The sequence below is a fragment of the Schistocerca cancellata genome, chromosome 5 (genome assembly GCF_023864275.1).
Source record: "Schistocerca cancellata isolate TAMUIC-IGC-003103 chromosome 5, iqSchCanc2.1, whole genome shotgun sequence".
Taxonomy (NCBI): Eukaryota; Metazoa; Arthropoda; class Insecta; order Orthoptera; family Acrididae; genus Schistocerca; species Schistocerca cancellata.
Window position 1 is genome coordinate 415975946 of NC_064630.1, and position 144179 is coordinate 416120124.

A 144179-nucleotide genomic window follows, 5' to 3' on the forward strand; every position below is an offset into this window, starting at 1 on the left:
CCTTACAGCACACAAGAGATTTGAGACAACCCACCTTTCTCAATAAACAAAAAATTGTTTTCCCCAATAAAAGTGAGGATTATAGCTATTTATGGAAGTCATGGTAATTACTGCTAGCTTCCTTACAAAGTACAAGTGCCATTTCGTGAATACATAAATATTTACTATTACTGTGCATTGTTGAGCTGACAGAGACCAGGTCTCGTGTTTATATTTTTCGCTGCCACATAAACATGCAGCTTCTGACAAAGGAGATAACGCCTGTGTTTTTTTCTGTCCTTGTATAGTCCATTTTTCTTCTCAGCCTGTGTGCAGGTATGCATCAACGGAAGAAAGCGATACGCTTGAAATCCAGTGTAGTCAGAGGTTTTCGTAAGGTCATAGCTTTGTAGTGTCTACATTTTAGCAGCTTGTGCTAAAACCAGAGACACTAGTCAGATACAGAGGTTAGTAGTCGCGTGCCTATTCGACAACGTGTCTTTTATCCCCTCCACGGACTCGGGGTCAATGCCTGGCCGGACAAGGAAGACACATCACTCCCCTGTGGGACTTGGTAACTGGTGGATGTGCTTATGCAAGCACTGTCCTAGCATCATGGATGAAGTATTCCTTTGGGACAGTTCGGTTTCACTTTGATATAGCTATTTGAGGTGATAATGCTGAGGTTTTCGAATCTTCTTTAGTCTATATTTGTCTTGGGGTAAATTCATGCGCCGCGCGGGATTAGCCGAGCGGTCTCACGCGCTGCAATCAAGGGCTGTGAGGCTGGTCCCGGCGGAGGTTAGAGTCCTCCCTCGGGCATGGGTGTGTGTGTTTGTCCTAAGGATAATTTAGATTAAGTAGTGTGTAAGCTTAGGGACTGATGACCTTAGCAGTTGAGTCCCATAGGATTTCACACACATTTGAATATTTTTTTTAAATTCATGCGTTTTATGCAGTTTCGTGGCAACTGATTTGTCTTGAGAGGACGACTATTAAACTTAATGGCGTTTGTGATACTGTGAAATGCGGCATGCTAATTGCAACATATTTCCATGTTCTTTCTACTCGCATATTTGAGTGTATCTGTTGGATTTCCCTATTTTTAATATGGGTCCCTTTGTTAATGTTAGACTGCATCCTAGTCATCAATCAACCGCATCGTCCGCAATCCGATACTATCAATCCGTGGCTGTATTAAAACGTTACATCTCACTTTCCTGAGTTTAATGAATACCCACATGCCTGTGTTAATTTTGAACTATTTTGCGGTTTCTGAATGTATCAAAGATAAACTGCTGTTTGGCCTTCAGTAAGTCATATGGTTTTTTTGTGTTAGTCCAATGTTATGTACCCATGACTGTGTTAAAATGTCAGCTCTCATACTGCTGGGTTTAATGAGTACCCACCTCTTCAGTTCGAAGACTGGTTTGATGTAGATCTCCACGCTGCTCTATCCTGTACTAGCCTCTTTATCTCCGAAAGACTATAGCGATCTACATCCTTCTGAATCTGCTTACTGTATTCATCTTTTGGTCTCCCTCTACGATTTTCACCCCCCACAATTCCCTCCAGTGCTCAATTCTTGATTTTTTGATGTCTCAGAATGTTTTCCATCAACCAACCTCTTCTTTTGGTCAAGTAGTGTCATAAATTTATTGTCTCCCCGATTCTATTCAGTACCTGCTCATTAGTTACGTGATCGACCCATCTAATCTTCAACACTCTCCTGTAGCACACATTTCTAAAGCTTCTATTCTATTTGTTTCTGAACTGTTTATTCTCAATGTTTCACTTCCATACATGGCAACACTCCACACAAATACCTTCAGAAAAAGATTCTTAACACAATCTAATTCTGTGTTGACAAAGTCTTCTTCAGAAATTCTTTTCTTGTCATTGCCAGTCTACATTTTATATCCTCTCTACTTTGGCCAAAAAATGGCTCTGAGCACAATGGGACTTATCATCGGAGGTCATCAGTCCCCCTAGAACTTAGAACTACTTAAACCTAACTAACCTAAGGACATCACACACATCCTTGTCCGAGGCAGGATTCGAACCTGCGACCGTAGTGGTCGCGCGGTTCCAGACTGTAGCGCTTGGAACCGCTCGGCCACCTTGGCCGGCACTTGGGCAAAAATCAGTTATTTTGCTGCCAAAATAGCAGAACTCACCTACTACTTTAAGTGTTCTCTAATTCTCTTGGCTTTCTTTGTTTTAATTTGACTACGTTCTATTATCCTTGTTTTGCTGTTGTTGATGTTCATTTCATATACTCTTTTCAAGACACTGTCCATTCCGTTCAACTGCTCTTCCAAATCCTTTGCTGTCTCTGACAGAATTACAATGTCATCAGCGAACCTTAAAGTTTTTGTTTCGTCTTCCTGAACTTCAATTTCTACTCCAAATTTTTCTTTGATTTCTTTACTGCTTGTTTAGTTTCAAGATTGAATAACACCGATGATAAGCTACAGTCCTGTTTCACTTCCTTCTTAACTACTGGTTCCCTTCAATACCCAGCACGTATGTGTGATTCTGAATTAGTCCGTGTTTTCTGAGTTTATAAAAAGAGACTGCATTTTGGCCATGAGCCGACGACATGGCCTGATCATGAATACTATCACAATACAGCATGAATAGTATCTTGTACTTATTCAGGATCATATAAGAAAGTCACATATGCTTGTAGAAAATTCCTTTTGGGTAATGATTTTTGTACTTTTGTATGGTGGTTGTCGACTTCACTAGTCCACCTAAATGTACCCATCTGGTGTTCCCAGTAAACTCTAGGTCTTGGCGAGTATTTAGGCAGATGGGTTATAATTTTATTGACGAGGTCCAGCCTGTGTTAGTGTATGAGTGAGTGGTGATGCTCCCCTTCTCGTTCCTACCTCATCCCCTGATCCTTACATAGTGGGCGGGGTATGATAATTTTACTTTCTTTATCTAAATATTTCATTCGTAAGGGGTTATTTATAACGGGATATGCTATACTGCTTACATAAGTCGTAGCACGGAATTGTATCTTGTAAAGGTTTACCATTTTGATGTTAGGAATAAACTCAATTCATGATCAGTAAATTTCGAGGTGACTGGTCATACGCCCATAGTTCGTAACCGCCTTCTCATCCAGTCACTCTGAAACCCGCCCAAGAATAATAAATTCAAAGAGTATTTTAACCGCACTCCTTATTAAAAGAAAGCCAGAGCTTGTGCAATTTACAGTAATGCAACGAGAGATAATATTACACTGCTTGTGACGCTATTTTACCGTGCTCCTGTGTAATCACAGTATAATAATTGAATTCTTGCTATCGTAGCCCTTTATACATGAGAAACAGACCTGTTATTAATTCTTGCATTGGGCTGAAGTTGAATAAAAACTCTTTTACTCGTGGTGTCAAAGTCCTTTCTTAGGTCATGATAGATTTTGCACTCTTAAAATGCATCATCAGATCGCTTGTATGTTGGAGGGGTAACACATTTAGTGTTCAGAATAACTAACTGTTAACAATAAGTGACCATGATCACACAGGCTGCTAAGAGCAGTGTACTTACTCGTACATTAAATTTTAAATCATTGTAGTACACAGGAGAAAAGGTCACAGCGAAGTCCCAACGTTCATCGTCAAAGCAGGAAAGGTAAGTAACTATTGTAAGCGGTGATCCTAGTTAAAATGATTGGACCGAAAAGCAACATATAATACACAGAGGAGAGCAAAAGAAACTGGTACACCTGCCTAATATCCTCTAGGGCCCACGCGAGCACGCATAAGTGCCGCAACACGATGTGCTATGGACGCGACTAATGTATGAAGTAGTGCTGAAGGGAATTAACATCATAAATCCTGCAGGGCTATCCATAAATCCGAAGAGTACGAGGGGGTGGAGATCTCTTCTGAACAGCTCGTTGCAAGACATCCCTGATATGCTAAATAATGTCCATGTCTGGGGAGTTCGGTGCCAGCGGAAATGTTTGACTCAGAAGAGTGTTCCTGCAGCCACTCTGTAGCAATTCTGGACGTGTGGGGTGTCGAATTGTCCCGTTGGAGTGGCCCAAGCCCATCGGAATGCACAATGGACGTGAATGGAGCAGGTGATCAGACAGAATGCTTACGTACATTTCACCTCTCAGTCGTGTCTAAATTTATCAGGGGTCCCATGTCACTCCAACTGCACGCGCCCCACACCATTACAGTGTCTCCACCAGCTCGAACAGTCCACTGCTGACATGCAGCGTACATTGATTCATGAGACTGTCTCCATATCCGTACACGACCATCCGCTCGATACAATTTGAAATGAGTCTCGTCCGACCAGGCAACATGTTTCCAGTCAACAGTCCAATGTCGGTGTTGATGGGCCCAGGTGAGGCATAAGGCTGTGTGTCGTGCAGTCATTAAGGGTACACTGATAGGCCTTCGGCTCCGAAAGCCCATATCGATGATGTTTCGTTGAACGGTTCACACGCTGACACTTGTTTATGGCTCAGCACTGAAATCTGCAGCAATTTGCGGAAGGGTTGCACTTCTGTCATGTTGAACGATTTTCTTTAGCCGTCGTCCTTGCAGGATATTTTTCCGGCCGCAGCGATGTCGGAGGTTTGATGTTTTACCGTATTCCTGATATTCATAGTACACTCGTGAAATGGTCGTACGGGAAAGTCCCTACTTCATCGCTACCTCGGAGATTCTGTGTCCCATCGCTCGTGCGCCGACTATAACACCACGTGCAAATTCACTTAAATCTTGATAAATTGCCGTTGGGCAGGTGAAACCGGTCTAACAACTGCGGCAAACACTTGTGCTATATAGGCGTTGCCGATCGCAGTACCGTATTCTGTCTGTTTACATATCTCTGTATTTGAATACGCATGCCTATACCGGTTTCTTTGGCGCTTCAGCGTATATAAATAAAAAAAACTGAATAAATCGGAAAAACCGTAGGTGCCATAAGAACATCCGAATAAACAAAGTTAAAACCCAACTTCAAATAGGAATCAGATAAGGAAGGAGCGAGGCTGAACACACATGTAATGAGCAGACTGCTCGGGGAGGTAACACGGCACCTAACTGAGCTAAGCTGGCGGAACGCTGCCGGGTCGTGTGTAACGACGACAGAGAAACGACATGGCTGTACTGTGTTGCCAAAGTAATCCTCCAACAACCAAGAGGATGAATATACAAGACGTCTAAAGGGATAAAGAAAATGCTTCTAGGATCCAATAGACTGCTTTACTGAAACATTCAAAATTAGTCAAGGGGTTTTTATGACGTAAATTGGTCTTGCATTAAGTGTTTCATCAGCAAATTTTTTCAATGAGCGATAAATTTCCATTTCCTGCAGAATATTAAGTGTATTGCCCTTGATTACTCGATGTAGTATCTGAGGATTAGAGGGAAGATCCGTCATTGAATGCCCAGTTTCCTGTAGGTGAATACTTAAGGGTGATTAGGAGCCTGGGTTGTTACAGAGTTTCTTAAGGCGCATGTCAAAATTTCTACTTTAACTAAATCCATCACATGTAATGCAATACATTTCAGGTCAGATATTGACTTTTCCCTGTGTCTGTAACTCTGGTCATTATTTCTAGGAATGAGGTATGCCAGAACTATGCTTTTAGAACTCAAAAGCTTATTCCTCCTGCAAACGTAACCATAGTAAGGTATTCTATGCTAATGTTTCCAGAATGTTTTTACGGCACACAATTCTGGTTTTTTCCGTTTTTGTAGTTACTGATACATGTCCATATTTTATAGGTTTCTTTTCAAGCCCAATCATTTTAACTTGGACCACTGCTTACACAGTCATTTATTTTTATTGCTTTGACAATCGACTTGGCTGTAGCTGTTTTTCCTGTACGCTAAAAGATTTAAGACATAATGTAAGTATACTACTCCTAGCGGTCTTGTGTGATCATAATAACTTATTTTTATTAATTGATTATTCCAAAGAGTTAGTATGTTATACCTCCAACGTACGGATCATATGATGATGCACTTTAAGAATGCGAAACTGGTCATGACATTTCAATAAAGGACTTTAACAGCCTGAGCGGAAGACTTTTCATTCAACATGCAGAATTTCGGTTATAGTTGTCTTCATTTTAAAGTTACTTGTTACCGGTGTAATTACATGTTATGTAATTCATCTGATTGGCATATAGGGTGGCAAACATGACACGCTTCTTTGTCTCTGGCTAAACATATAATGTGTTTGTGTGTATGTGTATGTTTGTGTGTGTGTAGCTAATAATGATTCACACAGAATTAAGTGATTTAGAATCTTGTTATTTGGTAAACATAGTAGAAATGCAGGTTGTTGTTTTGCGGTATCACTGAGATTTATTTGTTTTCTGTGGAGAAAATTTATAGAAACGAGCGTAACCACTCAGTCAAAGTTAAGAAGACGATTAAGAATGAGTGAAAGATGGGTTAAATCAGCTGATTTTTGAGGTACGAGACAGTCAGGCCATAGTGTTAGACACATATGAGAATAGTTTGCTCCAAGAGACAATGAACGATCGAGTTTACACCCTAATGAGTGGGGCAATCATTCAGGAGATGCATGAATTGGTCTCATCCACAGGTCCTGGACATGAGGATGTGGCAGCAGAACTGACGTAGCTCATTGTCCAAGAGACAGTCCGGGCCATTGCACCGGATGTTCCAGAGAAACCAGTGTCACTGTCGCTTGACGTGAACGTTCATAAGGAACTATTCAGAAGACACGGTAAGGAATTCCAGAAACAGAACAGCAAGCAGAGTATGGAACTTCTGAAACTATTCCAGGAGCGGGACAGCCAGACTGAACTGCGTTTTGCGGAAAAGGGGAGGTGAAGGGATTGATATTTTCGGTGTACAGCAGAGTTCGTCTGACAAGTTGTTGTGCAAGTTGGAGCCGAAGCAAAAGGAATTAATTAGTGGAAGACCAAAGTTGTGAACACAGTGAAGGAAGTTTAAATATCCAAAGGGAAATACTAGAACAATTAAAGGCGAGAGTCACAGCCGGAGAATATGAAGTTCGTCAGTACTAGGATGAAGCACCTGCTGACAGATCTGTAATCCATGAATTTGTTGGGGAGCTATGAGCCAAATAAAAGAAGACATTGGAAACTATGTGCAAATAGGTATCAAACCAGGAGGGTGAAGTTCATAAAGTGTCCGATAGGTTGGGGGCCTCCATCATTGCTGCTGAACAGCTGTCATCGCATAATGATGGTGACTGAGATACTATCCATCCTAAAGCTGTAGGTGACAACGAACAAGTGTAGTCTCTCCTAAGCTTCAGAAAGAAGGAGGTCGAAATAAACTGGCGCAGTCAGGAGGCTTTGTTGCATCTGCAGTGACAACGAAGGGACTCTACTGCACAGAAAAACACGTTCGCATATCCCCCAACCCTTGGTTACCTTGACGGTTGTAGTAAAAAGCAAAGGACAGAGGATGATGAACTGCGTGACCTGGAGAATAAACAGTGTTATATTGGAGATGATTCTCCTCACGTGCTGCATCGTGTTAGGCGAGTTATGTCCGAATTGGGCAATGGTGAGAATAGTGAGACTTAATATCTCTACAAAAGTACACCATTTACCCTGATTCAACAAATGAACAATTTCATGTGTGTGGATGAACTATCCGAACACATACTATAAGTAGTGTGGGGACCGCATCTTAACCCTCCTACTGTCATAACTTTTTTTCGTTTCCAGAGTACCATTGCAGTCACAAAGAACGCAAGTAATTTACAAGTGATACATTGGCAATATTTTAATGAACTAACATAAAAACGTACGTACAGATATTCAATGTATCATTCATCATTCTATTTTCATAAATACTATATTCAAGAAACAAAATGAAATTTAGGTTGAGGACATACTGACCTCACTGGTATCAGTGCTAAAAATCATGAACAAATATTAATGTTATGTAAATATAATACTGAACAAAATATTATTGTATACAATTGTCTCACAGGGAGAAGGTCATATATATTGAAAAAAAGGGATATACGTATTTCCATTGGTACTGATGACCCAGCAGCGTAGCTGAGACTAATCATGCATGATTGTGAGAGTTATGAGAATTTCTATGGTGCATTCCTGATTGGGAAGCGTACAAGGTCAGCTGAAACTAAGCATATTGATAATGTCTAACTATGCTGACTCTGACTTCCATGATCCTATTCTACATTTAAAACAATAATGAGAAAGGACCAGTACCTCGATTCTGGAAATAAACCACCAGAACTGGTACGAATGTAGCTGACAAAACTTCCTAATCGTCTACATAAGAAGATTATTGTTACTGGGTGGCACATGTAAGATATTAGATTATTCCAGGCTTTCCTTCAAGAGCTTAGGTGAGACAGAAAGTAGAGGACTGTGCAATGGAGGATATGAGTGGACAGATGCTCCACAATGTGGATATCGTAATGTAAAGAGTAACTGGCTGCAGTTCATTAACTCTGAGAGATGCAGATGAGAGCAGAACTCACCACATTATCAGTGGTGTAAAGGATGGTACTCAATACAGGATTACAATGGCCAAGGTCGTATTGTAAAGAACTCACAACCTCCGAATCAGAATGAACCTCCATTTCTAACGGAAGTTCGTAGTCCTAACTCATGTAACAATGAACATAACTTGGCAGAGAACGAGAACATTAGGCAAAGACTGAAAAGTAAGGCAACTAGCTGTGAGGACAATATAGAAATAATAAAGAGGAAATGAAGCTGATATACATAGACTTTGGGAAGTTTAGGGAAATTCTATTGGAAGAGGACGAGGAAACGACTACTACCAGATATCCTATTATAAATATTAACGTTCATAGTATAAATGTACAATAAGTAAAGGCACAGGATGTCAGGCTTCAGCGACAAGGGAAAATGTCTTTTTAAAAGTATAGAGAAGAAAGTTTGGTCTGTATTATCACTGTAAAAGACAAAGATAGCTGGGGCGATACCAGGGAAAACTATTAATGTTGAGTCAGATGCAAATTGAGTCTTCATGCCAATCCAATTTTACTGAGTGCACATTTCCTCTTGCTAACAGTGGGTACTGTGGAAGCGATTCTTGAGTTAGACTTTCAAGAACAAATGCCTGAGCGTCACTGATCTGAAGGACAAAGCAGTGACATTTTGTGTGGATGGACACATGATTAAACTTATCTTTGATGACTGTGTAGATAGAGATGGTCCAGGTCGTGAGTGTGTAGGGTTAGTGATCAGATCTGAATAGTAATTGGGAATGGAAGTCTGCAGCAGTCCTAATACGACTGAATTAACCTCGTGTCTCAAGAAGTCAGAGAAGAGAGACCTGCATGATGTGATTAATGAAAAGCTGTGTCATGTATAGACAACAGAAGAGAGGGTAGAAATTAAGAGTCAATGTTAGAAGCATACAGTCATGTTTTCTTCGAAGGCGACGTACTACCAAAGAATTTTTTATGAGCTCCATGTTAAGGAGCACAAGGTACTTTTTGTTAAACTTCTCGCAGTACAGTGGCTATACTGAGCGAAGGGAGAGGCTGACATTCATAACATGTTGGAACAAGATGTCATGAAAGTGGCAGTCAGACATATAACAACCCAGTCCTATGCATTCTGAAAAAGGATGGGTCAGTTGTCTTGTGTTAAACTTCAGACAGATGAACACCATAAACGAACTGAAGAGTGACTGTGCTGATTCACTGGATGAGTTATTATAGAAACATCATAGGTAAGAGTATCAACAGCTTTAGACTTAAGGACCAGTTATTGTCAAATCGAACTCAAACCCTCCTGAAGCAAACACATGGTAATCCACAGTTTTGGTAAATGCAACCAGTTTTGGAAACTTCCTTTCGGATTTAATGTTCGCCATCAATTTTTGTAATGAAATTTGACACCATAATACGGAAAGAATTGAAATGTAGACTCACACTTTATGTCAGTGACATCGTAATGGCAGAAATGTCATCGGTGAAGCACAATAAGACTTTCTAAACTCTAGTTAGTGATTTCTGAAGTAAGGGCATCACTAAACCTAGCCAAATCAGAACATAACATTAAGGCATTGTACTTCCTGGGATACCTGGTTTCTGTGGAGGAGATACAGCGTGATCCAGAAAAATTATGAGTGATTTAAGACATCCTGGTGTATGGATTCATGGGGCTAATTAACTTGTTTACGATTCATTAGTATGAGTAAATTTTGTGACAATAAACATCTGGCTGAAAAGACACTTAAGTACCGCCTAGTTTGATATTTTTTTTGGAATAAAAATAAACTAATAAACTTGTCTCTGATGTTTTAAAGAGATAAACAGTTATGTTTGTTTGCATAACCAATTAATTGCTAGGTTAAATGTAGGTGCATTCAGTGTTAAATAACATATCCCAAATACAAGAATTGTTAAAGATTAGTTAATAAAGTTTGTTGCCTATAAATATACCCAACAATTGATAGGCTGGTGATACAGTTCTACTTCATTAAGTGAACTGAAATTAGCTCGTGCACCCAATATAGTGGTTCGAGAACTCAGTGCATAAAATGAATAAAAATAAATAAACAACTCAGCTAAATAGGAATCTGGTCGACACACAATGCATTAAACCTAAGTATCTCTTACCAGCAGAAAATATGTGAAGTTAACACTGGAAAACTAAATTAAAGTTCAGACTCAGTAGAACTAATTCACAGTCCAAAACAACTTTGCACAGTAAAATATCAATTCTACTTACATACTGGCGGCAACAAAACAGAGTCTTGATCACTGTGGGAAAACCCTGTGTGTCGGGTGAACTAGTGAAAAATATTTCAGTGTTATGACAATGACGCAAAAAATTTCTTTCACCAAAATCGTGCATGGCTGCATCACCACTCAGCATACATCTTGCAGCCACAAGCTCGTTACAAACTGTGAGTGTGAACAAGTTGACTGGAGGCCTTTTAATGCTTCTGTCCCCCCCTCCACGGAATCATCCTGATTCTGCATTAGTATTAACAGCAGCCTATTTCACAACTGTTTACACATGAACGCTACCAAAAATCTAAATGCGCCCTTAGCTGTGCACTAAAATTCTAAACAAACTAATACTTCACACTTAATTTTATGTGCAGTACCTCACCCAAAATTTAATCTTAAACAAATGCAAAGTCTTGTTGCAGTGCTAAACATCAGTTCATGATCTCTGTCCCATCAATTATTACAAATGATATGAATATGACATCCCTTACTTACAGGATTTTTCCTGCTCTTTCCATTGCCGTATCCTGTTAAAACAGATTTAAAAATGTTTAAGTTACAGACGAAACTATGCAAATTAATAACCAATTAATTACAAATATAACAAAAAATATAAATGTTAAGAACTAAATGTTGCATATGGTGTGTAATTATGTCCACTAATACATACTGCGCTGCTAATTGTGTCTTGCATCAAATGATGTAGTGATTATTAATTAAACTTCAAATAAAAAGTGCCTTATGAGTTAATTCAATGCGTAACAAAACATATGAGTAGTTCAATTGAAGTGCATTAACGGGGGCACATTTTGATGGTTTGATCAGTTTTGTACCATATTATAAAAATCGTTAATCATTTATTGATTTAGATAAGTCTTCGTAGTACTGTATCTTTCGACATACATTATTTACAAAGCATTTCCATATAACTGCAGAATCTTATTCATTTCCTCCTTAACCTGACGCCTTGTACTCCTCTGTACCTATGATAGTTCGCGCTGCGGATAAGCAAACTCGAAAAATATAAAAGATGTCTTTGGGCGGGCTAACAGCAGAACTGACGTCATGTCCTCTAGTGTTAATCTGACGGGAGCACTTCCGAACGGCCGCTATCATGCAGTTGCTCAGCAAAGAGAGAAACTTTTGTCGGATTTACTGCCCAAAGAAGCACAGAATTTGGTAGTTTTGAGGGATTTCCAGAGTACCATGAACAAGCTACCTCACGGGTCCACAGTTTTAGCTCCTGTTTTAATCTTGAAGAACAAATCCTCCCGTCAGAAGTTGAGAGTTAATCAAAAGTATGCCCTCTGAAAAGTTAAGGCATAAAGCGATCGTCCAATTCGTACTTGAGAGTAATCGCACGAAGGCAGAGAAGAGAAAGCACTGGCAGAACGCGGCAGTTTCAAAGAAGGTACTGCAAGTTGGACAGAAAGTTCTGGTAAAAGGACATCGATTGTCTAATAGGCAGAAATTCCTTTGCAACAAGTTTTTTAACGTTTATTGTAGGCTCGTTCGCATAAGGAGGATTACAGTGCCGTTCATTAATTTAAAACTAATCTTGACTGTTATGTGTTATTTCGAATACAAACGCAAACAAAACTTTATTTCTCCAAAAATAAAATTATAGAAACCACAAAATTTATATTTTACTCTCATCAAAGTATTCTTCCTTAGATTTAATGACTGCCTCACAAACTCAAGGCAAGCGGTCAATAACATTTTGTAGGTATTGCGGGTCTACATGACTCCACACATTCTAGATATGTTCCTTGCTTGTTATGTGAATTTCGGGATACACCTGCCCTCTTCATCCCAGAAAATTTCAGTATGATTACAGCCAGGAATTTGAAACGTCCACTGTCTTCTAAGGATTCAGAGTGCCGAGACCCTACAGTTTGTATCGTAATACAGCCTAAAGTACCCTGCCGATATCACAGCAGAACAGGACGATCGGGCATTGTGGAATGGGCATTCACTCGCCACACAGATGAACAAACATACCACTTCTGGTAACTAATTTCTGCGTATGCAGCACTCTTATGGATAATACTGCATGTAGATGAAAACAAACACACACCTGACGTGTCTGTAAATTTTGTACTATTCTTTTGCTTACTCAACCGAGCCATGGTATTGTATGGTATCTACAGGGAATTAGATGTCAGATGTTAGGTTTATTGAAATTAATGATTGGTAGTGTGTACATCCGAACACTGTGGAGCCCTCCAGTCCAAACACTCCAGGAGAGTGAATTCCGTTCCAAATTTGACGATATTTATAAGGTATTTGAGTGATAGACATGGAGAGGCGAGTTCTGTTTTGTTTTTTAGATAGTATATGTGTATGCTCATATGTTTGGTTCACTAGTTTTATTATGAACGTCGGCGTTGAATTAAGCATTTCTGATTACATAATAGATGGTCCTGGTTCTTAGATAAGGTCGAATTTTGTATGGAAATGATCCGCTCCGGAGGGAGTGCGGACAGCTGAATCTGACTGTTGGTCCCTGGAAAGCTACTGGGTGAGATACAGGGCTCTTTACGCAACACCGTGTCTTACAAAATGTTTCACATTCTTTAATTATTGTTAGTGGAAACGTTGTTAATTAAGTGCGTGTGCAGAGGACGTGAGGCTGTTTTATGATGAAACACCAGTTGCCATGAAAGTGCCATGCTTACATGCGGGGAGCTAGAGTTGTTGTTGCGGATTTATTTTTGCCAGCTGCTGGGAAGGCGACGAGCTCTGAGGAAGACGTAATGTGAATCTGAGTATGCGGTGCAAGTACGGCGAATGAATCACAGGCGCCACCAGCACTACATTATTGGGGATGGGGACTCAATAGATAGTATATACATTACAAAGAGCTCCAAAAGGAAGATCCCCTCAGAGATGGACCTAAAACCCCTTTTTGGAGCAGTCTGGATGCCTCAAGCCATATGTTTCAATGTCACTTAAAATTCTTAATGCCTGCCAATTTAAGCCTGGATTAAAACGTATTTTGCGGTTACCGAATATCAAAAGGTTACATAATATTAAAATTTAAATTTATCGACAGTGTGTATATGATTATTGTGTAATACGTCCTAAACAACTGTGGAAACTATTTGCAATTGAATAGTTTTTCCAACTAAATAAAAGCTTCGTTTATGTAAAATTTCGGCTCAGCCGGTTAAGTGAAAAAGCTACAGACGAAGACCTCTAAATTTTTAAATGATTATTAAAACCAGTTTAAGGAAGTGAAAATAATCCACCAGAAAACATAACGTATTTCGTGGTTTAAAGCACAGACCTATGCTTTTAAAACACGGAGAACACTGGAAGCCTATTACTTTACAAGAATACCTTCGCATAAATTAGCATTGCATACTTTTGTTTTACTGAGTAACTTGGTCAAAACCACAACAGGTCAATTGCTAGTTTATTATAAACCTTATTGTAGGAAAGAATCAAAGAATAATAATATATATAGAACTTAATAGGCTATATACTGTCTTCAGATCAGTTTAAAAAACAGTTGACAGATTCCTAAAAATTAGGTATTCTACTACATTGTAGAAACTGGAATACACTTTGTAATAAATATTTATTTACCACCATTCCTTTGCCTTAAGACAGACGATATTGATGAATTGCTTTGAACTCTCTTCATAACAATTCTTCTTGATACACGCACTGATTGTAACTTTGTTACTATGCCAACACCAGACAGTAAGTCATTGTCACGGCTTTCAGTTTTTAGCTGACTGCCCCGTGACCATCCCTCCCGTAAATTTACAGCTATACACATCCTAATTTGTGTTTGTCGACCCCACTCCATCATCATCTGTTGTTGACCAACACATTTAATTAAAACCTTAAAAACTCTCTTTTTAGTAAGTAATATAAGTGGATTTGATTTACTGGAACCCTAGTAAATCGTGCAAGCCACTCACTCTTATTGAACAAGAGCTTTTAGTAAGTGTAATTAGTTAAGCTTGGATATATTTGTTCAATGGTGTTCTTTTTTGTCAACTAAAACTCAAAAATTTGAAATTACTTTTAAGAAAATATTGGGGTTGACACTTGCTCTCTTACCCACCTCTCCCCCTTCCACAGCGGTGACGGCCATGGAATGAATGAAACTTAACAGGTGGATAGAGAGAACACTCAGAATTTGACGTTTGTCTTGTGTTGTGAAATAACAACATATCAGGATTTATTCTAGTTTCCCCTTACCTTGGTACTCTAAAGATAGGAAAGCCGCTGAAGGATGTTATGGAAGTGAACAAGTTAAAGAAGGGTGGTAATGAAAATCTTTAATGAGAACGGTTTTTGAATGTTGGATCTAAGGAAGGAGATCGTTTTAGGTTGTAAGAAGTGCACTGCTGAAAAAGATAGTAAAAGTCCATGACCAACGCAAGAAAAAGTATGTGCTAAATTATGTCAGTAAAAAGTCATGTATGAGAATCTCAGTGTGTTCGTGTTAATCTTATGGTATATCCCCTATGTTAGCAATGACATTGCAGGTGTCTGCCCGATTTATGTTTATGTTCAGAAGAGGTGTGGAATGATGCTCCCAGGCTGATGAAAGTAAATGATGTGTTGGAAGGATATGAAGGGTATAAACAATCTTCAAAAGGAAGTATCCATAGGGTTTCACATGGCTCTGAGCACTATGGGACTTAACATCTATGGTCATCAGTCCCCTAGAACTTAGAACTACTTAACCCTAACTAACTTAAGGACAGCACACAACACCCAGCCATCACGAGGCAGAGAAAATCCCTGACCCCGCCAGGAATCGAACCCGGGAACCCGGGCGTGGGAAGCGAGAACGCTACCGCACGACCACGAGATGCGGGCATAGGGTTTGAAAAACAAAATTAAAAGTATGGAAAAGGATGCCATAGAAAACGATATATGTAAAGGAGTTGATGAATGTAGTCATACTAATTGCTGCTACTTTCTGGAACTGTATCCTTAGGATAGATCAACAGTGAAGTAAGGTTTGGAGTGTAGAAAGAAGATATATATTCAGTTGACATTATTCTGTGGTTGAGAAGAAACGATAGTATTTGGATTCGGTGCCTACAATCATTTTTTCCAGTCTTCACTCTCATCGCAAAGAAATTGTAAGATATACTATTTCTTAATTGAGAAATACGCGTTAACTTCCTTGTCAGTTGAGCCAAAGAGCACTGAGCTGTAAAGATTTATAATGTTAATGTAAATTAGCTTTACTCTTTTTGACTATTGTTACTGCAAACCAATATTTTTAAGGTGCTAGTATATTTGAATATGACTGTTTCATACTCCTGTTGGGAGTGCTACCATTCAGTGTACACGTAAAAAGTTACAAAATTACGAATTATACTCAAGGAAGGTTAATTCTGCCAACAGCTAACCAGGCTTATCATGAGTAGACATTATTTTTCATTTCATAATTTTTTTTGGGAGAATCATTCTGATTTTGATACCTTGTGTGTATTAATGTATATAAATCCTTATTGAAAACTAGCGCAAGTGTTTGGTGGGTGAAAAATGGTTCACACACGTGAGACAAGTTACCAGCCATGGTCGACTGGGGGAGGTAGTACAGCCACCCTTCTTAATCACATGGGATGGTGCTAAAGGGACATGGCCGCTGGCCACCCTGTGTGAAAGGCAGTCAGCCTTTTGTCACCTGAGGTCAGCGTCTGGTGTGAGTGCAGTGCTTCCTGGACCACACGCAGAGGAATATGCACTGATTACTCGCTAGCCTTGGGGTTTTGTTGGGAAAGTGGACCCAAGGTAAAAAAAAAAAAAAAAGTGAAGAACTGTCGTGACCGTGGCGACATCAGAAGCCAGTCTGTCATCACTTTGAGCAGTGTGGCTTGCAGTGTGACCCTAGCCGGTGTTGGACCACTGTTAGGACACACCTAGTATAGTGCGGAACAACATACACTGCACTTGAGCACCCTGCACACACAGTTGTGGTGCCCACAACGCCACGCAGCATGTGTACAGAAATGCAGCAACCTTAGTCTACAAGAAGAGGGTTTGACCATCTTGGGGCACTCAGTACCACAACTCCTCTGAGATGTCATGAGGGGTGCACACTACACATGCAATACTGGTGCCTGCACAGAAATGCAGCAATCCTAAGCTATAAGAAGAGGGGTTGCTTGTCTGGGGTGCTCAGCAGCACGCCCACTCTGAGATGTCACAAGATGTGCACCCTGCACATACAATCCTGGTGCCCACTACGCCACACAGCGTATGCACAGTAATGCAGCAACCTTAGCTATAAGAAGAGGCGTTGGCTGTTTGAAGTACTCAGTGCCATGGGCAATACAAGCTTGTTGATGCTGTACTGCAGCACATTACTATTGAGCTACAAGTCACCACATGGTCCACCAGGCTGCTGATGTGGCAGTGCACACTAAACCTGAGGTGTGAAGCAATGGATGCTGCACATTGGAGAAAATTGGATCAGCATCAAATAATATCATATGTAGTACTCCTTCCCTTCTGTCAAATATGCATAAATGTGTTAGCAATCCTCCAATCTTGAAATATTGTGAAGATAGCTTTTAATACTATGCAAAGAATAGTCTTTTTCTGTGCATTGGTAGGACTATGAAATATATACAGGGTGAGTCACCTAACATTACCGCTGGATATATTTCGTAAACCACATCAAATACTGACGAATCGATTCCACAGACCGAACGTGAGGAGAGGGGCTAGTGTAATTGTTTAATACAAACCATAAAAAAATGCACGGAAGTACGTTTTTTAACACAAACCTACGATTTTTAACCCCGTTAGTTTTGTTAGCACATCTGAACATATTAACAAATACGTAATCAGTGCCGTTTGTTGCATTGTAAAATGTTAATTACATCCGGAGATATTGTAACCTAAAGTTGACGCTTGAGTACCACTCCTCCGCTGTTCGACCGTGTGTATCGGAGAGCACCGAATTACGTAGGGATCCAAAGAGAACGGTGATGGACCTTAGATACAGAAGAGACTGGAACAGCACATTACGTCCACATGCTAACACCTTTTTATTGGTCTTTTTCACTGAAGCACATGTACATTACCATGAGGGGTGAGGTACACGTACACACGTGGTTTCCGATTTCAATTACGGAGTGGAATAGTGTGTGTCCCGACATGTCAGGCCAATAGATGTTCAATGTGGTGGCCATAATTTGCTGCACACAATTGCAGTCTCTGGCGTAATGAATATCGTACACGCCGCAGTACATCTGCTGTAATGTCGCCGCAGGCTGCCACATTACGTTGTTTCATATCCTCTGGGGTTGTAGGCACATCACGGTACACATTATTTTTTAACGTACCCCACAGAAAGAAGTCCAGAGGTGTAAGATCAGGAGAACGGGCTGGCCAATTTATGCGTCCTCCACGTCCTATGAAACGCCCGTCGAACATCCTGTCAAGGGTCAGCCTAGTGTTAATTGCGGAATGTGCAGGTGCACCATCACGCTGATACCACATACGTCGACGCGTTTCCGGTGGGACATTTTCGAGCAACGTTGGCAGATCATTCTGTAGAAACGCGATGTATGTTGCAGCTGTTTGGGCCCCTGCAATGAAGTGAGGACCAATGAGGTGGTCGCCAATGATTCCGCACCACACATTTACAGTCCACGGTCGCTGTCGCTCTACCTGTCTGAGCCAGCGAGGATTGTCCACGGACCAGTAATGCATGTTCCGTAGATTCACTGCCCCGTGGTTTGTGAAACCCGCTTCATCGGTAAACAGGTAGAACTGCAACGCATTCTCTGTTAATGCCCATTGACAGAATTGCACTCGATGATTAAAGTCATCACCATGTAATTGCTGATGTAGCGACACATGAAACGGGTGAAAGCGGTGACGATGCAGTATGCGCATGACACTACTTTGACTCAGTCCACCGGCTCTCGCAATGTCCCGTGTACTCATGTGTGGGTTTATGGCAACAGCAGCTAACACACCAACTGCACCCGCTTCTCCTGTGACGGACCTGTTACGGACCCGTTTGCGTGCTACGACCATACCTGTCGCATACAGTTGGCGGTAGATGTTTTGAAATGTGCGGCACGTTGGATGCTCTCTGTCCGGGTACCGTTCTGCATACACCCTGCAGGCTTCAGCTGCATTTCGTCGACACTCGCCATAGATGAGTATCATTTCCGCCTTTTCAGAGTTCGAATACATCATGGTCACAGTTCCTACAACACTACACTATCACAGACGTCTGGTAACACGGTGTACTACAGTTGGTCTGCGTGCGGAGACGAATGCAGAATAACAATAGCAGCAAGCGCTACATGCGGACACTGCGACAGCTAGACCAAACCACAACAGTGCACTACAGCCACACTCGTAAACACGGTCGTCATCGTAAACATGTCCCTGCAGATGCTGCTCGCCGACCGTGGCCCGTGTTTGTTACAACACGCAACTGAACGCCGGAGGTTCCAAGCGTCAAATTTAGGTTACAATATCTCCGGATGTAATTAACATTTTACAATGCAACAAACGACACTGATTACGTATTTGTTTATATGTTCAGATGTGCTAACAAAACTAACGTGGTTCCATTTAAAAAAACGTAGGTTTGTGTTAAAAAACATACTTCCGTGCATTTTTGTATGGTTTGTATTAAACAATTACACTAGCCCGTCTCCTCACGTTCGGTCCGTGGAATCGGTTCGTCAGTATTTGATGTGGTTTACGAATTATATCCAGCGGTAACGTTAGGTGACTCACCCTGTATATAATATATAGTGTGTGTGTGTGTGTGTGTGTGTGTGTGTGTTTCTATACATTTGTACAGTCATCCTTTCAATAAATCTTTAGCTAATGACCTTGCCACAGCGATAACTCTGGTTCCTGTCAGATCACTGAAGTTAAGTTCTGTCGGACTTGGTTAGCACTTGGATGGGTCACTGTCCAGGTCTTCCGACTGGTGTTGGCAGGTTTGGTGCACTCAGTTCTTGTGATGCCAGTTGAGGAGCTGCTTGATTGAGGAGTAGCAGCACTGGTCACGAAAACTAATAATGGCTGGAGAGTAGTGTGCTGACCATATGCCCCTCCATATCTGCATAAGATGACACCTAAGCCCTGTGAATGACACGGTGGGCGGTCGGTACCATTGGGCCTTCAAGGCCTGTTCCGACGATTTTTTTTTCAATATCATTATTTGTATATGTGTTTTACCACACAAATTGAAGTGCTGAATTATTGATATTTCATATGAGGTAGTTTTTCTCTCTATGTATGAGTATGTATTTTACACTTGACGCTGTTACTGTATATTTATCCTTATTATTATTATTATTATTATTATTATTATTATTATTATTTCTGTACGTGTTTTACCGAACAAACTGACATGCTCATTTACTGAAATTCTATGTAAGACAGTCGATACAGTTGGAGGTACGAGACGTCCACCATAATTACATTCTCCCAGATTTATTGATACCTTTTTGCAGCTTGCACTGAAGTCAAACACACTGGTCAGTCACAGAGACTGGAAGTCCTATATCACGAGATACAGGTGCCTAATTGGAAACGAGTCTTTTCACTCACCACCAGCTCGGAGTGAACATGTGGATGGACAAGGAAGAGAAAATATTCTCCTGGGATACTTGGTAACTGATTAACACACGTCTGCAAGTAGCTGCTCTAACGTCATGGCAAACTATTCAGTTAGAATTGTGTTGTTTGAGTTTGCATGTAATATGGTATACTCTTTAGAGAAACAACGCGAAGTTTTTACGATCTTGTTTATTCCGTATTTTTCTTGAGGTAAATTCACGCATTTTATGCAGTTTCAAGGCTATTGTTTTGTCTTGAGAGAATGACCACTAAACTTGTAACTTCATGTTGTTTGTGGTGGTGTAAAATGTGGGTCGTTATTTGCAATGCTTTTCCATATCCTTATTATCCGTATCTTACAGTGGTGCTGTTGAATTTTTCCCATTTTTAATGTTAGACTATATCCTTGTCATCAGTCAACCATATGGTCATCAGTGCAAGATTATCAAACTGTTACTATGTTGAAATGTTACATCTCATTTTTCTGAATTTAATGAATACCCACTACCAAATGTAATTTTGAATTGTTCCACAGTTTCTCAATTGATCGCAGATAGACTGGATTTTGGCCACTAGTCAACCATATGGTATGATTTACCTATACTACAATGACGCAACACAAATAGTCCCTTGTACATATCCAGAGCATATAAGGCAGCACGTACATTTGTAGAAACTTCCTTCTGGTTAAGGAATTATATATTTTTGTATCCTTTTATGTGATGGTTGCCGACCCCACTAGTCCTCCTAAACATATCACTCTGGTACACTCCAGCACACTATATTTTGGTGAGTATTTAGTCACTTGGATTAGAGTTTTATTCATGACATCCTGCATACTTAAGTGGATGAGTCATTTGAATATACTCCACTTCTGGTTCCTAGTGGGCTGTTTGACTATTTCACCTTCTTTACCTAAGTTTCCTACACGAATCTTGTCTGTAAGGCATCATTTATAATGGGATATGTTATGTTACTTTCATAAGTCTCAACATGGAACTGTATCCTGTAAAGATTACCGTTTCGATATTAACGAATAAACTAATGCCATGATCAGCAAATTTAAAGTTCGCAAATCATAGCCCGGTAATTCTTAACCACCTTCCCGTTCAGTCATTCTGAAACTCCCCCCAAGAATTATGAACTGAATAAGAGTTTTAAGTATAAACCCCACTAAAAGAAATCCGAGCCTTGTGTGAGTTGAATTAACGAAATCACAGAGAATTTACAGTGTTTGCGGCTTTATTTTCCCAGCGCCCTAATGCCCATCTAGTTGTAAGTGAATTGTTACTACCGTTGTCCTTTGGAAATGAGAAATAGATCTATTGTCAAGTATTTTTTGGATAATTGCGTGGTCGAAATAAATTCAAAGAGCAGAAGGTCAGATTTGAGCAGTAAAGGGCTGCATTGAGCTCGGTCTACCACTTGCTTCTGCCTTGCAAACGTGCTGCGATTGTCCCATGGGACAGAGTTCGAAGTGCGTAGTCTGGAGGATTGCAGGTGAGTCATTACTCACCACGCTGTGTGCAGTGCTGGTTGGTGAGCGGCCTATTCAACTGCAAACGCGAAAAAAATGTACTCATCTATCCACGCCAATAGTCAGCAGTAACACAGGAACTTGAAGAAATCCTAATATCTGGATGGTAGTAGAAATGACGTTGAAACTTTACTTTATCAGCAGGCATTGGCAGGTGGAGGGATCATAACATCTGGTGCTCATATGCACGAAATTTTAAAGAAATCATCGCATTACTTAGTGGAGTGAATGGTATTTACACTAACAAACTAAAACTGTCACCTGAAACTGAGACTCACTGTCAAGCAAACAGTTATCGTGAAAGGCATCCTTCACAGGAGTCATCTAATAGATTCTTGCTGTGTAAACTATATTCAAAATGCCAGACATCATGTACAGATAGATTTGCCAGTCAATTGCAAATTCATTTTTCACTGTGGTTTATATTTCCTTTGTTTACTGCAAATGCCCACTAAATTATTCTGTCCTCGTTCTGTGGAAAAATCGGCATACAAAATCCACTGGTATTATAGACGTATACATTTGTTCTTTTAACAATATGTCATTTCGTATAGCTGTATCGAATTACACTCCTGGAAATGGAAAAAAGAACACATTGACACCGGTGTGTCAGACCCACCATACTTGCTCCGGACACTGCGAGAGGGCTGTACAAGCAATGATCACACGCACGGCGCAGCGGACACACCAGGAACCGCGGTGTTGGCCGTCGAATGGCGCTAGCTGCGCAGCATTTGTGCACCGCCGCCGTCAGTGTCAGCCAGTTTGCCGTGGCATACGGAGCTCCATCGCAGTCTTTAACACTGGTAGCATGGCGCGACAGCGTGGACGTGAACCGTATGTGCAGTTGACGGACTTTGAGCGAGGGTGTATAGTGGGCATGCGGGAGGCCGGGTGGACGTACCGCCGAATTGCTCAACACGTGGGGCGTGAGGTCTCCACAGTACATCGATGTTGTCGCCAGTGGTCGGCGGAAGGTGCACGTGCCCGTCGACCTGGGACCGGACCGCAGCGACGCACGGATGCACGCCAAGACCGTAGGATCCTACGCAGTGCCGTAGGGGACCGCACCGCCACTTCCCAGCAAATTAGGGACACTGTTGCTCCTGGGGTATCGGCAAGGACCATTCGCAACCGTCTCCATGAAGCTGGGCTACGGTCCCGCACACCGTTAGGCCGTCTTCCGCTCACGCCCCAACATCGTGCAGCCCGCCTCCAGTGGTGTCGCGACAGGCGTGAATGGAGGGACGAATGGAGACGTGTCGTCTTCAGCGATGAGAGTCGCTTCTGCCTTGGTGCCAATGATGGTCGTATGCGTGTTTGGCGCCGTGCAGGTGAGCGCCACAATCAGGACTGCATACGACCGAGGCACACAGGGCCAACACCCGGCATCATGGTGTGGGGAGCGATCTCCTACACTGGCCGTACACCACTGGTGATCGTCGAGGGGACACTGAATAGTGCACGGTACATCCAAACCGTCATCGAACCCATCGTTCTACCATTCCTAGACCGGCAAGGTAACTTGCTGTTCCAACAGGACAATGCACGTCCGCATGTATCCCGTGCCACCCAACGTGCTCTAGAAGGTGTAAGTCAACTACCCTGGCCAGCAAGATCTCCGGATCTGTCCTCCATTGAGCATGTTTGGGACTGGATGAAGCGTCGTCTCACGCGGTCTGCACGTCCAGCACGAACGCTGGTCCAGCTGAGGCGCCAGGTGGAAATGGCATGGCAAGCCGTTCCACAGGACTACATCCAGCATCTCTACGATCGTCTCCATGGGAGAATAGCAGCCTGCATTGCTGCGAAAGGTGGATATACACTGTACTAGTGCCGACATTGTGCATGCTCTGTTGCCTGTGTCTATGTGCCTGTGGTTCTGTCAGTGTGATCATGTGATGTATCTGACCCCAGGAATGTGTCAATAAAGTTTCCCCTTCCTGGACAATGAATTCACGGTGTTCTTATTTCAATTTCCAGGAGTGTATAATGTATTTTATAGAACCAGTAATTAAAACTAGAAAGATGTTATTTTTATTAGTAAATTATGATTCAATGGTTGTCATTTCCTTTTGACAATAAATTTATAATTTACATAAAATATGTTAAACATTCGAACCAGAGACTCTTTGATCATCAGACACTAACGCTACACACTTTTTTCTTTTATTTCCTTAATATATGCTGTTGAACTGAAGTGTATTAAATAGGTGTCGAATCAGGTGCCCAAAGTAATTTAAACAAAGCTGAAAGGATATGTGAAATATGAAGTGCATATAGTTAATGGATATATTAAGGAATTCACAGAATACACAGAAGCATTTAGTATGTGGTGTTCATCATTGTTCAATATTTTTGTTGACAATTTATGTCCTACTTCAGTTTTAATACTATATTAATCTATTCCTTGACTATGAAATATTATTTTGACGTACTGTCAAAATTTGTCTTATACCTTTCATATAATTCAAATTCAGTACAAAATTTATATTCTTTCATTGAGTCAAAAACTATTTTATTGATCTAGAAATTGACAAAGTTACCAACATCCCCATTTAAAATTTTGTTAACGCTTGGTATGTAAAGAACTGGTATAATTTATCCTGTAATGTAGCAGTACGCTTGATTTCTATTGCTTACTGCCATGAGTCAGTGTTGTTTCCATGAAGGTTGTCAGCATCACTTTCGGCATTAATTTAAATCTGAAGCGAACCGTTGGTTGTCGATTCCTAATGTTTCTCCTCGACTTCCAGTATACATTCAACTCCTTCTTCAGATTTTCTCTATAATGTTTGTTCTTTTATTTTGGCTGAGAGAGAGGTTGCTTCTCTCGTCTACTTTGTCCCGATTGGTGTTTGAAATACGGGCAATGTCTTTTTTCCCTCTGATGTTTCGTGAGTTTGCCCTTTGCCCTTCATCTAGGATTGACGTGATTTTTCTCCCGTTTTGGAAGCCTCAGTTTCAGGTATTGTACGAGTCACTTTTCTTTCTTATTCTGAAGAGGTCTTGCAACATGACTGTCAGATGCATTACTGCCGTGTTCACGTTGTTTATGTCATCTGGTGTGGCTCTCTGTAGGAGAACTGCAGTTTCCCGTGTTTTCTGTAGGTCGCATTTTCCGTTGACTACAATCAGTCTGTCCTCACTCAGCGTTCATGCACAAGTTTCCTGTTTGTCTGGCGCCACGGGCAGAGGCCGCGGTTGCATACGTCAGTCACAAGTTTACAGGGGCAGCCGTGCGCTCGACCGCTCCTATAGGGAGTGTGGTGGGGGGGGGGGAGGAGGGGGGCTGGGCCACGCACCCCTGTTTATACTCAGCACGCACATGCTCAGTAGAGCTCCAAATTGCACGCGTCCTCGGCTATCCGCCGTAGATAACAAGTGGACGGTAGCCAGATACATTTATGAATAATGGAACGCGTGTAAATAAATCAGCCTCAACTTTGCTACCTCCAACGAGAACAGTCAAACGAAATCTTTTACCCCAAATCTCTTCATAATCAGAAATTATTCGTCCCAGTTTACTTAAAACTTGACGTACATGAACACATGGGATTTCAAAGGGCAACTTGTATGTAATTATAGTGCCCACCCCTAGGCAATCGTATGTTATTCGAACTAAGTTATACTTCCGTTAGCATGTATAATTTCACTGTTCCTGTTCTCTCTTCAATTTCACGAGTGCCAGTACCCGAAACTTTTTGTTTCACATAAGCAACAGAAGCGACATGAAAAAAATTCGCACCAATAATAACATCAGAAATTCTAACCTTCTCAAAAACAAAAGTCACTCAATTGTCCTTGGCAGGACACAATCAGGATCAAAAGTGAACTTCAAAGTGTCTCTTCTGTATTGTCAGGGCTGGCTCTTCCAAGGCTGTCAGTAGTTGTAACTGAATGTCGTTTGCTCCCGGGGCTTTGTTTCCACTTAGGTCTTTCAGTGCTCTGTCAAACGCTTCACACAGTATCAAATCTACCATTTCATCTTCATCTACATCCTCTTCCATTTCCATAATACAGTCCTCAAGTACATCGTCCTTGTATAGACCCTCTATATACTCCTTCCACTTTTCTGCTTTCCCTTCTTTGCTTAGGACTGGGTTTCCATCCGAGCTCTTGATATTGATACAAGTGGTTCTCTTTTCTCCAAAGGTCTCTTTAATTTTCCTGTAGGTAGTATCTATCAGACCCCTGCTGAGATATGCCTCTACATCCTTACATTTGTCCTCTAGCCATCCCTGCTTAGCCATTTTGCACTTCCTGTCGATCTCATTTTTGAGACGTTTGTATTCCTTTTTGCCTGCTTCATTTACTGCATTTTTATATTTTCTCCTCTCATCAATTAAATTCAAGATATCTTCTGTTACCCAAGGATTTCTACTAGCCCTCGTCTTTTTACCTACTTGATCCTCTGCTGTCTTCACTATTTCATCCTTCAAAGCTACCATTCTTCTTCTACTGTATTTATTTACCCCATTCCTGTCAATCGTTCCCCAATGCTCTCCCTGAAACTCTCTACAACCTCTGGTTGTGTCAGTTTATCCAGGTCCCATCTCCTTAAATTCCATCTTTTTGCAGTTTCTTCAGTTTTAATCTACAGTTCCTAATGAATAGATCGTGGTCAGAGTCCACATCTGTCCCTGGAAATGTCTTACAATTTAAAACCTAGTTCCTAAATCTCTGTCTTACCATTGTATAATCTATCTGAAACCTTTTAGTATCTCCAGGCTTCTTCCATCTGTACAATCTTCTTTTATGATTCTTGAACCAAGTGTTAGCTATGATTAAGTTATGCTCTGCGCAGAATTCTACCAGATGGCTTCCTCTTTCATTTCTTATCCCCAATCCATATTCACCTACTACGTTTCCTTCTCTTCCTTTCCCTACAATCGAATTCCAGTCTCCCATGACTATTAAATTTTCGTCTCCCTTCACAACATGAATAATTTCTTTTATCTCATCATACTTTTCATCAATCTCTTCGTCATCTGCGGAGATAGTTGGCTTGTACTACTGTGGTAAGTGTGGGCTTCGTATCTATCAAGGCCACAATAATGCGTTCACTATGCTGTTTGCAGAAGCTTACCCGCACTCCTATTTTTTTTTATTCATTACTAAACCTACTCCTGCATTACCCCTATTTGATTTTGTATTTATAACTCTGTATTCACCTGACCAGTAGTCTTCTTCCACCTGTCACCAACCTTCACTAATTCCAACTACATGTAACTCTAACCTATCCATTTCCATTTTTAAATTTTCTAACGTACCTGCCCGATTAAGGGATCTGATATTCCACGCTCCGATACGTAGAACGCCAGTTTTCTTTCTCCTGATAACAACGTCCTCCTGAGTAGTCCCCGCCCGGAGATCCGAATGGGGAACTACACTCCTGGAAATTGAAATAAGAACACCGTGAATTCATTGTCCCAGGAAGGGGAAACTTTATTGACGCATTCCTGGGGTCAGATACATCACATGATCGCACTGACAGAACCACAGGCACATAGACACAGGCAACAGAGCATGCACAATGTCGGCACTAGTACAGTGTATATCCACCTTTCGCAGCAATGCAGGCTGCTATTCTCCCATGGAGACGATCGTAGAGATGCTGGATGTAGTCCTGTGGAACGGCTTGCCATGCCATTTCCACCTGGCGCCTCAGTTGGACCAGCGTTCGTGCTGGACGTGCAGACTGCGTGAGACGACGCTTCATCCAGTCCCAAACATGCTCAATGGTGGACAGATCCGGAGATCTTGCTGGCCAGGGTAGTTGACTTACACCTTCTAGAGCATGTTGGGTGGCACAGGATACATGCGGACGTGCATTGTCCTGTTGGAATAGCAAGTTACCTTGCCAGTCTAGGAATGGTAGAACGATGGGTTCGATGACGGTTTGGATGTACCATGCACTATTCAGTGTCCCCTCGACGATCACCAGTGGTGTACGGCCAGTGTAGGAGATCGCTCCCCACACCATGATGCCGGGTGTTGGCCCTGTGTGCCTCGGTCGTATGCAGTCCTGATTGTGGCGCTCGCCTGCACGGCGCCAAACACGCATACGACCATCATTGGCACCAAGGCAGAAGCGACTCTCATCGCTGAAGACGACACGTCTCCATTCGTCCCTCCATTCACGCCTATCGCGACACCACTGGAGGCGGGCTGCACGATGTTGGGGCGTGAGCGGAAGACGGCCTAACGGTGTGCGGGACCGTAGCCCAGCTTCATGGAGACGGTTGCGAATGGTCCTCGCCGATACCCCAGGAGCAACAGTGTCCCTAATTTGCTGGGAAGTGGCGGTGCGGTCCCCTACGGCACTGCGTAGGATCCTACGGTCTTGGCGTGCATCCGTGCGTCGCTGCGGTCCGGTCCCAGGTCGACGGGCACGTGCACCTTCCGCCGACCACTGGCGACAACATCGATGTACTGTGGAGACCTCACGCCCCACGTGTTGAGCAATTCGGCGGTACGTCCACCCGGCCTCCCGCATGCCCACTATACGCCCTCGCTCAAAGTCCGTCAACTGCACATACGGTTCACGTCCACGCTGTCGCGGCATGCTACCAGTGTTAAAGACTGCGATGGAGCTCCGTATGCCACGGCAAACTGGCTGACACTGACGGCGGCGGTGCACAAATGCTGCGCAGCTAGCGCCATTCGACGGCCAACACCGCGGTTCCTGGTGTGTCCGCTGTGCCGTGCGTGTGATCATTGCTTGTACAGCCCTCTCGCAGTGTTCGGAGCAAGTATGGTGGGTCTGACACACCGGTGTCAATGTGTTCTTTTTTCCATTTCCAGGAGTGTATTTTACGTCCAGAATATTTTATCCAACAGGACGCCATCATCATTTAACCGTACAGTAAAGCTGCATGCGCTCGGGAAAAATTACGGCTGTAGTTTCCCCTTGCTTGCAGCCATTCACAGTACCAGCACAACAAGGCCGTCTTGGTTAGTGTTAAAAGACCAGATCAATCAATCATCCAGACTGCCCCGGCAACTACTGAAAAGGCTGCTGCCCCTCTTCAGGAACCACACGTTTTTCTGGCCTCTCAGCAGATCCCCCTCCGTTATGGTTGCACCGACGGCACGGCTATCTGTATCGTTGAGGCACGCAAGCCTCCCCACCAACGGCAAGGTCCATGGTTCGTGGGGGGGGGGGGGGGGAGGGGGACGCGGGCGCGGAGGTGTTTGGGGGGGGGGGGATTAATAAAAAGAAACTGACTACTACTGTCTTTATTTCTTAAGCACACAGTAAAATTTATCTCTGAGCTGTCAAACATCTTTGAACTTACTCAATTTGAACCACTTTAATTCTTTTATTGCAGATGGCATGTTTCTAGTCTCTGACATATTCATAAATAAAAAAATGGTACTTGTTTTCCTGATATATTATGCTATTCAGAAAAGTTGATTTTGCAAAATATTATTCGCCCTCGAAATCTAAACTGCGAATAGTATTTAGCTTCCAGTTTTTCCTGTTGTCCATTTTTATCTAGAAATACAGTTTCACGGTGAAGGTTTTGATACTCAAAATACATCTATAAAATCACGTAATAACGAAAATGTAACCAAATATAATTTGCAGCATGCGGGCACGACACGATACAACCATCCGCCACTGGACAGCTCTCACCAGCCAGTTAGATGGCTTCGTTTGATCCTCTAGCACCCCAAGTGACGTGGAGGTGAACTGCTTGGCGTGTTTCCAATTTCTCGATACATGAGGGCGTGCTGAAAAGCAAAGCCCTCGAATTATTATGTGAAAAACCTCCTATCCTTTTAAATAAAATAAAATTTGTTAACATTCTATATCTTTATACTTGATGTCTACGTATTTACTTCTCAACATCATCATGGCGACGAACACGTTTCTCCCAACTAGAGACCAGTTTCTTGATACCATTACTGCTTTATGTTTCACTTCGTTGACGTATCCTCAACCTCATCTCTACTTTTACCTCTTCATTAATATTATAGTGAGGTCCTCGAAGATTTTCTTCAAATTTTCGGAACAGATTTACATCGGATGGGGTCTATTTGGAACCGTATGGAGGACGATCCATGACAGTGGACCCAAGTTATTAGATTGTTGCAGACGTCGCGGCGTTCGTTTGTTGTCTGCCATTTTATGCTGAAAGAAAGGGTACCCCATATGTGGACGGACTTTTCGAATTCATGTTTTCAGTCTTAAAAGTGCTCTACAAGGTGAACGTCACCAGGCCGGCCGCGGTGGCCGAGCGGTTCTAGGCGCTTCAGTCAGGGACCGCGCGCCTGCTACGGTTGCAGGTTCGAATCCTGCCTCGGACATGGATGTGTGTGGTGTCCTTAGGTTAGTTAGGTTTAAGTAGTTCTAAGTTTTAGGGGACTGATGACCTCAGATGTTAAGTCCCATAGTGCTCAGAGCCATTTGAACCATTTTTTTGAACGTCACCTACCCATGCCTCTAAAATCCCCAGATCTGTTCACCGTTTAGATTGTTTAGATCTGGATGAAACGTCATCTTATGCGGTTTGCAGGTCTGGCAGGAAATCTGGCCCAATTGAGGCACCAGGTGGAAATTGCTTGGCAGGCCGTTCCTCAGGACTAGAGTTGTCACCTCTACTGTTGTCTCCGTGGGAGAATTACAGCCTGCACTGCTGGAAAAGGAGGGTACACACGAAAGTACCATTGCCATTCCAGATGTCCTGTCGAAAGTGCTCACATGCGTATGGCTGGGCAACATAAGCTTCAGATCGACTGTTTTCGCGCCAATGTGCTGAATAGAATTCCATGAAGTGAGGACGTATGGCAATTCTGATGGTGATCTATCTCTTGTATGGAGGCCATAAGACTGTAACGACGATATGTGTTTGTTCTGTTACTGACAATTGCCCATCATTCTTATTGATAAAATATATTTCAGCTTTCAAGGTGAAATACTTTTATCTTCTTGAATGTAGACACTAACTGCACTAGAGTGTGAAGCATTTAACTTTGTGACATTACTGTCACATAACGAAATGCCATGTAGTTTTGTTTTCTGCGAATATTCCGTAGTTATCTAGCAAGTTGTATCAGCGTATCTGAGAAAACAGGTGGGTACTTTGCCGCCTGAAGCGTCCGTATAGCCTCCCTTGCCGGCAGAAAGAGCGTCGCTGAATCTCAGTAGCTCGAGCGGGGATCATTTTGGAAAGAATAGGAGTTCGCAGAACCTGGGCAATGACCTTGTCGGCAGCTACTGAAAGCCAGGCTGGTAATTGGGTACTGCACCCCCTGAGGGCAATGTACACAACTGCCACCTAACCGCCACAAGAGAATAATTGAGAGTGACATTCCTTTTTTTCAGCACAGCTTCAAAAAACCGACCACACTACCATTTCGCCAGTGTGGGAGAGTCAGTTCCATTCACTCTAAAAATCTGCGTCAGCCAATACTGTTGCATCACTTTGGACAGTCACACATTAATGCAATATTAATTTATGCAGTATTAATGCAATAAATGCTCCAAATGATGTCCATTGGCGTGTAAGGCTGACCAATGAAAAAACACTGCTCTGGCTGAGTGCCAACTTCGTGTTAAAAAATGTGCATTTATACACAAAAGGAGGGAAGTTACGTGTGCTTTCCCCTGCTTTTTCAAGAATTTAGTATTCGTTCTGATCCGTCATGTTGGCAACTGCATCCCCTCCATGTAGAGCCTTGGGAGCCGAGAGTTGGGAACCGTCAACTTAGATTCTGGGCACTCTGGCAGTATCTCCAGTCGCAGTTCAGTGCTGGTCACCACGCGCTGTTTAAGTGAATGTAAGTAGCGCTCTGTTTACAAAACCATATTCTGCGCACTTCCTTACTTCCTTACATCGCCACGTACCTTATGTTGCTCTTTTTGTTTATATTTGTGGCTTCTTCTAACATCGTATTCAATTATACGAGCTGCTCAGATGAGGTGGTCTTGTGCGGTAGCTCCATACAGTCTTCCACAGCTTTTTGGTGTCTCCCACTATGTTAGACACAACTTGTAATCTAATTTTAATTATACAGAAATGTGCTCTCTGTTAATCTCATTGTGATTAATCTCAATCACTAGACCAAATAAATAAGTGTTATGTTGACCAACATTTCAAGATGCTTCAAATTGTCCTACAACTTGCCCTGGTTTGGTGACCTGTTAATATATACAGCGTGGTCCATTGATCGTGACCGGGCCAAATATCTCACGAAATAGACGTCAAACAAAAAAACCACAAAGAACGAAACTTGTCTAGCTTGCAGGGGGAAACCAGATGGCGCTATGGTTTGCCCGCATGATGGCACTGCTAAAGTCAAACGGATATCAACTGTGTTTTTTTAAAAATAGGAACCCCCATTTTTTATTACACATTCGTGTAGTACGTAAAGAAATATGAATGTTTTAGTTGGACCACTTTTTTCGCTCTGTGATAGATTGCGCTGTAATAGTCACAAACATATGCCTCACAATTTTAGACGAACAGTTGGTAACAGGTAGGCTTTTTAAATTAAAATACAGAACGTAGGTACGTTTGAACATTTTATTTCGGTTGTTCCAATGTGATACATGTACCTTTGTGAACTTATCATGTCTGAGAACGCATGCGGTTACAGCGTGATTACCTGTAAATACCACATTCATGCAATAAATGCTCCAAATGATGTCCATCAGCCTCAATGCACTTGGCAATACGTGTAACGACATTCCTCTCAACAGCGGGTAGTTCGCCTTCCGTAATGTTCGCACATGCATTGACAATGCGCTGCGCATGTTGTCAGGTGTTGTCGGTGGATCACGATAGCAAATATCCTTCAACTTTCCCCACAGAAAGAAATCCGGGGACGTCAGATCTGGTGAACGTGCGGGCCATGGTATGGTGCTTCGGCGACCAATCCATCTGTCATGAAATATGCTGTTCAATACCGCTTCAAAAGCAAGAGAGCTATGTGCCGGGACATCCATCATGTTGGAAGTACATCGCCATTCTGTCATGCAGTGAAACATCTTGTAGTAACATCGGTAGAACATTTCGTAGGAAACCAGCATACATTGAACCATTTAGATTGCCATCGATAAAATGGGGGCCAATTATCCTTCCTCCCATAATGCCGCACCATACATTAACCCACCATGGTCGCTGATGTTGCACTTGTCGCAGCCATCGTGGATTTTCCGTTGCCCAATAGTGCATATTATGCCGGTTTACGTTACCGCTGTTGGTGAATGACGCTTCGTCGCTAAATAGAGCGCGTGCAAGAAATCTATCATCGTCCCGTAATTTCTCTTGTGCCCAGTGGCAGAACTGTACACGACGTTCAAAGTCGTCATCATGCGAGTCCTGGTTCATAGAAATATGGTACGTGTGCAATCGATGTTGATATAACATCCCCAACACCGACGTTTTTGAGATTCCAGATTCTCGCGCGATTTGTCTGCTACTGACGTGCGGATTAGCCGCAACAGCAGCTGAAACACCTACGTGGGCATCATAATTTGTTGCAGGTCGTGGTTGACGTTTCACATGTGGCTGAACACTTCCTGTTTCCTCAAATAACGTAACTATCCGGCGAACGGTCCTTACACTTGGTTGATGTCGTCCAGGATACCGAGCAGCATACATAGCCCACGCCCATTGGGCATTTTGATCACAATAGCCATACATCAACACGATATCGACCTTTTACGCAATTGGTAAACGGTCCATTTTAACACGGGTAATGTAACACGAAGCAAATACCGGCCGCACTGGTGGAATGTTAGGTGATACCACGTACTTATACGTTTGTGACTATTACAGCGCCATCTATCACAAAGCGAAAAAGTGTTCCAACTAAAACATTCATATTTCTTTACGTACTACACGAATATGTAATAAAAAATTGGGGTTACCATTAAAAAAAACGCAGATATCCGTTTGCCTATGGCAGCGTCATCTAGCGGGCCAATCTTTCCCACGTTCAAACTAGACGACTTTCGTTCTTTGAAGTTTCTTCGTTTGATGCTTATTTCGTGAGATATTTGGCCAGGTCACTATCAATGGACCACCCTGTATATATATATATATATATATATATATATATATATATATATATATATATATATATATATATATATATATATATTGAGAGGCACCCACATGCCTTGCTCATACTGTGGCATCAAGCAGTCAGGCCTGCAAGATGAGTGGTCTGCCAAGCGAGTGGATTCTTTCTTAATTTAACGAGTAACATGAACTCTAGTACTCACACTTCGTTACAAGTTATCCTCCTATATGATTACTACGCAACGGAAACGCATATCTGACTATCAGTGATTTACAGAACTCTGACTGTACACTACGCACTGGCAGTACCACATTTTCTTTTTGTCTTTTATTTGACGGCTTTTATTAACATGTGGCCATCCCACTGAATATGAATGGCGCACACTTTATAAATTCGGGACATTATGACAACATACAATTTGAAGGAATAGTCTACCAATCTTTCTTTTCACTAACTGATTTATTCTGATAAATTCCCTAACCTAAACACACAAATTCTATAACCTACAACAATAACATATGAGAAATTCCGCCCAGTGGGCATGGCTTTACATTAGTGAATCTCTATATTATGGTCTCGTAATTTATTTAACGCTACAGTGCACTTTCTGGATAGGTTGGTGGATCTTTTATTATACCTCACACTTCGACTCTCACAATCATCATCACGAAACTTTCCTCCAGACCGAGCGGTACAGAAGGAACAAGCATAACCCGCTAATCTTTTGAAACTACTTCGCTACACACCCATGGAAACCACACATACCCAAATTACATGACATACACTACACAACAATATGAAATACTACACAGAGAATGGTTACAACATTATCACTTTCCGCTTTCCCACTTCAATTAATATTGATCCCAGTTTCACACGACACTGCCCCACTTTGTAATTCTACTTTCCTACTGTGAACTCTGGAGATAAATGCACGTCTTCCTGTGCAATGCAAGCCATGTGGCGTTGCTGGATAGACGGCCGACTCACCTTACTTCTCTCTCAGAGTTTGAATTTAGCGTCACACGCAATGTAGTATTAAGATATTCATCACACACGCGAACTGATGCCATGGACGAGTACTTCTCTTTATCCTTTGTCTCATACACAGATTGAGACTCACACAGTACTCACCACGTGGAAGTACTCGTCTCTAATTTCAAGTCCTCCACACGCCATTTCTTAAATATTTCAACTTATGGTACACACGCTATTTCTTAAATATTTCAACTTATTGTACACACGCTAGTAATTCAGCTTAGCTTAAGCACACGGAAGTATTTCAACTTATTGCTACACGTGGTTTCTTTGTGACCGTTGGTCACTTCCGAAGATTACTACACTCCCATTAATATTACCTGCCTGACATTTAATTCTCCCCACAAAAGATCCTGAAATAGAGAAATTATTATTTCAAACTACTCTTAAATATTCCACATGCATACCATGCCTCCATTCTTTCGTCATTACGTAGCACAACTAAAACAGGTGTTAACAGCACAGGATCCAGCGGCAGAGTGCCGAAACGTGGCCATTCTCCAGGTCATCTCTCATCTCTGTCGAGGTGGGGGAAGCACCTTACTACCCTATTGGTCAGCCACATTTCAGGCGCTCAAAGCTCTGGTAAATTTCATCTCTTTGGTTCCACCAAAGGTGGCCAAAGGATCGACTCAAAGATGATCATATATTCACATTCACTATCTGCGGTTAGCAGACGACCATACATTCATTCATTTCAAAAGATCTCACCAAACTGGATGTAGGGATTTATTTTGTGGGAGTGCACATATGATAAATTAAATAAATAAATTGTCATTCTTTCCTACACTGGTATCCGGCTTCGCTGTATTAATTGAAATTGAGTTATTTTACAAAAAAAAGTGTTGTTCTGACAAAAATACTGAAGTATGTTGTACCTATATTCAATGTCGGGCGGTACTGTACCCTTTCACCACCGGCTACCCATGCAGAAAAAAATGGCACGGTACTATCCTTGCAATGCGAGGGTAGTTCCGAACATTTTTTTAAGAAAACTGTATTAGAACAAACATAGCAAGTCATCAAAGTAACCAGGAGGAGACCTTAGCCCCTGGTGACCTGAATAGCAAATTATTGACACAGTTGTTGCATTATTGTACTCTCCACAATCCGGAGTAACGTACACATACAAATTTACAACAATCCACATGACAAATAAAACATTACATCATACAAATAAAAAATAATGGTGAGATAAAAATTTGCTTAGTTACTGGGATCTCCGTTATTTTTATGAGTAATCCAAACTTCACTAATTCTATGAGAAATAAAAAAAATACTAATTGTACTCATGAAATTTTAAATAGCTCACCGTCCAAACACAGAGCAAGTAATCTGACAGTCATAAATTGCGGGGTAAAAACCTTTACACAGCAAAGTCTAAATACAAAACAAAATCAACAAAAGAAAAACATTGCGTACACTAGTTACATGTAGAATGTCAGGCGCCATACCATTACTCTAAAACATACATCAAACCTACAGAGAAATAAAACTGAGAAGAAAAACAATGAAATATACCACAAGTTACATACTGGTTACGTAATATAGTTCGTCTAAGACATCATGTCATACCTAATTAACTATCATCACTTAGGCAATTGCCACAACTACTCGACTGTGAGTTTAACCTTATCCTTATCCACCAGTACAAATTCCTGCTGCTGAGCCAGTCAGTCCATCAACTTTGATCAATACACGCAGTAAATAGTTTAGCAATAAGTGCTTGAATCCACCAGTAGCTCTTGTATCTTACTCTACTGTTCATTTCTCTGTTGTTACACATTTAGACGACAAGAACTTGCATTTCGACTAGCCCTCGTTACACTTTAATGTGAAATATTACCTCTGTGATAATGAAAATAAGTGGCTTCAGTCAACACACCAACAAGATCAATACTGTCCACGAAATCAAAATGCATCAATTAATTCCGATATTTGTTGTGCAATGCAAATTCTTGTCCCCTGTGACAACCTTACTGACCTATGCAACAAGAGCCGCTACGTTAATATTACGCCATTTCTAATGAAAATGCTACGTGAACTTGATAACCCAGAACAAACAAAAAACAAACACTAACTATTCTAAACACAAATGTTAATGAAATACAATTACACTTGCTGTCCCTTCAGGAATGAAACATATAAAAAAATTTACACAATTACAAGTACAAATACATTATTCCCTATCTTGCGAGTCACACGGAATCATTTCATTCTGTGATTTTCTTGGGGTCAAAAAAGTTGCTGACAGGTTCCCTAGAAACACTGTTTCGGTGTCAAAGCTCTCCCGTGGTTACCCGGACGAAAGTCTTTAAGTCACTCAAATCGGCATTTTGAACACGCACTGAACAGTAAACTGTATCTCACATTAAACACAAATGTCATAGTCATACTCAGCGTACCATCCACACGAATCTGGTCGTCCAGAAATGGCCCTACAACTACTATTACCCACGGTTCTGTCCTTTCAGTTCATGGTGTAATTAAAAGTCGTAAGTTCCAACAGACAGCACTTATTCCCGCACCAATTCAAGAAATGTCTCCTACTACAGACGCAAATGTCAATGTCCCACTCTAGTTTCTTGCGTTCATACAATAATTAGTCACCAAACGACAACTGTCCTCTTCAAGAATACCAAGCGTCCCACATGCAATTCACAAAGCACACTTAACAAATCACTGCCAAAAGTTTATGGATCCCACCGTTCAGTGGTCAAGACAAAACAAAACGATCGTCCTGTCTGCTGAAGACAAAATCTTTTCCACCACTCACAACGTGGAAACACCAGTCCTTCACTTTCCACCTTATGGAGACATACGAGCAGTCGTCTTGTTTCACGGCTCCACAGTCCAGTACTAGTTAATAGTTGCTGGTAAACAAATGCCCGCCGGGCTCTGCCGCGCGTCGTCCATTCTGCCGTGGCGCCGCTGCGCGCCCCGTTGAGCAGAAGAAACCACCCGCTGTTGCCTCCGCGGGATACTTTCCCTAGTCGAAAGGGTGGCGGAACTTATGAATGGCCAGTGGTACGTGCGTGTCGCCCCAGGCCGTTGACCTGCTGTAGCGGGCGCGTGGAGGGTACCTCGACCGGCAGTGGAGTGGTGAGTGCCGCGGCTCTGTCGCCCGTCGCCTGCTTGGCTTATGTGGTACGGGCGTGTTCTGTGTAGCCTCTCAGCGCTACGACACCCAATCAGTCAGACCCTTCCGTGCATCTCGCAACATTACAGACAAAAGGATATTGTTACATTATTTAAATACTCATTGATTACATGTATGATCTATTAGATACATTGGTAATAAAAGAACCTTTGTTCTAAAAAACATAAAATTATACACCCTAGTTTTCTACACCTACAACATCAACATTTATCTCTTTTCTATATACCGCCCATACTTGTGCTACTGATTGCACCTGTCGTCCCTCATACAAAACATGAAAGTGTTAAAAAAAAGGAATAATAAGCAATCTATACAGCTCATAATTACAACATCAAATAGTAGACTACTTTAACATCCTATCATAGTGAAAATATTAGAAACTGTTCTCCTAATACTACAATATACAACGCACCTTTGTGCTTGTGACAGACTGAAATTAATACCCCTTGAAAGTGTTCCAACAAAAAAAATAAGAAATCATCTACACAGCTCACAATTACCTATCACATGTTATTAAGTGGTAAACTACTTTAACATCCTAACACAATAAACATTTCAAAAACTGATGACTCTAAATCTACCACATACAATGCACCTTTGTGCTTGTGACACACTGAAATTAGTATCTCTTTATCTATTTTACACTTTATTATATATAACAACATTTCTAGGACACGTATGTACCATCCACATGTTAGATCCTGACCTGCCATCGAGGTTCATCCAAATCAAACAATACACAATAATGTTTCAGTTACAGATCGGTAGCATCCCCTTTACAGGAGTGTGCGCATTGATCACAGTACTCTACGACTCTCACTCACCAGACATCACATTTTCCTTCTCATTCAGTCCATTAACACACTAACAGAATAGGTCTAGAAGTCAGCTAACCTTAACACCACCACACTCACGACAACATACCATACCTTTGCTCCCTTGTACTCATAACACCACCACTCTCACGACAACATACCATACCTTCGCTCCCTTATACTCAACCACATAACACATGAAGCTGTTTCGGAGATAGCTTTCCAGTCTCCAAATTCGTCCTTTCACTCTGGCACCTCTCTCCATCGGCTTACCTCTGCATTCCTCCTGCTAAATATCACTTAGAATTGCGACATTTCATCTAAGAACAAAAAATACACAAATTACTCATCCTGCAAAATAACTGTACACATTCTTGGTACCGTTTTAATTAGTTATACTGGTACCAGGCTTCAACCACAACAAAAAATATTATTTTCACCAAATTGCAAATCTTATGGTAAGAATTAGATCTACACTTATATTACATCTTACGTCAGTATTCCACAACGTTCACCATCTGAATCTCATACTCCCTTCATGTCCCTTCACATTGTGCAGTTGTCCTCATCTCTTCATTCGTATTTCGGCTCTCCGTCCGTCCATTACTCCATCATTTCCTGGTCTTCCTTCGCCATTGACATCAATCTCTATTGCAGCATACACAGGCCTCTCTGTAACATACATCTAAGACATCTCGACATTATTAATTCTACTCACCTTTATTTACCACTGTTTCATCCCGTCGAATCTCTTTTTATTAATCACACTGCTTCACGTCGCTTCTTTCCTTAAATATCACCTTTATCTACTACTATTTATCACGTCGCTTCTCTATCTACCATCTTTATCCACTCATTAATCATCACGTCGTTTCTGCTTGATCCTTATTCATATGACAAAAAAATACGTACATACACCACTCTGTTGACTCCTGTTCATGACTCATTCGACCAGTCTATTCCGTCATACTTCCTGACATCCCGCCTGAAAATTCTTATGTTCGATTTGACCCTGCACAACGTTACACACCACAAATAAATACACTGAATAGCTACCATAAATTGCCTATTTTAGATCTATCCTTAACTTTTCCATAATTTGATGTTAGAAATGTGATGAAGCCCACGAGATTGTTTTCCCTTGATCGTCTCAATCAGTACAGCATTTTCATGGACAATCCGCCTCACTCTGAATGGTCCACTATACACCGTAAAGAATTTGCTAGTTAGGAATCTGTGCTTCTTTGATAATCGATGAGTTTTAATTAGAACCTTGTCTCCTACTGCCAATTCGATCTTACGGATCTTTCCTTTCTGCTTCTCCTGCCTATCCTTAGCTGCTTTCTTAATACGCTCTATCGCAACCTTGACAATTTCTGTGTGCCTCTGCTTTCCTGATCGCGGAAAATCTACCAGCTCCCTGACTCGATCTGGTGGTGGTTCATTCTTTAGTACCGTAATTGGTGATAAACCAGTTGCTCCATGTGGTAGCTCATTGAGGATGTCCTGAAAATCTTTGAGAAAAATACTCCAACTTCTATGTTGCCTATGGCAATAGATCTTACACAACTTTCCCAGTTCTTTTACTACTCTTTCACTGGGGTTACTCGCAGCATGGTATCGGGATATGAACACCGGTTTTATCCTTCTTCTCTTCAGTGTGGTTAGCCATTGTCTGGATCTATATTGTGGTCCATTGTCAGCTATGAACTTTTCTACAGTTCCTACTTCTCGCAAAAAGTTTTTAACGATCGCTGCTGCTACTGTCCTTCCCGTCGCACGTTTCAATGCGGTAAATGTCACATACTTTGACACCAATTCTACTGCTACTAAAACATATCTATATCCCTGCACTGACTTAGGTAGCGGGCCAAACAAATCTGTTGCTCCGAATTCCCTCAATCTACCTGGCACTATCGGAAAAAGCGGTGCTTTGCATGAGATAGTTAACGATTTTGCCTTCTGGCACAATTTGCAACTACCAAGCACGTTCTTGATCCTCCTCTCCATACTAATGAAATAAACTGATTCCCTTAACTTCTTACAACATTTCCTTGCCCCGTAATGCCCGTAACTTAGGTGTGTGTACCAGATCAACTTGTTGACTATTTCATTTGGTATACACAACACCCAGTCCTGTGTGTTCGGATTTCTACGGTAGAAAAGGACCCCGTTCTGAATTGTATAAAAGCGCGCAATATTGGCATCTGAGTTCGCTCTAACTCTGTCCTTCACCATTCTCCATGACGCGTCTTTATCCTGCTCTTTCGCGATATTTGTGAGTACCGCCCCTATGTATTTCTCGAACGGCACGCCCTGCATATACAATATATCATATCTGTTCTCGTTTACCTCCTCATCAAAGCATTGACCATGACCTACTGGGCTCCTTGACAACGCATCTGCCACTATATTCTGTGGCCCAGGAATATACATGACCGAAAACTGAAACTCCTGTAAATAGAGTGCCCACCTAGCGAGTCGTCTATGATTAAGTTTGGCCGACATCAGAAACTGTAGTGACTTGTGGTCAGTATAGATTTTAGTATGCCTCCCATACAAATAGTATCTAAACTTACTAAAACCCCATACTATTGCCAAAGCTTCAAGCTCAGTTACCGTGTAATTTCTCTCAGCTTTGCTAAGCACTCGGCTCGCAAATGCAATAGGTTGTTGTATTACTTCTCCTCCTTGCTCTTGCTCTTGGAACAATGTTACCCCAAGTCCACTACGGGAACTGTCCGTGGCCATACAAAACTCTTTCCCTAGGTCTGGATGCCCGAGAAGAGGTGCCGATAGCAGTGCCTTCTTTAACGCCTCATACTCTTTCTGCGCGACAGAGTCCCAATTCCATACCGTTTTCTTTCCAGTCAGCTGACATAGTCTGGGTGTCGCTGCACCCCCAATCTTAATGAACCTCCTGTAAAAATTGATTAATCCTAAATAACCCCGTAGCTGACGTTTTGTTCTTGGCACCGGAAAATCTCTGATTGCTTCGAGTTTGTCTGGATTTGGTCTTATTCCCTCTGGTGTCACAATGTGACCTAGAAACTCGATTTCTTTTCGTCCAAATTCTGACTTTCCCAAATTCACGGTTACCCCATGTCTCTCCAATGCACCGAGCAATATGCTTAACGTTCTATTGTGGTCTTCCCAGTTTCTTTCTGCTATCAGGACATCATCCACGTACTGTGTTACCTTATCTTTTATTTCATTAGGAATGACAGTATTTAGCGCTCTGATAAATGCCGCAGATGATACATTTAACCCAAATGGGAGTTTCCGGAATTGATACGATTTCCCGTAGCACAAGAACGCAGTGTATTTTCTACACCCCCTATCTAACTCCACCTGCCAGAAACTCATTCTCAAATCAACTGAGCTGAGAACTCTGATCCCGTGGAACTTTTGCAGCAATTCGTCAAGTGTCAGCGGCCGATCTGTCTCTGGCTCTATTATCTTATTAATCCCTCTTGCGTCCAAAACTAATCTAATTGACCCATCCTTTTTTTCAACACAAACTAAAGGGCTGTTGTACGGACTGGATGCTGGTTCGATAATCCCTTGTTGTAGCATGCTTTCGATCTCAGCTTCCACTCTTTCTTTGTACACAACGGGTATCGGGTACACTTGGGCCCTAAACTGTTTATGTGGCTTGACTTTGAATCTATACACAAAATTTCTTATTGTACCCGCAGCATGTTTAAATACCTTTCTATTCTCGTATAAAATTTTCTGCAATTCCCCGTAGACCGTGGTCCCTCGTAAATGCCAGATTTTCTCCCTGATCTCCTCCCCCAAACATTTATGAATTTCCTTCTCCTCTTGTTCGAACCCCGTATTCTGTGCCTGTCTACCGGACTTTACCGCGAGACATAACGCTAAGTGTGCGCTATCTTTAGCACATAAGCAATCGTCGAATCTTAATGTAATTTCCTCCGAATCTCGTTTCAACTCCATCGAACCATTTCTCATGTTAACGACTGCTTTATATTGGTTCAAAAAATTAACGCCTAATATCCCTTCAACAGTTAGAGACGACACAATCATGAACACTGTACTAAACCTCCTCGCCTGGCACACAAAGTCTACCTGCGCTTGTAACTTCACCTCAATTCCCTTTCCTGTAATTGCCCCTCTCACTGTCGTCCTTTGCAATGGCAACGTTGGCCATGGTTTTGTAAGACTACAACACTTAAACACATCTTCCCTCAAAACACTCATTACACTGCCTGTGTCGATGACACAAGGTACGATTATATTATTTATTTCTACGCTAATTATTGGGTGGACTTCACTCCCCACATCTCCTACCTCCTCTAACAGATTCTCCCTTAGTTTTCCGTAATCGATATACCTAATATTTACGTCATTTATGGTACTGGTTTGTACCCGTCTATCATGTAGTCACCTTCTTGTCCCTCCGTCATTGTGAGAGTGATTGTCCTCTCGTGAACCCAATGACTGCCTATCCTCTCTTCGCCCATCATTTTCATTTTCCCTTCTTCTTCCATCTCTGTCCCATCTTCTATTTTCGCGGTTTGCCGGTCGATGTCCCCATGAATTCTGCCCCCTATTTCCTCGCCATCTTCCATTTCCGTCATTCCTCTGATTCCATGCTCTCCTGTCATTATGATAGTTTCTGCCGTTCCTATCCTCAACTGAAACTACTTCGCTACACACCCATGGAAACCACACATACCCAAATTACATGACATACACTACACAACAATATGAAATACTACACAGAGAATGGTTACAACATTATCACTTTCCGCTTTCCCACTTCAATTAATATTGATCCCAGTTTCACACGACACTGCCCCACTTTGTAATTCTACTTTCCTACTGTGAACTCTGGAGATAAATGCACGTCTTCCTGTGCAATGCAAGCCATGTGGCGTTGCTGGATAGACGGCCGACTCACCTTACTTCTCTCTCAGAGTTTGAATTTAGCGTCACACGCAATGTAGTATTAAGATATTCACCACACACGCGAACTGATGCCATGGACGAGTACTTCTCTTTATCCTTTGTCTCATACACAGATTGAGACTCACACAGTACTCACCACGTGGAAGTACTCGTCTCTAATTTCAAGTCCTCCACACGCCATTTCTTAAATATTTCAACTTATGGTACACACGCTATTTCTTAAATATTTCAACTTATTGTACACACGCTAGTAATTCAGCTTAGCTTAAGCACACGGAAGTATTTCAACTTATTGCTACACGTGGTTTCTTTGTGACCGTTGGTCACTTCCGAAGATTACTACACTCCCATTAATATTACCTGCCTGACATTTAATTCTCCCCACAAAAGATCCTGAAATAGAGAAATTATTATTTCAAACTACTCTTAAATATTCCACATGCATACCATGCCTCCATTCTTTCGTCATTACGTAGCACAACTAAAACAGGTGTTAACAGCACAGGATCCAGCGGCAGAGTGCCGAAACGTGGCCATTCTCCAGGTCATCTCTCATCTCTGTCGAGGTGGGGGAAGCACCTTACTACCCTATTGGTCAGCCACATTTCAGGCGCTCAAAGCTCTGGTAAATTTCATCTCTTTGGTTCCACCAAAGGTGGCCAAAGGATCGACTCAAAGATGATCATATATTCACATTCACTATCTGCGGTTAGCAGACGACCATACATTCATTCATTTCAAAAGATCTCACCAAACTGGATGTAGGGATTTATTTTGTGGGAGTGCACATATGATAAATTAAATAAATAAATTGTCATTCTTTCCTACACTGGTATCCGGCTTCGCTGTATTAATTGAAATTGAGTTATTTTACAAAAAAAAGTGTTGTTCTGACAAAAATACTGAAGTATGTTGTACCTATATTCAATGTCGGGCGGTACTGTACCCTTTCAATATATATATATATATCAACCGGTTATATTCCCAATTGGTTCACATCAGTGTCAGCGTTGTCCTTGCGCACGGTGCCTACTACAAGGATAACTTTCTTCTCATCCAGAAAAACAAAAGAGAATCGCTTTTCTTTGTCCTTACGATTTAGTTTCTGCAGGTATTAGTTTGCCAAAGCGACAATCATTGCATTTTGTCGTCTTGTATCGGTGCGAGTTAATTTCTGAGAATATTCATGTCAAAGCGACAAGCATTTCCCTTCTCGTCCTGCATCAATACTCTGCGCTCTTGAGTTTGGTTGTGTGAAAGACACGAGCATTGGACACGACTCCACATTCGTCACTGCACGCGTAATAGAGGCCAACAACGTTTTTTTTACTGAATATAGCCATGTAATGAATGAACACGACAGGTTGTCCATGATCTTGTAATTCGCAACGGAATCTCTCTGTGGATTTGTAATGTAAGTCGTGGACTCGTTCTAGAGCGACAACTATCTTAGAAGCTGTCAAAGTAATCCCCCTCAGATACAATACATTTGTGCCAATGCTTCTTTCAATCCTCGAAGAACTTCTCATAAGCTCTTTTTGGTACAGCCTTTAGTAGGACTACCAGCCATTCAGTTTTTATTTCCTCAGTTTTTGAAAATGTTCGCCCTTTCATAGGTCTCTTCAGTTTTTGGAACGGGAAAAAATCACAGGGGCCAAATCCGGTGAATATGGTGGCTGAGAAATGATTGTCGTGTTGTTTTAACCAAACATCTCTCAAAGCAACGGTAAATAAGCCGGTGCATTGTCGTGAAGCAAACGCCATGAATTGTTTTTCCACAATTCCAGACTTTTTTGCGTATTGCTTCGCGAAAACGGCGTATAACGTAAAGGTATTACTCCTTATTGAACGTACGACCTTGAGGCAAAAATCCATGACGCACTACAGTACGGTAATCGAAAAAAAAACACTGTGCGTAAAACTGACATTTGATCGAACTTGGCGTGCTTTTTTCGCTCTTAGGTCTCCCGGCTGCTTCTATTGGGACAGTTGGGCTTTGGTTTCGACGTCATAGCCGTAAATCCATGTTTTGTTACCAGTTATGATCCTTTTCAGCAAATCATGATCATCATTGATGTCATTCAAGATCTCCTGAGCGATGTTCTGGAACAAACTTTGCTGACACACATCTCAGGCCCAAAACATCCGAAAAAATTACATAATTCGATCCGACCGATATGCCAACATCCTCAGTAATTTTTATTAATGTAATTAGACTTATTTCCAAAACAATTGTCTTCACAGTTTCGAGTTTATCGTATGTTGTTGATGTGCTGGGGCATCCAGAGCGAGGCTCGTCTTTGGCCGTCTTGGAAAGCTTGTACCACTTTTAAACATTTTTTCTTACTTAGAGCAGACTCACCGTATGCCACTGTCAATATTTCAAGTGTTTTAGAGCAGTTGATTCCATTTTTCACACAAAATTTGATCCAAATTCTTTGCTCCATTTTTTATAATAATCGAGAATCGCCGAGCGCACTAAAACACGTCTAACCTTTCTATCCGTCAGACAAAGGAAGTATGCTGTACACGTGATACTGTGAACATATGTTCGGGACATGTGTGCCACGATAACAAAAAAAGATCGATAGTAGATGTACGTTTCCAGCGCAATTTGGAAAGTAATCTTACTTTTTGTACAGCCCTCGTATATTGAAAAACAGCAAGGATATTGGGGGAGGCAGGGGGAGCTCTAATATACACCAAGATTCCTAGCACATGCTGTCAATTGCTGAAGCCATTCAACCAAAGACCTAGCCCTGGATTACTGAACCACTGTCTCAACAGCATGCAATATCGCTAAGCTACTCATACTACTGAAGATACGAGAGATAACTTAAACGAAGCAAAAATTGAAACAGCACGGAAAGGATGGAGGGAACTTGAACTTACAATCGATCTTTTCGTAAACCTCATGACAAGTAGCTGGCATGTGACTAACAAACCACAAAATCCACAAAAGTAATTTGGCCAAATTGTGGACTTAATTTCTCTCAGTTACTATCAAAAGGAATCAACTTAAATATTCGTTTGTTCATCCCAGTGATTGATGGCAAGTAGTTGGTGGTTTCTAAGACAAAGGGTGGAATAATAAGTTGCACAGGAACTCTTTTTTAAAATTCACATAATTAACTTCAAGAACAGTAAGCCCAGAAGATATTCCAATGCAAATCCTTTGAGACAGGCTGGTTCAGTATCCACAATAACAACAAAGGCTATCAGACAACGCTTCGACCAGTCAGGCAAAAATGAACTAGACAGAGATGTGGCGTCCTTTTGTCGGTTCCTTGCTGACAATGGCTGCGAGGACTGAGGAGGATGTGTCTCGGAGCCAGCGGCAGCTTTGCATTGCTGTCAAATGGATAACTGTCAAATTATGGGTCCCGTCGCAACATGGTATCGACGGTGTACAATACAACATTCCTGCCCCCCACCCACCGTAAGAAACACCTTGCCATCAGTGTTGCTGGAAACGGCTGTGAAAGGCAAGGAGGTGGGGCGGAATTCCGCGTGCAGATGCCACAGACGAGGCAGGAGCTGGAGCTTCAGCCGATGATAAACTCCTGCCGGCATCCTGGCATCTATTTGGTGGGCAAGTGGAAAGATCAGCCAAAAAACCAGCCATAGCGTGTGCACCCACGCCCAAGGCCGGACCACATTCCATCGACGGAGGTACAACAATGACCAAAGGATCCATGGCGGGCCTCTGGGAGGGTTCCCAACTCCCATGGCTGGGCCTGCTGCCACTGTAGTGATGGCGATGGCCGTGTGTTGACACCCATTGGTTTCCTAACCGGCGCCAGTGGCGCAGTATGTGGGGAAAGTGAACACTATGAGGTTAGAAATACATAGCAGTATCAAACAGCCCACAAAAAGGAGGCTGATTCTGTAGGCACTGCTGCAGCCATATGCAAACCTGTACAATGCGCAAAGAGCGGCCAAAGACTTTTGCCACCTTCCCAGCGCCTGTGTCTGCCAAACACTCTGAAAGAGATCAAATCGTTCAAATGAAACTTAGAATACCGCAGAGAATGGACCGACCGCAGTGGAGGATGCAGCTGCTGAAGCAGTGTTTATGTCAGCGTCCATACAAGAGCTCTGGTAGTGATTTGCCCCTGCACGGCTGGGAACAGTAGGAAGAGCACTAAAACTTCGTGTATGGGAGGTGTGGAACTTGCTGTCTGTTGCTTGAAAGTTCTAATAATGCATTCTACTTCGCTATTAGATTGAACATAGAACGATGCGGTCGTCAAAAGTACTGAAATTCTGCTGATATTAACAGGGGTCAATTGTTCAAAACGATCACTTCTGGCAAACCTTCGATGCAAAAGCTTCACATTAGAATGGTTGTTGTTACAGTGGATTGCATGGTCGCCATGAACAGAAACTTGCTACTAAAGTCGCCTACCGCAAGCCGACAGGAATTCTAGTATAGATCAGCAAAATAAGTATGCAAACATTGCCAAAGGGCACTGGATTTGAGCCAATCAAAAGCTTTTTGTTCCAGAGTTCCCTGATGTTCTGCACACGCTGGACATTGTGAACTCAACTCTTCTACCTGAGCATGTGCAGTGGCATTGACCCGTGTGTAAAGGCATCGTCCCTAATAATTTTGATGGAGTAAGTGGAGAAAATAAAGAACTGCCTTCTGAAGCAAACATGTCACCACAACATAAACTGATCACTGTCTGTGTGTAGGAAGATCACACCCTGACAGGCTGATAAGCTGTGCGAAATAATGGCATACAAATGGATCACTGATCTCCTTAATTGTCTGTGGGCAAGGAGAGAGGAGGTACTGCAACAAAATCTTGAAATTGCTGTCCGCAGCCATTGTTTGAGCAATCCATTGGCGGTCTATGGGAAAGCCATCAAACCTTTAATCGCCGTGGACATCAGTGTGAAAGCCTCTCTTAAGGCATCAAAAGCCAAATCTGCGTCGACCTTAGCTTTTGGCCTGTGAGCAGTTTCATACAGGTAATTGGAGAGGAGCAGAGACAAATGCTGCAAAATTTGCATAGTTCAAGAACGGATTGAGATGAGGGGCTTGTGATCTGTCACTAAATAGAATTTTCTGCCATGCAAGAATTGATGAAATTTTGTCGCCTCGTATGCGACAGTAAGAGCTTCCTTCTCAATCTGCAATGGCTGCATTGTTATTTATTGGGAAGTTTGGATGCGGAGGCAATTTGCCTGTCCACTGATTCAGTTCTGTGCAAGAGAACAGCACCAATCCCATAAGAAGATGCATCATCCGCCAACACGACGGGCTATGTGGGATCAAAATGTACCAAACAGATCAGTCAATAAAGCCTTTTTTGTTTCTGAAATGCGACTTGACATTCCCTAGACCACTGAAATGGCACATTCTTTCATCGAAGACGGCGCAGTGGAGCTGCTATCTGTGCAGCATTTGGGATGAACCAAAAGAAATAAGTTAATTTGTTTGACACAGAGATCAGTTAAGTTTGAATGCAAAGAGTATACCATGACTGTTGATAATGTGTTCCAAATATACAGTCTCAAGTGTGCAAGTAGGATCATGACTCTTCTTTACACTTCATTCCAACATCTGTGAGCAGTTGAAACTACTTCCTAAGATAGAAAAGATGTGTGCTGAGAGCACAACATGAAACTACTATGCTATCCAAATATTTCGAACAAGAAGAATGTGTAGCAGTCAACTGTAACAGGTAGCATTTAAAAATTGAATGTAGAGTTGCACTGCCAAACAGCAACCATAAAAACTTAAATAACCCCATGTGGGTGTTGACCACAAAAACTTGTTGAGACTGTTTACAAGGGAAGCTGCAGATAAGCATCATGAAGATCAATCTGGGAAATGGAGTGACCTGCACCAAGTCTGTCTGTATAAGACCCTCAAGCTGTGGCAAATGAAAAGAACCAAGCCCAGTCCAGGAATCTGTAATTGCTTTAAAAGTCGCACATAAGCGTAACTTGTGATGGCAACTGACTGGCTGTCACAGAGGAAATCACACAATTGTCCTGCCAGTATAAGAGTTCCTGTACCACTTGATCTCTAATAGAATGATGACGGGCTGTGCTAGGCAAAAATGAGGTAGCACATTGTCTTTCATGGTAACGTGAGCCCCAAAACCATTAACTTTGCCTTGGCCATCTTGAGAAATGTCACTAAATTCATCACAAAGTTCAGCTACCCTAACGGCAGACACAGAACACTTCATAGAAAGAAAATTTTCTAGAATCTACAAACGAAGCAGACCGAAAGAATCAATGCCAAAAATATTTTCACTTTCACAAGAGCACAATACTCTGAATGAAATTGTTTTCACAATGTTACGAACTGTGGCAAGTAGGCTGCTAATACATATCACAAAGATTTCATGTCCATCGTCAGTAGGTACAATATGGGGATTGTAGCTAATTTTTCCCAAATTTTCAAAGAAATCACAGTATTCCTCAGATTCTCTCGAAATTTTATGATTTTCCCAATTTTTGGGAAAAATTACCCACAGTATCCATATTGTGTCTACTACAAAAAAAATACTATGGGAAATAACAATTTCTTCTGGTTTTTATTCAATTTCTTTTTTCTTACATTTCCTGGAGACATTATAAGAATATAAGATCAATGAATTCTTTTATTAGAACATTACTTTTTATGCATAAATTTGTATATATTTCCTTCTTAAGAAAATAAAACGCCAACAATCATGATTTCATAGGAAATTACTGAGATTTAGCTCATTTGAGAAAAAATAATTTGATATACAAAAAATAAGTGATTTTCAGATCATGAATTCATTATGGCAGTTAGTGGGAACACTTAACATACTTGGGGAAAAATTAAATAACAGTAAGGCAAAGGTTAATTTTTCAATTATAAAATTAAACTAGTAATACTAGGTCATGAAATTCATTATTATTAAATTTCTTCATTTCATTGTGTCTTAGTTTAATCTTTCCATCTTCAAATAAATGAGAATCCCAATCAGTTGCTAATTTTAAATATCTATCTAGCAAAATAATCTGAAACTCATTATTGAGCTCCATACAGATTTTTTCTCCAACTATAGCATTCAAACATTCATATCCAGTAATGCTCTGTGAAACATTTTGATGTGTTGGCAAATGTGCCAACACCTTGTAGATAGAAGGAGGCCGAAATGCACGCTATAATCTAACGCAGACGGGCGTGAGGTCTGGAACAGGATACTTAATGAATGCTATAAAGAAAAGTACGTAGCTGCTGGAATACTTATCTTTAATCCATCATTTGTATACAGCATTCTTGATGATACAAGTGAGACTCTCTCCAGAAATGGTTAATGGCGCCTTGCTAGGTCGGAACCATGGACTTAGCTGAAGGCTATTCTAACTATCTCTCAGCAAATGAGAGAAAGGCTTCGTCAGTGTAGTCGCTAGCAAAGTCGTCGTACAACTGGGGCGAGTGCTATTACGTCTCTCTAGACCTGCCGTGTGGTGGCGCTCGGTCTGCAGTTACTGACAGTGGCGACACGCGGGTCCGACATGTACTAATGGACCGCGGCCGATTTAAAGCTACCACCTAGCAAGTGTGGTGTCTGGCGGTGACACCACACATTTACCTGTAGTTCATTAATCTTTTTAAACAAGTTGGAGCTGGCTGCATTATTGACGTTTTGAATAGTGCTTCCATTCACATAGAAAAATATTTATTAATAAATTTCAGCAAATCCTTCAGATACACAAAGGAAACCCCAGAGGAATTTACAGTTTATCTCTCTCCTATTTCTCATCTCTTGTCCCTCTGGGTTTTGTCTTTTTTTCCAACTGGGAGTCTAGATCCACTGCCAGGTCGTGATGATGATCTAGCATCTTGGTGGTAGCTTCCCTTCTTCCTTCCATCCCCTGTCGCTTTTAATTAAGGAGGCAGAGCTAGTACAGCAGTGACTTGATGAAAAAGTGGCTGATGAACTCAGTAGCTTGGATGGAGAGCCCACTGCTGGCCTGAGGCGCACTGGGAACAAATGTAGCCACTTACAGATTGCTTACATACTAATGAGGTGAAGTACAAACCAAATTCTAAACTGTGCTACATTCTTTGATTTATATTGGCTATAAATACACGATTTTCTTTGCATTCTTTCGTTTATTAGAAGAGACACATTGGAAATAACCTCTAAATTTGGATGTGGACACGCAAATTAAGATTAAAAAAGAATATTCTATGGGAAAAACGAGGTATACTCCTGAACTGTTGTGAATGGATACTATTTCAGCGCCATCTGTGACAAGTTATCAACTGATTAGCGATGATGTGTAAACAGTACAGACACACTGTGAAAGTGAGGTGGAGCAAACAGGAAGTTGCGGTCTTGATCTCTAGAGGCGTCACCACATCGCTTCACAGACACTTCTTGAATCAGCTAGTCGAGTTTGCGCTCTCACACAGGTGGGACCTATATACTACAACACCGTTTTTGAGTTTCAGGCAGCTTATAATAAGCAGATAAAATAATTTTCAATTAAAAATCCTCAGTTAATGTTTTGTGTCGGCAACATATGTCAAATTTTTCATTCCTTACTTGAAAACATACTCTAAGCCATATTACCATTAAAAATTGTGCACAGTTCCATCATCGTTTTTTGACCTGTAGCAATATTTTTTCGTCCAGTCATATTAATAGTATAAATCTGATAATACGTAATGAGATTATATAGATTTACACCTACATCACCCTTCAACTATGTGACATGTATAAAACCATGAAATGCATCATAAGTGTTGAGAAAATTATTTGGTAGATTAATGTTCCACTTCTCCTCAGGAATACTTTATTTCACCTATTTTCCAAACATATATTCAGCAGTTCAAAATGTACATACAGTGAGAAATCAAGCAGATGGTCAATTTTGCAATAAGTCTAAATCATAACAAAAACACAATAAGACATCAAATTCTACTGATCTGTAGTAATTTGTGATATCTAGTTCGAAATTCTTCTTACCACTTATCCCAGACTTCAACAGCTTGCAATTCATAGAAAAATATCGGAATTTTTGGATTTTCAAGATAATTTCTCGTTGTTCAAATTCGTAACTCGGTTTCTATTTAATGACAGTCACATGAATCTCCACACTTTCTACAACAACTTGACCTTCTTTTGCAAGAGTACCTTGTTTCACATCCAGCTTCACTGTAGTCAGCCCATCTGCGAGTAGTACCTCCAGCATTGGAACTCAAAGTAAAAATTACAGTACGATCACATTCCCACAGAATTTTTTTTAAACTTTCAAAATCTACTGGACATTTACAATTGGTAAACCATTCAGTTTTTTTTTGCTTGTGATTTTATAATTATTAAGTATATGCTTATTTTTTCAGCAACAGATGAACTCATACATAAAAACCTGATAATGATATAAAAAGATGTTCTATTCTAGATACAGTCTTATTTCCTTTGTTTGTGGTTATAAAATCAAATGGCTTTATCACATGAGTGTCGATTAATTCTTTCTGGATTTACCATTATATGCTGGATAATCATTTCCATCAGTATACTAAAGCTTGTGTAGAATGAACAATGATTAGGATGAGTCCAGCCATTTAAATAAGGATTTCAGCATCCTTGTTAGAAGTATTTTGATTACTTTTTAGATTTCTCAATCACAGGGAGTGTGTAAAACATATCTCTGAAGCTAAGTCATTTAGTAACAATAAAATTTTTATTAAGACATTTCTAAAACAACTGTCACACCAGCACCATTGAAGCCAATCAAATTATCACTATCCTCAGTTATAGTTATCCCTAAATCCTCAATAATATCAAAAAATAAAATGTATACCAGGTAATATGATTTACAAATTTTTAGTGCACCAAGTTCTGCATTGCACTTGAATGAAGAAATGATATTCGTTTCTTAATGAAAGTGATCAGTATGCTCCATAAATATTCCATCACCCAAATTAAAATTTATTTTGATTAATTCAAATAGAATAATTTTAGGAACATTTTTTTCGTTAGATTTACCACAAAATGAAACTTCAGTACTGGCTTTAATATCGATATACAATTTAACATCACCTTCAGTAATACCTCTGTTTAAAATTTATCTGCCTTGATATGAATATTAGGCTTTTTTGTGTGTATAAGATTTTTCCAAGGTTTTTAAACTTTATTACTCTACAGGAATTTCTGTCGTTTTTCCATTGCAATACAGTTCATTATTTTTTAATATAATGTATAGAGTAAAATATGTACAAACATTGTGATAGTTGTATTGTATAGGAACAGTCAGTCTCTTTTTTCATAACAGATAACTTAATTAAATGAAAACAGATTGGAAACAAAAAATAAGAATTCCAGAGAAGAAACAAAAAATTTAGCATGTTATACTTTTACAAGATTCTTATTAATGTGCAATAATTGGAAGAAGTGGTTGTGGAACAACAACATTAATGATTGAGTGTTATATTTTAGCTTCAGGTTAGTTAAACTGAAATAAAATCAGTCATTTGTATGTTTTCTCCAAAAGTGTAGATCAACCAAAAATCAAGAATTTATAAAAATGTTCAAAGTAGTGGAAGATAAAAATAATGAGAATATTACTACTTTTATTGGAAATAATGATGAAATTATAGCACTGGGTCAATGTCAATAAAATTCACTCATAGTATTGGATGACTCCATTCCTGAAAATCTGGATGTAGTTAAAGAGTATTGTACTAGAGGTAGACATAAAGGAACAGATTGTCTCTATTTAGCCCAGACATATTCAAAGGTACCAAAGCAACTGGAGAGAGATAATCTACATTTTTAAATATATTTAGACAAGATACTATAAATTTAGCTAACATGTATCATGAGCATGTTGACAGCAATATAAGGTTGAAGATCTCAGGGAAATATGTAATAATTGTTGGGATGATGGTCAGTTCGGATTTTTCACAACATGCATTATAAGGGAGCCTAGTGAGGGGAAATACAGAGTTATAATAAAAGGTTTCTTAATAGTCTGAATGTAAACATTATATCAAATTCAGTGGGGTATGGTAATAAGGAATTCAAGCTTTGAATGAAACGACAAAACATATAAAAAAGATGAACCTCTTATTGAAACAATTGATAAGGTAGAACAAAGAATCGAAAGACTCACCATCTCCTTCTAGATGGACTAGGAGATATGCCAAAAATTAAACAATATGATAATAACAGTATAGATAAGACATTATGTGAATCTGAAGTACAGGATGTATTGAAGAAATATAAAGAAGTGGTTAAAGACAGAATAGAAATAAAAGCTGTAATGATAAATATAAAGAAGAGAAAAACATAAAGGGCATGTCAATGTCAGAAAAAGATAGATCCTGGAAAAAATATAAGCAAAAGTGTGTTGGAATATTTCACCAATAGTAAAGAGATATAGAGATCTATCAGTTGGTTTCAATATGTTGCTGGTTTGTCAGTCAAATTCAGTGGAGATAAATTGACAATTAGTATAAAAATATGATGCTGCAGATGGGCTGTTGAATCTTTAAGCTAAGAAACTAATTACTATGGGTTCTATCAGCACAAAATTTGATAGTGCTCGCTTATCAAATTATACAATATTTTATTCCATTCTGGAGCATTATATTGTGATAAGAAACCTAATAAAATCAAATCAAGTAGAAGTAGTAAATACAATAAATTGATAAGATTAAATGTTGATGTATTTTTGAAAAATTAATACAAGTAGAACGAACTTCAGATTCTTCAGAATTGGATGAGAAAAGAGGTGAAGGCTTGATAAAAATTGTACTGAAAAACCAGTTGAATATGTTGGGATGGATGATGTTCATAAATTGATCAATAGATAAGCAGTAATTTAAGGTGAAGAATTAGCTGGAAATAAAAATTATCACAATTAAAAACACTGTCACCTGCCTGGATAACCATATGCATCAAAGAGGTTGCTTCCAGGGCTCAAAAGAAACGCACCAGCACTGTTTAGAACCCTCATCAAATTAACAAGCAGGGCATTGTGGTGGCCAGCCTGTAAATGATTTTTAGACTGTTTCCTACATCCCACTACAGAATACTGGGCTGGTATTCATTTACTGCCTCAGGCAAACGCTCCACAAACATTTAGAAAGTTTTCTTATACTTGCCTAACGAAGTCCATGAATCACTACGGTTTTAGAAAACATCGCTCTTCCAAAACTTTCCTTGCCCTCTTCTCACATCATATACAGTGAGCAATATATGAAGGACAACAAGCAGTTTCCACATTCCTGGACTTCCGAAAACATGCAGACTGTTAACGAAGGCACGAGCACGCAGACTAGGTTTCCAGACATGAGAGTGGCTCGAAGACATTTTAAATAAGAGAACACAATACGTTGTCCTTGACAACGAGTGTTCATCACAGACAAGGTATTGGCAGGGGTGTCACAGGAAAGAATGACAGGACTGCTGTCGTTCTCTATATATTTAAATGATCTCACGGACAATGTGGGCGACAATATGCGCTTGTTTGATGATGATGCTGTGGTGTACGGGAAGGTGTCGTACGTCAGTTACTGTAGGAGGGTACAAGGTGACTTAGACAAAATTTCTTGTAGATATGTGAAAGACGCTTGCTCTAAATGTAGAAAAATGTAATTTAATGCAGATGAGTAGGAAAACAAACCTTAAATGTTAGAACACAGCATTAGTAGTGTGCTGTTTAACATAGTCAGGTCAATTAAATATCTGCACGTAATGTTGCAAAGTGAGATGAATTCGAACGAACGTTTAAGGATTGTAGTAGGGAATGTGAATAGTCGACTTTGGTTTTTGGGAGATTTTTAGGAAAATGCGGTTATCATACAGGAAACTAGTGCGACCTGTTCTAGATTACCTCTCGAGTGTTGGGGATCAGAAACAGATCGACTTAAAGGAAGGCATCGAATCAATTCAGATTTGTTGCCGGTAGGATCGAACAACACAGAACTGTTATGGTGATGCTTTGGTAACTCAAACAGGGATCACTGGAGGGAAGGCGACGTTCTTTTCGAGGAACGCTGTTTAGAAAATTTAGAGCACCAGCTTTTGAAGTTGACTGCAAATCGATTCTACTGCCACTAACGTAAATTTTGCGTCAGTATGATGGAGAAAAGATAAGGAAGAAATTAGGGGTTGTCGGGAGGCATGTAGATAGTCGTTTTTCCCTCGCTCTATTTGCGAGTGCAAAAGGAAAGAAAAATACTAGTAGTGGTACAGGGCACCCTCAGGCACACACTGTACCGTGGCTTGCGGAGTATATATGTAGATGTAGATGCAGAAGTAGAATTTACACTAGGTGCAGCAGATGGTGTACACTGATTTCGCCCAGGAGAAGGGGGGGGGATGAATAGGATAATGATGACGTTAGATATTTAATGTTGTTACACCATAACCAGGAATGGCAGCTGCTTTGTTGCCATAGGAAACTGACCTATCTCACAGAAAAGTCTGAAACTGGACATGTGCATGGCTCAAAGACTAACCTTCAGGAGGTTCGATAGTGGAAGAAGTAAATCTGTCTTTACCTGAACACAACAGTCTGATAAAATAGTTGGGCAGTGATTTCTCTATATAAATGTTGCCAGTACTTTATTTTTTGGTAAGTTACATAGTAATTGGATAAAATTTACTACACCACTGCCACTTTTGAGGTTTTATGCCCCATTTAGCACCTATCGGACGAGTATGTTGTGGGTCCACATCAGGTTTCAACCTCTCTCTTTCGTCATCATCACACAACACAAACGCAACACTACAGTATATACTAGCTCATCAGTCAGCTACACAGGACAGATACACTTATGACACAACACAACTTTATACTTGAGCTGAAAATATCGACTAAATTTTATACCGCATGTATCTGGTAGTTTTAGGCATATACCAATTACTGAGTACTCCATACTGTTGGTTACATTACTGAAACAACGTTACTGCTATGCCTGTTACCCATTAAACTTTTTACCGATCTATGAATTTGTAGATACAACTGTGCTCACGAAAGCAACATTTCACTGATGTCTTTTTTGTAAACATTTTTTCCTCTTCTATGAGTGGTATTCAATATATAATGCAACAGGTTTTTTTCTGAAGGCAGATTGGTTTTCTTCTGGATTCAAATGCACCACGTTGTTCTCAACTATTTTGGTTACAAAATCCTATTTCTCAACATAATCTATGTTCAATGCAATGAACTTACGCCACCTTACTGGCAGGGTCTGTATACCTGCAGAGTACCACTCTAATCGACGACGTCAGAGCTGATGTCTTGCTTTATTGATAACCTCATCGTCACCCACATTCTGCTTACTGTGGAGTACATCCTTCATTGGGTCAGACTGATAGAGGTCAGAAGGTGCGAGATCTGAGCTGTAGGTTGGATGAGGAAGAACAATCCAGTGAAGTGTAGTGAGCTCCTCTCAGGTGCCCAACATTGTGTGAGATATTTTACATTTTTGTGGCGACGAACATGCTCAAGTCGTTTTTCCAATTTCATGATGGTATCACAATGCACTGCAAAGTTCATGGTTGCACCGTGAGGGAGACTGTCACCATGACTTTACCAGTTGTTGGTGCGGCTTTGAAATTTTTCTTTGGAGGAGAAGTGGTGTAGCGCTACTCCATGGATTGGCGTTTGGTTTCCGGTTCGAAGCGCTGAACCCATATTTCATCGTCTGTGACGATGTTCGATAAAAATTGTGACGATCAGCCTCGTAACATGAAAGCAATTCCACACAGACGGTTCTGCGTTGCTCTTTGTGGCCTTCTGTTACGCGACGAGGAACCCAGCGGGAAACACATTTGACTAGCCCAGCTGCTCGACACCTGTGTCAACGCTACTAACAGAGACCTCTAGTTGAGGTGAGATGTGTTCGTGATCCGTCGATCTCCTCGAATGGAACAGGCTGCACATTCCGACATAGCGGGAGTCACAGCTGCTTGCGGCCGGACGGCACTCGGGAGATTGCACGGGGACGCACGAACTTGTTACGATGATGGCAGACGCTTTGCCCAACGACGTACCGTGCGTTTGTTCACTGCCAAGTCGCCGTAGACATACTGCAAGCGCCTGTGAATACCTGGTACGATCTGGTTTTCCTCCAAAAGAAAATCAGTCTCAGCTCTTTGCTTGAAACACATCGGAGCTACAGACGCAATTTTGAAATGTACGGCGCTCCAGTACTTGATGAAACTATAAAGACTGCAGCGGGAATGTTCCACGATACCGGTATCTCACAAGTAATTTCGCGTTTTTTCAATCAGAAATGGCCTAGAAAAAAATATGTGTTGCTTTATTTATTAAACGTCCCTTGCACACATTGACGAACAGTCATCATGGCTGTGTTGTCATCGACGGTAACAACGAAAGCTATAAGTGTTTAACTCGTAATCATATCAAAATAATTCCAAACTAACAGGCAGACGAGGTAATTCGGCCATACTGCGGTTGACCTCTGCAGTAGCAATTGAAGGCGACATGTGTAATCACACCTCCATACTTGTCAAGAGGGACACTTCCTTGTCAATCACATCGCGATTACGGGCAGCATGGGGTTCACGCCTGAGCCTCAGGACGTGCGCTAGCAGCGCATGTCGGGTGTTTCAAGCGTCAACTTCGCGTCTCAATATCTCGGGATGTAATGGGAATATTGCGATGCAATCAACGCCATTGTGTATGTGCTTTGTTATGCTATGGATTGCTGAAGAAAAAATATTGCAGGTCCATTTAAAAAAACATAAGTTTGTGTTAAAAAACACATATGCCTTCGTTTTAGAATGTTTCCAAATATGTACATTCATGGGCCCCAGCCCTACATTGATACCGGTGAAAGTCGTTTTCCAATAGCTGTTATTGTTCCAGAGATATTTTGGGTGGACAAGATAGCTGGGACATCCTGTATAATATCACCAAACAGATGTCCCAAAAAAGTTTTAACGAAAGGTGGCCAGTGAAATCGAAAGAGGGTGAACTGTTGACCAACAGAGAGGAGAGGCTAAAGCGATGGAAGGAATATTTCAGTGAAGTATTCAACATGACCCTGATCCATAGCAGGAGGAACTAGACCAACAGGAAACGCCTGCACTAAAAATCAGTATTCCCCCTCCCAACAAGAGCGAAATTATCAATGCTTTTAAAAGCTGCAAGAATAACGAAGCACCTGGTGTAGAAGTAGAATGTGTGGTGGCGTAAATGCTCAAGGTAGACTATGAAGTAACAGCAGATACGTTACTGCCCATGTTCCAAGAAATGGGTAACACAGAAACCATCCCGGAAGATTGGAGGAAGGGAATCCTTATCAAGTTTCCCAAGAAAGGAGACCTGACAAAGTGCAACAACTGGCGTGGCATCACACTTTTGTCATTACCCAGTCAAGTATTTTCAAGGATTGTTTTAAACCGTCTCAAAGTGCCCATGGTTAGTAAGCTCAGGAAAAAACAGGCTGGTTTTAGAGGAAGGAGATTATGCACAGACCAAATCAACACCTTGATGATCATTATTGAGCAATCCATTGAATACTGGTCTCCTTTTTATCTGGCTTTTGTTGACTTTGAAAAAGCCTTTCATAGGGTGTAGCGTGAAGCCATCTGGAAAACAATCCAGAGTTATGGAGTACCTCCAGAGATCATCAGTATCGTGGATGTACAGAGAATATGAAACGTGATGTAAATTTCTCACAACAATTCATTTTAAATTCTGTAGTAAAGCAGGGTTGTTTGCTATCTCCACTGCTGTTTTTGCTGATATTAGATGGTGTCATGAAGAAGGTAATACGAGAGAAAAGGAGACTCCATATGATCGCGTGGAGGACATGGATTTTGAGGACGACATCTACCTTCTGTCCCACACTTTGAAGGATATGAGTCAGAAGCTTAAGGAATTGGAAACAGAAACTCTGAGAGTTGGGTTAAAAATAAACACGGCTAGGACTAAAGAGCTTAGGATGAACAGTAAGAACAAGAATGGACTAGCCGTGAAACAAGAGGAGATTGAGCAGGTGGAGAGCTTTTGTTATCTGGGAAGTATTGTTTCAAAAATCGGAGGGGCAACAGAAAACGTCGAAACTAGGATCAAAAAGACAAAGCAGGCCTTTACCCAGCTGCGACCAGCTTGGACATCTCGTGAAATATTATTGACGGTAAAGCTTAAAATCTTTGACTCAAGTGTAAAATCTGTTCTCTTTCATGGGTGTGAGACATGGAAGGTAACAGTACAAATTAAAACAAGAGTACAAACCTTCATCAATAAATGTTTGAGGACTATACTGCGAGTACGCTGGCCAAATGTAATCTCAAACTAAGAACTATGGCAACGTACCCAACAATGGAAAGCCGATGTAACCAGAAAAGAAATGGAGATGGATTGGTCACATCCTCAGAAGAGGCCCGCAACACATTCCAAAGCAGGCTTTAGAATGTAACTCACAAGGAGCAAGGAAGAGAGGCAGACCAAGGTCGACCTGGCGCAGGACTGTTGAAGCTGAGGTGGCAGCCATTGGCCACTCCTGGAGTAACACCAAGAAAATGGCAACGAACAGGGTCAGATGTACAGCTCTAATATGTGCCCTATGCTCCATATCGGAGTAAAAGAAATTAGATCCATTATGTCATGGGGTCCGAGTTGTCAACAAGAGCACTGTACAAGCTGGTGGTGGCTCTATAATGGTGTGGGCTGTGTTTATATGGGATGGACTGAGTTCTCTGGTCCAACTGAACCTTTCGTTGACTGGAAATGTTTATGTTCGGCTACTTGGAAAGCATTTGCATTCATGGACTTCATGTATCCAAACAACGATGTCACTAGGCTCCAGTCGTACGCGATTGGTTTGAAGAACATTCTGGACAGTTCGAGCTACCTGGATCGCTCGATACGAATCCCATGGAACATTTATGAGTCGTAACCGAGCGGTCGGTTCGTACACAATATCACGCACCGACAACACTTCCTCAATTAAGAACGGCTACAGCGGCAGCATGGCTCGTTGTTTCTTGGCTCAAATGGCTCTGAGCACTATGGGACTTAACATCTATGGTCATCAGTCCCCTAGAACTTAGAACTACTTAAACCTAACTAACCTAAGGACAGCACACAACACCCAGCCATCACGAGGCAGAGAAAATCCCTGACCCCGCCGGGAATCGAACCCGGGAACCCGGGCGTGGGAAGCGAGAACGCTACCGCACGACCACGAGATGCGGGCTTGTTGTTTCTTCAGGGTACTTCTAGTGACTTGTTGAGTCCATGCCACGTCGAGCTGCTGCACTACGCTGGGCAAATGAACTTTCGACGCGATATTAGGTGGTATTCCACGACGTTTGTCATCTCAGCACATACTTTGAGGAATGATATTGGAAAAGGAAAAGTAAATTAGAAGAAGCGGGAGTATGTAAAACTTAATGGTCATCACGTGAAGCGAGATTTATGGAACAGATAGCAAGAAGCGCACACGGACACTTTCATACTGGGCAGCAAATATATATATATATATATATATATATATATATATATATATAATATGGTGGTCCATTGATCGTGACTGGGCCAAATATCACACGAAATAAGCGTCAAACGAAAAAACTACAGAGAACGAAACTTGTCTAGCTTGAAGGGGGAAACCAGATGGCGCTATGGTTGGTCCGCTGCCATAGGTCAAACGGATATCAACTGCGTTTTTTAAAATAGGAACCCCCATTTTTTATTACATATTTATGTAGTAAGTAAAGAAATATGAATGTTTTAGTTGGACCAATTTTTTCGCTTTGTGATGGATGGCGCTGTAATATTCACAAACGTATAAGTGTTGTGGATTGGCAAGACAGCCAACCCACTATGAGGAAGCCGAAAGGCACGCGTTTAAGCTCACGCAGGCTGGCGTGAGGTCTGGAACAGGACAAGGAATTGAGACTAGCAAAAAACGTACGTAACTTCTGGAATACTTAACTTTAATGCATAATTGGTGAACATCGCTCTTGACGGTACATGTTTTACAGCATCAATAGTAACTGGTAATGACGCCTTGCTAGGTCGTAGCAAATGACGTAGCTGAAGGATATGCTAACTATCGTCTCGGCAAATGAGAGCGTAATTTGTCAGTGAACCATCGCTAGCAAAGTCGGCTGTACAACTGGGGCGAATGCTAGGAAGTGTCTCCAGACCTGCCGTGTGGCGGCGCTCGGTCTGCAATCACTGATAGTGGCGACACGCGGGTCCTACGTATACTAACGGACCGCGGCCGATTTAAAGGCTACCACCTAGCAAGTGTGGTGTCTGGCGGTGACACCACAATAAGTACGTGGTATCACGTAACATTCCGCCAGTGCGGACGGTATTTACTTCGTGATATATTACCCGTGTTAAAAAATGATTCAAATGGCTCTGAGTACGATGCGACTTAACTTCTGAGGTCATCAGTCACCTAGAATTTAGAACTAATTAAACCTAACTAACCTAAGGACATCACACACATCCATGCCCGAGGCAGGATTCGAATCTGCGACCGTAGCGGTCGCTCGGTTCCAGACTGTAGCGCCTAGAACCGCACGGCCGCTCCCGCCGGCAACCCATGTTAAAATGGACTGTTTACCAATTGCGGGAAACGTCGATATCATGTTGATGTATGGCTATTGTGATCAAAATGCCCAACGGGCGTGTGCTATTTATGTTGCTCGGTATCCTGGACATCATTCCAGTGTACGGACCGTTCGCCGGATGGTTACGTTATTTAAGGAAACAGGAAGTGTTCAGCCACATGTGAAACGTCAACCACGACCTGCAACAAATGATGATGCCCAAGTAGGTGTTTTAGCTGCTGTCGCGGCTAATCCGCACGTCAGTAGCAGACAAATCGCGCGAGAATCTGGAATCTCAAAAACGTCGGTGTTGGGAATGTTACATCAACATCGATTGCACCCGTACCATATTTATATGCACCAGGAATTGCATGGCGACGACTTTGAACGTCGTGTACAGTTCTGCCACTGGGCACAAGAGAAATTACAGGACGATGACAGTTTTTTTCCACGCGTTGTGTTCAGCGACGAGGCGTCATTCACCAACAGTGGTAACGTAAACCGGCATAATATGCACAATTGGGCAACGGAAAATCCACGATGGCTGCGACAAGTGGAACATCAGCGACCTTGGCGGGTTAATGTATGGTGCAGCATTATGGGAGGAAGGATAATTGGCCCCCATTTTATCGATGACAATGTAAATGGTGTAATGAATGCTGATTTCCTACGTAACGTTCTACCAATGTTACTACAAGATGTTTCACTGCATGACAGAATGGCGATGTGCTTCCAACATTATGGATGTCCGGCACATAGCTCGCCTGCGGTTGAAGCGTTATTAAATAGCATATTTCATGACAGATGGATTGGTCGCCGAAGCACCATACCATGGCCCGCACGTTCACCTGATCTGACGTCCCCGGATTTCTTTCTTCGGGAAAGTTGAAGGATATTTGCTATCGTGATCCACCGACAACGCCTGACAACATGCGCAGCGCATTGCCAATGCATGTGGAACATTACGGAAGGCGAACTACCCGCTGTTGAGAGGAATGTCGTTACACGTATTGCCAAGTGCATTGAGGCTGACGGACATCATTTGGAGCATTTATTACATTACTGTGGTATTTAGAGGTAATCACACTGTAACCGCATGCGTTCTCGGACATGATAAGTTCACAAAGGTACATGTATCACATTGGAACAACCGAAATAAAATGTTCAGACGTACCTACGTTCTGTATTTTAATTTAAAAAGCCTACCTGTTACCAACTGTTTGTCTAAAATTGTGAGCCATATGTTTGTGACTATTATAGCGCCATCTATCACGAAGCGAAAAAAGTGGTCCAACTAAAACATTCATATTTCTTTACGTACTACACAAATATGTAATAAAAAATGGGGGTTCCTATTTAAAAAAACGAGGTTGATATCCGTTTGACCTATGGCAGCGCCATCTAACGGGCCAACCATAGCGCCATCTGGTTTTCCCCTACAAGCTAGACAAGTTTCGTTCTTTGTAGTTTTTTCGTTTGACTCTTATTTCGTGAGATACTTGCCCGGTCACGATCAATGGACCACTATATATATATATATATACTCCTGGAAATGGAAAAAAGAACACATTGACACCGGTGTGTCAGACCCACCATACTTGCTCCGGACACTGCGGCAATGATCACACTCACGGCACAGCGGACACACCAGGAACCGCGGTGTTGGCCGTCGAATGGCGCTAGCTGCGCAGCATTTGTGCACCGCCGCCGTCAGTGTCAGCCAGTTTGCCGTGGCATACGGAGCTCCATCGCAGTCTTTAACACTGGTAGCATGCCGCGACAGCGTGGACGTGAACCGTATGTGCAGTTGACGGACTTTGAGCGAGGGCGTATAGTGGGCATGCGGGAGGCCGGGTGGACGTACCGCCGAATTGCTCAACACGTGGGGCGTGAGGTCTCCACAGTACATCGATGTTGTCGCCAGTGGTCGGCGGAAGGTGCACGTGCCCGTCGACCTGGGACCGGACCGCAGCGACGCACGGATGCACGCCAAGACCGTAGGATCCTACGCAGTGCCGTAGGGGACCGCACCGCCACTTCCCAGCAAATTAGGGACACTGTTGCTCCTGGGGTATCGGCGAGGACCATTCGCAACCGTCTCCATGAAGCTGGGCTACGGTCCCGCACACCGTTAGGCCGTCTTCCGCTCACGCCCCAACATCGTGCAGCCCGCCTCCAGTGGTGTCGCGACAGGCGTGAATGGAGGGACGAATGGAGACGTGTCGTCTTCAGCGATGAGAGTCGCTTCTGCCTTGGTGCCAATGATGGTCGTATGCGTGTTTGGCGCCGTGCAGGTGAGCGCCACAATCAGGACTGCATACGACCGAGGCACACAGGGCCAACACCCGGCATCATGGTGTGGGGAGCGATCTCCTACACTGGCCGTACACCACTGGTGATCGTCGAGGGGACACTGAATAGTGCACGGTACATCCAAACCGTGATCGAACCCATCGTTCTACCATTCCTAGACCGGCAAGGGAACTTGCTGTTCCAACAGGACAATGCACGTCCGCATGTATCCCGTGCCACCCAATGTGCTCTAGAAGGTGTAAGTCAACTACCCTGGCCAGCAAGATCTCCGGATCTGTCCCCCATTGAGCATGTTTGGGACTGGATGAAGCGTCGTCTCACGCGGTCTGCACGTCCAGCACGAACGCTGGTCCAACTGAGGCGCCAGGTGGAAATGGCATGGCAAGCCGTTCCACAGGACTACATCCAGCATCTCTACAATCGTCTCCATGGGAGAATAGCGGCCTGCATTGCTGCGAAAGGTGGATATACACTGTACTAGTGCCGACATTGTGCATGCTCTGTTGCCTGTGTCTATGTGCCTGTGGTTCTGTCAGTGTGATCATGTGATGTATCTGACCCCAGGAATGTGTCAATAAAGTTTCCCCTTCCTGGGACAATGAATTCACGGTGTTCTTATTTAAATTTCCAGGAGTGTATATATATATATATATATATATATATATATATATATATGCGTTGAGGAAGATTTAGAGATGGTGCACATAGCAAAGAAAGGAGGGAAGGTTGATTTACGTGAGGAGCATGAAATATTAATTCACTGATGTATATTTGATAATGTGCTTATTTTACGAACGGAAAGAGCCCTAACACTTTCATCAACGGATGTTTTTTGATCTTGGTAGTTATAGTAAATGCTGTTGCATAGGTAACTATTAGTGTGTTGCCTGTGGAATACTATCGAACTCTTGACAGCTTAGTGCAATCATTTGAGGCCGTACACTTGTTTGCAGAGCGAGGCAGTGTATGGAAAACACAGCTAGTGTTACCATTACAGGCAAGGAACACTCTGTAGAAATAGAGAATCAGGTGATGCCGAATTTTAAGCAAGATGAAGGCTCTATGTCCGAATATCTTTACCTGGTTTTATTTCATGATTATTTTATGATTTTTTAAATGTATGTGTATGAAGGGTTGAATGCAGACAGCCAGATGACTGTGTGAGGTGTTGCTCGAGGTGTTTAGCACGTCCCTAAGGTGCTACAAGTCTGAACACTTGTGACGTATAGAGAAAGAAAGTTCCAGATAAGACGATGCAAATTTCAGAGAAACAGTGTCGTGCAACTGGTAACGTCTTTTTAAAGGAAAGTTGCTAGGGTGCCCCACGTTGATGTATCAGTCAAGGAAGTCATCAGACTAAAAGACGAAACTAGTGGTCACTATAATAATTATCTTTATTGTCATAACGCATCAAACAATGTGAATCAATAACTCAGTAAAGCAAATAAACGTTTAATAAGTGGATAAAATGGTTCAAATGGCTCTGAGCACTATGGGACTTAACATCTGAGGTCATCAGTCCCCTAGAACTTAGAACTACTTAAACCTAACTAATCTAAGGACATCACACACATCCATGCCCGACGCAGTATTCGAACCTGGGACCGTAGCGGTCGCGTGGTTCCATACTGAAGCGCCTATAGCCGCTCGGCCACACTGGCCGGCTAAGTAAATTTAAAAGCTTCCTATTCTCGCAGATTGTGTCATGGTTGAGCAATAATGGTATGATAGGGGAGGGACGGATTTCAAACTGCAGCCAGTCAAAAGCATAGCACATAGGCATATGCAGGAAACCGCGCCTTCTACCGAAATAATTACTGTAAGCCAATCATAGACCTTCTTACTCATATTTAAACGAACGTTTCTGCGCTGCACTGCAGTGTCCAACATCCAGTCTCATACTCTGAATCTCCGTGTTTTTCACCTGGTCTTGAGACCTTATTTGGCCAAAAGGGTTCCTTTCGGCATCTCACTCAATGCAGTTTTGTGGGATTCAGACCACCCTCTCTTGCGCTCATGCTGTGCAGACATGGGAGGCTGTAATTTCCCTGCTCTGTACCTGCGTGGAGATGGCATTCAGCGTCTGACAAGTTTATGACAGTGCGGCCTTCTGAGTTGACTTCCCTGTCATGAGCTCGCTAAAGAAAGCCCCAAAGACAGAAGAAAATAACAGTTCTCCCTCACTGTAATAAAAGGAAAGGAGAGGAAGAGGTAATTAGCGGTGCAGTCATTGGCAGCAGTGAATATTGTCTGCAGTTCCCGTACAGCATTGAAGAACTGACTATTGCGACTATTCGGATCTTCATATTGCATTTTAAAATACGCTGCGTGACAGTTTGGAGAGAAACTGTCACGTAACAATGAGACGTTGACTACGGAAACACGTAGCTGTAGATAACATTCCAATACCACGTAAACACATGACCAAGACGACACACATGAGGTAACAACATAGGAAATAGTAATTAATACCAAACGATAATTTAACTTCACAAAAATTATTCTGCAAATGTTGTTTCTAACTTGAAAAATAAGACTGATCTGACTAAACGTAACGTATTAACATAGCTTGTAACTACTATATAATGCACGTACTGTATGTTTAAAAATAGACGTGTATTACGGGCCACTGAAGATGATGCATAAATTAAATAAGCACAACACGTGTAGGAAAGAACAAACCATCTTTCATTTAGTTGCAGAGGCGGAATATACGACCTTGAATTTCGAAGCAACTAAGGAACAACGAGAAACGGAAAAAATGTCAAACATTCCTCACATTTGCATTTTTTATAATTAATAATGACAGAAGGCTTTCATAAAGTCGGCGCAGTGGTTAGCACAGTGGACTCGCATTCGGGAGGACGACGGTTCAATCCCGTCTCCGGCCATCCTGATTTAGGTTTTCCGTGATTTCCCTAAATCGCTTCAGGCAAATGCCGGGATGGTTCCTTTGAAAGGGCACGGCCGATTTCCTTCCCGATCCTTCCCTCACCCGAGCTTGCGCTCCGTCTCTAATGACCTCGTTGTCGACGGGACGTTAAACACTAATCTCCTCCTCCTCCTTTCATAAAGTCGAGAGAAACAAAAGATCATACATTCAAGTCATAAATGCATTTCTTTTCCGATGGAGTTCTCTGTTAGGGCAACGTACGTAGTCCAGCCATGAGTGACTTCCGTCTGTAACCTACTATTGTCCCAGCCCAGCAGAATATCCATCTATGTCTGCGACAGTTATATATCTTACGGTGACCAGACAAGCCGTAATTTACAGAATCGTTCCGTATTTAGCTTAGGTATCCCACTATCCAGACAAAATACACTCCTGGAAATAGAAAAAAGAACACATTGACACCGGTGTGTCAGACCCACCATACTTGCTCCGAACACTGCGAGAGGGCTGTACAAGCAATGATCACACGCACGGCACAGCGGACACACCAGGAACCGCGGTGTTGGCCGTCGAATGGCGCTAGCTGCGCAGCATTCGTACACCGCCGCCGTCAGTGTCAGCCAGTTTGCCGTGGCATACGGAGCTCCATCGCAGTCTTTAACACTGGTAGCATGCCGCGACAGCGTGGACGTGAACCGTATGTGCAGTTGACGGACTTTGAGCGAGGGCGTATAGTGGGCATGCGGGAGGCCGGGTGGACGTACCGCCGAATTGCTCAACACGTGGGGCGTGAGGTCTCCACAGTACATCGATGTTGTCGCCAGTGGTCGGCGGAAGGTGCACGTGCCCGTCGACCTGGGACCGGACCGCAGCGACGCACGGATGCACGCCAAGACCGTAGGATCCTACGCAGTGCCGTAGGGGACCGCACCGCCACTTCCCAGCAAATTAGGGACACTGTTGCTCCTGGGGTATCGGCGAGGACCATTCGCAACCGTCTCCATGAAGCTGGGCTACGGTCCCGCACACCGTTAGGCCGTCTTCCGCTCACGCCCCAACATCGTGCAGCCCGCCTCCAGTGGTGTCGCGACAGGCGTGAATGGAGGGACGAATGGAGACGTGTCGTCTTCAGCGATGAGAGTCGCTTCTGCCTTGGTGCCAATGATGGTCGTATGCGTGTTTGGCGCCGTGCAGGTGAGCGCCACAATCAGGACTGCATACGACCGAGGCACACAGGGCCAACACCCGGCATCATGGTGTGGGGAGCGATCTCCTAGACTGGCCGTACACCACTGGTGATCGTCGAGGGGACACTGAATAGTGCACGGTACATCCAAACCGTCATCGAACCCATCGTTCTACCATTCCTAGACCGGCAAGGGAACTTGCTGTTCCAACAGGACAATGCACGTCCGCATGTATCCCGTGCCACCCAACGTGCTCTAGAAGGTGTAAGTTAACTACCCTGGCCAGCAAGATCTCCGGATCTGTCCCCCATTGAGCATGTTTGGGACTGGATGAAGCGTCGTCTCACGCGGTCTGCACGTCCAGCACGAACGCTGGTCCAACTGAGGCGCCAGGTGGAAATGGCATGGCAAGCCGTTCCACAGGACTACATCCAGCATCTCTACGATCGTCTCCATGGGAGAATAGCAGCCTGCATTGCTGCGAAAGGTGGATATACACTGTACTAGTGCCGACATTGTGCATGCTCTGTTTCCTGTGTCTATGTGCCTGTGGTTCTGTCAGTGTGATCATGTGATGTATCTGACCCCAGGAATGTGTCAATAAAGTTTCCCCTTCCTGGACAATGAATTCACGGTGTTCTTATTTCAATTTCCAGGAGTGTATATAAGAGACATGCTGTATATTGTCTCGTTTTTCATAAACCTTCATGTGTATTTTGAAACAGCATATTTTTAAGCAGCGTGTAGCATAACGAAATGGATGATGATGTTTGGTTTCTGGGGCGCTCAACTGCGCGGTCATCAGCGCCCGCACGAAGTCCCAATTTTTACGCAGTCCACTCTAGCCACGCTAACGAATTATGATGAGGGAATGATGAGGGCAACACAGACACCCAGTCCTCGGGCAGAGAAAATCCTCACCCTGGCCGGGAACCCGTGATCCACAGGTAGCAACGCTAGCCACTAGACCACGAAATCGAGAACTATTGTGGTCATACCCAAAGAATAAAGAAAATATACCCTTTGATTAAAACAAACTGAACGACGAACGATTTTTTAAGTTCTTTGGGTAATACTATGTAATGCTTTCACATAGTGAAGCAATCTCTCATCTCGGTTTCCTTCGTCCACTGCCAATACCCGTGTGTAGAAGTGTGGTTTCAGACCATTAGAGTCACAGGTTACGTTACTTGGTGGCACATACTGAAAATTTTTCGCAGAAATTCCAAAAAGAGAGTGTGAATTTACTGATTCTATTTCAGATGAGGTCCAGTTTCTGAAACTGCTTTGTGAAACTACTAATTCCATTGACCTTTGAGGTCGACATGATGTTGTGCAACCCATCAACGTAAAGAAACACAAGTTAGCTGTTTCAAGCAAAACTTCGTCATAAAGTGTCACGTCTTTTGTTACAAAACATGAGAATAATTCCACTATAAATCATGAAGAACAGCATCTTGTTGGTGAGAATGGTTTTCTAGGTTTCCATGCAATGGAACATAACCATTCCTTCAACTCAATGGTCTGCACTGCTGTGATTATTAGGAAGCTGTTTGAGAAGATATTGACCTATTCCAGAACACAGTGTGAATCTGTAATAGTAGATGAATCTACAATAGTAGATGTGTTGGGACAAACGCTTGCCGGGGGGGGGGGGGGGGGGGGTTCAGCGATGCGAAGGGACATTTCAGTTATGCTGCTGCAGAAGAAAGAGTAGTCTCTATCACAGATGCTTTATGAACTGATGAAACGAATGGGTTTAGCGTGGAAACTGTTAAGGAAATAATTATAGCTAAGATTCATTTTCAGGGTACTTCATCATGTGATGATTTTTATAAAATTCGATTTGAAAATATCAGACACCTGAATGAGATGCATTCTTCAGGTAAACATTGAAAAAGACTTTCAGAAGCTACTCACGGCAAAACTCCCTGGGCAAATGAGTGAGAAAAACCTATGTAAGTAAAAGTCATTATCTACTCCAACTAAAGAACATGTTATATTAAAGTGATATATTGCGGTGGCCGAGCGGTTCTAGGCACTTCAAAATGGTTCAAATGGCTCTGAGCACTATGGGACTCAACATCTGAGGTATCCAGACTGAAGCGCTTAGAACCGCTCGGCCACTCTGGACGGCTAGGCACTTCGGTCCGGAACCGAGTTGCTGCTACGGTCGCAGGTTCGAATCCTGTCTCGGGCATGGGTGTGTGTGATATCCTTAGGTTAGTTAGGTTTAAGTAGTTCTAAGTTCTAGGGGACTGATGACCACAGATGTTAAGTCCCATAGTGATCAGAGCCATTTTCTTAAATACTGTATAGTTTATTAATAACGATTGTTTCCAAAAAATGTCAGTTCATTTCAGCTTCTAATTTGGATCCCGTATATTGCTTTTGGAAATCTGGTCACCATAATTCATCTCATTTGACTCAAAAAATTTCAAGAAACGGATTAATTTTTATGAGGATTCAGTATAAGTCAAAGGGTTGGAAGTTCCAACAGTTCGTGCTTCAAATCCGTCAGTTTTCTCACAGCGTATCATATACTGACGTGACACTACGGCAATGGAATTTCTACGACAGGTCAGAAATGCTCTCCTTGCTCCACCCGTAACGACAACGACGTCGACTGTTCGTTGAACATTTACCCGTGCTTCCTCTTAACCATCCCAGGAGATGGAACACGTCGACAACAGCCGCTACAAACGTTTCTAACGGTAATAGCTACAGTTCGTCTTTAACGACCCCTAAATCCCGCGGGAGGATGGTAAGCACGATTGTGCGACGCCGTAAGTATCGCATCATCTCGCGTCCAGCGGCTCCTGGTACGGCCGCCCTCGTAAATCGGCCGTGTATCGCCTAATGTGACGGCCGGCCGCCACGGCTCGTAAAGCGCCACCAGCGCCAGCTAATTAGCCTTTTTAGGCGGCGCTGTGCGCATGCGCGGTGACTCGCTGCCGTCGCCGTAAATCAGCGCCGGCCGCGCGCTCGGCAGGCTCGTTTGCGCTCGCTGCTATCTGCTGCTCTGCGGAGGCAGGCTACCGGACTACCCGCGCCCAACAGGCCGCATCTGCCCTTCAGTCAGATAAGAAAAGTCAGGTTGAAATACGTCCCGGCAGCCATAATCGGGCTCCAGCGCACGGTAATAAAATATACAGGTCTACTTCGCTGTCACAAAACGCTTGTCCCTTCATCATCTGCCCTATTTGAGATTCAGTATTTACGGAACATATTATAGGTTTGAAGCTGACCGCTGGTTCTACTCCCGACAACACACATTTGGCTAAGGACTACGAAGATGACGCAGGTGACGCCTGTATATAAGAAGTGTAGAAGGACGGATCCTCAAAATTACAGACAAATATCCTTAACATCGGGTTGTTGCACGATTCTCGAACATATTCTCAGTTCGAATATAATGAATTTCCTTGAGGCAGAGAAGTTGCTGTCCATGCATCAGCACGGCTTTAGAAAGCATTGCTCCTGCGAAACGCAACTCGCCCTTTTTCACATGATATCTTGCGGACCATGGATGAGGGGTATCAGACGGATGCCATATTCTTTGGAAAGCGTTTGACTCGGTGCCCCACTGCAGACTCCTAACTAAGCTACGAGCATATGGGATCGGTTCCCAAATATGTCAGTGGCTCGATGACTTCTTAAGTAATAGAATCCAGTACGTTGTCCTCGATGGTGAGTGTTCATAGGAGGTGAGGGTATCGTCTGGAGTGCCCCAGGGAAGTGTGGTACGTCCGCTGTTGTTTTCTATCTACATAACTGATCTTTTGGACATTGTGGGTAGCAATGTGCGGCTGTTTGCTGATGATGCTGTGGTGTACGGCAAGGTGTCGTCGTTGAGTGACTGCAGGAGGATACAAGATGACTTGGACAGAATTTGTGATTGGTGTTAAGAATGGCAGCTAACTCTAAATATAGATAAATGTAAATTAATGCAGATGAATAGGAAAAAGAATCCCGTAATGTTTGAATACTCCATTAGTAGTGTAGAGCTTGACACAGTCAAATCGATTAAATATTTGGGCGTAACATTGCAGAGCGACATGAAGTGGGACAAGCATGTAATGGCCGATGTGGGGAAGGCGGATAGTCGTCTTCGGTTCATTGGTAGAATTTTGGGAAGATGTGGTTCATCTGTGAAGGAGACCGCTTATAAAACACTAATACGACCTATTCTTGAGTACTGCTCGAGCGTTTGGGATCCCTATCAGGTCGGATTGAGGGAGGACATAGAAGCAATTCAGAGGCGGGCTGCTAGATTTGTTACTGGTAGGTTTGATCATCACGCGAGTTTTACGGAAATGCTTCAGGAACTCGGGTGAGAGTCTCTAGACGAAAGGAGGCGTTCTTTTCGTGAATCGCTACTGAGGAAATTTAGAGAACCAGCATTTGAGACTCACTGCAGTACAATTTGACTGCCGCCAACTTATATTTCGCGGAAAGACCACAAAGATAAGAGAGATTAGGGCTCGTACAGAGGCATATAGGCAGTCATTTTTCTCTCGTTCTGTTTGGGAGTGGAACAGGGACAGAAGATGCTAGTTGTGGTACCAGATACCCTCCGCCACGCACCGTGTGGTGGATTGCGGAGTATATATGTAGATGTAGATTTGTCTTCGTAATGACGTAGATGTAGATACCTGAAATTTGGGCTCATATGGAGGAGTACAGATAGCAGCCTTTCCCTCGACGTATTTTTCAGGAGGAACAGGAAAGAAAATCACTAATAATGGTACACGGTACTCTTCGTCACGCACCGTATGGTGTCTTGCGGAGCATGTATGTAGATGAACATGTAGCTAGGTTCACTCATTATGATGCTTCTGGACAAGAAAATCTCCTGTATAAAAGAAAGAACTTTTTAAAAAAGGAAAACGTCAAACGTTTTGTGAAATGATTTGACTGAAAGAGGAAATGAAATATACTAGGGAAACAATTGACACGCCTTTAAATGATGCTCTAAATCGAATAGCAAATTTCATCTAGTGCTCTTTATAATTCTCTTATTCTGACTTAAATACTGAACTTCAATTTTTCAGTCAGCATCTCATCTGCTGTGCACGATTTCGAACGACATTCAAAGGTGCATCAAATGTTTCTCTAATTTATTTTATTTCTTTCTTTTAGACAAGACGTTTCACAAAACATTTGACCATTTCTTTTTTAATTTTTTTTCAAGTTTTGTTCAGAAAGCATGAAACGTACCTGACATACAGGGCGATTCACGAAGATATCCAAATATTTTAATATGTTATTCTACATGTAAAACTGAAGAAAAATTTCGTAAAAACATAGGTCCGCAAATGTTTAGTTACGGAGTTATGGCTAATAAAACATTTTTGCCTGAAATTTAGCAACTTTGCTAATATGAAGCCATCGCAAAACTGTACGAGGTTAAAGTGAAGCAAGATTTCCATTTATTTTGTTGTTATTGATCTGGTGAATCTAATAAAACAGGCCCCAGACGTGTATCTGCACTAATTTACCAGAACAATTAGAAAAGCAAAGACGTAACTTCGTAAAATTTTTAATTTGTTAACTACTTGGCCCAATTTGTTTTTTTTTTAATTTTTTTTAAATTCCAGACTGTTGCACAAAGTTTTCAGCAGAAGTTGTAGAGAATTTAATTTTGGAAAAATGATGGTAATAACGTTAACTGAAACTGTATGAATGTGTCAGATAATCTGCTTTTATTAATACCATAGCACACGTGAATTCGTGTTAAACCGGAAAAAACAAAGCTCAGTGTTAAGGAAGTTGTACAGTGTACATACAATTTCACAATACATTCACAATAAACGTTCAAAAATGTCTCCACCGAGTTAAATGCATTTAGCTGCACATGTATGAACAGATTTTGTTGCTCGTTTCAGTTTCACAGGGTTGTTCTTAATTTTCTTAATAATTTTCCCTTCTCTGGATGTTCTCGGAAACTACTGCAGACGGGCGTCTGGGAGATGTTTTATTAGATTCACTAGCCCAATAACGTCAATATAAATGGAAATCGTGCTTTACTTTAACCTCATACAGTTTTACAATTGCTTCATATTTCAGGCAAAAATCTTTATTAGCCGTAACTCCGTAACTAAGCATTGGGGACCTATGTTTATATGAACTTTTTTCTTTAGTTTTACTTATAGAATAACACATTATAGTATTTACATATAATTTTGGATCACCCTGTATTTAAATATCATTCAGTATCCTATTATTAGTGTACACAGATCAAGATAAATCAGAAAAGTTGCTCTAATTTGATATTTAATTTGTCGTGTATGACTTCATACACAATGGTAAGGAGAAGTGGGCTTCAGAGTGGTGTGGCAACTGTCATCATAGTAAAGCTGGAGAGGAGCAGAAATGATTGGCTAACAAGGTCACACAGTAAAGAAAAGATTTACTTCACTCGTATTCCTCCAAGAAAACGAAGACTGATTACAAATAGTGCAGCAAGAATGAGTGCAGCTGATACAACAGCAACTAGGATGAGGCTCAATGTACCATGCACGAACGATGGAGTCACAGCGATGAGGCTCGAAGTGCAAGACGGGCGAGTTACTGCCACCTGCCGTCCTGTACTGCTGTGGCAGGTAGCGCTCGCAGTCCAGAGCAACTGGAGATGTGGCTCAACGGGCGCGCACAGTCGAGTCCACCAGATCCCGTGCGACCGCTGTCGGCATCAGAAGGAAACTTGCAATGCAACTGCTGTGAAACTTTGGATATTTGTGGGAGCGGCTCGGACCGTGACAAGGCGCCCCTGACGGCTAGGCTAACCCGCGTGGAAACTGCTGTGACACCTGTGGGGTAGTTCTGATATGTGATACCATGTATTGTATTTTTTCAACATGAAAGAAAGAATTCCATAATTAGTGCATCAACATAACTTTTATTATGACGCAAAGGAAATACAGACATTGGCTGTCAGTGGGCATTGATTGAAATCAATGGGGAAAGCTGGAAATTTGTGCTGGACTGGGATTTGAACCCAGGTGTCCTGCTGACTAAGCAGTTGCTCTGACCACAGCCATCCGGATACACTGGTCATTGCACCAGCGTGGTCTACTCTAGCATGCCTCCCATCAGATCTAAATTCTCAATTTATCACCCACTACTATTGTAGTGCCCCTTTTTATTCATTCATTTATTTATTTATTTTCAAGACTAGGTCTCACATGGGCCAATTTGATACCCTATTCGTCCACCTCTATTTCCTTGTTTGGCTACGAAAATTCAGTAGAAATCCGTTGTGTAATTTATAGTAAATGTTTTTTCATTCCGCTCAAAAATGTAACCAAAATTCAACATGGATGCTGCAAACAGAGACCTTGTAAAACTCATCTCGCTCTGTTCGTTCATGAGATCCAGAACATCAAAGGCAAAGATGTCCACGATGGTGCTGTATTCCTCCACTTCCAGTAAGCATTCGCTAGAAATTCTGCACTGTCGTTTAGTGTGCAAAATAGGAACTCACTGAGTAGTTGACCAGTTGTGAGGTCGGATTCAGGACTTCCTAGCAGATAGATGTTTATCGGAACCTGCACTATGTGATCAAAGTATTCGGGCACCTGACTGAAAATGACTTACAAGTTCGTGGCGCCCTCCATAGGTAATGCTGGAATTCAATATGGTGTTGGACCATCCTTAGCCTTGATGACAGCTTCCACTCTCGCAGGCATATGTTCAGTCAGGTGCTGGAAGGTTTCTTGGGGAATGGCAACCCATTCTTCACTTAGTGCTGCACTGAGGATAGGTATCGATGTCGGTCGGTGAGGCCTGGCCCGAAGTCGGCGTTCCAAAAATCCCAAAGGTGTTCTATAGGATTCAGGTCAATAGTCTGTGCAGGCCAGTCCATTACAGGGATGCTATTGTCGTATAACCACTCCGCCACAGGCCGTGCATTATGAACAGGTGCTCGATCGTGTTGAACGATGCAGTCGCCATCCCCGAATTGCCCTTCAACAACGGGAAGCAAGAAGATGTTTAAAACACCAATGTAGGCCTGTGCTGTGATAGTGCCACGCAAAACAACAAGGGGAGCAAGCCCCCTCCATGAAAACCACGACCACACCATAACAGGACCGACGCCGAATTTTACTGTTGTCACTACACACGCTGGCAGATGACGTTCAACGGGCATTCGCCATATCCACACCCTACCATCGGATCGCCACATTGTGTACAGTGATTCGCCACTCCATACAACGTGTTTCACCTGTTTAATAGTCCAATGTTTACGCTCCTTACACTAAGCGAGGCGTCATTTGGTATTTTCTGGAGGGATCTGTGGCTTATGAGCAGCCGTTCGACCATGAAATCCAAGTTTTCTCACCTCTCACCTAATTGTCATAGTACTCGTAGTGGATCCTTTGTGATGGTCTGGATAGATGTCTGCCGATTGCACTTTACGACCCTCTTCAACTGGCGGCAGTCTCTGTCAGTCGACAGACGAGGTCGGCCTGTACGCTTCCGTGCTGTACGTGTCCCTTCACATTTCCACTTCACTATTACATCGGAAACAGTGGAGCTAAGGATGTTTAGGAGTGTGGAAATCTCGCTTTGGGACGTATGACCCAAGTGACACCCAATCAGCTGACCACGTTTGAAGTCCGTGGATTGCACGGAGCGCATCATTCTGCTCTCTCACGATGCCTAATGACTACTGAGGTCGGTGATTGGAGTACCTGGCGGTAGGTGGCAGCACAATGTACCTAATATGAAAAACGTATATTTTTGAAAGGGTCCGGATACTTTTGATCACATAGTGTAGTTGACAGATGTAATGGTAAATTCGATGGCACCACAAGGGAATGTTATAGGCCATAACTGTTTAAAATTTATATTAATTTTATAATACACAACTTTGGGGATTTAGTGAGGCTGTTGAAGGACTATCCTGTCAGCTGTCATAAAGACTGCAACGGCAAAGGACTGCAGCGAAATACAGGAATACCTACTGAAAATCTTCAGTGAGTGCAATGACTGGCAGTTGGAGCTCAACGTAAATAAATGCAATGGATTACAATTAATGGAAACAGTGTAACCCTATAGAGTGAAATAAATCGGAATGACTACATAAAAAAAGAAAAAAATATATATTGCGGAAAGCGGACGCCTGGCTCAGAGCCACTGAGAGAATCTTAAGGAAATGTAATTCATTCAAGAAGACATGACTTACAGAACATCTGTTCGTCCGTTCTGGACTGCTGTTCAGCAAGCTGGGACCCTTACTAAGTAGAATTAATAGGAGAGATAGAGAAGGTCCAACGAAGAGCGGCAATTTTTGTCACGGGATCGTTTTGTCGGCACGAGAGAATTACGGAGGTGCTCAATAAATTCCAGTGGCAAGCACACTGTTAAAACTCACAGAGAGTACGTTCCAGGAGCAGTCGAACCGTGTACCGCTTCCTTCTCCATGCCATGGGTCAGACGAGATCAAGACGAGAAAATCAGAGGAAGTAGAACTCATACGGAAGTTTATCGCAGCCATTCATTATGGTCGGATATCGTTCGTGAACGGAACAGGGAATCTGGGGAAAGACGCTGATACCAGAAATGCCTTCCGACACATACTTCATAGTGGCTTCCGGAGTACAGATGCAGATATGGACGTAGTCAGCATGCATACCACCGAAAAGTCTAAGAAACTGTGTGTGCAAATTTACTGTATTATTCTCAGTTTCTTATTTCGTGAATCACATATGTGGCATCGATAAATTAAGAGCAGTCACAAAACCTATGGAAAAAGTAGAACAAATAGTAATTCTTTCACTCAGACGAGGCTGCGTGTAGATTTATCGATTATAGAGATTCCAAGTAGTTAACCGTAATCTAAACTTTACCGTTCTATTAATACGCATGTTATTTTCAAGCGTGAAAATATGGAAATTTAAGTTAAGCAGTTGAATGACACTCAGAAATGGACAGAAAATGATGCTGTGCAAATTAATGTAACAGAATAGTAGGAGCACTTTAGGTCTACATCTAAACTTTTGATGTGTTACAATTTTGTTGGAATATACACTGATGAGCCAAAACATCATGATCAGCATTTTAATAGCTTGTTTGTACGTCTTTGAAACCAAATATATGACTAATTCTGCGTATCAGGAATCCGACTGTTTTTTGGTAGGTTTGCGGAGTTATTTGACATTAGATGCTGTAAGTAGGCTGTTTATGTTTTCTTATTGGCAACGTTACGTAGCGCTCTGTATGAAAATCACTGGGTGTGCTGTGTGCAGTCTGTGGCTGGTTGGCATTGTTGTAATACTCGCCATTGTAGTGTTGGGCAGCTGGATGTGAACAGCGCGTAGCGTTGCGCAGTTGGAGGTCAGGCGCCAGCAGTGGTGGATGTGGGGAGAGAAATGGCGGAGTTTTGAAATTTGTAAGACTGGATGTCATGAACTGCTATATATATTATGACTATTAAGGTAAATAAATTGTTTGTTCTCTATTAAAATCTTTCATTTGCTAACTATGCCTATCAGTAGTTAGTGCCTTCCGTAGTTTGAATCTTTTATTTAGCTGGCAGTAGTGGCGCTCGCTGTATTGCAGTAGTTCGAGTAACGAAGATTTTTGGTGAGGTAAGTGATTTGTGAAACGTATAGGTTAATGTTAGTCAGGGCCATTCTTTTGTAGGGATTTTTGAAAGTCAGATTGCGTTGCGCTAAAAATATTGTGTGTCAGTTTAAGCACAGTCATGTATAATTTTTCAAAGGGGACGTTTGAATGCCTACAGGCAGGTGATGTAATTCGCGTAAATAAGGGGGGAGGATCTGCATATGGGGTGGCGGCGTCCGATAGCGACCCAGATGGGTTCCACAGCATTTATATCGGAAAAATTGGTCGCCAAGACATCAACATAAGTTCACGACAATGTTTCTCAAACCACTGCAGCACGGTTCTGTCCCCGAGACACGGACAATTACACTGCTGAAACATGACATCGGTGTCGAGGAAGACATCAACCATGAAAGGATGCAGGTGGTTCGCAGCTGTCAGCGTTTCATCTATTACTATCACAGGCCACATGCAAGTGCGGGAGAACGTCTCCACGGTATAATAGTGCTCCCACTCGTCTGCGTCCGTGGCGCGCTGCACGTTTGGAGCCGCCTTTCACCTCGATGACGGTATTTGTGGAGACGACCAGCGACCTATTGTAGTAAAAATGTGATCCACCGGAAAATCTGACACACATCTATTGATCGACGGTCAAATTTCGACGGTCCCGTGCCCACTGCAATAGAAATTGACGATGTCGTTGAGTCAACACGTAGGTATGGTCTGCTGCGGAGCTCCGTACTTACAGTGTACGATGAACGACGTGCTGCGAACCACTTGTGCGTGCACCAGTGTTGTGCTATTTCGGCAGAGATGCCACATATCAACATCTATGCTATTTTACACAGCAGATAAGCCTCCGAACCCCACGTTCCGTGAAGAATCGTAGATGTTTAACCACTTAGTGCCTAGTGGTAGTTTCACTGTCCTTCTACCTCTTTCTCTAGATGCTCACGACAGTAGCACGTGAACATTCGGCCAGCTTTGCTGTTTTCGAGATACTCGTTCACAGGCTCTTCGTAATAATAATCTGCCCTTTGTCAAAGTCGCTCACCTCACTGGATCTCGCCATTTGCAGCACATATCTTCCCCAGGGTGAAGATGTACGCCTCGGTTATATACCTTCGTTACGGCATCACATGCCCGCAACGCCACCAGGCGTTTTTACTCATCATTGCATGTAATTGCAAGTAATTCATTAGATAACGGCCTATAACAAACTGATAATTCATGTAGCCTCCTGTCAAAGGCGCTGACTGCATGAAGTGCATGAAGCACACCGAATTCTTCGACCGACGTTTGTTTGGTAATTTTTCTGACACTGCGGCAGCACGAGTGGCTGGCCTCGTCAAAGCTTCACCCTCCACTGTTGGTGGTGGACTCCACCAGCAATGCAAGCTGAAGCTTTGGCGAGGCCAGCCACTCGTGTTGCCACAACGTCAGAAAAATTACCAAACAAACGTCGGTCGAAGAACCCGAAGCCTCAAGAATTTTGAAAGAATGAATGTTAGTAGGGAACTGTCGTGGACGGAGCTATCAGTCTTCATCTGTCGGGGAAGCAATTAGTGTGGTGTGTATCATAGCTCCATTTTAGGGCTATTATTTTTTCTTGTGTATGTTTATGACTTCAAAAAATGGTTCAAATGGCTCTGTGCACTATGGGACTTAACTTCTGAGGTCATCAGTCCCCTAGAACGTAGAACTACTTAAACCTAACTAACCTAAGGACATCACACACATCCATGCCCGAGGCAGGATTCGAACCTGCGACCGTAGCGGTCGCGCGGTCCCAGACTGTAGCGCCTAGAACCGCTCGCCCACTCTGGCCGGCTTTATGACTTCATATCAGTTACATTTTCTGATAGTAACCTTGTTTTATTTGGAGACGACACAAACATTGCGACAACTAGTAATACGAGTATAATTATAGAAAGAATTTATACTGTAGTTTTCATGGACTAAAATCGTTTGTAGCAATAATTGCCATTATAGTTTTAAAGGATAGTTATGTACAGTTTTAGACGTGTTCTAAGTTTTCATTCAGCATATTTCTAAACATGAGGATGTGCAGGTAGAGCGTGTCAGTGCGTTAAATTACAGCTTCATAATCAAGTCAGATGGAAGGAGAATATCAAGAAAAGCACTGAAACGCAAAAAAGTTGTGATGTACTACACCGGTCTTCTTAGACAATGGATACACAAAAAATAAAGAAACTGAGATACTGTACTTACTTTCCCTGTATAATGTCATGCAGCATCATATTTAAGGGTAACTCTCCAAGCCCATTGAACTTCGGTGTTCAAAAGTGCGTAATGAGAATTTAACAAGCCCCTGAGCGATCGTTGAAAGAATTGTATACACTGCTACTGTTTATACACTTTTTATTTATGACTGAACTGTGCCTTTGATAATACACCCTGTTTTTTCAACGAACAGCTCATATCACAAATGCAATTCCAAGAATAAGAACAAAATACGTAATGTTGTGGCGTAGCAAGACAGCCACGCCACTCGGAGGTAACCGAAAGGCACGCGTACACACACGCCGGCTGGCGTGAGTTCTGGAACAGGATACTTGGTGAATGCTATAGAGAAAAATATGCAGTTCCTCGGATACTTAACTTTATTGCATCCTTGTGGTACATCGCTATTGACGATACAAATGAGACTATCTCCAGATACGGTTAATTACAATCACTGTAAGGCTAATGACGCCTTGCTAGGTCGTAGTCATGGACTTAACTGAAGGCTATTCTAACTGTCTCTCGGCAACTGAGAGAAAGGCTTCGTCAGTGTAGTCGCTAGCAAAGTCGTCGTACAACTGGGGCGAGTGCTAGTCCGTCTTTCTAGACCTGCCATGTGGTGGCGCTAGGTCTGCAAGTACTGACAGTGGCGACACGCGGGTCCGACATGTACTAATGGACCGCGGCCGATTTAAGCTACCACCTAGCAAGTGTGGTGTCTGGCGGTGACACCACATTCCTCCCCCGCAAATCGGCGAACGGTCGTGTTATAAGGCTTCCGCCCGCCGTGGGGAGGGCCCCATGTTGACGTATGCGATGAGGTGGGGAGCCTAACAACATGCGAGGCTGTGCCACCCGCACCCGGCCATTCGGTCCGAGGGGAGCTAGGAAACGCCTGGAAACCTACTCCAGGGTGCACGTCAACATGCGGCGTATGCGCCCGGAAAGAGACAGGAGGGGCCGAAGGGTCGACCTCCATTGCGTCGGGGTATCCGACGCGCGATGACGCCATGTGGTCCGGAGCGGGCAAGAGTTCCATGGCGGAGGACAGCCGGTCACGGGAAGCGATCGGCGGCGCGTGACCCAAGGAGGCGGTTGGCGGCTGCAGCGAAGCGTCCTCTGCGGGCTGCGCCGGCGGCGGCTGCGGCGGCGGCGGCGCGACGCCATGAGCCAAAATGGAAGGCATCGAGCCAGTAGATGGGTCCCCAGGGCGCTGACCGGACGGCTCCGTCGCTGAAAGCAGACGGGGAGCGGCAGAACCCAGGCGACGACAGAGGCGCTGCTGATTGAGATGCCGACGCACCTCACCAGAGGCCCCCAAAACAAGATACATAGCGCGGCCGAGGCAGCGAAGGATGCGCCCTGCGAGCCAACGCCGTGAACCGCGATAGTTGCGATGGAATACCACGTCGCCTGGAGCAAAAGCAGGAGTCTGCCGCTGCACAGGAACCTGATGCGGCGGATGCAACAAAGACATCAAGGTTCGATGAGGACGACCGTGAAGCAACTCAGCCGGCGAGCGACCATCGCGGGGCTGAGAGCGATACGAAGACAAAAAGAGCAACAACGCGTCCTCCCGAGAATGCGACTCTTTCCACTTCAACATCTGTGACTTGAAAGTCCGGACCAATCGTTCAGCGGCACCGTTTGACTGAGGCGAAAACGGCGCGGACGTCAGATGTTGAATACCATTGGCCGTGCAGAATGACTGAAATTCTGCGGACATGAATTGTGGGCCATTGTCGGAAACAATAGTCTGTGGAAGACCTTCCACGCAAAAGATAGCAGACAACGCTTGGATGGTGGCAGATGACGTCGTGGGAGACATCCGGACAACAAAAGGAAAATTACTGAAGGAATCGACAACAACCAACCATCGAGCATTCCAGAATGGACCAGCAAAATCTATGTGTAAGCGTTGCCAAGGGGAAGTGGCTTTCGGCCATGCAAAGAATTTCCGCGGTGGTGCGGATTGGTGTTCGGCACACGCCATGCAAGAAGAACACATATTCGTAATCGCAGCATCGATTCCGAACCAAGTACAGTGCTGACGAGCAAGTTGTTTCGTACGCACTATACCCCAATGTCCTTGGTGGAGAAGCTTTAAGACAGAGGACTGTAACGAACGTGGGACCACGACCCTAGACTGATCATTATCAGAACGCAACAACAAAACACCACGTCGTACAAAAAGTCTCCTTGTGAGCAAAAAATCGGCGAACCATCGGATCCTCGATCCGTGACTTTGACAAGGGCCATTGCGGAGCAACAAAACGCAAAACGGTAGCAAGGACAGGGTCAGCAGCTGTGGCTGTAGCTACACGACGAAAATCAATCGGAAACGATTCGACCACGTCATCAGTTTCCGCATCAATGAACATGCAAGCAAGTTCGGAAGAATCGAATGCTTTATCCTCAGCAACAGGCAAACGGGACAACGCATCTGCGTTTCCGTGCTTAGCAATGGACCGATACAAGATATCGTAGCGATACTGCGAGAGGAAAAGAGACCAGCGAATGAATTTCTGCGCGGTACGCGGAGGTACAGGCTTGTTCGGATGAAAAAGCGATGTCAAAGGTTTGTGGTCTGTGATGATGGTAAAGTGACGACCATACAAGAAATCGTGAAACTTTGTAACACCAAACACGAGAGCCAAAGCTTCTTTCTCAATCTGGGAATAATTTCTTTGCGCTGACGAGAGCAATTTGGACGCAAAGGCAATAGGGCGATCATGCGAACCATCTTTGTGCGCAAGCACAGCACCGATCCCGAAATCCGATGCATCTACCATCAACAAAAGGGGTTTCTGGGGATCGAATGGCGTAAGGCAAGTATTTGAAAGCAACGCCGATTTCAATTGGCGAAAGGCACGTTCGCATGCCGTCGACCAGACGAACGGAACACCCTTACGGCGTAAGCGATGAAGCGGAGCTGAAATGGAAGAGGCATGCGGAATAAAGTTATGGTAGTAATTTAGTTTTCCCAACACACTCTGTAGCTGCTTCAAATTCTGCGGCGAAGGCAAGTCCTGTATGGCACGGAGGTGCTCAGGACTCGGATGTATGCCTTGAGCATTGATTACATGTCCCAGATATGGCAAGTCACGAGCAAAAAACACACATTTGTCCTTCCTCAAGCGAAGACCATTCTGTCGCAAGACCTGAAATAATGTTCGGAGATTTTGTAAATGTTCTGCTTCTGTCTTTCCGGAGATCACTATATCGTCCAGATAGTTTGCTGCAGTAGGGACCGACGCACAAACAGTTTGTAAATATTGCTGAAACAATGCAGGGGCGGATGCACACCCGAATGGCAGTCTTTTGAATCTGTACAATCCAAGATGCGTGTTAACCACCAAAACGCGCTGGGATTCTTCGTCCACCGGTATTGGCAAGTACGCATCTGCTAGGTCCAACTTTGAAAAATATTTTCCCGGGCACAGTTTGTCAAAAAGATCTTCCGGGCGGGGAAAAGGAAAAGTAGCAGTCACTAGTTGTGGATTCACTGTTGCCTTGAAGTCCACACAAAGTCTCAATTTTCCGGAAGGTTTTTGCAAAATTACTAAGGGTGAGGCCCAGAGAGAAGCCTGCACACGTTCAATGACACCTTGCGATTCTAGATCATTTAATGTTCTTGCGACCTCATCACGCAATGCGTGGGGAACATTGCGCGCTCTGAAAAATTTCGGTTGCGCGTTGACTTTGAGTTCCAAATGTGCTTCATAGTTCTTAGCGCAACCAAGGCCCGGTGCAAAAATGGCTGCAAATTCCTCACATAGACTAGAAGCACTGGCTGAAGGCACAGTCTGGTTCACTGATAGGACCTGATTCACTATAGACAAGTTAAACAATTGAAATAAATCTAAACCAAACAAGTTCACTGCAGAAGAAGAACGAAGAACGTAAAATGACACAAGTTTTGTTTGTCCCTTGTATGTTGCAAGTAGGCTGCACTGTCCTAACACAGGGATATGCTGTCCTGAATAACTAGTGAGCTGAACTTTCGCGGCACGCAACGGCGGGGCGCCCAGTTGTTTGTACGTGGCGTGATTGAGCAATGAAACTGCAGCTCCGGTATCGAGCTGGAATGGTATCACTTGTCCGGCAAAGTCCAAATCTACAAAAAGTTTATTGTCTTGCTGACGACAAGAGCGACTGTTTTGTGCAACTTGAACAGACACTGGTACAGAATCACTTGCGACGTGACGGGATGGCCGTCGACGTCGACGCACACTTTTTGCGGGACGAACACAGTCACTGTTAGAGAGAGGAACACTGGGCGGAGTGGCATGAACTACATGAATGTCCATGGGCGAATGTTCCCGAGCCTGAGTGTCCTTGGTTTGATTCCGGCGCGAAGCAAAGGGCCTGGAACGGTTGTGATTGTCTGATCTGAGCTTTTTCTGGCAAACACTTTGAACATGTCCTTTCCTATTGCAGAAAAAGCAAATAGCTTGGCGTGACGGGCAATGTTCACGCGAATGTCTAGTTGCACACCGCGGGCATGATTTCAGCACTGCATTTGCTCGCTTTCGCGGGGCACGTGGTTGTGCGCTTGGCGTGCGCGAAGGCTGTTTACAGTTCCTTGCAGCGCGCCCGGCGGGCCGGTTAATGCGACACACAGCTGGCGAAGTTGCAAATGATTCCTGAGCAAAGTCAAGTGTGTCTTGCCTATCCAATATGTCTATCACTTGTTGAAGGGAGGGACTGACTAGTTTTAAAATCTGTTCCCGTATACGAACATCAGAAACGTTCTGTGCTATTGCATCACGCACCATAGTATCTGAATAAGGAAGGCCACAGTCACATTCAAATGCGCAATCCCTAGTAAGGCCTTGCAAAGTTGCAACCCACTCCCGATTAGTTTGACCGGCCGTACGTTTTGTACGAAAAAACGTATACCTTTTTGCAACTACATTAACTGTTTCTTTGAAGTAGGCATCTAAAGCCGACAAAATTTCTTCGTAGGACAGAGTTGCTACGTCGCGTCGGGGAAACAATTTCACTATCACACGGTAGGTGGATACACCTACACACGAAAGCAAAAACGGCTGCCGCTCATTACCTTGAATTCTGTTGGCGGCGAGATGGAATCCAAATTGGTGTGACCATTCCGTCCAGCTTTCGTCGTCAGGACGAAATTGACGGAAGGGGGGTGCAACTGCGTTTTGTGGCTGCGGTAGCGATGAAGCGGCGGCGGCCGCATCGGTTTGCAGCGCACGTTGACCCTGGACGAGCTGTCCAAGGGCATCCAATAACGCCTGAGTCTGCTGATTCTGCAAGCGATAAAATTCGGACAGTACACCTGGAGAATGTGGCGAAGCCATGACACAAGCAAATCAAATCAGAGCAATACGAACGCGAAAGTCTTTTTTTAAGACTCGTCGCCAATCTGTTGTGGCGTAGCAAGACAGCCACGCCACTCGGAGGTAACCGAAAGGCACGCGTACACACACGCCGGCTGGCGTGAGTTCTGGAACAGGATACTTGGTGAATGCTATAGAGAAAAATATGCAGTTCCTCGGATACTTAACTTTATTGCATCCTTGTGGTACATCGCTATTGACGATACAAATGAGACTATCTCCAGATACGGTTAATTACAATCACTGTAAGGCTAATGACGCCTTGCTAGGTCGTAGTCATGGACTTAACTGAAGGCTATTCTAACTGTCTCTCGGCAACTGAGAGAAAGGCTTCGTCAGTGTAGTCGCTAGCAAAGTCGTCGTACAACTGGGGCGAGTGCTAGTCCGTCTTTCTAGACCTGCCATGTGGTGGCGCTAGGTCTGCAAGTACTGACAGTGGCGACACGCGGGTCCGACATGTACTAATGGACCGCGGCCGATTTAAGCTACCACCTAGCAAGTGTGGTGTCTGGCGGTGACACCACACGTAATGCACTTATTTTCGTCCAAAAAATCATTACTCAGAGATGAGCATTTAAAAACGTACCAGCAATCATTAAAAGCTTAGGAACCAATAAAGTACAGCTTAAGAAATATCTAAACGTTTATTGGTTAGCATCTGCATCTACTCCTTCGAATAATTTCTCATCGGACTCATCTGATGCGTAAACTGTGGTCCTAAAAACGATATATAATATCAGTCCTACATACATTTGTCCAGCCACGTTGACGTGACCACTTATCTAAAATCTGAATAACCGTCTTAAGCGAGGACCGCTGCAAAACCTGCAGCAAGAGAGTCAGTGAGCTTCTGGAATGTACTGACAAAGATGTGGAGCCACAACCACTCCAATGCCGTGGGCATGTGAGTAAGTTTCTGTGTTGAAGAACTATGGCGCGAATAGCCCGACCGAGGTAGTCCCACATATTTTCGATTGGGTTACAATCCGGGGAGTTTGGTGGTCAGGGGAGTATGGTGAACTCGTCCTGGTGCTGTTCGAACCACGTACGCACACTGCGAGTGTGTGACGCCTTGAATTGTCCTGCTGGTGCCGATAAAAAACAAAATGCATGTAGAGGCAGATATGTTCCCCAGGGATAGATGCATATTTGTCTTTATCCGCTGTTGTAACCTGGAAGTCAAGGAAGGCAGGATTCGGTTACGATTGTGGACGGGGCCGTAATCAATTACTATTGGTTTCCTTTTGCAATTACACATTTATTTGAGAAAGGTAATTTCAGACTCAGCAATAAATAAGATATCGCACGATCGTGCGTTTCTGGATGAGGTATCGAATATATTGCTTCCCCCTTCTAATACCTCGAGAGGAGATCACGAATGTAAAATTAGGGAGATTCGAGCGCGCACGGAGGCTTTCCGGCAGTCGTTATTCCCGCGAACCATACGTGACTGGAACAGGAAAGGGAGGTAATGACAGTGGCACTATTAATGAAGGAATAAACAACTGTGCAATTAATAGTGCTTTCAGCGCTTTACAATTTAGCAAATGAGCATAAAGTACAGACACAACAAATAATGTTTTAAAAACAAGCCAATGTGATCCCAATTGGAATTTTAAGGCAAATAACCGCGGTCACGGCTGAAGGCCATTAACGCCAAGAACGGCAATTATAAACACATTTAACAAACATATTGTAAAACAGCAATGCAATAGCAAAGGTTAATTTTAAAAGACAGGCAACTGATCACCAAACTGATTATAGAAAATGATGATAAACTAGGTAGCACAACCATTTAAACCTGCTGTAACGCTAAGAATGGCAATTATATTAAAAATTAAAAAAAGGTATAGTAAAAAAGCAAATACAACTGCAAAGATTAATTTAAAAGGACAAGCAACTGATCACTAAACAGGTGAGACAAAATGATGGTAAACTTGGTAGCACAATCATTTAAACCGGCTGTAAAGCCAAGAATGGCAATTATATAAAAAATTTAGAAACATACAATAAAATAGCAAATACAATAGTGAAACACAAGGGCCAGTCACAGACGGTGCATCGGGAATCGACCTCTGAGTAGGCCCAGCAAAAAACATTTTCGCGAGCGATAAGATAGGCAGCCAAGAGTTGCATTCACTTCACAAGTTGGTAACTCATACTCGTAGAAGTCTAACGAATGACTAATGATAATCTTGCTGAAGCTACCTGATGTCCGATTAACCAAATGCAACTATGGAACAATACGCCAAAGCCGGAACCGGCGGTCTGCACTACAACCCCCGAATACTATGTTTCGAGGCCCGGAACGAGAAAGGAACGAAGCTTTCCGTCCGATTCCACAAACCCGCAAATCTGAACAAACAAGTCACAGTACAGAACACCAGACAAACTAACAGTAACCAAAACCCCACTCGATTTGCGTGCGAGGCAAAACCGAAATGCAACCAACCAGAATCAGCAACCATACGTCATTGCGGAAACAAACGCAAAGCGAGCCAAAACCAAGTACCAAATGAGTGACATCAGACTCATTAGGCATAGAAACGAACACTGAACTAACTCACTGTGACAACTCTGACGACGATTGGCAGAATGAAACAAATCTCTTCACTGCTTTATTAATTCACAGTTGAGTAACCACACCGTCTAATCACTGAACCAAGTGCTTTTAACCCAGTAGGGTCTTCAAGTACTAAGCAGTATGCAGATCCACCAAACTGCACATGACAGCACGATGATGATCTGTCACAACATCACGTACGTACTACGGTGCCCAGACGGGTGACTGACTCTGCTCTACTTAGATCGAAATGCACTCATCTTAAAGCTTGCTGGATCCGGTTTACGACGAGGTGGTGCAGCCTCGTGACCACAGCCCTTCCATCCGGCAGTCCATGCTTGCCGCCAGCGGTCCCGGCGTGTTGTGGCACTGCACGGACCTGGCTCCTCCTAAGTCCCCAACCAAACTGGCCCACTCACACGACCCGGACAATCCATGACGTCGCCCCAAAGATACGGCAACAGTTACTACATATCGATAACCGCCGCTGCTGCAACTAGCGGACAGGCAACGGTTGCGATACCGAGTGGCACCAGTCAGCACAAGAAGACGACAAACAACCGCAACTATGCCAACTAAACGATACCGTCTGGCCTCCAACAGAGGTGGGAAACCTACAAACAGCACCAACGAGAGCCACAGCACGGCTCAACTGTGTCTTCAGAGATGACAGAATCACCCAGGGAATTCCACGAAAACATTCTGCCGACCATTACGGACGCACGGTGTTTGCTTTCAAATATTTCAAGCCATACACGCCAACAGCCATCTGTCCGATGGAGAATAAAACGTGATCCATTTGAAACAGCCACCTTTCGTCACCCAGTGGACGTCCGGTTGCGATACTGACGTGCCAATTCCAGCCTTCGTCGTCGATGATCAGCAGTCAGCATGGGCGCACGAACCAGGCGCCTGCTGCAGAGGTCCATACACACCAACCTTTGTTGAACGGTCGTTGCTGAGACGCTGGTGGCAGCCACTTGGTTCTGTGGGCGGTCCGTTGCTCAGCAGCTGCACGGGTATTCGCCCGCAGTCCTCGCAGTCGCCGTTAAGCCTGTTGTGCACCTCACTTGCCTTTTTGGGTAGCGGCGTTTTGCCACGCACGGTGTATTTTAACCACTACGGCAGGTGAACAGTTTATAAATGTAGCCATTTTGGAAACGCTTCTACTCTTGCTCCGAAAGTGAATAACCGTGCCCTTATCGACGCCAGATAAATCGCTCCATTTTCGCATTACAACGACTGTATTGTTTTCCACGTTCCTTACACACCCTCCACAGTTGGCACTGACACATGCCCTCTGTGAGTGGTTATTGAGCGTTGACGGCCAGCATATGCGGTGGTCACATTAATGTGACTGGATCCCGTAATATTCGATATCATCGGAATATTGACACCAGTAACTGATGAGTAAAAATTGCAATTATTTGTAACTGGACGGTACTTTTCTAACTCGTGTACACTCGGAAAGAATGAGAGAGAGTTCGATTTATTGGCAAGATACTGGGAAAACGCACTCGTTCAATGGAGAAGACTGCATACTAAACACTTGTGGGTCCTATCATAGAATGTTGGTCGATTGTGTGCGATCCATAAGAAATAGATTTAACAGTTGCTATTGAACTTGGACAGAGAAGGGCAGCAGATTAGTCACAGGTTTGTCAGACCCACAGGAGAGCGTCACGGATGTGCTCAAAAACCTGAGTCGGCAGATGTCTGAAGATAGACGCTAACTAGAACGTGAAAAAGAAGCAGTGTCAGTCAAAAAATCGAGGAATTCACTTCATTCCCCTAAGTACCGCTTCCACAGGAGCCGCGAAAAGAAGATTTAGACTAATTACAGAGCGTTTAAGCAATCAGTCTTTCCGTACTCCGTGCGCGACTGGAATGGGAAGAAACTTTAACACGTAATTCAGCGCTAAGTACCCTCTGCCATGCAATTCATTGTGGCTTGCACAGTATGTATGCAGATGTACACTACAGGTCAAAAGGTTTCCATCACTCATTCGTGAAAACAGCTATATATTTTATTTCAATGTAAAAACTCATCGTACAAACGAAACAGACAAACAAATAAATATTTTCCCTCTGTATATATCATTAAGAACAGTACAATATGGTTTAGATTTTTGCTTTCTCAGGGTACCAATCCTTTACCCTCAGAACAGTTGCGCAAACTCTTGCAATTCCAAAGATAAGATTTCGTAGTGTTTTTGCAGATGTTGCTGTCCAATTCGTCTGTAAATTATTCTATAGCTGCTCAACATTAGATTATTTCTCTTTTCTTTTGAAATACACTGTGCTAAATTTAGAAGCATGCTTGGGATCACTGTCCTGGAGAACAAACCCACGACTACTAAGTCTCTTGTCAGAAAGAACTGCATTATTTGTGTGGAATCCAATAATTCTCACTACATCTCCAACTTTATCACTCGCAAAACATCCCGACATCATTACCGACTCTCCGCGCTGAGCCTTCATACGTTCTCCACGAAGTCGACGACAAACAAATATTCGACGATGGCTTCCAAATGATTCAAAATTAGATTCGTCAGCGACGTAAGTTTTGGACCATTGCTAGTATTTATCTTGCTGTGGTCAATACAATATTTTAAATTTATTTTGTTTGCCTAATAAAAGTTTTTGGCCAACGGCCTTGCCACATTGGTAAAACCGGTTGCCGTCAGATCACCGAAGTTAAGCGCTGTTGTGCTGGGCTAGCATTTGTATGGGCGACCATCCGGTCTGCCGAGCGCTGTTGGCAAGCGGGGTGCACTCAGCCCTTGTGAGACAAACTGAGGAGCTACTTGAGTGACAAGTAGCGGCTCCCGTCTCGTAAACTGACGTACGGCCGGGAGAGCGGCGTGCTGACCACATGACCCTCCATATCGGCATCCAGTGACGCCTGTGTTCTGAGGAAGACACGGCAGCCAGTCGGTACCGTTGGGCCTCCCAAGCCCTGTTCGGACGGAGTTTAGTTTTAGTTTTTAATAAAACTTTTTTACAGCTTTCACCACTTTAAACCTGGTTCACAGAGGTGACGTTGCGCTGTTGAAACAGAAATTGGAGCCGCTCGCATACGATGTAAGTCCTCGCGATCTTCAGATGCAATACCGGTCCTCTTACGTTCATTGTAGACACATATGATCTAATCTTCCCCTGTATGATGTTGCTAGCGGTCTTGCAGGTCGTGAAACTTTTGCATTAGCATCAGTTTGTTTGAACCGCTGCATTACCATTGTAGAATAGGCTACGCCAACTTAAGTTGTTGTTTTCGTACTAGAATAGCCTTCTTGATGCAGAGCTACAAGTACAGCACATTTTTCAATTCCAGTCTTCTACATCCGTCCCGTTAGGAGGTAATACGGTACGTCAGTATTGTTGTGAATACTCATATGCGCCCTCTGTGCGAACAACCAGTCAAAGACAGGACGCCGAGCGGTGTAGCCGCGCGGTCTCAGGCGTCTTGTTACGGTCCACGCAGCTCTCCCCCGTCGGAGGTTCGAGTCCTCCCTCGGGCATGGGTGCGTGTGTCGTCCTTAGCGTAAGTTAGGTTAAGTAGTGTGTAAGCTTGGGGACTGACGACCTCAGCAGTTTGGTCGCATAAGACCTTACCAGAAATTTCCAAAATTTTCCAAATACACGACAGAAGCGCTTACACTTCACATGATGATAGTTGTTTTACCATCAAAATGGGGATATGATAGAATATTCAAAGCGAAATCTCTGTTGCCGGCCGCAGTGGTCTAGCGGTTCTAGGCGCTCAGTCCGGAACTGCGCGACTGCTACGGTCGCAGGTTCGAAACCTGCCTCGGACATGGATGTGTGTGATGTCCTTAGGTTAGTTAGGTTTAAGTAGTTCTAAGTTCTAGGGGACTGATGACCACAGATGTTAAGTCCCATAGTGCTCAGAGCCATTTGAACCATTTGAAATCTCTGTTCTAACCACAAATCCATAGTTGTGATAGGTGATCGAAAAATTTTGACCGGTAGCGTAAACGTACAACAGCCTAGAAATTAATTCAACTTCATAGAGTATATGTATATGTCTTTGATAACTATTTAGACAATTACTAGATTTTTAATTTATTTTACAGCTCTTAGAACGCTTTAATGAAAATTTGTAGAATGATCATTGAATCTAAATATCCTAATTCTTGCGTAAAATTATTCTGTAGATGAAGTTCTGAGATGTTCCACATGCACTTACGTGCCAACATTATGGTTTCATGGAACCGACAACGCTTTACTTAATCTGATGTAGCATCTAAGAACAGAGAAAACAAACGCAAATGAGGATTGCTGGGCACGCTTGCGCGCTGTAGATGACGTCATTTCCGTAACGTAGTGATACGTCTGGCGCAGCTGCAGCCAGAGCGACCGGCTAGGCAGGAAGTGGCCGCAGAGAACGGAAGGAAGCGTCTGCACCCGCACCCCCACCCCCACGCCACATCCGCCTCGTCTCTGGAGAGGTCCGTGTGCCGCGCGATGTAGCGCTGGCCACTTCCTGGGGCACCGCTGCCGACCTTGCCGGGCCAGACGGCAGCAGCGACCACCAGCTCACCTACACCACGTGGCAGCTTCCTTGCAGGTCTCACAGGCGCCTCTGTCAAAACCTCAGTTCTTGCGGGCCGCTCTTGTTTCCCACTTAGTTTTTTAAACGCATTAAATAAATAATAAAAAGTTAATCTTTGTTTTTGTTCTTGACATTGTTAGAAATTAGCTGGAAATGGAACAATGGTTGCTAATTTAGTGAAAGATAGATATTCATTGTCCTAAGACTCAGCTTAAATTTAGAGGAAAGATATAAGGCCAGTACTGTGGGGTCCTGCCCACTCGTTTCTTACAGCGTACCTAGAGGATGCTGCTTTCTCGGATAGATAAACAACAATTCAAGCAAATCACATTAATGGTTTTATTGCACTAGAGTAGATTGACAATACTTAACTTTGGGTCGCAAGCAAATGGCGACATGCAAATAACCAACGTCATTCGCTGTTTAAATGTCCATACAAGTAATTCACACAAAACGTATGGATCACTAATAACGGCTCTTCTTGTGCCTTTGTCTCATGCGGATCCATAAACATTCGCCTCCGTGGTGTATGACTCGACCAAAACTACGACTGGACCTATCGCGTTCCCATAAGGACTCCGTTCCTCCTGACGCACTCCACAGTCACTTCCTATCGATCCTTGACGGGTCCCAGGGTTATGAAGTCATCTATACCGACGGTTCGCTGGTTGATGGTCGCATAGGCTTTCCCTGTGCTCACTCGGCACATATCTAACAGCGCTCCTTGCCGGATGGCTGCAGTGTCTTCACTGCCGGGCTGGCGGCCATCTCTCGTGCCCTTGAGCATATCCGTTCCTGCCCCGGTGTGTCCTACCTGGTCTACAGTGATTCGTTGAGCAGTTTACAGGTCATTGATCAGTACTACCCACGCCATCCTCTGGTAGCAGTTATCCAGGAGTCGCTTTATGCCCTCGAACGGTCTGGTCGTTCAGTGGTCTTTGTATTGACCACGGCGGATGTAGGAATTCCTGCAAATGAGCTCGTTGACAGGCTGGCCAAACAGGCCACTCGTAAGCCGCTTCTGGAGACTGGTCTACCCAAACCTGACCGATCGGTGTTATGGAGCAAAGTTTTCGGGATTTGCGATGCTGAATGACGCAGCTTACAAGGGGAGGCCACGACGTTTGGAACGCGGATTTACTGCAAACTTCGTACACTCGTAGTACTCCATGAGGACAACAAAAAGTGTAAGCGGTAGCGCGTACTTTTCAAGCGTTATTGAGAAAATCGCAAGATAATTTCGGTCGTCAAATATACACCTGTGCGTGGCCAAGCAGTCTGCCGCCGGCAGTGCTGCGAGGCGGACACGCGCCAGGGCGCTGCGGGCGAGGCGCGTACCGTGTGTTGTGTTTACTTCGGCCGCTGCAAGTGCCGTTCTCCCTTCTAGACCACCATGGCGTTTCAACTTTTGTTCCGACTTCGCCCGACCCAAGGCCCTGGGGGTAGAACGATTTATTCGCGATGAAGTTAAAACACCACCAACGGTTCTAATTGGTATCCACTTGTCCATAGTTACCAGTACCGTCTACGTCAAAATGATCAACGACGCGGCGTGCGATAAGGTGCTTCAAGAGGCAAAACGTGGACTGCGCTTCTGTCATTCCGACGGCAACGTCGGACCCGTTACCGTCGATCACGCAGGTCTCGGCACACGAACGATAAGGATCTTCGAACTGCCGTTCGAATTACCTGCAGACGTCGTCATCGAGGCGCTCCGTCCCTATGGCAACATTCTGGAACATGTTGCCGAAGGATGGGTACAGTTTCAAACCTATCCCGTTTTAAACGGTGTCAGACAGGTCCGCAATGAGTTGCAGAAACCCGTGCCTTCCTACCTACGCATCGGAGGCGGCCGTGCCATTATAATGTACGACGGCCAAACTCACATCTGTTCCGGTTGCGGGGAATAGGGACATTTACGGTCTGAATGCGTTCAACGACGTGTCATGCAGCTCCCGTTGTCGGAAGCGTCCGTCACACCCATGATGACCGCCCTACTGGTCACTTACGCAGCGGCTCTTGCCACGTCTACAGTTTCGTTCAGTCCGTCGCCCGGTCCTTCCGATCGGCACGTCCCACCGTCCCAGTCACCTATGGACGGTGCGGACGTCCCACCTGACAACTTTGCCGCCGAACAGACTCCCGCACCGGACGCTGAGGAGAACAGTACTTCTTCACAACACCTGTTTGACAATTTCATTGTACCCACCGACGCCTTCGAACCAGGTCGACGCTCCTCCTTGCTATCGTCCGACACTGAGGAACACGTGCGCAAACAACGCTCGCCACGTAGGCGCAAACGCCGTCGCCGTTCATCCACGGGCTCTCAAAGCGTCGCCACCCGCGACGACGAAGACGACACCCAACCAGCCGACATTTCCGCACAGAGGTCGGCGGACAGCTTTCACGATGAACAAGACGTTTCGCAGGACGGGACCACCATGGAGGTCGCCACGCACAATGTAACGATCGGTGCGCAGATTGAGACGCCAGTCTCCCCGCAACCAATTCCAGATCTCTCTCACCACGACGCCATTCCCATGGACATTGGACAGACCCACGGCACAGGAGCATGGACCGACGACATTGAGGAAGACACGCCCCCTCCTCCGGATGAATTGCCTCCGTCGGACAAGGCTGCCTGTTAACATCAAAAGCGAGGCACTGCAGCTGATGGGACGGGACTTCCTGTCGGTGCCCTCCTCATACTTCCCTTGGTGATGGTAGATGCGCGTCCACCACCATTGAAACAAACGTACCGGTTCGCCACACTGAACATCAACATGATCGGAACTGCACCCAAGCTGCAACTCCTATGTGACATGCTTCGGGACTCTGACGTCGACGTCGCCCTTCTTCAGGAAATACGCGTTGCCACACTACCACCAGTCTACGGCTACGACTCATACACGTCCACATGTGATCAATCAGGGCGTGGAGTGGCTTTCTACATACGCGAAGAAATCCCACTCAAGGACACGACAATCCTTCCCTGTGGAAGGGGCATGGCTGTTACCATCTTCGACACGCGCGTTATCAATATCTACGCTCCGTCTGGCTCCACGAACCGTCGACAGCGGTCCACTTTCTTCGGACATGACGTGGCGCCCCTGTTTTCTGGACGCTATTATCGCCTTATCATGGGAGGCGATTTCAACTGCGTCCTCCATCCGCAGGACCAAATGCCTGGTTATTCGCCATGCCCGGCGCTGCTCACCTTCATCGAGGATTTTCATCTAGTGGACGTTTGGGAGAAAATTCATGGCAATACCCCCGGTTTTACCCATTATACAGCACATTCTGCGAGCAGACTGGACCGGTTTTATGTCTCTGCCCACCTTGGCAATGAAGTCGCCCAAACTGAACGATGGCCCCTTGCATTTTCGGACCACTGCGCCGTCATTTGCTCCCTGGCTCTGCCACCTCAGTCAGTATGGCGCAGCAGAGGTTACTGGAAGCTTAATACCTCCCTCCTCAATGATCCACACTGCCGACAACGTATTGCCACTACATGGGCGTCTTTCGGAAGACGCCTCCCGCAGTACACATCCACGTTCCATTGGTGGCTCAAATGTGCCAAACCTGCGATCAGAAAGGTCTTCATGCAATGTGGCAAGGAAGCAGCAGCACGGCATCGAGACACCACAAATTTTCACTACGCCGTCCTCCGTGAGCTCGATGCGCTCCCTCCATCACTTGACACTCACAGGGAACGACAACGTACTAAAGCTCGTCTCCTCTCTCTTCAGCGTGCACGACTGCATGGTGTCGTGGTACGTTCCCGACGACAAGACTTCCTCCACGACGAAACCCCATCCACAATCAACGCCGCATCCGACCATAGTCGTCGACGTCGACTTTTCGTCCTCAACATCACGACCTCCGATGGTGTTCACCACACAACACAGGCGGCAGTGGTGTCTGCCTTTGCTGAACATTATCGTCAATTTTATGATGATGAACCGATGGCAACGCCAATTCCTGATGATCTCCGTCCTTCCCCTGATCGGACCCTCATCGTAGCGGAGTCAACGTCCATGATGTCTGCAATCACCGCATAAGAGGTAGTAGGTGCGATCAACAAAGGGGCCAAGAACAGACAAATCACCAGGACCAGATGGTCTCCCAGTGGAGTTTTACCGGGCGTTCACCACGTTAATGCTTCCTCGCTGGACGGAAATGATTCAGGAACTCTTTACTCCGTCCTTCCCAATTCCACTTGAATTCGTCACTGGCATTCTTCTACCTGTGCCTAAGCCGAAGGGAGGGTCTCATGTCTCTGCATATCGCCCCCCTTACACTACTGAATGCAGACTATAAAATCTATGCACACATCTTAGCAGCGCGCATACGCACCGTCTTACCTACGGTCCTTTCACCGGAGCAGACTGCACGTGGTTGTGGGGCCACCTTACAAACAGCCCTAGGAGAATGCCGTGACCTCATCGCACTGGCGTCAGTTTGTCGCCTTCGTGCAGCACTGGTATCCATCGATTTCACGAGTGCCTTTGATCGCGTTCGACACCCATTCCTCCTCATGGTGGCGACATGTATGGGGTTCCCATTACTCTTTGTCGATGCCATTCTCCGGTTATTACTTCCGCGGTGTCGATGGTACAAGTCAATGGGAGACTTGTAGGACCGATTCCTATACGCCACTCTGTGCGTCAAGGATACCCTATGTCTAGTTTACTATATGCCATTGCACTTTAGCCCCTCATCACTGGTCTTACCTATAGACTGCAGGGTCTCACTTTACGTGACTGTACATTTCACTGCAGGACTTATGCGAACGACCTCCTCTTTCTCACCTGCTCCTCCACGGAACTCAATGACGCCATCCAATGGATCCACCATTATGGACGTCTTTCTGGTAACATTCTTAATGTCCGTAAATCGACTACGATGCACATTGGCCGCGGCCTCCCGGCTATGGTGCCGACCCCACTCCCAGTCAGTACCACCCTTCGTTACTTGGGTATCGAATTTACGAACTCCACACACCGCACAGTAGCCCTCGCTTACCGGCGGCTTTTGCAGTCGATTTGGCACCATGTCCGCGGTCAAGTGCACCGTAACTTAAACCAAGTCCAACGTGTTTCCTATGTCAACATGTATGTCGCCCCTAAATTGGTACACGTCGCCCAGATCCTTCCAACGCCGTTACTCCTTGGCCGCCGCATCCAATCAGCCTTTGGATATTTCGTGTCAGCAGGGGCACTTTCCAAAGTCCGCTACAACATTCTAACACTGCCTCCTGCAAAAGGTGGCCTCGGACTCGTCAAAGTGCGGGCATGATCTTTTGCACTTTTTGTCCATACTCTGTTGTGGCACTGTTGGGGGCCGCTGCCATCCTTAGTACGCAGTCTCTCAGATATCCTCCGACCAGCTTCTCTCGATCCACCGATCAATAAGGCACCTATTTCTCCATTATTGTACCACGTCGCCAATTGTTTCATAGAACTCAGCTACGTTCGGCCCGATCTTCCAGTCACCCGTCCTCCCCGTACAAAAGATTATTATCGTTTGTTTATGCTGTCCAACCCTTGCGACCCCATGGTGCTACAGCATCCTGACATTAACTGGCGAACGGTTTGGGGGTGTGTGCATGCACCCTATTTACCGTCGTCTGTGTCTGCACTCTGGTATGTTTTAGTCTATGGAAAATTCCCGACTAATAGTCGACTTTATCGCATAGGACTGGCCACCTCCCCACTCTGCCCTGACTGTCAGCTCGAAGACACCGACGAGCACCATCTTACGTGCCCCCTGAAACAAAACGTATGGCTCCTCATCCAACGGATCGTGGGCTTTTACTTCCGTGCCCCGCCAACGACGGTAACCCCGGATTTCCTGTTGTTGCCCCAGACATTTCACTACCCTCTTGCAAAGCACCATACCATAATCTGGTTTCGAGGACAGGCTTTAGAATACCTGTTTCAGAGTGGTCCGCATACAGTCCTTGAATTCTGGTACGAAGTTGTAACCGCGCATAGCACCCTCACCCGAAAACCATCTTACCGACAAACTTTTGCCGGTTATCTCCGCAGCGTCTTCCTTCACCCCCCTCAAAGTTGGTGTGTGCCATGCCTACCTGTCACATGATGCAACACCCTTATCCACGTACTCATGCATCGACCAAAAAATAAATAAATAAATAAATAAAATAAAATAAAAAAATAAAAAAACAAAAAAGGACGAAGACAGAATATGTTATATTTTGTTGTATTTAATGTTTTTTCAATATTTTTTGTTTAACTAACAGTCATTTGTTTATGTTTAAATGGTACCTTGGAGAACTCTTGCATAGTGAATGTATATGTACTTTTAGTTTGTTCAATAAAGATTATTAAAAAAATTAAAAAAAAACAAAAAGTGGTTAGCCCTCAAGCCCCGTAATCACTGGTGACTGGATCGAGTCCCGTCCGTCTGTTTTTTTTTATTTTCAACGCAGTCAATTTCTTTACTATTTATATTACAATTGATATAATGGGGAAAATACGTGTAATCGGATGAACTTTTATCAAATTTACAATGTTATTTGGCAGTCTACTAATTTTTACTATCACAAATAATGTAATATTCAGAATTATCGACTAGTAAACGACCAAACGAATAAAGTGATACTCAAAATGTATGCTTTTCCGTGATTTGAGAAATCCTTTATACCTGAAAGCAGCCCGAAACGACTTGTTACCTCCATGTTTTGACCGGCACAGACGGCTTTCGAAAGATGTACAATTAATCGTGGCTTTCCACATTACGAGTACAAGTTGTAGGATGGTATTTTTCGTAAAAACATGGAAAACATAAAGTTAAACGGCACCAGGTGCATTGAATAAATGCTACGTTTCCGCATACGCAAGATCTTTTGACGTTTTCCGTGGAAAAACAAACCTCGTTAACATTTTCAAAAATCCTCTCTTTCAGACGATAATTTGGAAGCAAACCACGCATAACGCAGTATTTCCTTAAAAATCGGCGCTGATAATTGGTTATGCAGTATCGAGAGTATTTTAATAGCGTCTTCCGAGAAGCAATTTCCCGTTCTCTTCCGATTAAATACGAATCGTTTTGAATTCACGGACAAGCATACATTTTTAGTATCACTTTATGCGTTTGGTCGTTTACTAGTCGATAGTTATGAATATTATATTATTTGTGATACTAAAAATTAGTAGACTGCCAAATATCACTGTACATTTAATAAAAGTTCATCCGATTACACGTATTTTTCCCATTATATCAGTTGTAATATAAATAGTAAAGAAAATGTCTATGTTGAAAATAAAAAAAAAAAACTGTCGAACGGAACTCGATCCAGCGGCTTGAACACCAACCAGCTATTCTTAAAAAAATATTTTGTTCTATATTGTTCGTTGAATTTGTTCAGGGCGGACGTCCGCTGTCACCCGTTCAGTTTGTTCGTTGATCCGTTCGCTGAGTTTTTGTATTGGAAAGGGTAGCTCACGCTTTGACCGAACACGCGGAGCTACCGTGGCGGCACCACTCGGCTGCAGTCGCTTCATGGTAAAAATGGCCACGCACAGATATGCATTTGACGACCGAAATTATCTTGCGATTTTCTCAGTAACGCTTGAGAAATATGCGTTGCTGCTTACACATTTTGTTGTCCTCATGGAGTACTACGAGTGTACGAGGTTTACAGTAATTCCGCGTTCCAAGCGTCGTGGCCTCCCCTTGTTAGCTACGCCCAATAAACTCCGCGTCATCAAGGAGAGCACACATGATTGGAAGTCTTCTCTGAAGGCTTCTCGCAGGAACTCTATGGTCCTCTGCGGCTGACGCATGGCTATCTTCTGCGTGAGGCCCCACCATGTTGTCTCTGCGGTTCCCGTCTGACAGTGGTCCACATTTTGTTGGACTGGCCACATCTAGCCGTTCTGTGACGGAATTTTAATCTTCCTGGCGCACTTCCTTCGCTTTTAGGAGACGATGCCTCCAAGGCTAACTTGATTTTACCTTTTTTACATGACACTGGTTTTTATTCTTCGGTTTAAGCTTTAGTTCCTGTTCCTTGTCTCCCTGTGCTTTCTACCCTAGTACTTTTAGTTTAGAGATTTTAATGTGTTGCTGAGTGGCTGGCTCATCCTTTTTACAGCTGGTCCTGGCGGAGGTTCGAGTCCTCACTCGGGCATGGGTGTGTGTGTTTGTCCTTAGGATAATTTAGATTAAGTAGTGTGTAAGCTTAGAGACTGATGACCCATAAGATTTCACATACATTTGAACACACATCCTTTTTATCCTCGTGATCGGCCAGCCCAGGACATCTGCTCTCCCGTTTTAAGGTCTTCTGCCTGTTTCTTGCGTGTCTGTGCTTTTCTTGTCTTCTGTTGTCCCCCGTGTGCTCAGCTCCCTGTTTTCTTTTTTTTTTTTCGTCCATCTACGAGGGCAGTTCAATAAGTAATGCAACACATTTTTTTTCTCGGCCAATTTTGGTTGAAAAAACCGGAAATTTCTTGTGGAATATTTTCAAACATTTCCGCTTCGTCTCGTATAGTTTCATTGACTTCCGACAGGTGGCAGCGCTGTACGGAGCTGTTAAAATGGCGTCTGTAACGGATGTGCGTTGCAAACAACGGGCAGTGATCGAGTTTCTTTTGGCGGAAAACCAGGGCATTTCAGATATTCATAGGCGCTTGCAGAATGTCTACGGTGATCTGGCAGTGGACAAAAGCACGGTGAGTCGTTGGGCAAAGCGTGTGTCATCATCGCCGCAAGGTCAAGCAAGACTGTCTGATCTCCCGCGTGCGGGCCGGCCGTGCACAGCTGTGACTCCTGCAATGGCGGAGCGTGCGAACACACTCGTTCGAGATGATCGACGGATCACCATCAAACAACTCAGTGCTCAACTTGAAATCTCTGTTGGTAGTGCTGTCACAATTGTTCACCAGTTGGGATATTCAAAGGTTTGTTCCCGCTGGGTCCTTCGTTGTCTAACCGAACACCATAAAGAGCAAAGGAGAACCATCTGTGCGGAATTGCTTGCTCGTCATGTGGCTGAGGGTGACAATTTCTTGTCAAAGATTGTTACAGGCGATGAAACATGGGTTCATCACTTCGAACCTGAAACAAAACGGCAATCAATGGAGTGGCGCCACACCCACTCCCCTACCAAGAAAAAGTTTAAAGCTATACCCTCAGCCGGTAAAGTCAGGGTTACAGTCTTCTGGGACGCTGAAGGGGTTATTCTGTTCGATGTCCTTCCCCATGGTCAAACGATCAACTCTGAAGTGTATTGTGCTACTCTTCAGAAATTGAGGAAACGACTTCAGCGTGTTCGTACGCACAAAAATCTGAACGAACTTCTCCTTCTTCATGACAACGCAAGACCTCACACAAGTCTTCGCACCCGAGAGGAGCTCACAAAACTTCAGTGGACTGTTCTTCCTCATGCACCCTACAGCCCCGATCTCGCACCGTCGGATTTCCATATGTTTGGCCCAATGAAGGACGCAATCCGTGGGAGGCACTACGCGTATGATGAAGAAGTTATTGATGCAGTACGACGTTGGCTCCGACATCGACCAGTGGAATGGTACCGTGCAGGCATACAGACCCTCATTTCAAGGTGGCGTAAGGCCGTACCATTGAATGGAGATTACGTTGAAAAATAGTGTTGTGTAGCTAAAAGATTGGGGAATAACCTGGTGTATTTCAATGCTGAATAAAACAACCCCTGTTTCAGCAAAAAAAAATGTGTTGCATTACTTATTGAACTGCCCTCGTAGAATTCCTGTGATGTGTACTGTTTGTTTTCCATTTTATCCCATGGACTTGGTTCAATGGAACAAGGGACTGATGACCACTCAGTTTGGTCCCTATACAAATCAAACCAACCAACTAACCATCTAGCGCCTCTCTTTTACTGCGTGGTGTCTGGTCCGGGTCTGCTAGTGCGCGTCTTCTACTGTCCGGCCGAGGCTGGCAGGAGTGGCGTTTATATTGTCTTCGGATAGAGGCCGATCCTCTCGTGGTGAGTTCCTAGCCAGCGTACTGTTGGCTGACGTCGTCTCACAGCCTTCTCTGCTCTTGCCTTCTTCATCTTCTTGCCGGTGCTTGTCGTTACGCCGGAACAAATACAGTATCTCATCAGAAGTATCCGGGCACATTAATGTCGGAAGTCCCCTCCCGAAACCTTTACGATGACTTGAACTCTCCTCGTCGCTCTCAGTGAGGCGTCTGAATGTCTCTGGAGGAATGGCAGCTCATTCGTCCTCAAGAGCTGAAGGCAGTGAAGGTACTGACGTTACGTTGGAAGCTGGGGTCTGGAGCCAAGCTGACACTAACTCATCTCTAAGGCATTCCACTGTGTTTAGGACGGAACTCTGAGCAGGCCAGTCCATTTCATCAATGTTATTGTCTACAGACCATTGCCTCGCATATGCTGCTTGTGACTAGGTAAATCTTCATGTCGAACACAAGCAATCATCCTCTAGCGCAAGCAGTAGATTGTGCTTCCTTCTGCATTAAATTTTTTCTTAAGCGCAATAAGGAGTCCACACCCAAAACACGAACACCTGCACCGTAACATCACCTCCTCAGTTCATTATTGTTCGCACTACACATGATGGCAGGTAAAGTTCTGCAGCCATTTGCCAGACCCAAGCCCTTCTGTCGGATTGCCACAAAGTGTAGCGTGATTCATCACTCCAAATGACTCGTTTCCAGTCATCCACCGTCCAGTGCCGCCGCTCCTTACTGCACCGTTGCTGCAGTCATTGTGGTAGGTGGACTGCTCGTACGATTTTTTACAGGAACCCTCCGTGATGTTCGATGGACGCTGTCTGTCAGTACAGGATACCTGTTCGACCACGATTAGCTGTCGTACTTCTTTTGCATTGCCATTTCACAGTCACATCACCAACAGTCCTCCTGGGCAGCTTTAGATGTGTTGAAATCTCGCTGATGGCTTTGTTGCTCAGGTGACATTGAATGAGTAGTGCACGCTCGAAGTCACTCACAGCACAACAACATCTACATCTACATGGATACTCTGCAAATCCCATTCAAGTGCCTGGCAGACAGTTCATCGAACCACCTTCACAATTCTCTATTATTCCAACTTCGTATAGCGTGCGGAAACACTGAACCCATCATTCCGTACGAGCTCTGATTTCCCTTATTTTATCGTGGTGATCGTTCCTCCCTATGTAGGTCAGTGTCAACAAAATATTTTCCCATTCGGAGGAGAATGTTGGTGATTGGAATTTCGTGAGAAGATTCTGTCGTAACGAAAAACGCCTTTCTTTTAATGATTTTCAGCCTAAATCCTGTATCATTTCAGTGACACTCTCTCCCATATTTCGCGATAATACAAAACGTGCTGCCTTTCTTTGAACTTTTTAGATGTACTCCGTCAGTCCTACCTGGTAAGGCTCCCACACCGCGCAGCAGTAATCTAAAAGAGGACGGACAAGCGTGGTGTAGGCAGTCGCCTTAGTAGGTCTGTTACATTTTCTAAGTTGTTGTTGTTGTTGTCGTTGTGGTCTTCAGTCCTGAGACTGGTTTGATGCAGCTCTCCATGCTACTCTATCCTGTGCAAGCTTCTTCATCTCCCAGTACCTACTACACCCTACATCCTTCTGAATCTGCTTAGTGTATTCATCTCTTGGTCTCCCTCTACGATTTTTACCCTCCACGCTGCCCTCCATAACTAAATTGGTGATCCCTTGATGCCTCAGAACATGTCCTACCAACCGATCCCTTCTTCTGGTCAAGTTGTGCCACAAACTTCTCTTCTCCCCAATCCTATTCAATACTTCCTCATTAGTTATGTGATCTACCCATCTAGTCTTCAGCATTCTTCTGTAGCACCACATTTCGAGAGCTTCTAGTCTCTTCTTGTCCAAACTATTTATCGTCCATGTTTCACTTCCATACATGTAAACGACTTCCTGACACTTAAATCTATACCCGATGTTAACAAATTTCTCTTCTTCAGAAACGCTTTCCTTGCCATTGCCAGTCTACATTTTATATCCTCTCTACTTCGACCATCATCAATTATTTTGCTCCCCAAATAGCAAAACTCCTTTACTACTTTAAGTGTCTCTTTTCCTAATCTAATTCCCTCAGCATCGCCCGACTTAATTCGACTACATTCCATTATCCTCGTTTTGCTTTTGTTGATGTTCATCTTATATCCTCCTTTCAAGACACTGTCCATTCCATTCAACTAATCTTCCAAGTCCTTTGCTGTCTCTGACAGAATTACAATGTCATCGGCGAACCTCAAAGTTTTTATTTCTTCTCCATGAATTTTAATACCTATTCCAAATTTTTCTTTTGTTTCCTTTACTGCTTGCTCAATATACAAATTGAATAACATCGGGGAGAGGCTACAACCCTGTCTTACTCCCTTCCCAACCACTGCTTCCCTTTCATGTCCGTCGACTCTTATGACTGCCATCTGGTTTCTGTACAAATTGTAAATAGCCTTTCGCTCCCTGTATTTTACCCATGCCACCTTTAGAATTTGAAAGAGAGTATTCCAGTCAACATTGTCAAAAGCTTTCTCTAAGTCTACAAATGCTAGCAACGTAGGTTTGTCTTTCCTTAATCTTTCTTCTAAGATAAGTCGTAAGGTCAGTATTGCCTCACGTGTTCCAGTGTTTCTACGGAATCCAAACTGATTTTCCCCGAGGTCGGCTTCTACTAGTTTTTCCATTCGTCTGTAAAGAATTCGTGTTAGCATTTTGCAGCTGTGGCTTATTAAACTGATTGTTCGGTAATTTTCACATCTGGCAACACCTGCTTTCTTTGGGATTGGAATTATTATATTCTTCTTGAAGTCTGAGGGTATTTCGCCTGTTTCATACATCTTGCTCACCAGATGGTAGAGTTTTGACAGAACTGGCTCTCCCAAGGCCGTCAGTAGTTCCAATGGAATGTTTTCTACTCCGGGGGCCTTGTTCCAACTCAGGTCTTTTAGTGCTCTGTCAAACTCTTCAAGCAGTATCATATCTCCCATTTCATCTTCATCTACATCCTCTTCCATTTCCATAATATTGTCCTCAAGTACATCGCCCTTGTATAGACCCTCTATATACTCCTTCCACCTTTCAGCTTTCCCTTCTTTGCTTAGAACTGGGTTTCCATCTGAGCTCTTGATGTTCATACAAGTGGTTCTCTTATCTCCAAAGGTCTCTTTAATTTTCCTGTAGGCAGTGTCTATCTTACCGCTAGTGAGATAAGCCTCTACATCCTTACATTTGTCCTCTAGCCATCCCTGCTTTGCCATTTTGTACTTTCTGTCGATCTCATTTTTGAGACGTTTGTATTCCTTTTTGCCTGCTTCATTTACTGCATTTTTATATTTTCTCCTTTCATCAATTAAATTCAATATTTCTCTGTTACCCAAGGATTTCTACTAGCCATCGTCTTTTTACCTACTTGATCCTCTGCTGCCTTCACTACTTCATCCCTCAAAGCTACCCATTCTTCTTCTACTGTATTTCTTTCCCCCATTCCTGTCAATTATTCCCTTATGCTCTCCCTGAAACTCTGTACAACCTCTGGTTCTTTCAGTTTATCCAGGTCCCATCTCCTTAAATTCCCACCTTTTTGCAGTTTCTTCAGTTTTAATCTACAGGTCATAACCAATAGATTGTGGTCAGAGTCCACATCTGCCCCTGGAAATGTCTTACAATTTAAAACCTGGTTCCTAAATCTCTGTCTTACCATTATATAATCTATCTGATACCTTTTAGTATCTCCAGGGTTCTTCCATGTATACAACTTTCTTTCATGATTCTTGAACAAAGTGTTAGCTATGATTATGTTGTGCTCTGTGCAAAATTCTACCAGGCGGCTTCCTCTTTCATTTCTTAGCCCCAATCCATATTCACCTACTACGTTTCCTTCTCTCCCTTTTCCTACTTTCGAATTCCAGTCACCCATGACTATTAAATTTTCGTCTCTCTTCACTATCTGAATAATTTCTTTTATTTCATCATACATTTCTTCAATTTCTTCGTCATCTGCAGAGCTAGTTGGCATATAAACTTGTACTACTGTAGTAGGTGTGGGCTTCGTATCTATCTTGGCCACAACAATGCGTTCGCTGTGCTGTCTGTAGTAGCTTACCCGCATTCCTATTTTCCTATTCATTATTAAACCTACTCCTGCATTACCCCTATTTGATTTTGTGTTTATAACCCTGTAGTCACCTGACCAGAAGTCTTGTTCCTCCTGCCATCGAACTTCACTAATTCCCACTATATCTAACTTTAGCCTATACATTTCCATTTTTAAATTTTCTAACCTACCTGCCCGATTAAGGGATCTGACATTCCACGCTCCGATACGTAGAACGCCAGTTTTCTTACTCCTGATAACGACATCCTCTTGAGTAGTCCCCGCCAGGAGATCCGAATGGGGGACTATTTTACCACCGGAATATTTTACCCAAGAGGACGCCATCATCATCTAATCATACGGAAAAATTACGGCCGTAGTTTCCCCTTGCTTTCAGCCGATCGCAGTACCAGCACAGCAAGGCCGTTTTGGTTATTGTTGCAAGGCCAGATCAGTCAATCATCCATACTGTTGCCCCTGCAACTACTGAAAAGGCTGCTGCCCCTCTTCTGGAACCACACGTTTGTCTGGCCTCCCAACAGATACCCCTCCGTTGTGGTTGTACCTACGGTACGGCTATCTGTATCGCTGAGGCACGCAAGCCTCCCCACCAGCGGCAAGGTCCATGGTTCATGGGGGGGGGGGGGGATTTTCTAAGTTTCCTGCCAATAAAACGCAGTCTTTGGTTAGCCTTCCCTACAACATTTTCTGTATGTTCCTTCCAACTTAAGTTGTTCGCAATTGTAATACCTAGGTATTTAGTTGAATTTACGGCTTTTAGATTAGACCGATTTTTCGTGTAACCGAAGTTTGAGTTCCTTTTAGCACTCATTTGGATGACCTCACACTTTTCGTTATTTAGGGTCAACTGCCACTTTTCGCACCATTGAGATATCTTTTCTAAATCTTTTTGAAGTTTGTTATGATCTTCAGATGACTTTATTAGTCGATAAACGACATCGTCATCTGGAAACAACCGAAGACGGCTGCTCATATTGTCTCCCAAATCGTTTATATAGCAAAGGGCCTATAAAACTACCATGGGGAACTCCCGACATCACTTCTGTTTTACTCCATGAGTTTCCGTCAATTATTACGAACTGTGACCTCTCTGACAGAAATCGCAAATCCAGTCACATAACTGAGACGCTATTCCATAAGCATGCAATTTCACTACGAGCCGCTTGTGTGGTACAGTGTCAAAATCCTTCCGGAAATCCAGAACTACGGAATCGTTCAGAAATCCACGCACTGCGTCGTTTTGTACTTGCGGGTTCGCCCCTCATGACATCTAATGGTCCGTTCCACAGTAAATGGCGGTGTTAGGATACATTTCGTCAGATAATGTATATATAAAATTTTAAAACTATACAGAATGGATGATTTACTTGTTCAAGCTAGTATCATTCAGTTTAACGTAAAAACGAACATAATATGACAGGTTAGATAGAAAGTTTGATTTGGACGAATAGAACAGAAACTGTGCAACGGGCTGCATCTCTACACAGCCGGCTCAACATTTCGGTGTGGAGAATGCAGATTAAAAATTTAAAACAAAATGAATCTGTGAAGTGTGTTTTGTTACGACTGACGTTGTATGTCGGTGGGTGCTTCTGGTAACCCTACTCGTTCCCATTCTCCCTGTTACATTCGCGAATAGGGACAGGAACAACAGCTGTCAATGAGTCCCCGCATGAGCTCGAACTGCGATCAAACTGTAGTAGTGCAAATCGTAATTAGGCTGAGGTGATAGGCCTCATCTATTAAACAAAGGAAACTGTTGCAGGCGATCCTTCTGAAAGCATAGCCGAACATTGTGAGTGCAACCATTGCACTATTAAAGTCGAAACATATCTTCCTCTGATTTAAACTACACTCAGAACAGTCAATCAGTAATAACATATAGATATATATTTACTTTTGTTATTTGAGAAGGCCCTCATGAAGAATGGGTGATTGTACGACAGTGAAACTTTGTGGAAACATTTGTAAGGACATGCGGAAGAGAAATAAAGAGTAAACCAATGTAAGTAACACTTTTTAATTTTTACGTGACAGGTATAATTTGTTAATTACGTACCATATTTACAAAACAAATTTAAAAAGTTGCTCAGGGGGAATACCATTCACGTCCACGACAGCCTGGAATCACGCTAGAAACACCATTCTACAACTGTTCGCAGCATTTTTCGAACGGTGAACCATGGAATGCATGCACAGCTCGTGCACTGCTTGAAGACACCACATGACGTTTAACATTCTCTGCCATGGCAACAATAACTTCTGCTACAATTTGTCGCGCAATTGGCAGTGTGCTTTCTCAAGAGCAATTCCAAAATCGTCAGTTAATTCTGACTTTCGAATCATATTTTTCAACCCCAGTATGAAAAAAGGACCTCGCCGTATTCCTTTAATGCTTCGATGCTCTCGAAGAGCTGAATCAGTACTGCTGCTGTTTTGATAACCTTTTCCCGACCCATGCCGACTGTTTGCAATTGTAATGCACAATGATACTTGTCTTTCAAACATACGTCGTCGTAACACTACCGGTGTCTAACGGCAAGTCATGAAACTAACACTACTAACAACACAAATCCTGCAGCTTTCAGCCTGAACATTACTCCTATAAATTTTGGCACCCATACGATAAATAGTTCTGTGTCTGCTCTAGCTAAAGTAGCGAAAGTTTAACTATAAACACCATGCATATAACGTGTGTCCATCCTAAGATGCGCCAGGCGCACTTTTTCTAATGTTTCGGCAGACATTTGCATTTTGAAATGTGTCAGTCGAGTCAGTCCAAACAAATACTGCTCATCATGTCTTTCAGGCGACGTCCAGTGTCGACGGGAAGCGTAGGTTTATTCCCCGTTAAAAGCAAAATTACTTCTGAAGCATTCGATAGAGGGATCAAAAATAGTCTAGTGCGACTTTCATTTTATCAGTTTGCATTAACAGGAACAGTAAAACGCGCAGAATTACCAGCACTCCAACAGTGAATGAGCAGCGCTGCTGCATGCCAGTAACAGAAAGCAATGGCTGGGAGTGCTGGTAATGCCCATGTATTACTGTTGCTGTTAACAAATATAGATAAAATAAATATCGCACTAGACTAATCTGTGACGGCTATATCGAATAGGCACGCAAAATTCCGTTTAAAAATAATTTTGTTTGTAACGGGAAACAAACCGACGCTTCCCGTCGATTCTGGACGTCTCCTGACAGACATGATGAGCAGTATTTATTTGGGCTGACTCCAGATACGCAATGCAAATACGATATCACAAATATTTGCTCAAAACCCAGAGAAAATGCGTCCGACAACTCTCAGGAGAGAAACTGGCTTGATTTGTGACGGAAAGCACAGGTACATCATACCAATACCACTGACGATACAAAAAGAGTTAAAGTAACGTTTTAGGACGTCTAAATTTTAGAAAACATCCCCAGGAAGGTCATAATACTGAAACCTCCTTTTTTGCGAATCAAGCACTATGTGGGGTAAAGCGGAGCGATTTCGAATTAGTGTTACCATATAGAGCATTCGAAATAACGAAAATGTCACCTTGACAGCTTTACGGTGTTTGACACTAAGACACTCAAAAAGATAACAAGTGTGTTTTCAATTGCTTCAATTTAATTTTTGTGCAAATTGCATCACTAGAGTTACCTTATGAAATAAAACGATCGCAAAACAAACAGTAAGTGATTTTGTAGTGCATTTAGTGACCTATTCAGTGTATGTATCGTTTTTGTTGGAAATTTCGTGTAAATTGTTTCTATGTGTGTTAAATGAAAACTGGCATGGTGGTGTAAAGCCGACCGCTAAATCGTGGGGTAAATTCGGCCGCATATTTTTTTTCGTTTATATGTATGGAATTATTTATTTATGGAAACAAATTGAATTTTTGTTTATTTTTAGTAAAATGGTTCGAAATTACAAACGATAAACGACAAGACGCAATCAAAACGATATTCGCCGAGCAGTTGCTGCAATGCAAATGGGAATGTCTTTACGAGCTGTCGCTTGTCATTTTAACATTTCGACATTGCTGTTGCACCGCCGTGCAATGAAATCATCTTTCTTCAATTAAAATTTACATTCATTTAACTTTCAGCACAGTTAGTACTCTAAACATTGTTATTTTTTGAATAAATTGTGTTCATTTATGTAAAAAACATAATTGCTTATAATTATTTCCCAAAAAACCATTAATTTAGAACTATTTTTGCGCAAAATCAGCCAAACAAATAGGGGGTCGGCAAAAATGGACGTTTCTTAAAATACGGATATCTCAAAAACTATTGATGGAATAACAAAACTATTTTGCAAGCAGTTGCTCCTTTGTATTACCTGTAATTTAACGTATATAACATTAAGATCCGACCTCGGACAAGTGTTTTATAGCCACAAGAAACTACTACCCCAACTTACCATACGGAGAAAAAGTAGCAATACTAAAATGTAATTAATGTAGAGTAATGAAATTTTCGGAATCCATTTGCCTAGGTATTATATTTAACTGATTAACACAAGATCGCAGGTTAATGTAAGCGTGAGATAAGTCATTGTAACGTGAAATACAGGTACATTAATAACCAATGTAACCGCCAGAATGTTGAATGCAAGCATGCAATCGTACATGTATTGTATTGTTCAGATGCCAGATGTCAGTTTGTATGATGGAGTTCCGTGCCAGTGGTACTTGGTCGTCAATATACGGACGGTTAGTGCTGTGTGTGGATGACGCTGGGGTTGTTGTTTGATGATGTCCCATATGTGCTCGATTGGAGACAGATCTGGTGATGGAGCAGAGTTCATATCGATACTCTGTAGATCATATTACGAGTCAGTTACAACGCGACATATTCGCGCGCGTTATATCCTATTGGAAAACACCGCCTGGAAAGCTGTTCATGAATGCCGGTATAACAAGTCTAATCACCAGACTGACGTACAATTTTCCAGACAGGGTGCGTGGGATAACCACGTGAGTCCTCCTGCAGTCATACGAAATCGCACCCGAGGCCATAACTCAAGGAATAGGCCCAGTATGTCTAACAAGCAGACAGGTGGGGCGCAGGCTCTCAACTAGCCTCCTAACCAACAGCCAGTCATCAGTGGCACCGAAGAAAACCAGCTTGCATCAGAAAACTCAACAGGCCTGCCCTCCAATGAGCTCTCGCTTGACACCACTGAAGTCGTAAATCTGGGTGATTCGAGGCGCGTGGAATGCACGATACAGGGCTGTCCTTGAAGTAACTGATTTGTAACAGTTCGTTGCGTCACTGTGGTGCCAACTGCTTCTGAGTTCGCTACTGCACATGCATTAGAAGGCGACAGAGCCATACGCCAAACACTACGATCTTTCCTCCCCATAGTGCCACGTGGCCTTCCGCAGTCCGGACTTCTTACGATCGTGCATTCTCGTGACCACCACCGCCAGCAGTCACGTGCATGTGATACATTCCTGGCATGTCTTTCTGGAATATCAGAGAAGGAACTTCCAGCTTCTCATAGCCCTATGACACGACCTCGTTCAAATTCAGTGAGGTGTTGATAATGGAGTCTGTGCCGCACTGAAGGATTTCTTGACTAACATCAAGTCACCACATCCAGTCTCAAACGTAACTAACCCTCACGACCGCTACACCGCGTATTTAACGCAAACCTGCCTGATTTTCATCCTCATAGTGGCGCTACTAGCGACGCCCTTATACGACTGACGCAAAATCTGAATAGACATCAGTTTCAGATGTAGAAATATGCCTACCAACTTTCGTTTATATCGCACAATTCCTTCTTGATGGTGCGATTTTTTTTCCGTCAGCGGCAAAACAATTTGACCAAAAGTGTAAGGCAAAAAGATGGTATCAAACGAAGGAATTTGAATATAGGTACTAGAAGTCGAAGTTAAATATTTACGGTGCTATGCTAGCGTGTAAACTGTGGACAGTTTTTGATGGCTCTCGATTTTCCACCATAACCGAGTCCATCAACGTGAGATAGCAAATATGAGGTAGCCAAGGAGGTGGAAACGTGGGTGCTACTATGCCAACACTGCGTGGTAGCTACAGCAGGAAAACACAATTAATTAGCAGGACTACAAAATAAGAAAGTATTCATTACTTAACTTTGTTGTAGTCCATGATCTATTGGTTGACAAGCATAGAAGACTAAGCGTCTATAGAATGACATAATTTACAAGTCACAAATCTTGCAGTGACGAATTAATCTCTCGTAATGTTCAGTGTCGAATCCGCTGAATTTGAAAACTAACTTGGCACTGGGCTACAAAGACTCGATGGCAGCAATGACATAGCTGCAGACGATGACTAACATCGGTGCTGGCTGACCATTGAGCGCGGTACGAACTGTAGACTGGCACAACATTGCACTGCTCTCCTGCTACACATGAAGTGACCTAGCGGCGCCTCTCGGCGAGCATTAAGTACTGCGACTAGCTGCGTACTCTTTGGCTAGCACAGCCGTTCTTCTGTTCCGTTTATAGAGAGAATCGCATCCGGGGGCTCTATCTCTCAGGCGGCGGTGTGGTCGTAAGCCTGGCATCACACCTTCAACATTTGCTACGGCGTACTTGGGTTAATTAAATGGTGGCAAGTCGGTGTACAAGAGCATACCAATTTTGCATTTACTTTGACGTTTTTCGGACATATTGAAACATGTAACATGTGCGCGCCGCCTACTTTATAAATGGGTTTCGACCTGTGTACCTCTTACGTCAATGCAGAGCCAACAACGGTGGTGCTGAGCCTCACGCACATGAGCCGATACGTGCGGATCTCTTTGAAGCATTTCAGTCGCTCCATTGACTGGAGCAATACGGTCCTCTGCCGACGTTACAGGTGTGCCACATACCACACTCTTCATATTCCCGCGCAGGAAATAGTAAAGAGCTGTCAGATCTTGCGACAGTGCTGGCCATGGAACCACTCTACCTCTATCAATCCATCGACTGGGATATCCAAATAAGATATGCTTCCACACATTGACATCGAAATGTGCTGGAGTTCCATTGTGTTACAGCCGCATGTCCATCCGAACAATTAGTGGTGCTACATCCAGTACGGTAGGCAAAACATCTCTAGTAAATGTGAGGTAGATCGGTCCTGTTAGTCTGTTGGGCAGTAGATATGGCCCAATGAAATGGTCACCAATTATCCCGGCCTAGATGTTAATACCGACGCTGCTTTTCTAATTCTGAATCACCTGCGCACGCGGATTTTTGTCCACCCAAACACCTATGCTGTGCTACTTCAATACGCCGTCTCTAGTAAATGTGCATTCGTCTGCAAATAGCAGCAATCTTGGGAATTGAGAGTGTAATATGCATTGTTGTAAATAGCACTGCCCATATTGTACCCATCGTGGGTAGTCCTTCTCTCGTAATACACATATTAGTGATACAAGATACATGGTTGCATTTAGATTTCCATAAACAAAACAGGAACCAATGATGCTGGTCTTGAAAAACACACACCAAATGTTGATAAACCAAGAGACTTCTTTTTATCGACTTCTTTGAGTCACTGTGGATTTTCAGCTGACGATTAGTGCATATTGCGAAAATTTACTTGTCCATGGCTTGTAAACGGAGATTCTTCCTTTTAAAAAAATTTACAGCACCGCTTTCCACTTTTCGTAGATAACATTCGGAAACCTGTAAGCAATTTCGTTAGTCATTGCCACGACGCTGCAGATGCAGCGACATGTGAAGAGGATGAAATTCGACGGAGTGTAGTGTTCGCAGAACACTTGTTTGATTGATCCCTCTTGTACTTCGGCATGCCCTTTAGTGAAATTTGCATTGTGCGTTACTGCTGCTTAAATGTTAGTTTCATTTCTTTCATCAGTTGCTTATTTTCCTTTTTTTGCTTAGCGTATTTTTCTTTTCTCCACCATACTTCCAGTATATATAACCTTCTTTATAATTTTTGCAAAGACAGAAAGTGATTGCTTCGCACGACCTGGATACTATTCACTGGTTGCTCTTATAGTGTGGCGGCATTCGCCATAAACGATATTGAATTTTTCGACTGTCGTACACAATGTGAATATCTCAATTTCCTTACGAGCATGTTAACCTGATTGCTACAAGAGCAGAACACAAACCGGTAGGCTTCAAGCATAGAGATAAACACAAGAACCATACCTCGTATACGTGTTTGCTTACATCTGATATAATAGGACAGACGTTAGTATAACGTCATCTCCTGTTGGTGGGACGGTGGTCTGCTGCGCTGTTAACGTGAAGCTATGTCCACCTTCACCGCCCTCCCACCCCCCTCCCCCAACTCAGTCCATCTCCTCCTGCCCCTGTCTCTCTCAATCTTCTCCTCCTCCCTCCTTTCATCTGCTCCTCCTCCCCTTCCAGCTTTTCCTTGCCCCTCTGTCCATCTTCTCCTTCCACTTCCTCTCTCAACCATCTCCTCCTCTTACCTCTCTCTCTCTTCACTTCACCCACCCCTCACTCTGATTCTCTCCTCCTCTGCCCTAGGTGTATCCAGCACCTCCTCACCCCTCACTGTCTGTTCATGTCCTCCTTCCCCCATCTCTTTCCTTGTTATCTCGCTCACCCCAATAACAGGCTGGTGATTCTTATCCTACACAGCATTTCTTTCCAAATCGTAGCTAATATGTGTATCTGATTCGGTTGAAATAGTTCCAGGGGTTTACGATGAGCTTTTGCCTTTGGCTTTGCCCAGGTGCACACCTGTCAAATATATTTCACATATATTTAAGATATTTCACACGTACTTATACGATATTTCACCCGCATCTCTAGCGAATTTCTCCTTGCAGCTACATTTTCACACAGCTCAATGTTTATGACGTAGTATCTTGTGAACTATCTGCTGTACAATGATATAATTTTGCAGATACGTTCAGATGAATATGTGACTACCGTCTGCCAAATGTATTGCGAATAGTGTACGTTGTAAATAAGTTATAAATTAAAACATGATGCATCCCGAACTGTGTCGTACAATTACATATATTCCTAGGTACATTCAGCGACATATGGGGATAATGACTGCGAAATGTGTTGCAAGTAGAGTTAGTAGTGAAAAAGTAATAAATTGAAACGTCATGAATAATGCGGCAGTTTTTCACGTATCTCGGGGTTCAAATGTTCAAATGTGTGTGAAATCTTATGGGACTTAACTGCTAAGGTCATCAGTCCCTAAGCTTACACACTACTTAACCTAAATTATCCTAAGGACAAGCACACACACCCATGCCCGAGGGAGGACTCGAACCTCCGCCGAGATCAGCCGCACAGTCCATGACTGCAGCGCCTTAAACCGCTCGGCTAATCCCGCGCGGCGTCTCGGGGTTTGTGACATCATATCTCCTGGCCTATGTGTCGTACAACGTCATAATGTTACTGGTACGTTCAGTGATGTATGTGAACACTGACTGCACAATGCGTCGCAAACACAGTCGTTACTTAGGAAGTAATATATTAAAGCGTTATGCTTCATCCGGCAGTTTTTCTGGATGGACAACGACGATGTAGTAAGGGATAAACTTCTTCCTTTCATCATTTTGTGGGATCTGTCAGCGAGGAAAGATTTCTTACAAGTCTAAAATTATGTGTAAAGCTTGTTCAAAGTCATTAAGTTCCCTCTTTCTCAAATAATGGATGACTAAACTATGGTTATCGTCTCTCGTGGGCTACATTGCTTTTCCGCGCTCACCAATCCCCTTTGATTGGTAGGCGGCTCTTAACCCCGTAGACAGATTTCCATACAATAAATGATATATGTACCAAGTATGGTTGGCATAGGTTAAGTGGTTTAGGGGAAGATGTGGAACATAAATACATACATATACAGGTATACACTGAGGTGATGAAAGTCATGGAATATCATCCAATATAGTGTTCAGACACCTTTTACTCATTGTAGCGCAGCAACTCGACGTGAAATGGACTCAGCAAGTAGTTGAAAGTCCAGTACACAAGTACGGAGCCCTGCTGCCTCTATAACCGTCCATAATTGCGAAAGCGTTGCCGGTTCAGGATTTGGGATTTGTGTTGGGCCATCTGGGTGGACAAATAATTCGATCGAATTTTCCAGAATGTTCTTCAAACCAATGGCGAACAACTCTGGACCGCTGACATGGTGCATTGCCATCCATAAAAATTCCATCGTTGTTTGGAAACATGAAGGTCTCCAAGTAGCCGAACACGACCATTTCCAGTCAACGATCGCTTCAGTTGGACCACACGACACAGTTCATTCCATGCAAACACAGCCCTCACCATTATGGAGTCACAACTGCTTGCGTAGTGCCTTGTTGACAACTTTGGTTCATGGCTTCGTGAAGTATGCGCCACACTCGAACTCTGCCATCAGATCTTACCAACTGAAATCGGGATTCATCTGACCACGCTATGGTTTCCCTGTCGTCAGGGGTTCAACCGATGTGGTCACAAAAACAGGAGAGGCGTTGCAGCCGATGTCGTGCAGTTAGCAAGGCACTGGAGTCGGTCGTCTGCTATCACAGCCCGAAACGCCAAATTTCGCCGCACTATCCTAACGGGTGCGTCGTCGTACGTCCAACATTGATTTCTGCGGTTAAATCACGCAGTGTTGCTTGTCTGTTAGCACTGACAACTCTACGCAAACGCCGCTGCTTCCGGAGGTTATGTGGAGGCCGTTAGTCTTGTCCGTGGTGAGAGGTAAAGTTTGAAATGTGAAAATCGTGGCATACTATTGACTCCGTGGATCTCGGAATACTGAATCCCCTAACGATTTTAAAACTGGAATACCCCATGCCTCTATATCCAACTACTATTCCGTGTTCAAAGTCTGTTAATATCCATCGTGCTGCCATAATCACGTCGGAAAATGTTTTCACATTAATCACCTGAGCACAAATGACAGCTCCAACAATGCACTGGCTGTTCCTTCCCCCTCTGTCCATCTCCTCCTCCCACTCTCTCTCTGTCCACCTCCTTCCCTCTCCTCTCTCAACCATCTCCTCCTCTTACCTCTCTCTCTCCCCGCTTCACCTGTCCTCTCACTCTGACTCTCTCCTCTTCTTCCCTAGGTGTATTCATCACCTCCTCGCCCCTCAATGTCTGCTCATGTCCTCCTCCCCCTTTCTCTTCCCTCGTATCTGTATGTCTGCATAACACTATTGCATTACTTTCGTCAGCTCAGTCTACGTTTGTACGTTTTTTATAATATGTGTGGATTCTAGACATATTTGGGGTTGGCCTGTCTTAGCTGCATCGCTACTCTCGGTGACGGATATTAGCACAGCCGTTGCACTGGCGCTCCGTCAAATGTGTCGACAAGGTACATCTACATCTACATCCACATCCATACTCCGCAAGCCACCTGACGGTGTGTGGCGGAGGGTACCCTGAGTACCTCTATCGGTTCTCCCTTCTATTCCAGTCTAGTATTGTTCATGGAAAGAAGGACTGTCGGTATGCTTCTGTGTGGGCTCTAATCTCTCTGATTTTATCCCCATGGTCTCTTCGCGAGATATACGTAGGAGGCAGCAATATACTGCTTGACTCCTCGGTGAAGGTATGTTCTCGAAACTTCAACAAAAGCCCGTATCACGGTACTGAGCGTCTCTCCTGCAGAGTCTTCCACTGGAGTTTATCTATCATCTCTGTAATGCTTTCGCGAGTACTAAATGATCCTGTAACGAAGCTCGCTGCTCTCAGTTGGATCTCCTCTATCTCTTCTATCAACCCTACCTGGTGCGGATCCCACATTGCTGAGCAGTATTCAAGCAGTGGGCAAACAAGCGTACTGTAACCTACTTCCTTTGTTTTGGGATTGCATTTCCTTAGCATTCTTCCAATGAATCTCAGTCTGGCATCTGCTTTACCGACGATCAACTTTATATGATCATTCCATTTTGAATCACTCCTAATGCGTACTCCCAGATAATTTATGGAATTAACTGCTTCCAGTTGCTGACCTGCTATTTTGTAGCTAAATGATAAGGGATCTATCTTTCTATGTATTCGCAGCACATTACACTTGTCTACATTGAGATTCAGTTGCCATTCCCTGCACCATGCGTCAATTCGCTGCAGATCCTCCTGCATTTCAGTACAATTTTCCATTGTTACAACCTTTCGATACACCACAGCATCATCTGCAAAAAGCCTCAGTGAACTTACGATGCCATCCACAAGGTCATTTATGTATATTGTGAATAGCAACGGCCCTATGACACTCCCCTGCAGCACACCCGAAATCACTCTCACTTCCGAAGACTTCTCTCCATTGAGAATGACATGCTGCGTTCTGTTATCTAGGAACTATTCAATCCAATCACACAGTTGGTCTGGTAGTCCATATGCTCTTACTTTGTTCATTAAACGACTGTGGGGAACTGTGTCGAACGCTTTGCGGAAGACAAGAAACACGGCATCCACCTGTGAACCCGTGTCTATGGCCCTCTGAGTCTCGTGGACGAATAGCGCGAGCTGGGTTTCACACGACCGTCCCCTTCTAACCCCATGCTGATTCCTATAGAGTAGATTTGTAGTCTCCAGAAAAGTCATGATACTCGAACATAATGCGTGTTCCAAAATTCTACAACTGATCGACGTTAGAGATATAGGTCTATAGTTCTGCACATCTGTTCGACGTCCCTTCTTGAAAACGGGGATGACCTGTGCCCTTTTCGAATCCTTTGGAACGCTACGCTCTTCTAGAGACCTACGGTACACCGCTGCAAGAAGGGGGGCAAGTTCCTTCGCGTACTCTGTGTAAAATCGAACTGGTATCCCATCAGGTCCAGCGGCCTTTCCTCTTTTGAGCGATTTTAATTGTTTCTCTATCCCTCTGTCGTCTATTTCGATATCTACCATTTTGTCATCTGTGCGACAATCTAGAGACGGAACTTCAGTGCAGTATTCCTCTGTGAAACACCTTTGGAAAAAGACATTTAGAATTTCGGCCTTTAGTCTGTCATCCTCTGTTTCTGTACCATTTTGGTCACAGAGTGTCTGGACATTTTGTTTTGATCCACTTACCTGTTTGACATAAGACCAAAATTTCTTAGGATTTTCTGCCAAGTCAGTACACAGAACTTTACTTTCGAATTCATTGATAGCCTCTCGCATAGCCCTCCTCACACTACATTTCGCTTCGCGTAATTTTTGTTTGTCTGCAAGGCTTTGGCTATGTTTATGTTTGCTGTGAAGTTCCCTTTGCTTCCGCAGCAGTTTTCTAACTCGGTTGTTGTACCACGGTGGCTCTTTTCCATCTCTTACGATCTTGCTTGGCACATACTCATCTAACGCATATTGTACGATCGTTTTAAACTTTGTCCACTGATCCTCAACACTATCTGTACTTGAGACAAAACTTTTGTGTTGAGCCGTCAGGTACTCTGTAATCTCTGCTTTTTGTCACTTTTGCTAAACAGAAAAATCTTCATACCTTTTTTAATATTTCTATTTACGGCTGAAATCATCGATGCCGTAACCGCTTTATGATCGCTGATTCCCTGTTCTGCGTTAACTGTTTCAAATAGTTCGGGTCTGTTTGTCACCAGAAGGTCTAATATGTTATCGCCACGAGTCGGTCCTCTGTTTAACTGCTCAAGGTAGTTTTCAGATAAATCACTTTAAAAAATTTCGCTGGATTCTTTGTCCCTGCCACCCGTTATGAACGTTTGAGTCTCCCAGTCTATATCCGGCAAATTAAAATCTCCACCCGAAACTATAACATGGTGGGGAAATCTACTCGAAATATTTTCCAAATTATCCTTCAGGTGCTCAGCCACAACAGCTGTTGAGCCAGGGGGCCTATAGAAACATCCAATTACCATGTCTGAGCCTGCTTTAACCATGACCTTCACCCAAATTATTTCACATTTCGGATATCCGTCAATTTCCTTCGATACTATTGCACTTTTTATCGCTATAAACACGCCTCCCCCTTTACTGACCAGCCCGTCTCTGCGGTATACATTCCAATCCGAGTTTAGGATTTTATTACTGTTTACGTCTGGTTTCAGCCAACTTTCTGTCCCTAGTACTATATGGGCTTTGTGACCGTTTATTAATGAGAGCAGTTTGGGGACCTTTCTATAGACGCTCCTGCAGTTTACTATTAGCGCATTAATATTGTTATTCCCTGATGCATTTTGCCTACTCCTATCTTGCCGCGTCTCAGGAGGCGTCTTGTCGGGCCTAGGGAGGGAATTCTCTAACCTAAAAAACCCACATGTGCACTCCACACGTACTCCGCTACCCTTGTAGCCGCTTCCGGCGTGTAGTGCACGCCTGACCTATTCAGGGGGACCCTACATTTCTCCACCCGATAGCGGAGGTCGAGAAATTTGCACCCCAGATCCCCGCAGAATCGTCTGAGCCTCTGGTTTAAGCCTTCAACTCGGTTCCAAACCAGAGGACCGCGATCGGTTCTGGGGACGATACTACAAATAGTTAGCTCTGATTCCACCCCGCGAGCGAGGCTTTCCGCCTTCACCAATTCCGTCAACCACCTGTACGAACTGAGGATGACCTCTGAACCCAGATGGCAGGAGTCATTGGTGCCGACATGAGGAACAATTTGCAGTCGGGTGCACCCAGTGCTCTCTATCGCCGCCGGCAGGGCCTCCTCCACATCTCGGATGAGACCCCCCGGCAAGCAGACAGAGTGAACACTGGCCTTCTTCCCCGACATTTCCGCTATTTTCCTAAGGGGCTCCATCACCCGCCTAGCGTTGGAGCTCCCAATAACTAATAAATCCCTCCCCCCGTGTGCCTGCTCGGACCTTGCTGAAAAAGCGGCCACATGTCCACTCACAGGCAGAGCGGGCGATGCCTCACGGCCAGCCTCCACATTGACCCTCCGCCTCGTGCGCCGCGAACGCCGCTGAACCCGCCACTCCCCTTGGGGAGAGGGTGGCCCAACCGCGCCCGGTACCCGCGAAGATGTCTCGACAGCAGGGACAGTGAGTGAAGCATGTAACACCTGGGGTGTACCGTGCGACGCACCATACTCCCCACTGCCGCTACACTCCGAGGCAGCAGCCTGAAGACTGCTGACCGCGGCCATCAACACGCTCAGCTGTTCGCGAACAGTGGCCAGCTCCTCCTGCGTCCGTACACAGCAGTCACACATCCTATCCATCCTAAGAACTCAGTTTACTGTAGAGAGTTAATCAACTTTTAACTAGACTGCTAATTCACTAAAGGCGGCTGATAGTTGACTAAACTGTGATTGCTAGCCACTTCTTGTAGAAAACAATGAAAATAGCACTACCTGTCTCTGGACTGTATTGAAAACAAACACTAGCATTACTGGCACTATGGTTGACTAAGGGGACTCTCTCTGACTGTATTCAAAACAAACACGAAATCTATGGAACACTATTACTAGCACTCGACAATTAAAGCTTCCTAAAAGCAAAAACACACGGAAGAAGGAGTGACAAGTAAGAAAAATACAGTTAATACTTAAGGTAGCTCGCTGTATAGCAGACGTGAAGCAGGCGGCAGTTACGACGACACTGATATCTTACGATATCTTACTCAAAGTACCCTACCTCTCTGCCTACGGTTAGGTGGTCTGCAGACAGTTGTGTGGTTCGAGTCGTGTTACAGATTACGTTAGTTTTCGTCGTGTTGGTGTGCGATATTGTATAGTACTGTCAACCCTGGGTACGTATCATGGTGTTTAACTTCCTCCAAAGGCGAGTTCAGCTATGTGGTTGCTGGTATTGCGCTGTTTGTACGTACAGATGGTATAGCACATTTAAATTTTCTCTCTTCCACCGGTTGTTAGCAATGGAAGCCTACTAGTCGACGAGTGAAATGGCGGACATGATATTGTGCTATTGTTTAACAAATGGACGTAGGCTGCGAGTCTGTGACCTCTACGCTGATAAATATCCACAGCCCAGACTGCCCTCGGATAAGCTGTTCGGCAGACGTTTCCAGCGTCTAAGGCACAGTGATATCCTTGCACCTCGGAAGACTGACAGTGCAAAGCCCCGAACAGTCCGCACGCCTGACATGGAGGAGCATGGAAAAAGTTCGGTGCAAGAAACCCTGGGACCAATGTGCGACGATAGGAGCAGCAGAAGGCGTGTCTCACTCTCTTGTCCTGTGTGTGGGGGGGGGGGGGGGGGGGGGGGAGATAATGTACTTCATGAACAATTGCTGTACCCATATCATTTACAGCATGTCCTCGTCCTAAAGCAACAGGATGATCATGGTAGACGGAGGTTCTGTCAACGGCTGTTGCAGAAGTGTACCGCAGATCTACTGTTCACATCCAAGATTTTATTTACCGATGAGGCAGGGTTCACAGGAGATGGTGTTGTGAATTTCCATAACCAGCTTGTAAGGGCAGACGTAAATCCCCAAGCAATACAGGAAAGAGGGCATCAAACCGCTACTCAATCAACGAATGGGCAGGCGTTATTGGCCATAGATTAACAGGGCCATACGTGCTACAACAAAGGCTAACTGAAGTGCATTATCTAGACTTTCTGATTAAAGTATTGTCTACCTTGCTTGAGGCTGTGCATTGCAGAAAATGTCATTCATGCACAACGGCGTACCAGCATACTTTGGTCACAATTTGTGCGAACATCTGATGCAGACATTTCAAGATCGCTGGATTGGTCGGGGAGAAGGGGGGGGGGCGGGTGGGGGGGGGGGTAGAGGAGCTCACATCTTGGCCTGCTAGTTCCCAGAACTTTTGGTTATGGGATCACTTGAAGAAATTGGTTTACGCCACGCCAGTCAATGGTGTGAGAAAGGTCGCACCTTCAATGCGTGCCAGCAGGTACAACAACAACCGGATATACTTCAAAGGGTGCTCATTCCTTACCCCGGAGGGCAGAGAGGTAGATTGTCATGAATGAACGCCACGTTGAAAACTGCCCGTAAACAGGTGATTGTTGCAAAAAGTCCACGTTTCCGAACCCATGTTTATTGGGCTTATCTCAGAAACTAAGCATTTCCGGATCCATGTGTAACACTCTCAAAGTATTCGACATTTTTTTCAACACCCTATATATATAGGCAGGGTGACAGTTATTGAATTACATAAAAAACGTGAATTAGTTACAAACTACGATGTACACACACTTCATTCGACATGTAAACGTCATTAGCGATATTCGTATTTAGGCTATGACATGTTCGACATGCCTGCTATCATTGGCGATGATGTGGCGCAGACGAACAGCAAAATTCTACAGGACCGATTGAAGTGTCGGAACATCGATGCTGTCGATGATCTCCTGAATGGATGTTTTCAGTTCAGCATTGCCTCGGGTGTTATTTCTGTACACCTTGTCTTTAATGCAGCTCCACAAAAAGAAGTCGCATGTGTTCAGATCCGGAGAATATGGCGGCCATTCGAGACCAATCCCAGTGGCCTCTGAGTATCCCACAGCCAGAATGCGGTCCCAGAATGCTCCTCCAGGACATCAAACATTCTCCTGATTCGGCGGGGTCGAACTCCGTCTTGCATGAACCACACCTTGTCGAAATTAGGCTCGCTTTGAATAATGGGGATAAAATCATCTTCCAAAACGTTAGTGTTCGATAGTTACCGTGCCGTAAAGGAATATCGCGCCGATTGTTCCGTGACTAGAGATTGCACACCAAACAGTCACCCGTTGAGGGTGAAGAGACTTCTCGATCGTGTAATGCGGCTTCTCAGTCCCCCAAATGAGCCAGTTTTGCTTATTGACGAACCCATCCAAATGAAAGTGGGCATCGTCGCTAAACCAAGCCATACATCCCATCATGCCCGACGGCTAAATATCCAGTTTGAATGTATTAACGCAGACCATTCAGAAATCATGTCGATTTTACTTTATATAGTTCAATAATTGATACTGATCACCGACCTACTACCGACATAAGCCGGTCCATACGATAGCAGCGTCACCTGATGATGAATGACTGATTGTCAGACACAAGCACGTGCATGTAGAATCAGTGAGCGTGCTGTTCGTGTGTGTGTAATGAGGAAGGCTCGCGATATGTCTAGTTTGACCGAGGGCAGATTGTGATGGCCCAGAGCTCGACACGAGCCTTTTGGAAACTGCACTACGTGTCACGTGTTTTCGAGGAGTGCTGTGGTGAGTGTCTTCAATACGTGGCAAAACCAAGGTGAAATCACGTCTAGACGTATTGGGATTTGGCGGTCACCCCTCATTACTGGCGTTGGACGTCGTAGACTGACCAGACTGGTAAAACAGGACAGGCGACGAACTTTGGCGGAATTAACATCAGACATTAATGCTTTGCAGAGTACAAGTGCGTCTGAACACACAGTGCACCGAACACTCCTAACGATGGGCCTATGCAGGCGACGACCTCGCCAACTATGACTGAAATAGGCACTTGACAATCGGCACTGGACGTTGGCGCAGTGGCAGAGCATTGCAGGGTCGGGTGAATCCCAATTCCTTCTTAATCATGTCGATGGGAGGATGCGAGTCAGGTGAATAGCTCCTTCACAGATGTACTGCAGGAAGGAGACAAGCTGGCGCTGGCTCCATTACGATCTGGGGAACATTCACGTGAGCATCCATGGGTCCAGTGGAAGTTGTGCAAGGCTTTGACGGTCAACGAGTATTATACATTGGTTGCAGACGACGTACACCCCTTCAAGATGATCATGTTTTCCGACAGTAGTGGTGTTTTTCAACAAGATAATGTGCCATGTCACAAGACCAGGAGTGTGATAGAGTGGTTCGAGGAACACAGTGGCGGGTTACACACACACACACACACACACACATATATATATATATATATATATATATATATATATATATATGTGTGTGTGTGTGTGTGTGTGTGTGTGTGTGTGTAGATATTGTGTGTGTGGATATTGTGTTGAGAAGAGGTTATACACTGAAACGCCAAAGAAACTGGTATAGGCACGCGTATTCAAATACAGAAATATGTAAACAGGCAAAATATGGAGCTGCAGTCAGCAACTCCTATATAAGACATCAAGTGTCTGGCGCAGTTGTTAGATCGTTTACTGCTGCTACAATGGCAGGTTATCAAAATGTAAGTGAGTTTGAACGTGGTGATATAGTCGGTGCACGAGCGATGGGACACAGCATCCACGAGGTAGCGACGAAATAGGGATTTTCCGGTACGACCATTTCACGAGTGTATCGTGAATATGAGGAACCAGGTAAAACATCAATTCTTCGACATCGCTGCGGCCGGAAAAAGATCCTGCAAGAGTGGGACCAACGACGACTGAACAGAATCAAATGGCTCTGAGCACTATGGGACTCAACATCTGAGGTCATCAGTCCGCTAGAACTTAGAACTACTTCAACCTAGCTAACCTAAGGACATCACACACATCCATGCCCGAGGCAGGATCCAAACCTACGACCGTAGCAGTCACGCGGTTCCGGACTGAACAGAATCGTTCAACGTGGCAGAAGTGAAACCCTTCCGCAAACTGCTGCAGATTTCAGTGCTGGGCCATTAACAAGTGTCAGCGTGCGAACCATTCAACGAAACATCATCCATATGGGCTTTCGGAGCCGGAGGCACATTAGTGTACCCTTGATGACTGCACGACACAAAGCTTTACGCCTCGCCTTTCCTCGTCAACACCTACAGTGGACTGTTGATGTTTTGTCGGGAGAGCAGCCTTGTACGGAAATAAAACGTATACAATAAACAGTACCAATTGTACAGGGAGATCTAAGCATAAACAGAGTAAGCTGATGCGAATGGCTGTAGATTCAAGAAGAGGGTTGCACAGGGTAGATTAGACTTACATCAACCCAGTGTGCAGACTGAAGGCCACAAAAACGTAGCAACAAAAGACGACAATAACGATACGTGAATAACGTAGATGTTGAGAATCGATGTAGACGTAACGCCGCGCGATTACCGTCACGTAGTAACCTGTGGGTTGGGAGGCGGCGCGGTGCAAGTGACTCAGTCCGCGGGCGTCCGCGGTGTTTATGCGTTGACGCGCCATGCTGCGGACGATGTGAAGCGGCGAGCGCTGGGCCCGCCCGCGCGTAATTGCTAGTGGGCGGCGGCCACTTGTCTCGCGGGCAAACAGGGCGCTAGGGGCAGCGGCACGAGCGGTATTTGGAAAAGGCAACGGTCCATCGTTATATTGGAAATAGCGATATTTCAGGCTACTAACGTCGGTACTAATGGTCGGATGATATATATCGACAATATCGACGCAACGGTATATCGGTATACGAAGATACAGACACTTCAAAGTAATAACGCCAATACCTATGCACCGACAATATAGTTGCGATATAATGAAAATATCAACACGTTTCCTCCGTATAGACAGCTTTCATATTCCAAAATGCCATACTGGGTATAATCAAGCAATGGAAAATTCAGGATCGAATAATGACAATATAACGAACAGGATAGTTGCTGCTCTCCATATAGTGAAGATGCCGAGTCGCAGCACAGGCACAACAAATGAACTGCTAAACAAGTAAGCTTTCTGCCAAAAGGCCTTCTTCTGAACTGCCTAGTTAGCAGATCTCCATTTCGAATCCTGGTCCGGCACATACCCTCACTCGTCGTCGGTGAATCTACGTGAAGTCCCGATGCCGCTGACATCAATATTTTCTTCCCATTCCTTTCCTTTCTCCTCTCTCCTCCTTCAATTTACATACCATTTACAGCTGTTTCATCGTTTGATATTACACTACTGGCCATTAAAATTGCTACACCAAGAAGAAATGCAGATGATAAACGGGTATTCAGTGGACAAATATATTATACTAGAACTGACATGTGATTACATTTTTACGCAGTTTGGGTGCATAGATCCTGAGAAATCAGTACCCAGAACAACCACCTCTGGCCGTAATAACGGACTTGATACGCCTGGGCACTGAGTCAAACAGAGCTCGGATGGCGTGTACAGGTACAGCTGCCCATGCAGCTTCAACACGATACCACAGTTCATCAAGAGTAGTGCCTGGCGTATTGTGACGAGCCAGTTGCTCGGCCACCATTGTCCAGAAGTTTTCAATTGGTGAGAGATCTGGAGAATGTGCTGGCCAGAGCAGCGGTCTAACATTTTCTGTCTCCAGAAAGGCCCGTACAGGACCTGCAACATGCGGTCGCGCATTATCCAGCTGAAATGCAGGGTCTCGCAGGGATCGAATGAAGGGTAGAGCCACGGGTCGTAACACATCTGAAATGTAACGTCCACTGTTCAGAGTGACGTAAATGCGAACAAGAAGTTACCGAGACGTGTAACCAATGGCATCCCGTACCATCACGCCGGGTGATACGCCAGTATGGCGATGACGAATACACGCTCCCAACGTGCGTTCACCGCGATGTCGCCAAACACGGATGCGACCATCATGATGCTGTAAACAGAACCTGGATTCATCCGAAAAAATGACGTTTTGCCATTCGTGCACCCAGGTTCGTCGTTGAGTACACCTTCGCAGGCGCTCCTGTCTGTGATACAGCGTCAAGGGCAACCGCAGCCATGGTCTCCGAGATAATAGTCCATGTTGCCGTAACCGTCGTCGAACTGTTCGTGCAGATCGTCGTTGTCTTGTAAACGTCCCCATCTGTTGACTCAGGGATCGAGACTTGGCTGCACGACCCGTTACAGCCATGCTGACAAGATTCCTGTCATCTCGACTGCTAATGATACGAGGCCGTTGGGATCCAGCACGGCGTTCCGTATTACCCTCCTGAAACCACCGATTTCATATTCTGCTAACAATCATTGGATCTCGACAAATGCGAGCAGCAAAGTCGCGATATGATAAACCACAATCGCGATAGGTCGGATGACCTTTATCAAAGCCGGAAACGTGATGGTACGCATTTCTCCTCCTTACACGAGGCATCACGACAACGTTTAACCAGGCAACGCCGATCAACTGCTGTTTGTGTATGAGAAATCGGCTGGAAACTTTCCTCATGTCAGCACGTTGTAGGTGTCGTCACCGACGCCAACCTTTTGTGAATGCTCTGAAAAGCTAATCATTTGTATATCACAGCATCTTCTTCCTGTCAGTTAAATTTCGCGTCTGTAGCACGTCATCTTGGTGGTGTAGCAATTTTAATGGCCAGTAGTCTATTTACTTTTTATCAAGTTTCAGTGATGGAAACGGATCCTATTCACGAGATAGAGGAAGATAAAGTGTAAACAAAACATTACGTCGTGTCTTTCTGTTTTATTTCCATTTTAGGTTGTTCAAGTCACTTCAAATGCCGAACCTGCATTACATTTGCGTATGTGAAAAATCTGAACAAGGCGAAGTATCAAATAGTTCCTGTTTTAAGATATACACAGACACACAATCATATTTATTCATATCTAAATATTGAGCATATAAGAATGGATCTGAATTCTGGATGCTCTGAAAAATTAAGCAAGGAAAATGCAATAGAGTATACATATTGATAGAAATTTACGGATGAAAATATGTATCTAAGCCAGAAGCAAATGCCCGTACAGTTGGGTTGCACTGTTTCATGTGGCAGTATGGATTTTACATTATCGCTAGGTTTTGTATATGTAATTTAACATTGGAAGATGTTATGTTATAAAATCAGAGCAGGAACGATCATGATCGTGACATCAGTAAAAGCTATAGAGAAGGCTGGAATTTAAATAAAGATTGGTTTCGAAATGAGTTAAAAATGAGACAAAAGTGTAAATATCGTGGCAAGGCTATAGTGAGAGCAAAAATGTTTTATGCTGTATACACTGTAGATTATTTTCTCAATTGTTAGTTTCAGATATGAGTCAAAAATTACTCTTTGCTGAAGAGGAAGGGATGGTTAACTGAAAATAGTTTAGTGAAGATTCATCAGACTGCACGGTTTGTTTTTGCTCATGGGAAGCCCTAAAGTCTTCTCTTGGCAACGGTGGTATTGACAGGGAGATACAAGACCAGATAAAAAAAGAGGAATCAAATTAGAAAGCAGTGTTGCACTATATTATTGATACCTTTCTTTTTCTAGCAAAGAACTGGAGTCCGGATTGAACGCACCAAGAAAGGGCAGATAAGCTATTTTTCCGAAAAAATACAAGGTGAATTCCTTGATGTAAACCAGCAATATAAGACACGAAATAATTAAAAATATTTTAGATGCTAAATATTTTTCATTATGTTTGACTGCACTCCAGATACCAGCTACAATGAGCAAATGACTTAAGTAGTTCGCTATGTCAAGTTAAATGACTCAGAAGTTGTGGAGGGTATTGTTCATCTTTTTATAGTTATAGACAACACTGGAGAAGGTCTAAGTCAAGAGATACTGCACAAAATATAACTAGATGGATGGAACATGAAATACTGCAGATGTCTTATGACAATGCATCAATCACGGCTAGAAAATACAAAGGGTCCAGAAGACTTGAGAAGAATGAACTGGCCTATTTTGTACAATGCGTTGCTCGCTTTTTAAATTTAGTAGGAGCACATGCAGCCAAAGCTCAAATTTGTGTTGGAACTATCCATGTTTTATAGCTATTCTTTGTGGCTTCAATATGGGAAATGTTACAAGAACATGTACCCATAAAATTAAAATCCCTCGCTCTGTAAGAGTAGAGTCGGTTGAAGCTGTGCACAAGCATTTTGATAAAATTATAAAGGCTCTGGAAGAAGTTGAAGTTTATAATTTGTCAACAACAGGAACATGTGAGAAAACTGAGATTCATTGCTTTAACTTGCTTCTGGTATGAAATACTTAAAAAAAAAGGTTATGTCATTCAGTTTTTGCACATAGAAAACTTGATGATTGATAAAGCTTCCCAAAATATCCAAGCCCTTTTGGACTTTTTAAAATCTTCTAGAGGCTCCTGTATCTCCTAAATTGTTTCTGAGGCCAAATTGTTAGCAGAGAACAATGAGAATTCTCAGAAAAAAGGATCAGAAGGAAGAAAGAAAATGACAGATGAGTTTTTGGGGATGAAGTATCCAAACATTCGCAGTAAGTTTTATTCATGGTGTCCCTAGCAGACGTAATTGACAGAGGCATAAAGGAGTTGAATAACTGGTTTGAGGCAGATACCTATGTGCCTATGTATAAGATCTTACGAAGGAATAATTTGTTTTTGAAACTGAAAGTTTCTAACACCATGCACTGGGGACAGAGAGAGGCTTGCAAGATGCCTGGTGTCTGTCTTCAAGCGTCTGCCAACATAGGATTTCAGAATTTCCCTGATGCACTCTTGTAAGTCAACCAAGTCTGTGACCATTCGTGCCGACTTTCTTTATATACTTTCAATACCTCCTGTTAATCCTATTTGCTATATGTACCTCGCATTTTATCATTATTCAATACGGGACGTGCAAGTTATTTATAAGCAGTCTACATTGTCGACTGACTACATTTTTACAATATTTTGCCAATAAAGCGATGTCTGCTATTTGGCTTGCCTTATCTAACAATGCGCCAGTGTCATAATTCCATTACATATTGTCACGAACTGTTACATCCAGGTTCTAGTAGGGGTCAACTGATTCCATTGGTGACTCGATGATGTTATAATCATATTATAATAACATATTGTTCTTAGGGAAGTACGCACTTTTACATTGCCGCAAATGTAAAGGAAGTTGCGACTCTTTGCGCCGCTTTGAAATTTTATCGGATATGATTTATTTCTGCAGCCTCTTTTTTTTATTTTAATAATAGTACTTCATCATCAAAATGTATGAAGTTATTTGTAATTAATATACAACGTTAACAACAAGCATCACAACAGACTTCCCTGACATACATTCGATGTTGTTTTACTGGGTCTAGGAGGTAACGGATCACTAGCTTTCTCACGTGTCTTGTTCGTCAACACAACCAATGCGTAATAAAACTATAAACGTACACATTTCATGAGGTGCAAGGCCTGATGCATACTCCTTACGAACAGCCCTTTCACTATTGCTGTAGCTGAGATATATAACACAATGGGAAGCTCATGTCAAGTGAGCCAGTGTTGTGTTACACGGATTTCTTGACTAAAACCGTAAGTTTTGACGTGTTAGTTTGTGTTGTTTATTTGCGCTCGTGCCCGTTTTCGTTTCAGGAATTCACTCAATTTCTCAGCTTTGTGACATCAAAAAAAAAAAAAAAAAAAAAAAAAAAAAAAAAAAAAAAAAAAAAAAAAAAAAAAAAAAATGGCTCTGAGCACTATGGGACTTAACATCTGAGGTCATCAGTCCCCTAGAACTTAGAACTAACCTACGGACATCACACACATGCCCGAGACAGGATTCGAACCTGCGACCGTAGCGGTCTCGCGGTTACAGACTGAAGCGCCTAGAACCGCTCGGCCACACCGACCGGCCTTTGTGACATCTTGCCGGGTCACAGACAATGCACAGTTGCACTGCTACTTGATATGAAACCAGGAATAGTTTTGCAAAATTTTAAATAGTTAAGAAGAGTAGTTTACAATTTGCTCTATAGCGATCTTACGTGACTAATAGTAGCGTTTATTATGCGCGGGACGGGGATTAGACCGTGACATGGATCTATTTCATCCGGAATTCTTCCCGCTGAGAGCAAATCTAGTGGCTATTAGTCAAATATATGGGAAAATGAAACGGAAACAAGACAGACGGGAAAAAGAGAAAGAGAAATTTTTATTACTTAAAAACTCGTCGTCATGACTGTGAGACTGTGAGACAAGACTGTCAATGTCCTCATGGAAAAATGATTGCGGTTGCCTATGGAACCATGATCGCACACAAGCGTGCATATCTTTGTCCTAAGAATATGGAAATCGCATGGGGAGAGATCGGGACTGTATGGAGGATGTCTATAGGCTTCCCATTGAAACTTTTGCAGCGTAGTCGAAACTACAAGCACTGCAGCTCCGAGAAAGTCACGATGACTTCTTTTTCTTTACTGCAAGATCTAGTTGCTCATTGACGTTCTGGAAAACGGCGACACAACTAAAGCACAGCGCTACGTGGACACTTTGCAAAAATTGGAGTGCTCCAAGCGGCATCAAATCGAAACGCCGAGAATGTTGACGGAATGGTATCATTCTGTTGCATATAATGCAACGCCTACATGTTGCCAACGTTGTTTCGAATACGCTGAAAAAGTTTCACTAGGAAGCCATTACGCATCCTCCACACAGTGCCGCTCTCTCCACATGTTATTCCCATATTTTTGGAGCCCCAAAAAAAACATTCGTTGCGTCCATTTATCTCGGACGAAGAGATGCAGGCTTGGATGCAACCACGGTTCCGTAGGCAATCGTAAACATGTCTTCATGAAGGCACTGACAATCTTATCTCAAAACGGGATAAATATGTTAACAGCTACGGGGGTTACTTGTGGAATTTTAAACAGTTTACTTACATTTTCCATCTGTCTCGTTTTCATTTGACTTCCCCTTTATGTTATTGAGAGAGTACTGAAGCTAAGAGGGTGAGGAAGTGACGAACTGATCCGTGCGGCGTGCTGCTAGCTGCAGTGACCGCCTTCAATCGATAGTGAAAATTCCCACCGTCAATTAGGAAGCGACATGGGGCAGACAGCCCCAAAACGTATCTATCGCTAACAGTGGGGTATCTAGGTAGAACCATACCACACAATTCGGGGAGACGGTTCGACCCAAAGGAGTCTCCCACTGCATTAAGCCTCCTAAGGGCACTGTACACCACCGCACAACGGTGATCCAATATGACCAAAAATGGGCATCATGGGGTTTATGACACTTCTGATTACGATTTTTATGTCAAAATTGAAAAATTAAAAATGGCTGGTCCAATCTAGTAAAAAGAATCTGGAAAAAATTAACACATGTTTTCGGTGAACATTTGTAATTTTAATGGTAAACTTCATTAAAAAATGGTCTATATCGTTATCGTTATTACAGAAAATGTATATCACTAACAAAAATTGAAAGTTTTATATGTCTTCTTCTTCTTATTCTTCCTTTTCTTCATCTTCATTTCCTTCTTCTTCCCCGCCGACATTTGTATTCTCATCCTCCTCCTCAGTACCTCATTCCTTGTAATCCTCTGCGACAGGTATCAAAAGGGCAACAGCTTCCGAGACAAAGTTTACACTGTCCTCGGAAATGGTTTCCACAAAGAAGAAATATAGGGATCCTCCGCTGCCGAAAGTCTCCAGAATACATCGTCTACAGCAGTGGTTTCTTAGACCATTACACCAGAGAGCAATCAGACATTAGCTAGTATTAATACCTCCCTCTCTCCCCTGCCGTATGTTGCCCCCCCTCCACCATATTATCATCAACTTTAGTACCTAACTAAACTATTTATTTTTCAAATGATGAGAGGTGAGTGACATTTAGTTTATGTGTGTGTGTGTGGGGGGGGGGGGAGTTGTTCGGATGAATGACGAAGAAATTCGTGGTCCATCGCAAGTGTCCTTCTCAGATAAGAAAGCTAACTATCCACGCTAAGGGTAGACACTTGCTACAAAACATACTCCCCTGCGTTACTCCCCTCCACTGCGGCACTTGCATGATCTGTACACCGCAACACCATTTAAAATCAAACAAGTTAAAATCTGTGCACTAAAATTATTGGTCTTAAATCACTTTCTTGCTGCACTTCTTACATCTGAACTGACAGAAATTGGAAGATCTCAGGCTGTTAATGCTTTGTGTCTGGCCACAGCCACTAATAGTACTAATAAAAATAACCGTAACAATATAGTAGCCCTTATGTAGTTATTGTGTGTCGCGTTGTCAGTTAGTTCATTTATTTGTTTAGAAGCGAATAATGAAGCAATTTCTGGACTACTGCAGATACTATCTACAACTTGGAGAAGACATTTTCTTGAGACATTTAGCACTTTTTGTGTATATGTCTCACTTTTATCATCATCAGTGTACGAGACAAAGCACAACATTTGTGCGTAGTGGATGGACTACGTGAGGAAGCTGCAACGTCGGCCGCATTTATGCTAGTAATTGAGAAAAAGTAATTATTATTGATAACTTATGTAATCATTACTAGAGACTTACAGAATTGTGATAATAATAATGGCGTGTGACGAGGGCCTTCCGTCGGGTAGACCGCTCGCCTGGTGCAAGTCTTTCGATTTGACGCCACTTCGGCGACTTGCCCGTCGATGGGGATGAAATGATGATGATTAGGACAACACAACAGCCAGTCCCTGAGCGGAGAAAATCTCCGACCCAGCCGGGATCGAACCCGGGCCCTTAGGAGCGACTGTCGTTCGCGCTGACCACTCAACTACCGGGGGCAGTCACAAAATTGTGATGATAGTAATGATCTTTTGAAAATAATTTAGTTTCGAGACTGAAACAAAATCGACTCGTTTACTTTTTACGCTTTAGAAAATTTCATTGTAGCCGTCAGCTTCGGAACCACTGCTCCACAGTTTTCAGGCGAGGAGACTTTCGGGTAAAGCTTACACGATATTGCCTTATTAACTTTATTATTCTTGCGCATCTTCCGACAACTGACCGACTGGTACAATTGTAGAAACAATTACGTCCGGTCCGTGGATCAATAATTTATGGACTCCTGTTGAGATATTGTACCAAGAGTACTCTTTGACATAGTGCCTGGCTGTTTCAATGGCGTAACATTTTCAGTTGTATTTCCTCAGCGTAAATAACGTAATTTTGTAACTAAAGCTTAAAAAATGGCTCAAAGCCGGAGTTGAGGGAAGTAGCTAGATTTCAAGGCTGATTTGCGAAGATAACAGTATATACTTCACGACAAAATGAAAAAGAAGGTGGAATGTTGTGGTATTAGAGCTTAACTCTTTGTTTCGCTCGTGTCTTACATTGTTTTTTCTTGAATTCTGGTAAGAAGTTAATAAACAAAAACCAGTTCTTAGTGCATGATTAAATAATGAAATAAGTGTCCGTAATTAACTACATATCTTCTGGAAACACCTTTCATTTTTTAAAAAAAGTTCGGTACGATTTCGCTGAATAAAAATATTTTATTCGAACTACGTAATACTATTCCAGCCCAATTAGCTTGGTGCGGGGCTCACAAATTAATGCCGCGCTCGACCAGAAACTCAACTTTCGAAATAAACAGCTGGCTGCTTCTAAGACCCGGATTCAAACGTCCCAAGACTGCTCTAGCCACCCTATTGAACGAATCTTAGTAAATCCCTTTTTTATGGTCAGTTTTGGGGGATTCTTTCCCATTGAGCATCACGGATACAGAGTTTTCAGTTATGGCAACCGTAAAGCCAGAGTTCTAGCAATAAGAATCGGTCCTGAGGTAGTCGTAGTTGCTCTCTACTGACGGGTGGACTTTTCCACAACTCACGGACACAACACAGGAAAACTTGAAAAGCGACTTTATACCACCTGTGCCAGAAGATGGCACCTTGGGAAAGGCGCAGGCTAGATGTACATGCAGGCGCTCTTGGTACGTGGAACGTCGGCTGGAAACGTCCGCTTACACGTGCCATGAAGTAACCTATATCGAAACTACTAAAGCCGTCTGCGCACAGACGGTACGTTTGAACGTCAGCGTTGAGCGTGCCGAGTTCAAAGTGTTGCTGAAAGCTCAGAAACTGCGTACTGTACGTGGGCCCCAGCGTGGAATACGCAATCGCAAAGCGCTCCGTCGGCAGTTATCGGCTGTATCTGGCTGGTAAATCACGCTGTTTATGAAATGAACAGGCGTAAAATTCCCATACTAGCTCCATTAAAACGTACATTTTCTTCCTTGTTCATATGCTACTGAACTGTCTGTAGTACATAAACCACATATAAAAACTTCAATATCAATGGAAAGCAAAAACAAAGTAGCACGTCCAGTCAGTAAGGACATCGGCTTGTAAAAGTTGCTTTACAAATACTGTGATGCAAATTCAGACTATCTCTCGACAGCAGGTAAAAATTAAAACCCTAAAGTCATTCTATCTTGATCACTGTTTCTATTCAGTAGCAGAAACTATACAACAGATAAAAAACAACTTAAAGGAAGAAATTGCAAAATATCTTACTGCCTTAAGCCAATCGAAGAGCGCACTTGTATTTACATAACATTGCATACTATAGTATATACATATATTAAATTAATAAGGCAGTATCAGAACCTATTAAAAACGCGAAGGTTAGTAAAAAAATTGCGTGGAGTATGGCGCGAAACGCCAACAAACACATCAACCCTTTCCTTACGAATCTGCGCTTTACAGACCACGAGTGTCCTGTTGCTATACCTATCATGTTAGAGATACTGAAAGCGTTAATCGTAGATATGTACTCCCTGAAATTTAATTATGACAAGTTGTACCAAGAACAATGCGTTTTTGATGGATCCTCAAAGTGCCGTTGTCTTCAAACGGCACATTCTCGTAATACACACATTATGATAGTTCTTTAACAACAAATATGACGTTTCTCGTCATTTTATTACAATGATTCATACAATTAACAACAGGTTTTCGAAAGCTCCTTGATTTTCTGGTGCACAGAACGGCATATATACACTGAAGAACGCCGGCCGGAGTGGCCGTGCGGTTCTAGACGCTACAGTCTGGAACTGAGCGACCGCTACGGTCGCAGGTTCGAATCCTGACTTGGGCATGGATATGTGTGATGTCCTTAGGTTAGTTAGGTTTAATTAGTTCTAAGTTCTAGGCGACTGATGACCTCAGAAGTTAAGTCGCATAGTGCTCAGAGCCATTTGAACCACTGAAGAACCAAAGAAACTGGTACATCTGCATAATATCATCTAGGGCTCCCGGGAGGACACAGAAGTGCCTCAACACGCCGTGGCACGGACTCGACTAATGTCTGTAGTGCTGGAGGGAACTGACACCATGGGTCCTGCAGATCTGTCCATAACTTCTTAAAAGAACGAGGGGATGGAGATCTCTTCTGCATAGCATGTTGCAAGCATCCCAGATATGCTCAATAATTTTCATGTCTGGGGACTTTGGTGGCCGGCGGAAGTGTTTAAGCTCAGAAGAATGTTCATGGAGCCACTCTTTAGCAATACTGGACGTGTGGGGTGTCGCATTGTCCTGCTGAAACTGCCCGAGTCCGTCGGAATACACAATGGACATGAATGGATGTAGGTGATCAGACAGGATCCTCACGTACGTGTCACCTGTCAGAGTCGTATCTAGACGTATCAGGGGTCTCGTATCACTGCAACTGCATACGCTCCACACGATTACAGAGCCTCCACGAGCTTGAACAATTCCCTACTGACAAGAAGGGCTCATGGATTCATGAGGTTATCTCTTCATACAGCCGGCCGAAGTGGCCGTGCGGTTCTAGGCGCTGCAGTCTGGAACTGAGCGACCACTACGGTCGCAGGTTCGAATCCTGCCTCGGGCATGGATGTGTGTGCCGCCCTTAGGTTAGTTAAGTTTAACTAGTTCTAAGTTCTAGGGGACTAATGACCTTAGCAGTTGAGTCCCATAGTGCTCAGAGCCATTTGAACCATTTTTTTTTTTATCTCCATACATGTACGCGTCCATCCGCTCGATGCAATTTGAAACGAGACTCGTCTGACCAGGCAACATGTTTCCAGTCATCAAAGCCCATATCGATGGTTTTTCGTTCAATGGTTCGCACGCTGACACTTGTTGATGGCCCAGCATTGAAATCTGCAGCAGTTTGCAGAAAGGTTGAACTTCTATCACGTTGAATGATTCTCGTCAGTCGTCGTTGGTCACTTTCCTGTAAGATCTTTTTCCGGTCGCAGCGATGTCGGAGATTTGATATTTTGCCGGATTCCTGCCGATCTAACAACTGCGTCAGACTCCTCTTCTCTTATATAGGCGCTGCCGACCGCAGCACCGTATTCTGCCTGGTTACATATCTTTCTGTTTGGATACGCGTGCATATACCAGTTTCCTTCGCACTTCAATGTACTTACGGTCATCAACTGAAAGCCAGTATGGCGCCTTGCGCTTACATACTGAAGGGAGATGACGTGCATGTGACTTAGGTGACGTTCTGCTATCTCATTGGTGAATGTTCAAACGTCCTTTCATCTTCAACGCTGGATATTGCTTCGTACGTTTCGAAAGAGTTCGCAACGTGTTACTCCACCGGGGCCAGCGAAATATACGAGCCCTGCAACGAACTTGTGACGTGACACCACTCGACTTGTCCGCTACACTTCGTTAACGCTCGGCTCCATACAGGGCCCACGAGAAATCAGTATTTAATGGGAAATATCTTCCCTAAAGGTCTTAATTTTGTCGTGTGCTATCGAGAACTCCATGCATTCAAACACGCTGTGAGGAGTTATTAAACTCGTCTGAAATAGTTACTCGCTCTGGGCCGGAGACGCCTGTTGGCACTCGTAAGACCTGAAGTATCACGTGCTTTGACGTACCTGCCACGGTCTGTCTTTCTCGTGGGCCTCGTGTTCCACGCTATGACATCAGGATAGTTCAAACGGCTCTAAGCACTATGAGACTTAACTTCTGAGACCATCAGCCCATTAGACTTAGAACTACTTAAACCTAACTAACCTGAGGTCATTACACACATCCATGCCCGAGGCAGGATTCGCACCTGCAACCGTAGCAGCAGCGCGGTTCCGGACTGAAGCGCCTAGAACCACTCGGCCACAGCAGCCGGCTATGACATCAGGAACTCGGCACACTCAGCACTCAACGTTCGAATACACGCTCCGTGTGCGACAAGCTAAGGTCTGCGCTTGCTCTTGCTGTGTTAATCACACGCGTCGCACCTTAGAAACCTTCCCATTCGATCACTCACCCGTTGGTGTAAGGCTGTTCTTGTACAGTGGCGCGGCGGCACTACTGGCGAGCCCCGCTGAGATCCGCGACCCCGCTATGCCGCGCCGCGCTTGGCATTCCAGCGCACGCCGGGGCCGGCCCGTGGCCGCGGGATTAAGCGCCGCCGTGACTCACTTGTCACTGTCCGCCGGCGCCCGCCACCTGCCGCGCCGCCCGCCCACGGGTAAACTGCCCGCGACCTGGCGGGGCTCCCAGGCCGCGGAAGCTTCGTTTCGTAGAGGAGAGGCCACTACAAGGAATGCAGAGACGCGGGAGATTATGGAGAGCAGCACATATGGAGAGGAGCCACGTGTCAGTTCATCCACTCTGCAGACTGCGATGTCCTCGTTAAAATAGGAAAACCTCACTAAACAGTAGTAATAACAAGACCTTAGTTTGCTGTCTGAATCATTCCAAACGACTTATCTTCCAAAGGAAATATTAAAGAAACACTCCCAACTGTCATTTTTGTTGTACATTTTTGCACTTTTTCAGCGTCAGCTCCTTTTGGTGCATGAAACTCTCCCATCTCATCTTCTATTCTTGAATGACGTATTTCGTTTACCCAATTCTAAAGATTCACTGCTCAACAGTTGGGTTACAACGCGAAAAAGCTTCAAGAATGAAACTTTCACTCTGCAGCGGAGTGTGGCTGATATGAAACTTCCTGGCAGATTAAAACCGTGTGTCGGACCGAGATTCGAACTCGGGAACTATGTCTTTCGCGGGTAAGTGCTCTACCTACTTGGAAGGTAGGAGACGAGGTATTGGCGGAATTGAAGCTGTGAGGTAGCTCAGTTGGTACAGTCCGGCTTTCGCCGCCGTGCAGTGCGGAAGTGTTGTTGTTTCCGCCTGCGGAGCGCGCGCGCTCGCTGTTGTTTACATTTCAGTGGCCGTCACTTACGCGTCTCTTACGTGCACTAGAACCATGGCCAACCGTTTTAGGAAATCAACATTACGATTCAACTTCTGCAACGACTACGCACGACCAAAGGCATTAGAAGTGGAACGCTTCCTACTCGGCGTTGCTAACATCCCAGCTTCCGACATCTTGGGCATCCATTTGTCCATATTAAGCAGTACGGTGTACGTCAAAGTGGTCAATGACGCGGTATGTGAAATAATACTTCCTGACACCAACCATGGATTACGCTTTTGCCACGCCGACGGCAATGTCGGAGCGGTCACTGTCGACCATGCAGGCTTAGGAATGCGCACCATACGAGTTCTCGAACTCCCGTTCGAGCTTCCGGCGGAAGACGTTATCGCGGCTTTCCGCCCCTATGGCACTGTACAAGGCCACACTGCCGAACGCTGGGCGCAATTCCAAACGTACTCCTTTCTTAACGGTGTACGGCAGATCACCATCGATCTCCATCACCACGTGCCATCTTACCTGCAAATTAGCGGGTGCCGCGCGGTTGTCATATACGACGGCCAACCCAAGACCTGTTCCGGGTGTGGCAAAGGAGGTCACCTCAGATTTGAGTGTCTTCAGCGACGAATCACCCAATTGCCAGCCGCTACCGTGGCACCTCCGGCTCCGACGACGATTTTACAGATCACCTACGCATCGGCGCTCTCTTCTACTCCCACCGGCCGCCGCTCGTCAGACCATGTACCGGTGACCCTCCCTGCTGCTACGGATACTGCCGGAGCTGACACGTCGCGCTCAAAGCCTGAAGCTACTCCGGCGCCACTACCAACAGCGACGACTTCCGACCCCCAGCCGCCCGATCATATGGACGCCCCTTCATTTGACATTACCGCGACGGCCTTCCTCCCAGAGCGACGCGACTCCCTTCCGTCTTCCGACACAGAGGGACGAACCCCCAAACAACGTTCACCTAAGAGGCGCTAGAGGAGGCGCCGTACGGACTCGGAAAGAGACGGATCACCTCCCCCTGATGCTCCAGAGGCCGTCCGACCCGACGAGGCCTCGGAGAACCTGCTCGACGATACGAATGACGACAACATGACGCCGACTGTGGCTGTGTCGACGCCTACTCTACTGTCTCGCCCAGGTGCGCCTGAACCAATGGACTCCACGGTTGCGACTGCCGCCGAGACATCCTCCGCCCCTACGACCGAAGTGGAACGTGTGACCATCACAACGACAGCGCCTTCAATGGTGCGGAGTGAGGACGTCGATGAGGACCCGGACCAAACGCTGGCGACAGAGTTACCCCAGACGGAAGCCTCGTTACGCCGCTGATAACGCCGTCAGGTGGCGTACGGCACGACTCGCCGTTGCCTCGCCT